At 37.7% G+C, this 144,179-nt stretch overlaps 9 protein-coding genes across 11 annotated transcripts in view; 5 read left to right on the forward strand and 4 right to left on the reverse strand.

The window, feature by feature from the left end:
* The first annotated feature begins 4,190 nt into the window (after positions 1–4,190).
* Positions 4,191–6,140, forward strand: LOC114354616 (cytochrome P450 6B5-like). The gene is made up of 2 exons (XM_028307133.1): positions 4,191–5,613; positions 5,905–6,140. The coding sequence occupies exons 1-2, from the start codon at positions 4,236–4,238 to the stop codon at positions 6,102–6,104; spliced, it is 1,578 nt and encodes a 525-aa protein (XP_028162934.1). The 5' UTR covers positions 4,191–4,235; the 3' UTR covers positions 6,105–6,140.
* A 7,574-nt stretch (positions 6,141–13,714) lies between these two features.
* Positions 13,715–16,145, forward strand: LOC114354331 (cytochrome P450 6B5-like). The gene is made up of 2 exons (XM_028306696.1): positions 13,715–15,137; positions 15,425–16,145. Exons 1-2 carry the CDS (start codon positions 13,760–13,762, stop codon positions 15,622–15,624), a joined length of 1,578 nt encoding a protein of 525 aa, XP_028162497.1. The 5' UTR covers positions 13,715–13,759; the 3' UTR covers positions 15,625–16,145.
* A 7,397-nt stretch (positions 16,146–23,542) lies between these two features.
* Positions 23,543–26,997, reverse strand: LOC114354103 (cytochrome P450 6B7-like). The gene is made up of 2 exons (XM_028306393.1): positions 25,559–26,997; positions 23,543–23,946 (listed from the first exon to the last, which is right to left on the reverse strand). The coding sequence occupies exons 1-2, from the start codon at positions 26,937–26,939 to the stop codon at positions 23,753–23,755; spliced, it is 1,575 nt and encodes a 524-aa protein (XP_028162194.1). The 5' UTR covers positions 26,940–26,997; the 3' UTR covers positions 23,543–23,752.
* A 10,680-nt stretch (positions 26,998–37,677) lies between these two features.
* LOC114354195 (cytochrome P450 6B4) lies at positions 37,678–50,110 on the forward strand. 2 transcript variants are annotated; one of them, XM_028306494.1, is made up of 2 exons: positions 37,678–39,093; positions 49,119–50,110. In XM_028306494.1, the coding sequence occupies exons 1-2, from the start codon at positions 37,716–37,718 to the stop codon at positions 49,310–49,312; spliced, it is 1,572 nt and encodes a 523-aa protein (XP_028162295.1). In that variant the 5' UTR covers positions 37,678–37,715; the 3' UTR covers positions 49,313–50,110. The 2 variants fall into 2 exon arrangements, with proteins under 2 accessions (XP_028162295.1, XP_028162374.1); XM_028306573.1 differs by lacking the exon at positions 37,678–39,093 and adding an exon at positions 44,320–45,747.
* A 2,673-nt stretch (positions 50,111–52,783) lies between these two features.
* Positions 52,784–55,534, reverse strand: LOC114354403 (uncharacterized). The gene is made up of 2 exons (XM_028306815.1): positions 55,366–55,534; positions 52,784–54,795 (listed from the first exon to the last, which is right to left on the reverse strand). Exon 2 carries the CDS (start codon positions 54,787–54,789, stop codon positions 52,924–52,926), a length of 1,866 nt encoding a protein of 621 aa, XP_028162616.1. The 5' UTR covers positions 54,790–54,795; positions 55,366–55,534; the 3' UTR covers positions 52,784–52,923.
* Positions 55,535–61,321: 5,787 nt separating this feature from the next.
* On the reverse strand, positions 61,322–98,115 carry LOC114355554 (uncharacterized). Its single transcript, XM_028308507.1, has 6 exons — positions 98,045–98,115; positions 96,795–96,925; positions 95,771–95,966; positions 94,983–95,193; positions 61,411–61,610; positions 61,322–61,340 (listed from the first exon to the last, which is right to left on the reverse strand). The coding sequence occupies exons 1-5, from the start codon at positions 98,062–98,064 to the stop codon at positions 61,413–61,415; spliced, it is 756 nt and encodes a 251-aa protein (XP_028164308.1). The 5' UTR covers positions 98,065–98,115; the 3' UTR covers positions 61,322–61,340; positions 61,411–61,412.
* A 27,245-nt stretch (positions 98,116–125,360) lies between these two features.
* On the forward strand, positions 125,361–126,654 carry LOC114355433 (uncharacterized). Of its 2 annotated transcripts, none has more exons than XM_028308385.1 (2): positions 125,361–125,826; positions 126,470–126,654. In XM_028308385.1, the coding sequence occupies exons 1-2, from the start codon at positions 125,469–125,471 to the stop codon at positions 126,511–126,513; spliced, it is 402 nt and encodes a 133-aa protein (XP_028164186.1). In that variant the 5' UTR covers positions 125,361–125,468; the 3' UTR covers positions 126,514–126,654. The 2 variants fall into 2 exon arrangements, with proteins under 2 accessions (XP_028164186.1, XP_028164102.1); XM_028308301.1 differs by having other exon boundaries at positions 125,361–125,803; positions 126,447–126,654.
* A 1,603-nt stretch (positions 126,655–128,257) lies between these two features.
* On the forward strand, positions 128,258–139,859 carry LOC114353942 (uncharacterized). The gene is made up of 7 exons (XM_028306167.1): positions 128,258–128,435; positions 129,009–131,117; positions 136,121–136,144; positions 136,337–136,484; positions 138,250–138,502; positions 138,759–138,914; positions 139,403–139,859. The coding sequence occupies exons 1-7, from the start codon at positions 128,258–128,260 to the stop codon at positions 139,565–139,567; spliced, it is 3,033 nt and encodes a 1,010-aa protein (XP_028161968.1). The 3' UTR covers positions 139,568–139,859.
* Positions 139,860–142,032: 2,173 nt separating this feature from the next.
* Positions 142,033–144,179, reverse strand: part of LOC114354769 (beta-1,4-glucuronyltransferase 1) — a 24,470-nt gene continuing 22,323 nt past the window's right edge. The window contains exon 5 of the mRNA XM_028307425.1: positions 142,033–144,179. This exon is cut by the window's right edge and continues 19 nt beyond it. Coding sequence (XP_028163226.1) covers positions 143,974–144,179 — 206 coding nt within the window. The 3' untranslated portion in view covers positions 142,033–143,973.

A 144,179-nucleotide genomic window follows, 5' to 3' on the forward strand; every position in this document is an offset into this window, starting at 1 on the left:
GGCGCATGTAAGCAAGCCCCGAAGTCTCACCATATTATCATTTAAGACGTGAAACTTATCCTCCGGCCAATCTAGACCTTTACACATTGCTACAATCAACCTGCATTAAAAACCTGAACCGTAGGATCACATGGAAAGACTATAATATAAATAAAACAGATCTGAACATAATATAATGGGATCTAACTTTGGTCGACCGACAGTCAGCTAATTCAACATTAACTATGTGCCTCCAAAGAGCTCAAAAATACATGTTAAGAGTATTTTTATTGGCACATTGGTACCCTCGCCGTTAGGAAATACACGAGAACCTGATCTCAGCCAAACCAGCTATCCAAATATCGAAGTATCTATGATCAAGATAGCTAATTTACTAGGGTAAACCACTGCTCCAGTGGCTCTACCGTGACAAACCCCAACCAACTGCGAATCACCTGATTAGTCTTAACGACAGATACTAAAAAAGCTGATTTAAAAAAAATACCTAATGAATAAAGGTCAAACAAGGTCACGCCGCCGACGCCGCCGCCGCCGAAGTCAAAAAGTCGGCGCGCCGCCGCCGGCCAATTGTATATCGGCGCCCACCTCTACTTTCACCATCAATCCCTAATTTTTACGTGACCCCTATGGTAACACTTATCATATGAATTTTGCTGTCAAATGGGTCACTTAAAAATTAGGGATTGATGGTGAAAACGGGCACTAATCCATTTCTTTATACTGAGAAAACAAGTGTCTAGATCAGGCTCTTTGGTGCTCGTGCAACAGTGCACTAATGTTAAATAATATTTAACATCAGTGTTAAATGTTATTATGTTATGTTGTTGTTTCAAGATTTACACGCATGTGCCACACATAATAATAATAATAATAAGCCCCGCAGGGCAGCTTTGTGGCGAGCTGTTGGTGAGTAGCGACACCACGGGGCCAGTTGTTAACCCGAGTGCTCCCGAGAGTCGGTCAAGACCCTCGTCTTCGGCTTGCCGAAGTGGAATCCGAGAGGGTCTGCAGGACTTTCACCTCTGGCTTGCCTTAACCGGCCGGCCAGAGTGGAGCCGCTAGAGCTATATGCTCCAGGGGTGGAAGTGTTAAAGGGCATAACGCCGCGAGTAACCTCGGAGAAAGCGCAGCACACCTCTCTACACCCCTGAGCTTAAAAAATAAATGCGTGATAGTAGTTAATAATAACGTATAATAATAAAAAGGTTTTCATACATAAGCATTTTGTGAAACAAGTGGGTCTAGACAAAGTGCAAATTATAATCGCAAACCAGTCGATAAGTGGTCGAAAAGTCCTTTTTTTGTATGGAGTTTTGACGGATTCGATTTTCGATTCGATCAAAAAGTGCGTTTTGTCTAGGGGGGCAGTTTCGAGCCTTGCCCCTAGCGATTTAAAGTATCGATATCTTGTCGACTCCATTTTATCTTTGTTCTCTCACTAGCGTTTTCTATGTGTGCGTCACGTCACGCGGCCATTGATTGGCCATAAGGCACGCCTTCTGGCCAATCACAGCACTTTTAAGCCGGTTGCACATGTTGTCGTAGACTCTCAGTCGCTTTGTTTTTACACAGTTGAATGTGTGTGTGGGAGCTATGGTGGGGGATATGTGGGGACACTGGTTCTCGTTGTAGTTACGCGCGACTTCATATCTATTCTCTTTCTATGATCTGAGGTACAAACATAATAATAATAAGTGCACTTACATGACTTGCAACATACGAGTAAGGATGAGTGGCATCTTTAGATGAATTATTACAATAATCATATTATAATACTTATTTATTTCAAGACTTTATTGCACTGCACACACATAAAAATGTTCCGTACAAAAAGGCGAGCTTAATGCCATAAGACATTCTCTACCAGCTGACCTTGAACAAAACAGAGATATTGAGTAGGCAGTGCTAAAAAGCTAAAAAACTTTAGGTACCTACTTACTAAACGTTATTTTCTACGGCCTATTCAGCTATTGTCACTAGATTCCCGAGTCCCGACGAAGGGGCAGAAGTATCTTACCATTACCACGGCAATTCCGAGTTCGTCTGCCTAGCGTGGCGATTATGGCAAAAATCTCCCATCATAATCCAATGGAGGCGTTGTCCAGCAGAGGACGACATTTACCTATCCCAGATTTTTTGCTGTATCACCACAGAATACATAACAGTAGGTATCACGTTCATGCAGACAAATTAATACTCGCCTAGCTATTCGATATACAGTCATTCATTTGACATTCAAAATTTGGTGCATTTACTGATAAGATCAAAAAAATTAAAACTTAGTTATATTTTTATATAATCTTTAATATTAAAGATTATATAAAAATATCACGATAATATTATCGTGATATTTTTATATAATTGAAATACCATAATTAAAGTTTGTTCAAATAATTACCTTCCTACTTACAAAAATCGTCTTATTTAAATATTTTTCCTAACAATACCTAAACTTACAATTTAGTACTACATTTATGTAATTATTCTGTTTTTCTACCGACATTCCTAATTTATTTTAATGTGAACAGCTAAGACATAGGACATAGCCCGCAGAATCGCTATTAATCAAGTGGCAGTGGGCGGGGCATATAACTCGCAGAGCTGATGGCCGCTGGGGCAGAAAAGTTCTCGCATGGCGACCACGAGCCGGCCGGAAGACGTGTGCCCACACGCCCTCCTATTAGGTGGACCGACGATCTGGTGAAGGTAGCGGGAGGTGCCCGGATGTGGGCAGCGCAGGACCGGTCTTTGTAGAAATCCTTGGGGGATGCCTTTGTCCAGCAGCGGACGTCATGCGACTGAAAAGAACGAACAGCTAACTAACTCATAGCTGGGTAGTAGGTACTAACTCAAAGAAATAAAACTGCTATTGGCTAGTTTTATTGAAGCTAATTGCATTATTATGAGTAGTGTTTTTTTTTCTGGACTAATTTAGTAATTTTAACATAAACAAAAAAAAGGTTAATGACCTTAAATTGCGAATGCTCGTAGCCGGACTTCAAAGTTAATCCTAATAAGGTATAAGTGCTAATTTTAACCTTATTAAAAACTACATAGAATCCTACAGTGTTAAGCTTAATGTGCCCTTGTCTATATTTTGTTGCGCAGTAGCCCCGTAATTATCTATATCGAAACGTAAACATATTTCTAGCAACTTTTCGTGACTTGCAGGAAAGTTAAACTTTATGACTTGAGATATTTACGATAGATTGTACAAATATAGATTTTAATATTACGATTATTATGGTACTTTATATGTATTATTATTCAAAGTAATATCAAAAATAAATGCACTTTATTAGCTTAATGGCTAAACAAATATTAAATGTATTTGTAAAAATATTAGTGTGTCGAATAGTAAGCAATTACATGATTGTACCTTATGTCGGTATGTACCAGATAGCATCGCTATGGTTCATAGAAATCCACTTGATTGAATTGTATGTATTATCTAAAAAGTACTAAAACATTAAAATAAATAAAATCTTGTAAACAAGCAAAAGGCAACGCTACAGCTCGTTATCATAAAAACAATTTGCTATCTCCATGATAGGTACTATGATATTTTTTATAATTTGTCTACGTAACAACAGAGTTAAAATTACGGGACCATATTATCAAGATATTTGAAAGGACAAAATTACTCAATCACTTAATAACGGCTATATTATTTTTATCATCATTTTAGTCAAAGAATGTCCACAGCTAAAAGCCCAGAGTCATCTGCCAATACTTTCTGAATGGTCCGGTTGGAAGGTGCCTGCATACTGCATATATTCATGTGTCAATCATCATTTCAGCCATAGGACGTCTTCAGCTTGCTAATCCCTCGGGCTATGTCAGCTTCTCATTTCTGATTCGATCTCGTAAAGAAACACCAAGCATAGCCCTCTCCATAGCACGCTGTGCAACTTTGAGCTTCTGTATAAGGCCTATAGTGAGAGGCCACGTTTCCGAGCCATAAGTCATCATCGTATTAATGTCTCTAAATCTATCTTGTCTTTTATAGAGCCATGCCTTTGCGTCTTTGCGTAGTGCACCCCGATCCATTGGTATCTTTTGTGCTTCCATTTTCCATTTTCCCTATCATCCACAAAAATTCTATCTATTAGATGAATTCTCTTACAATTTAAAACACATTATGGTCACCCCAGTGCCGCGCGTGTATAAATAACGAAGCACACATTATTATCATTCATTATTTAATCATAATAAGAGTAAAGAAGCTGTCAAAAATGATTGTGAACCTCGTATTCGGCATCCTAGCGGTGCTTGTGGCATTAGTCTATTACTCGACGAAAAAATTCAATTACTGGAAGAAGAGAAACGTTCCTTATATCAAGCCGACACCAATATTTGGCAACTATGGCGACCTGTTCCTTCTAAAAAAAAACATGGCCGAGGTAGGTCAAGCCATCTGCAAACAATTCCCAAAGGAACCCTACGTTGGAGCTTTCTATGGCACGGAACCTACGCTCATCGTCCAAGATCCCGAGTTCATCAAACTCATCACCACCAAAGACTTCTACTATTTTCATGGTAGAGAAATATCCAATTACGTTCACAAGGAACCCGAAGCCAACAATGTATTCGCTTCTTACGGCGATGAGTGGAAAGTTGTGCGTCAAAATCTCACTCCAGTGTTCTCATCAGCAAAAATGAGGAGCATGTTCCCACTCATAGAAACATGCTCCCACACTTTTGAAAAGCTGCTCGATGAAGATATTAGCATGTCTGACATCATCGAAATTAGGGTGTTCATGGCCAGGTACACCATGGCTTGCATCAACTCCTGCGCGTTTGGTGTCGACGCTCATACCATGGAAGGTGACTATAAAACTAACCCATTCGTACAAGCAGGAGACAGGGTGTTAGACACCTCTAATAAAAATTTCTTCAAGAATCTTTTGCGATCAGTCTGGCCAAAGATTTTTTACGCGTGTAGACAGACATTCATGCCACCTGAAACCACAAAGTTCTTCCATAAATTTATGGTGTCAGTCTTCGAAGCACGCGACTACAAGCCCACGAACAGAAACGACTTTGTCGACTTCATATTGAATTTTAAGCAGAAGAACTATATTGAGGGCGACAGCATTGCGAATATCAAAAGTAGTGAAGACAATAAGAAGGTTTCAATGCCAGTTACTGATGAGTTTTTGGTGGCAAACTGTTTGATATTCTTCCTGGCTGGATATGAGACGTCTGCTACCACGTTGAGCTATACCATGTATGAACTTGCGAAGAGTCCAGAGAATCTGAAGCGAGTGCAGAAGGAAATTGATGAGTATTTGGCAAGAAACGAGAACAAATTGCAGTACAACTGCGTGACTGAACTGCCTTTCACAGAGGCGTGTGTTGATGAAGCCCTGCGGTTGTATCCAGTGCTTGGACTGATAACGAGGGAAGTAATCGAGGACTACTCGTTGCCGACTGGTGTTCACCTCGACAAAGGAGTCCGCATCCACCTGCCGGTCTACCACCTGCATCACAACCCCGAGTTCTTCCCAGAGCCTGAGGTGTACCGTCCTGAGCGGTTTCTGGGAGAAGAGAAAAGAAAAATAGTTCCTCACACTTACATGCCCTTTGGCGATGGGCCACGTATTTGCATTGGTAAGTTTTTATTCTTTTTTAAATCATCAATTTCTTAACCACATCAAGAGGATTCCTGCTAAAATATTTGATCATTATTTTAAATATTTTATTTTGACTGTGATTCGGTTATTCTCCAGCTCTACCCTTTAGTATTTAGCGAATCTATATTACAATTTTCACTAATATGGTAACACAAAACAGGATTTTTTTAAAGGGGCCACTTAAAAATAGGGATTGATGGTGAAAACGGGTATTAGACACTCAAAATATAGAGATGTTCACACTAATAACAACAATCCAATCTTTCAGGCATGAGGTTCGCAAAGATGCAAGTGTTCGCTGGCCTGGTGACTGTTTTGAAGAAGTACAACTTGGAGCTGACCCCAGAGACTCCAAGGAAACTGGAGTTCATGCCGACCTCCATCATCACACAGCCTACCATGCCTCTGAAGATCAAGTTCAGCATTCGCGAGGGATGGGAGAACCGCGCGTTTGTTAAAACGCAATAATTCGATCTCCGGACAACCATTATAGATTTGTATATTTGTTACGGTCAAAGTGATAAATGTGAAAATTATGAATAATCGCCGGTTATTATGAATAATTACCGCATGATTTGGTAAATGTGATTAATATGAGGTCATTTATGTCTCTATAAAACTAAATAGGCGGCTTAGGGGTGGCCCAAGGGCCACCCCCGCCGCACCTTAACCTATTTTTCACTTTAAATCAAAACATTATGTTATAGGCATCATGGAAAAGTAATATTATGCAAAAAACATTCCAAACTCATTATGCCAAATTATATTAATATACTATGATATCAAAACGTTCAAAAGTTTGGCTGTACACGAGCACGTACACAAGATGTTGTTCTCTTTTATGAAATTTGTTAGTACTAAGGTTGAATTATTAAATAATCACTGTTAAATGTGATTATTTTATCACTTTCACCGCGACTGTCGGGAATTATTCATAATAACCGGTTATTATTAATAATTTTAAATTTATCACATTAACCGTAACATATTAATTTTGTCTTGTGTACGTTGTCATTTAATTGTGTAAAATCACAACCCGGTACAATGAAAAGAAATAATTGTTATAAATAACTGAAAAATGGAACTGCCTAATTCTTTATGTTCATGGAAAAACGGGTTCTAAAGGAATGTGCGATAAGTCATTTCAGTTTATATAATGACGTAAACAATTTTACATTCCATCATATTTTTCATCAATTTATTTTAATTAATTTAGTCTAAGTATACGATTACTGACGAAAGGGACTGGAAAAGACTGGTGGCACGATTACCTATCTTTGTATTAGATTTGTATTGTTTTGAAAGAAAGAAAGAATAATTAAATATTTTGAGAGGTTTATGTAAAAAAGATTGCCGTGTGGTGACGGCAGAGTAGAATACATTTGTCACCAACCCCTACTCTTCCCGCGGGTGTCGTAAGAGGCGACTTAGGGACTACACATCAAACAGAGAATGGGCAGCAGCGCTCTCTGAAAAACATCAATCTTTTAAACTGCGATCTCCAACCCGCCTGCCTAGCGTGGAGATTATGGCAAAACCCTCCACTATAGTGGAGGAGGCTCATAGTCCAGCAGTGGACTGTAAAGGGCTGTTGATGTAAAAAAGATTAAGGCTGAGTTCACCACGTTATTTTAACCGTAACATTAACAATAACTGTTGTTTTTTGTATGGAGTTTGACAGATTTTTGACGTTTGTTAAAGTAGGGTGGAGCAACTCAGCCTAAGTGCCACTGTATAGTTTGACACCCGTATTCACAAACGATGCTTGCTTAAGTGAAGCAGCAAATCGAACACACAGCGTTGAATAGAGCTCTGTGATTGGTTCGTGTGTTACCCTGTGCGTTCACGCGCACTGTGAGACCTCATAGTAATGTTTGTGAATACGGGCGTGAGATAGTGTAATAAATAAGCCCTCACCATAATGACTGATATGATAAAAGTTGATAAGAACCACACACAGTAATAACGTTGCTATCTTTTGTTCGGGGTTCCTATAAATAAGTTTTAAGGAAGAAATTTTATCAAACAATCTAATAGCTGTTGTAATTGAAACATGTAAATAAACAATAATGAGTGCCTAGTCTGTAAGTTGTACATAGTTAGCTGTAAATCTTAACACACCTTACAAAATATTTAAACTTTTTTATACTAATGATTGTTTTACTTAACCCTTTACCTACAAATTTCGAAATCGTCTAACATGGACTTTCTGTCAAATCTCTACAGACCTTTCGTATCACATGATGTTACATTAGGTACAGCACTTATCCAGCAAACCCTCGAGGTGTGCTGGGCCTGGGTCCAGCAGCGCCGGGCTCTGACTGCGGTGACTGGTCCGGACTTCGCGCTCGTGAGCGTCGTAGTTGCGATGCTCCTGGGCGAGAGCGCGTGGGATGCCATGGCACAAAATATAACAGAAGGTAAAGTCCATACTGAGCGCACTCGAGCCACACATAGACACCGCTCACGTACGCGTTATCAAGACTGTCTCGGACGAAGGCGAGGCGCGACTGCGTTCGCTTGAGTGACGCTGCTCACGCGTTTGTGAAATTATTTTATTTGTGCGAAAATGAGTGAACAACAGAAAAGGGGTATTATAACATTTGTTCTGTAGATGGTTGCTTACATTCAACATTAAAAACTAAATTTTCGTTTGTTAAACTACCAATTGATTCCGGGAGGTAATTAAGGTAGTTATTTATTTGTATTTCAATAGTTCGTTTAACGTTGACAAATTAAAAGCCAACTCAATTATTAGGAATATCGAAGTGTTTTTAGAGAGTTTTTAGGAATTATTGGATAATAGTGTCAACCACCCAACTACACATACTACTTCCTTCTCAAGTATTTGTTTGCAAACTATTACTATAATAATAACATACTAAACATAACTACATAATTATACGTGGATAATGTGGATATCTGTTATTGTCTTTCTTCCATAGTATTAAAAGTTTCATTTTTCTATCATAACGAAATAAACGCAACACGTGACAAGACAACCCTAGCGCGACGGCCGAGCGCATGTATTGTATGCGAAGCGAAGTGGGTGCGTGACAGTTTATATAAGTTTATATGATATAAATTCATTTCAATAACGTTCATATTGTATAATAAACGTATGTTATAATAACACTTTTTTTTTTTATTTTTTTTTTTTAAAATATAATTTTTTAACATATAATGTTTACTTCATATAATAAATCATTTCTAATAATATCATTTCAGATACCAATCACAACGCATAAAGACATTTGATATAAACCTTACTTAATCTAAGACTCATTTTTCTTTTCTTCAGCTTTCCGTTTTCTGTCCTCTCTTTTTTGTTCTCTTTCAATTATCCGTTCCCTTTTTTCTTTCTCGAGGATTGCTTTTCTTCCAGAATCCTCTGATATTCTGGTCTGATATGTGATACGATAGTCGCGATATATTTCTCTTCCCTTTTCGAGCTGGCTCTGGGGGAATCCGTAGAAAGTCCTTCAGAGTTGATTTTTTTTTGCCTGTTGGCGTGATGCAAGTTCATCTTGAATATCTAGGTCTTCTAAAGTGATGAGATCAGCATAGCTTGCACTTTCTGCTTCTAAAGTTTCTTTACAGTTTTCGTTTTCTATTTCTATTAAATCAAAGTTGTTTCGTTCTATTTCTTTCACCTTAATGTACGTTTTAGTGATCATTGTCTTTTTTTTCGTCAATTTACCCGGTAGTGGATGTACTTCTGCTGTGATACTAATAAAAGTATTGGTAGTCCTTGTTTCAGTTTTTTCCAGGTCGTCAAATTTCTTTTTTTGTTGTGTTCTATTTTCAGATAACGCTGCTTCATTAACTGTTATTTCCTTTTCTTGGGCCAACGGTTCATCTCGATCTATGTCTACAAGTATCTCATCTTCTTGGGTCCCAGTTTTAGGGTCTTTTGTCTCTAGTTTGAAGTTCTCCTATTTCACTCAATGTTGATTCTTTCTCCCGACTTATAGCTTCAGGTTCGTCTGTAACTTCCGCTTCCAATTCGTTTTGCTTATATTAATAGTCCCACAAACGACAGAGAATAAAAAAATGTTAATTGTTTCGCATTTCAGGTATTATTTGTTTTATTTTTTTAAACTGATTAAGTGTTTCTGTTCCGACTACTTATACCAACCTTAGTATAGGTACTGTGGTACCTTCGGCATCTTGTAACAGTCTAGGCAAAGTAAGTCAATAAAAATAGTTACTGGCCGTGCATAAGTGTCAGTAATTGGCCCCCCGGCTAATTACTGATCCCAATGGGTTAGGACGTTAGTATTTTAATAGTAAATATTTAAGGGTTAAATTAACTTAATCTTGAATAAAAATACAATAAAAGTAAAATTTAATTATTGGCCACCCATGGCCAATAACTGAAACGTGGTATAGTTATTGGCCGGTATAATTTTGAAGTTATTTTATTCCAAAACAAAGTAACATTATCTATCTACATAAGCTACCATTTCTCTCTTTACAAAAAAACAGTGAAAAATTACTATAACAAGAAAAACAATTAAATTATAGCCTGACCAGGAACATAAAAACCCTCGCCATGTTGCGGAAAACTAATGGTACTAATTTCTTTTATTGGCAACAGTAACTGAAAACTTCATTGGCATGTCACCTTGCATGTCAGTCTATTGCTGTCAAAGTGTAAACAAACTTTATTTTAAATGTGCGCAATTGATTTTGTGAATGAAATTGCTAAAATATTTTTATAGTCGTGAAAGAAAAGTGGTTCACAATGTGTTAAAGTATTTGTCGAAGAGAAATACCAAGGGTTCGGACAATATTTTCATTGAATAATGTTTCCAACAAAGGTTGTCAAATTGACTGACATGTTTATCGTATAGTACAGTCCACTATGAAAATTAGCTGTGGTTTGTTTCAACTACCTATTTTAAAGTTTTTTGTCACTTTCTAAGTGTTGAATTTTATGGAATTGGGAAAGAAGTACCGAGTTTGAAGCGTTCATGAGCAGACATTGCAGTTGAATATTCAAGTTCTGAATTTGATTATTGATGAATAATAAAATAAATCCTACTAGCTCGATTGATGGTTTCATTTAATTTATTTAAACCAGGTTACCTATAATAATATTTTTTCGTTAATTTATGAAAATATCAAATTAGCCCGTAATCCTGAATCCTGATACATAAAGTTAGCCTATTAATTTAACACAGGTACGACTGTACTCAGTGTTGCACTATCAAATGCAATTGACGCGCCTCTATGCCAGGGTTTTTATATTCCTGGTCAGGCTATACGAACAATATTCATAAATATTTACCTTAAAATTTTGACAAGCATGCGGCTGCTCGGACGACTCGTTGTGGAAAGAAAGCTTCTGCTGTTTAGAGTGCCATCTGTTCTTACTCTGACATACTACATTGGACAGCGTAATGCTCAGAGAAAGTATTTGTGTCTCTTTTCCACTCTTAATAACGTACATATGCTTGTTTATTTTTATTTTAGTCAAGGTGGCCAATAACTATGTACAGGCTAATTACTATAGCAATCACCTACTAGTCTATACTTTTATCCATACTAATATTATAAATGCGAAAGTAACTCTGTCTGTCTTGCTTTCACGCCTTAACCACTGAACCGATTTTGATGAAATTTGGCATAGAGATAGTTTGAGTCCCGGGAAAGGACATAGGATAGTTTTTATCCCAGTTTTTAAAACAGGGACGCGCGCGATAATGTTTTTCTGCGACAGACAAAATCCCATCAAAAACAATACTTGTCAAAAAAACCAAGTCTCGCAACTCAGTTGTTCTACGGTAAAAAGTTGTGAGATCCATGTAATACCAAGTCCAGGCCAGGAAATCTTTAACGTTTTACATAAATTATTGACTTGGCCATCGCACTAAATAATTTAATTTACACGTGTTTTCATGCGATGGCCAAGTCAATATATTTATGTAAAACGTTAAAGATTTCCTGGCCTGGACTTGGTATTACATGGATCTCACAACTTTTTACCGTAGAACAACTGAGTTGCGAGACTTGGTTTTTTTGACAAGTATTGTTTTTGATGGGATCTCATTTCTTTTTGTATTTTGTAGACAGCAGTTATGTATCTAGAAAACTGGACCGAAATTGAAAAATTTTACTCGACTTGGCGGTTGCACTACCGTGCCCCCAAATATTTTAGTTTTTCCTTGATTCATACACCAAACACTACTTATATTCCAAATTTGAAGCTTCTAGGTCTGCTAGAAGTGCCTTAGAGTTTTGATGATCGGTGAGTCAGTGAGTCAGTGAGTGACAAAATTAAGTAACTTTGACCCGTTATAATTCTTAAACTACTGGTTCAAATTGAATGAAATTTTAAATATACCGTGTCTTTACAATGCCTGCATAGCTAATGAAAATTCAGCCTTCTAGTTTTATCCACAACGAAGTTACAGGCGGTCGAAAATGGCCTGAATTGCTTCGAGAAAAGGATGGTACGGCCGTGCCGCTTTTTTGCTCGACTTGGTGGGGGCACTGCCGTGCCCCCAGATTCCACGCGGGCGAAGCCGCGGGCGGAAAGCTAGTGTGATATAATTATTAGTATTATGTATAATGTAATCAACTTTATTATGGCAACTTCAGATGACTCGCAAGTTCAATAAAGATTGTGATAAAGAAATTTAATAATGTGATTAGTATCCGTTCGCGATGGCGGTTATCACACTGCTCAGAAATTTGATATCATCATTTTATTTTTTTAAATTTTTAAACAAAAAAAAAATTATAAAATCCGATTTGTATGAAAATTAAAATAATTAAAATGAAGATATCAATTTTCTGACTTCACCATACCATTTATATGACCATTTTAACATGGGCTAGTGTCGGCTCATATACCCATTTACCTAACACCCTGTATAGTAATCAGGGTCTGATGATGGAGCTGAAAGGTACATCGCAATAAAACGACACAATCGCATCAAGTTTGGGTTTGTCAAATCTTAATCTGTACAAAAGTTTATTCAACCAGTCAGACCTGGAAAAAACTTAGTCTGATCCAAAAATGAATAATGTAACGTTTTCTGATGATGGTTAACTCAATCTCAAAATAAGTTGTTTTTTAAATCGAATTGAAAACAGCTGATCGGCAAATTGTATAAACTATCTACAAAAAGTTGTTGTATTTATCTTTAATAGTAGGTATACAAAAGTTTTTTTACACAATAACAAACAAATGTTTGTTTTCAGCATGTCATCATTACTACTAGTTTTGGAAATCTGCATATCATCATTACTACTAGTTTTGGGATAGGGCGTCCATGATTCTGAAATAAATAGGACAAAAATATTGTTTAAAATAAAAGATCAATCCACATGTGTGAATTCACAGATATAAAGATAAGATAATACTTTCGTTGCCTCGTTTTAACATACTTTACAAACATAGATATATTAAAAAACATAAGAGGCAAAAGGATGAGGCTTAGCCTAAGTGAGGTCAGGCATATACCCTACCCCGCGCTGATTTTCTGCCTCCTCCTTTCCCTTAGTTGGAGCGTGGGTAACAACCAAAGATAAAGATAAAGATGTCAATAATGCATTAAATTAAAACTATTAAAACTACAAAGCCTATGCGCAGATTTTTAGTCGGAAGAAAACATGATCGAATCACCAAAAAATTTTAATCTTTTATTTTACCCGGTTGAAATTTCAGTTTTTAACAAAAAGTAGTCGAAGTCCAAACCATATATGAGTAAATTACTCTTTATTTATTACCATTTTACAAAAATGTACTTGGGTAGGTACTTTGCATAAAAACAATATATCTTATTACACCGGCGCGAGCTAAACCATGAGTCACCATTGAGGTGTGTCTGCAATAGTTAAGGTCAGTTAATCAATCAACAAACAATCGCATTATAACCAACATAATAATTTTTTTTCGTATGTAATGTGACGAGTGACGAGTACAAAAAAATAAGGTTGTGGCAAATAATACTTCAATATATTTGTGAAGTGTTTTAAAGACTTCCTTATTTTTGTATGTGTCCAAAAATTCAAAGCATAGTTTGGTCACCGCAGAGATATCACATTGATATAAATATCGCGAGGCACATTTTTTAATCACAGTACGAATAACGATACGATAGCCGTAAAACATGATTGTAAACATCGTATTCGTCATCCTAGCGGTGCTTGTGGCGTTATTCTATATCTCAACGAGAAAATTCAATTACTGGAAGAAGAGAAACGTACCTTATCTCAAGCCTAAACTAATACTCGGCAACTATGGCGACCATTTTCTGCTCAGAAAAAGTTTGAGCAAAGTAGGTCAAGACATCTGCAAACAATTCCCGAAGGAACCTTACATTGGGGTGTTCTATGGCACGGAACCCGCGCTCATCGTCCAAGACCCCGAGTTCATCAAACTCATCACAACAAAAGACTTCTACTATTTCAACGGTAGAGAAGTATCAGATTTTGTTCATAAGGAAGCCTTTACCCAAAATATTTTCAACACCTACGGAGACGACTGGAAAGTAGTGCGTCAAAATCTCACTCCAGTGTTCTCATCAGCAAAAATGAAGATGATGTTCCCGCTTATCCAAACATGTTCCCACGCTTTTGAAAAGCTGCTCGACGAAGAGACAAGCATGTCTGACGTCATCGAAATAAGAACGCTCATGGCCAGGTTCACCATGGCCTGCATCAACTCCTGCGCGTTTGGTGTCGACTCTCAAACCATGAAAGGCGACTATAAAACTAACCCTTTCACACAGGCAGGGAACAAAATATTAGACCTTACATCCAAAAGAGTTTTTTACAGGAATCTTGTAAGATCCATTTGGCCAACGATATTCTACGGGTCTAGACGGACGTTCATGCCACCTGATATGGAAGTATTTTTCCGTCAATTTATGGTGTCAGTCTTCGAAGCACGCAACTACAAGCCGACCAACAGAAATGACTTTGTCGACTTCATATTGAATTTTAAGCAGAAGAACTATATTGAGGGCGACAGCATTACTAATATGAAAACCGGCGCAGACAAGAAGGTGTCAATGCCAGTCACAGAAGACTTTTTGGTGGCAAACTGTGTGGCATTCTTCATAGCTGGATATGAGACGTCAGCTACCACAATGAGCTACACCATGTATGAACTTGCGAAGAGTCCAGAGAATCTGAAGCGAGTGCAGAAGGAAATAGATGAGTATTTAGTGAAAACCGGGAACAAATTGGAGTACGACTGCTTGACCGAACTGCCCTTCACAGAGGCGTGTGTTAGTGAAGCCATGCGTTTATATCCAGTGCTTGGGATAATAACGAGGGAGGTGGTCGAGGACTACACTCTGCCGACTGGTGTTCACCTCGACAAAGGAGTCCGCATCCACCTGCCGGTCTACCACCTGCATCACAACCCCGAGTATTTCCCAGAGCCAGAAGTTTATCGTCCTCAAAGGTTTTTGGGAGAAGAGAAACGAAAAATAGAATCTAACACTTACATGCCCTTCGGTGACGGACCGCGTATTTGTATAGGTAAGTTTAAATTATTATGTAACTATTTTTATTTATCATAAGTTAAACCAACCACATCAAAGGAAACTTCTTAAATAATTTGAAAAAAGAAAATATTGTGTTGCTCATCTAACCGTGTCAGTGTTTTTCACAAGTCCTCCAAAACGGCTTAGCGTATTTTTATGAAATGTTGTGTGGTTATTTAATAGGTTTGAGAATAAAACGTTTATTTTGCATGCCCCTAAGTGCAAAACAACGTTTGCTAGCCATAATCTAGTCTAAAGCTAATAAAAATTCGTATTTTTCAGGAATGAGGTTCGCAAAAATGCAAGTATTCGCTGGCCTGGTGACTGTTCTGAAGAAGTACAACTTAGAACTGACTCCAGAAACTCCAAGGAAGCTGGAGTTCCTGGCGACCTCCCTCATCACCCAGCCCACCGAGCCTTTGAGGATCAAATTTACCGTTAGAGAGGGATGGGAGAACCGCACGTTTGTCAAAACGCAATAATTATGTTCCGTGACTTACGCTTAAGTGAAGCAGCAAATCGAAGGCACAGCGTTGAATAGAGCTCTGTGATTGGTTCGTGTGTCACCATGTGCGTTCACGTGCACTGTGAGACCTCATAGACCTATGTCCCCTAGATGGGACAGAGGGCGTCCTACAGTCCTCCATCGCATTCGGTCTTGAGCTTCGAGTTTGGTCTCGCTCCAAGTCTTGCCGATTTTCTTCCCTTCGTCTGCTACAGTGCACCGCCTAGTTTGTTTGTCCGCCCATATTCCTTAGTATAAGATACTGTAAATATTGTGGTGTGGGTACAAACAGTAAAAACTTAAGGCTGAACAATTATTATTTGGCAAATATTTTATTTCTCTAACTACCTAATAAGCTATTTGTTTATGTAGTCATTTTTAATTTTAAAAAATGTTGTTTATAGTTGAAGGAAATAATTTATCCATGAATTTCCATGATTAATGTTATAGAAATTAGAAAGTTTTGTTATCAAAAACATTAATGAGGGCATTTTTTACACCTCTGGCAAGAAAGACAAGGCCTTTTATTATTTAAGTATCAAATATTATTGAACAACAATGTTGTCATGTAAATATTGTAAATAAAATTATTATTTTAATTCTTATCCTCTCGTATTTATTAATTTTCCTTTATTCCTTTATATTTTTTTCTATTATTATTCTGTTTAGTCAAATTCTTAGATTAGTGTCATTAAGAGCCTCATATTATTCTACATGCACTTAAGATAATGTAAGTGATATTGCCTGGAACTGCACTTTGATGACGCGCGCGATAAAGTTTTTCTGTGACAGACAAAATTCCACGCGGGCGAAGCCGCGGGCGGAAAGCTAGTATTTATTTATTTATTTATTTATTTATTTTGGCTTTTCAACAATAAGTACACTATTAAAATTTAAAATACATAACCAAAATTACATGTATAAGTGCCCCATCACTTAAAGAAAAGCACTGCATCTGCTAAATAATGTGTAACTACGCAAAAAATAAAAAATGCAAATGCTACCTACACTACAGTGCAATTTTATATTGCTACAGTATACAATAATACAGATGCATCGAACATATTCGCAAATGTTTGTTACAATAGAGATAACCAATACAGTATTTAAATAAATAATAAATATTCTTAATTTATTCTATTTTTTCGACCAACTTGTTTAGAATACCTACGTAGGATTTTGATTATCAAGCACCAGTCTTCACAATAGGGAATATTGTTAAAACATGCGTTTTTAGGGTCTCTTAGCCAAATGGCAAAAAACGGAACCCTTATAGATTCGTCATGTCTGTCTGTCCGTCCGTATGTCACAGCCATTTTTTTCCGAAACTATAAGAGCTATACTGTTGAAACTAGAGATTGCAAAATCCGGATTTTTCTTAAATCCGGTTTTCCGGATTTGTGTTACGTACAAATCCGGATTATCCGGATTTTTCGAATATTGGGTAATTTTTTTAAACCATCAATTTAATTTAAATAAAACGTAGTTTTTTTCAAAAAGATTGTAAGTATTTGAAAAAAAGCGTTTTATTTTATTATCGCGCATGGAATTTATTCCTCTTTTTTTTCGGTTTGCGCTACAAGCTTTCGAAATTATTTGAACTTTGCATTATTTTTTTCGTTTTAGTACAACTGCATTTCAGAATAAAAACTTGCTTGTACCTATAAAATATTTTTTTTATTCTTCTTCTTGTCGTGTCGACAACAAACCTACACAGCGTCAGCCCAAAACTCCGCCACAAGAGTGGCGTTGTCAGTAGCCTTCATTAAATCTTCCTGCTTGCAGTTGTTTGGGCACGCAGGGCACGACATCATGTGCTTCGTCGACTGGGGAACAAAACCACACTTGCACTCCAAGTTTGATCCATCCAAGAATCCCCACCTGACACCTGAACAGATTGTCCTTACTACGGCAGACCTGTCCGAAGTCTATAAAGATTTCCAGGTAGGCCAGGGGAGCTAATTTTTTTATTATAATTTTATTTTACACTTTAAAGTTGTATTTCAATCTCAGGGCCCTGGTCATTATTTACGACCAAAGTGCTCGGGAAGACGAATCCAACGAACTCAAACTCTATAAGTTTCTGCCGTTTCGGTTAAGAGTTCCTATGGCCACCTCCTGACTTCATCATCAGGACCCTGAACATCATCTAGCACTTAAGTGCTTGAAAAGACAAATCCAACAAACCCAAATTCGATGAGTTTCCACCGTTTCGTTTAGGAGTTCCTATGGCCACCTCCCGAATCCATCATCAGGACCCTGGGCATCATCTAGCACTAAAGTGCTCGAAAAGACATCCAACGAACCCAAGTTCGATGCGATTCAGCCGTTTCGTTTAAGAGTTCCTATGGTCACCTCTTGACTTCATCATCAACCCAGCTAAATGGTCGGCGGTATAGCCATTAACCTGTTTAGAACTCTTAAGGATTTCTCCACAATTACCCCCATTCTCATACAATGACATTTCGAGATGAATTAATGTAAGCAAATTGGATCCGCTGGGTGAACTTGATGGGCGAGGTTGAAGATATCTACTTACACTTGGCCTGCGGATGAATATGGAGAAAACAAAGCTTATGTCCAATGTCCATGTTGCGCCCTACCCAGTTTCGGTTGGGAGCTCAATTCTCGAGATTGTTGACAAGTATGTCTACCTCGGACAAACGATTCAGCTGGGTAGGTCCAATTTCGAGAAAGAGGTCAATCGTCGAATCCAACTCGGCTGGGCAGCGTTTGGGAAACGACGCAACATCTTTTAGTCCAAAATACCTCAGTGCCTGAAGACTAAGGTCTACAACCAATGTGTGTTACCAGTGATGACTTATGGTTCGGAAACGTGGCCTCTCACTATAGGCCTTATACAGAAGCTCAAATTGCACAGCGTGCTATGGAGAGGGCTATGCTCGGTGTTTCTTTACGAGATCGAATCAGAAATGAGGAGATCCGTAAACGAACTAAAGTCGCTGACATACTAGCCCGACGGATACAAGCTGAAGTGGCAATGGGCAGGGCACATAGTACGCAGAACTGACGGCCGATGGGGCAGCAAGGTTCTGGAGTGACATGCAATAAATAATTTGAATTTGGAGTGGAGGCCGCGTACCGGAAAACGCAGCGTGGGACGTCCACCCACAAGGTGGACCGATAACATCATAAAGGTAGCAGGAAGGCGCTGGACGCAGGTCGCTACCAACCAGGCAACATGAAAAGCATTGGGGGGACCTATGTTCAGCAGTGGACGTCCTATGGCTGAGATGATGATGATGATGATGACTTACACTTGCAAGGGATATTTGCCGATTTAGCTGCTCTTTAAAACTCAGCGATATGGTGTTTCAGAATCAGCATCTCGTATAAAACTCACTGGCCGACTAGCGAATTCACTTACGCATGCGGCATATCGCGTTATTGTGCGACGAAGTTCAATCAAAACTTCGCTTGTTTTGCATCCATGTTGCATTCAATAGATAGTTATTTTGGTTTATGATTTTATGATAAAATTTTTGGGGTAAAATATTCGAAAAAACCGGATTTCAATGTCAAAATCCGGATTTTTTTATAGCCTCAAAATCCGGATTTTTCAGATATTTTCGAATTTCGAATAATCCGGATTGCAATCTCTAGTTGAAACTTGGTAGGTAGAATTCTGTGAACCGCATTAAGATTTTGATGCAAAAATAAATAAATAATAATAAATATTGGGGGCTCCCCATACTTAGAACTGAAACTCAAAAATAATATCGAGGTTTCTAAAATATTTTTTTTCTAAACCGAATAGTTTGCGTGACAGACGCTTCCAAAGTGGAAAAAAGTTGGTCCTGCCCCCTCTAACTTCTAAAATAAGAAAATGAAAAATCTAAAAAAAAAAAAACATATTGTTATGTACATCACCTACCATAAAAACTACCATCGAAAATTGTTTTGAACGAGATCTAGTAAGTAGTTTTTTTAATACCTCGTAAATCGTAAACTGCTTAACCGCGTAATCTTAAATACAAATAACATAAAAAAAAAAAAAACAGTAATCAATGGTACGGAATCCTTTGTGCGTGAGTCCGACACGCACTTGGCCGGTTTTTGTTATGTACCTACTTGTCCTTGAAAACTTGTGAAGAAATTAATGAAGTTTTGTTTTATATTTTTTATTATCAGCATTAACTTCCAGTTGCTTCCATCAGCGCCGCCCCAATAAAAAGAAAAATCGCCCACATCCCCCACTTGTGGCCATTGGGTTAATCAAATTGCGACGATACTTGATAAACTGTTTCGTAATAACCTAAATTAAGTAGCGAGGCTACCACCAAATCGAATTGATAACGACTTGTCTAGACAAGATAGGGCTACCAGACGTCAGGAGTATTCCTCCGCATAATATTAGGCCATCCATGGAAATATGTCAGGATTTTTAATTTTTTTTTTCTTAAGATCAGACGACGGCACGTCAAGCTGTAACATGGTGGCCTTATGTCCTTAATAAAAGAGGCGATGTCACAATAAAAATGTAAAGTCTGATGTGCTGTCAACTGTATCATTTACCTTACTTACCACTACTGTATTATTTACCTTACTTTATAAAAGCACTAAGAGTAGGTGCACACCGTTGATTTTTAGTTGGCCGATAGTTGTGCCCGATTTTAAATTGTATGAAGAATCGGCCAAATCAAATCGGGGTAGTGTGCGCACTCCCGTATGGGATATGCCCATACTGATCAACTGCCCGACTAAACTATCGGCCGACGAAAAATCAACGGTGTGCGCCTACTCTAATAGTATTATTACATATTTTGTACTTTTTTTGAATAAAAAATGTAAATAACTTCAGCTTCAGGATGACAGGACGTAGGCTTATGCCGCTTTCTTGCTTTTATAAGGTCATCTGTCCACCTTGTACCTGGACGTCCTACCCTGTTCTTGCTGATACGTGGCCTCTATTATAGGTACTTACTATTCTTCTTCCTCAGTCCCTCACTGATGAGAATCGCGACCACAAAATAGTGTTCGTCCACAGACTGCGGTCATAAGCTGCGTGGACCGCACGATGCGTCCGCCCACCGGCTTCCTCACCGTTTCTGACCATCTCATCGGTCCATACCGAATTATAGTTGTTCTAATTTACAAAGGCAAGTGAGTTTTAGCGCTACTGCACAGCATAAATTTCTCCGAAAAATGCCCCTATAACAGGTGGTTTTTATTAATACTTAGTATTATTTTCTATCGTATTATCTTTGTAAAACCAAAAATCGCATGTCTCTAGATATCCCTATCACAACATTTGCTATGATCGTTTGAACAAAGGCCTGCCACAACATTATTCTCCGCTACAGGTAGAGAAAATTATGCTTATTTTACTTCGGTTTACAGACTTTTTTTCAAAAAGTATCATTTTTTATTATTTGTTGGCATTTTTTGTGTATTTTATGTATTTTTTAGTATTGCCTGTTATTTAGCATTATTACTGATTTGATTTTATCAGGATATACCGCTTAGTTTAAAAGTTATTACTTTTTCTTTACAATAAGTAATTGGAAGAAAAAAATTCTATAAAAAATTTAAAAAACATCTCAAAATTTTGTTTACCTCTTTTTTGTCGATAAAAATACGTCTAGTTTCATCTATTTTCATGTGTACACTTTAACGTGACTCACACTGTATAGTTACGTGCATGTACACGTACACAACAACAAGGAAAGCTCACTCGTCTTCGTGAGTTGCAAGAACTATACCGACTATTATAATTTTATTGAATTGTTTACCAAGTATTATTAGCGCAACAACTACAATTTACAGATGTGCTATAATCACTAACAGATATTGTGTTCTCAATAAACAAGCTGGCACGAAGTTAGAGTTGTTTACTAAAATGAACAGATTTATCACGTGTCATTCAACTGTATATTCAATAAGACAGGAACTACTGAGTAGTTAAAATAATAACTGTACATTTACATAATTACTTACCATGTCACTTCGAGGTAATTTTTGCTGTCCGGTACCCATAGTACAAGCCTTGCTTAGTTTGGGACTAGAAGGCGCAGTGTAAAATGTCCAAGGATATTTATTTGTTTTTTATTTATTAGTAGGTTGCGGGCCTAAGCTGAAGATAACGAAAATGTTTTTGAAACTTTGACCCCGACGCTAATCTTTTAAGATAAGATAATAAGTAGACATGCATAATAATGCTTACTGTCCATTTTGTATAATTATCTTTTCTTAAATATTTAACCTTTGTTCGAGCTGTCATTCTCTTTGCACTGGAATCAAGTCGATCCTTATTTTCAAACTCCTATGTTCTTCTGATTAATTTAAATGCGGGTCTAATGACAGTTTACCTTTTCCCCGGGACAACGGCCATCTTGGCAAAGTTTTTATTGACGGTCCAGCTGTAGATCTCGGCTACACAGGCGTTGCAGCGGTGGGGACGAGAGGTGGGAATAGTCCCATAGTCCACTATGGCTTAATAATATTTAAAAAAATTAAAGGAGGTAGTAGGAAGGCACTGGATTAAGGCTGCTACCAACCGGGCGATGTGGAAATCATTGGGGAGGTCTATGTTCAGCAGTGAACGTCCTTGTAGCTGAAATAATGATGATAATTATAGTTTAATTTCAAAATATACCTAGGTTAGGTAATTATTTCAGCCAAAGGACGTCTTCTGCTTGACTAAGGTCTTCCAGAGATCACCGCACTGATCCGTCCTGCCTTGCCCTGTCCAAGTGCTTCCCGCGACCTTCACCACACCAGACCTTCACCAAACTTGGTGTGACTTGGCAAAAAATCTCCAGGCACGAGCAAATAAGCACTTATCACGCATGTTTGTTCCAAGTACCTATCCATCTAAACTACACTTACTTAAGTATAGCATCATGATGATGAAGTCAATACTTCGGTCAAACCCGCCTATCTACAACTTCGAAACATCATGCAGGTTTGCAAAAAACATCATCGTGACTGACTATCGGAAAATCTATTTTCGATTAGGTACGATCTCTAACGCATATTATCATCATGATTTATTAATTCCCCGAATATATTATGATTAAAAGATAATCAAGTTGTACCTTTGTACCTTATTAGGCACAAAAACATGTGCCTCCTGTCACATAAAAATAAAACAATGCGTGAACACTGGATCCTGCTGATTGGATATATTTGTGTCTTTATATTCTTTTCGTGTCGACAACAAACCTACACCACAAGTGTCAGTCCAAAACTCCGCCACAAGAGTGGCGTTGTCAGCAGCACTCATCAAATCCTCCTGAGGGCAGTTGCTTGGGCACTCAGGGCCAGGGCCGTCTTTAACCTACTAGGGGCCCTGGGCACTTAAGGATCAAGGGTGGCCCCTTATCATTTGGAGAAAGGTCTTTCGAGCAGACGGGGGCCCCCTCGGTCGCGGGGCCCTGGGCACGTCCCCAAAGTGCCCAGTGGGAAAGAGGGGCCTGTTCAGGGCACGACATCAGGTGCTTCATCGACTGGGGAACAAAACCGCACCTGCACTCCATGTTTAAGCCATCCAATCCACCTGACCAGATGTCTGTGTCTTTATGAAAAATGGTTTAGTTTTCCTATTTATAAAAAACACTACATTATTCTCATTCCTCGCTGACTGCGATAAATGATATCTACGATCAGCTCCTCATTTAGTACCTAGTTACCTATAATAAAAAATATACCTCCTTTTTAATAAAAAGTTACAGCTAGGATGAACCTTGAATTAAAATGACATTTCCATACTAGTAAATGACAATACAAGCCAGAGTTCAACTAGGGTGTAACTTCTATTAATAAGGGGGATAAAGTCTGACTTATTACCCTAAACCTGGATGGCGAAATGTCGCCCCCAAAAAGGATACTTGACTGCATCAAACACCATAATGCTAAACTAATAAAAACAAAGATAGAAAACCAAAAACATTTACTTGATAGAATCAAAAAAGTTAAAAAAGTCAAGTTAGTTCACTTAAGGCGGATTCGAATCTCAGAATAAATAGTCAGTTATTCGACATTTTGACAGATTTCCCATACTAAAACTGTCAATGTGCTATACCAGGAGTTATTCTCGGATAAAAGTTTGGTCGAATCGGGCCTTAATACAATAGCGACGTCGTTCATTTTTGCAAAACCCTTTGCTCCCATCCGTCCCTTTCCGTGAACTTGAGTTTGATCCCTCCGATGGGTGACGTCACGATGGACCGAGGCTCGTACGTTACCTGCTCCGGCATGTCATCAGCTAATTCCACGGAGTACTTCTTCAGGATCGTCACCAGACCAGCCAGCATCTGCATCTTTGCGAACCTCATTCCTGGAACAAATTCGGAAGCCATTACTATACGATGTCAAGCTCAAAATAAAATAAACACTGGGGTCTTTTTTCATGCAGAAAAAGGCAGGTTGAAGGCAGGTAATATATTTGACCGCAACGGCACTGCAGTCTAGTATGGTACATAAATCTGCCTTTTATGTGCCTATTCACTCTCGCCTTGCAAGAACAGACTGATGTCACAATGATGTGCTGAACTTATAAAATTATTGTTGCCATTAAAAAACATAAATAATATCTCAGTGTTCAGCAGGCTTAAGAAACATTAATGATAGGTTGCACTATCTTACATTAACTTAACAAACGTCAAAAGTCACGGATAAAATAAGGTGATGCAACTCAGCTTCCGCTGGGATCAGACTTTGTTTTATAATTTGTCTTTCCCGAATACTAATTTTTAATTAATTTATTACCGAATTAAAAATTATAACCCGGGCCTTTTCAAGGCGAGAGTGAATAGGCACTGACAGGGCAGATATGTACCATCCTAGACTGCATCTCACTTGTTAAGCATTAAAAAATTTTAATCAAAATGGCAGACGAAGGTGGGTTGGGCAATGAGTGCCCCCCAAGGAGCACGAGCTTTTTCTTACAGCCACTACGAGCCTTCAACTTAAGATTTACAAGATATGATATCATAACTTTTCAGTAACGAGTAATAAAAATGATGCAAAATTGCAGACGTGTCAAAATTCTAGCAATGGCTTTTGATTGTTTGTTTCTTTCTTATACAGGGTGTCCCAAAAAGTAGTGTCAAGCCGAAGCCAAGCCAGCCAGCCAGAAGGGACAACCTGTATAATTCATTATTTTATATGATTCGTAGTTTTGCATTATCTTAGGTAAGTTATTTTTATTTTCATTCCTGGCTTAACTTGTGACCTTAATGCGCGATATAACCATTATTATCGGTAAAAATACATTAAAAAATTGTGTAAACAAGTGTGTTCTCGATTTTAAACAAACTGATTTCAGACACAGGGCTGTCTCTACTGCTGTACTGGGGGCTCAGGACATTTATTTATTTCATTAACAATTTATGGATCAAAGATACTTTAAAAAACTTAACAATAGTTTGAAATTAACATTGATAGTGTGAAATTGGCATTCACATAATTACGTAACAAAACACTGGTTACCGTTAAAAAAATATTTGAGAGCAGACGGCAGAGGTCTGTAGACTGTGTTAATTTACACATTGTAAACATTGAAGTAAACGTAAAATGTAATCTTCTTCTTTTCGTGTCGACAACAAACCTACACAGTGTCAGCCCAAAACTCCGCCACAAGAGTGGCGTTGTCAGTAGCACTCATCAAATCCTCCTGAGTGCAGTTGCTCGGGCACTCAGGGCACGACATCAGGTGCCTCATCGACTGGGGAGTGTCCCTGGAGGTTTGTACACGGAAGTTATAGTATGTAATGTAGGCAGTCCTCCTATTCGGTGGACCGACGATCTGGTTGAAGGTCGCGAGAAGCACCTGGATGCGGGCAGCGCAGGATCGGTGGTTGTGGAAATCCTTGGGGAAGAGGCTGTTCAGAAGTGGACGGCTGTAGATTTAAACGGCAAAATGCGAAAATAGTAAGACTAAAACATACCTATACAAATTCTAGGCCCTTCTCCAAAAGGCATGTAGGTGTACGGCTTGATGTTCTGCTTGTTCTCGGGCAGGAACCTCTCTGGCCTGTATTCTTCGGGGTCTGGGAAATTAGCAGGGTCGCGTTGAAGGTGGTACACCGGTATGTGCACGCGACTGTCCTTCTCCAGGGTCAGACCTGACGGTAGCGTGTAATCCTCCACCACTTCTCTAGTCAGGAGTGCCAACACAGGATACAAACGAAGCGCCTCATCAACACAAGCTTCTGTATACGTCAGTGTAGACACGCAATCGTAGCTCAACTTATTCTCATGCACCCTCAAATACTCGTCTATTTCCTCCTGAACGCGTCTCTGAGCCTCCTTGTGCTTTGCCAGCTCGAACAATGTGAATGCCATCGTCGTGGACGAGGTCTCGAAGCCAGCAGCGAAGATCACCACGCACAAACCCACCATTAAATCGTTGTCTACCTCCAAAACCACCTTCTCATTCCCACCAGTTTTCGCATTACGCATGCTGTCTCCAGTGATGTAGTTGTTATTTTTCAAATTCAAAACGCAGTCAATAAAATCGTTTCGGGTAGTCGGCTTGTAGCCTCTGCCTTTGAAGATGTTTATCAGTATGGATTCAAAAAACTTGTCGATATCTGTGGAGAAAGTTTTGAATCCTAATCCGTAGAACACTGATGGCCACATGGCTCGGGCTATCCATTTCAAGCCTCTATAAGTGGAGGAATCCATGATTTTGCTGCCCATAAGGATGAAGGGATTACGATCAAAGCCCTTCTCCATCGAATTCATGTCGATTCCAAAAGCACAGGAGCCTATAGACTCCATGGTGTATCTAGCAGTTAGAGTCCTCACTTCTATGACATCGGAAACGCTATTCTCATAATCCAGTAAATTCTCTAGTGTGTAACAACAATTTTCCACTAAATAAAACATGTTCTTCATCTTTGCAGTCGTAAAGATAGGCGTCATGTTCTGGCGCATCACTTTCCACCTGTCCCCGTAAGTGAAGAATAGGTTCTGCGTGGAGACTTCATTGTGCGTGTACTTGGACACCTCCCGGCTGTTGAAGTAATAGAAGTCCTTGGTCATAACCATCTTCAAGATGTCAGGGTCTTGCACCAGGAGAGCTGGGTCCGAGCCGTAGAACGTTCCGATGTAAGGCTCGTTGGGGAAAGCCCGACATATTTCCTGTGAGGCTTCTCCTACAAATTTCTTCAATAGAATGTAGTCTGAATAATTCCCGAAGATCGGCTTAGGGTTGGGACATGAAGGCACTTTCTTCTTCTTCCAGTAATCTTGTTTACTTTTTAGAGACGAGTATAAGAATGTTAGGCATACACATAAAACGAATAATAAGATTAAAAAAATCATTGCGTTAAATCACTGTTCGACTGTTTACCGACTACTTAACTACTCGTTTAAGATAAATGCATTTGTCTTTTATAGGAGGCGTCTGCTAGCTAGGGTTGGCAGCTTTGGCAGCTATGTTATTAAATTAAACAACGTCTAAAGATTTAACTATAGTTTAGGTAGGTATGTATTGTATGTATATTCTAAAAATAAACGCAGAGTAAAACTAAGAGTGGCTCGTTTAGTTCCGGCATTTCGCGTTACACAGAGTAAAATGTACCTAAATTTAAAAAAAGTTAAAATAAATTTACATTATCTTACGCTGTGCTGTAGTATGGTGCATGTGACAGCTGTCATTCAAATCACGTCTACCAAGTTCCATGTGCCGGTTTAATGTGCAAAAAACCGGTGAATTCATTATTTTTTAATAAAAATAAGTTCGTTCGTTTCAGCCGAAACACGTCCACTGCTGGACAAAGGCCTCCCCCAAGGATTTCCACAAAGACCGGTCCTGCGGCGCCGCTCGCATCCAGGCACCTCCCGCGACCCTCACCAGACATAAATAAGTAGTTTATGGAAATCTATATAGTAAGTAGGTAACTACAAAACTAAATGTAGATCGGTTCATTCGTTTATTAGCTACGATATCACAGAAAGACACTTTAAACTTAAAACACTCCCCTCTTTTTGCGTCAGGAGGGCGGGGGTTAAATCCTACAGTACATTTTTGTTTGAAAAAGCTGCCGTCACTTACGCCCGTATTCACAAACGATGCTTGCTTATGTGAAGCAGCAAATTGAACGCACAGCGTTGAATAGAGCTCTGTGATTGGTTCATGTGTCACCCTGTGCGTCCACGCGCACTGTGAGACCTCATAGTAATATTTTTGTGAATACCTACGGGCGTTAGGTGCCTGGAAGTTGTCATTAGTGCTGTTTCAAGCGAAACCTCGGACAGACAGACATATTATGTCTGTCTGTCCGAGGTTTCGCTTGGAAACTATTGGCACTGGGGAGCTGTAATTTTGTGAAGGTATGTATATTAATCACGCCGACAAAACGGTAAAATAAAATTTTGAAAAAAAAAAAATTCTAGGATAGCTCCCCTGCATGTAAAGTGGGGATGAATTTTTTCAAGGAAAACTATAACAGTTAAGATACATTACTTAGTTTAAGAGTAATAGTCATTTGAACATGTATTATACAATTTCTTAACCAGTAAAAATTCGTTAGAAGAAAATATGAAAAGTGACTTTAGATGAAGTAATTGCTTGCTTCTGAAATATATTGTGGTAACGACAGACAACTACGGAACCCTACACTGCGCGTGGCACGACACGCACTTGGTAAATTTTTTACGCAATAGCGATGCCGATGACGTTTTTTTTTAATATCGAATTATCTTAATTTCGACATTTATTCTGCATCTTTAGTGTTCACAAATGCAGATGGAGGCATTTTTAGTTTAATTTGATTAGACGGTTTAGAATAAATTGTCATTATCATCATAAAAAAATCATTTTTTTTTACTTCAATAACCCAGTTTTCTGGCAATTTTACTCTATTTCTTGCGGGAAAAATTACGTGATATTTTCCGAGACCCCCCCTCTCCCCCACGTGAGATTTAGTGAGGTTTTCGTTGACCCCCTCCCCCCCCCTAAAAGTCTCACGTAATTTATGGACGCCCCCTAACAATACGAATGATGCACTTATGACCTTTGAGTAAAAGTGGATCAAAGGACTGTTCAATTTGATCCTTGTTATCAATTGAGAACATTATTTTTGATAAAAAAGTATACATATACTTAAGTTAATAACACTAAGTATAATTTTTACGCCCGTATTCACAAACATTACTATGAGGTCTCACAGTGCGCGTAGACGCACAGGGTCACACACGGACCAATCACAGAGCTCTATTTAATTCAACGCTGTGCGTTCGATTTGCTGATTCACATAATATGCAAGCATCGTTTGTGAATACGAGTGTACTTAAGTATTACAAACAACCTACTTGAAGTAGCACTTATATTACTTGACGTTGGATAAATGCGCAAACCGCACGAAGTCATCAAAACAAAACAAAATGTCAATTGTCTTTTTGGCGGGAAACGCGGCAAAACTTTTTCTGTTAATTTAAATTTAAATCTGGTGAAATATTCAAGATGTATTAAGTAGAAATAATTAGAAATAAATCAAACAATACTCAATACTCAATATTTTATTGCATCCATTATGTACTTAAAATTAGAACATTCAATCAAAAACAATCAGAGGTGGAATTGTGTAAAGCAATCGTAATAATTTGACAGATCATAACGTACAATAAAGTCAGTAAAACAAAGCGTTTGACAGAATAATCGTACGTTATGAACTGTCAAATGATTACGATTGCTTTACACAATTCCACCTCAGATCATGATCTGAGGCCGCCACCAACCGGCCATTATTGTGGAAATCACAGATATGGATAGAATAGACACAGCAAGTAGCTCGTCAAAACGTGCGATTCCGATAATAATATGTCCAAATTTACATACATGGTCGAGTGATGTAGACGTTGTTATTTTAAAATCGATTTGCTCAATCGTTATCGTTAATAAAGAAAACGGGTTGCTTAGAAAATCATAATTATTTAAATCTTCAAAAGCACCTGTATTTTCGGGTATCGAGTCCGCGACTTTTGGCGTGGTGGTCCGGTACGCGACGCAATCATTTATGTATGGCCAAAACCTGCAAGGCATAATTAATCATACAAAAACATAATTTCGATAGGTAAATATAAGTTACTTTTAACTGAACCTCTCTATAAAATGAACCTCTCGCGAATGTTAATGAGACCCTGTATACGTAATCAAATATTTATATACAGTCAACAGCAAATACGATTTCTGTGGCAAAATAGTACCTTTAACAAACGCCTTATTATGCCACAGTATTTATTGAGAAAATACATGTTATTTCGTACGTAGTAACCGAGTCAAAATATGTTTTTATTTTTTTATCATTAAAAATGTTGGTATGCCATATAAATAAATAAATAAATAAATAAATAAATAAATAAATAAATAATTTAAAACATCTATATATATAAAAGAAAGTCGTGTTAGTTACTTCGCTTATAACTCAAGAACGGCTGAACCGATTTAGCTGAAAATTGTCAGGGAGGTAGTTTAGAGCCAGGAGAAGGACATAGGATACTTTTTATCCCGTTCGAAATTAAAAAAAAAGTCTGCTTATTTATTGCCATTAAGGCGGAACAAAGTTCGCCGGGTCAGCTAGTTTCATATAAATCAAAATGAAGCTCTTCTAGGTCATCAAAATTAAGGGAGAGTCCGGTAATGTTGTATATTTAGCACAATTCAACAAAATACGAGTTCAGAGCTTCGGTCCAATTTAGCCAACCGGTTCGATAATTTGTACCACAGGGTTACTAAATTGGATTTCTATAAATTTCAAGCCTACAAAAAAACTATGGCAAAATATTATACGATACATTCTTAACAAATTAGGAAACGAAGAGGAACAGTAGTTAATAACACAGACAATCGATATTGTTTTACACGTTATCACGATTTTGAATAAAAGTTTTGTAATTCCAGTTATTGTAACGCACACTTGTACGTAATCTACCTTGCCAGTCTTTTGCTTTCATTTATTGTTAGTCAAACATAACTACGCTATTATAACTTCAAAATATGATTTACTAAAAAAAAAATCAAAATCCTTTGGTAAAGTTCCATACAACTTGATGTGGTACAATTTAGCCGACTAGGTGATAGTGCTTTTAAAAAATCGGTAAAAAATATAGCTTATAAATACCGAAAAATGTTTCAAATAATTGTAATCCACACTAATTTACGCTTCTAAATAATATATTAGAAACACCCTGTGATTAAATTTAACAAAATTACTAACTAAACATGCATTGTCAAAAGTTACTTGAAAACAATGAAAAAATACTTTTCAAAATAAAACACACGTGTTCGTTGTCACGGCAAAAACTACATGGCCGATATTAATTGAATTTAGTAGTGTATCACTGAGTGTTGCAATTACAGACATTCAATAAATACTTTACGAAATATGAGGGTGGTACAATTTACCCGGCGGTACAATATACCGAACTCTCCCCTACTTTTTCGGCCGCGAGTGTTTCGCTCCAGTATAGCCTTTCGCTCCAGCGTACCACCATGAATGTGTTTCGCTAAAACGTACTTCGATATATCGACCTTCGCCACTACGTACGGGACCCCTAGTTATCTATTCTATACTTATAATAAATCTGTAGAGAGGTCAATTCTGTACGTGAAATATGTATACAGTGTGAGTCACGTTAAAGTGTACATATGAAAACAGATATAACTAGACCTATTTTTATCGACAAAAAAGAGGTCAAATTTTTTTTGAGATTTTTTTTAAATTTTTTATAGTTTTTTTTTTCTTCCAATTACTTATTGTAAAGAAAACGTAATAACTTTTAAACTAAGTGGTATATCCTGATAAAATAAAAACAGTAATAATGCTAAATAACAGGCAATATTGAAAAAATACATAAAATACCCAGAAAATGCCAACAAATAATAAAAAATGAGACTTTTTGACAAAAATCTGCTTAAAAATTCGTATTTTTTTGGTTATTTGATAAAGGACATCATTCTTTTTGGGCCTTTTCTAAAAGTGCCGGCCAACAAAAAATTATGGTACGTATTGTTAGAACTAGCTATTTGGAGCAATAGTTAATATGGCACAAAAGTTGTAGGACCACTCAGAACAAAGTCATACAAGTTCGATGATTCATCATTTTCATACATTTATTGACTTTTAAAGTGTTGGCAAACTTGAAAATAATTACATATATGTTTTGTTAGAAACTCATGATCCAAAACAATTATCAACCGACCGCTCTAAGTTAGCGATCAAATGACGCGATGAAGAAACGAAAAAGATACATCCGTGGCCCGCGCTAGCAGTGTCGCTGTGGCCGGGAAGAAACGAGCAAACATGCCAGCCAATAGGATGGCTCGGAGCATACCCGTCAGTGAATGAGACGGGGACATTGAAAACTGAAGTGAAGGTCATCCAGTTATCCATGCGACTCGCGTTACATCAAACGGCTACCTGCTTGCGTTATCGTTAAACATCATTGTTAAAGCCCGGTCGCCGAGTACGTAGAATTTCGTCCAATGACCCCAAGCTATCCATCTTTTTCGCTCGCACGAATCTATGTTGCTGTCGCGCTCGCACACTCACTGCGGCCGCCCGTCGCACAATCGCGACAGCAATAGGTATAATTACGTGCGAGCGATAAGGATGGGTAGCTTGGGGTCATTGGCCAAACTTCTACGTGCTCGGCGACCGGACTATATGTGAATATTCGACTCAGATTCCGTTTGTTGTGTGAAGTGGCTAATCATTTGTGTATAAGCTGTCGTGGAGATATTGGTACACGGCGTAGATACACCTGGGCTTCGTGAGAGGAAGGTTTTATAAATATTGCTCAGATTATAATGGATGAACTGGTGGAAAATGAAGTAACATGAAAACTACTTTTTTGTCACTTAAATAACTGAACAGACAATGAACCCACACTTTCGCACTATAATGACAGATGCTTCAAATAACTAGTTCTATCAATATCAATAATCATTATATGATTCTCTGCACTTTCAAAAATCAATAAATGCATGAAAATGATGAATCATCGAACTTGTATAACTTGGTTCAGAGCGGTCCTACAACTTTTATGCCATATTAACTATTGCTCCAAATAGCTAGTTCTAATAATACGCACCATTTTTTTTTGTTGGCCGGCACTTTCAAAAAAGGCCCAAAAATGTATGAAGCCTGAATGATCTCCTTTCTCAAAAAAATGCCCCTATAACAGGTGGTTTTTATAACTTTGTATTATTCTCTATCGTATTATCTTTGTAAAACCAAAAATCGCATGTCTCTATCCCTATCACAACATTTGCTATGATCGTTTGAACAAAGGCCTGCCACAACATTATTCTCCGCTACAGGTAGAGACAATTTTAATTTTAACTAAAATGCTTATTTTACTTCGAAATCTTTTGTTTTTATTTGAAACCTAACTTGTCTTTATCAAAGTTACAAATCTAGAGCCATTTTCAGTTTCGTTGTTAACGAAGCGTTGAATGGCGCGCCCGGAGAGGCTTAGTTCAAATAATCATTGCAAACGTTGTGATAGGGATAGAGACATGCGATTTTTGGTTTTACGAAGGTAATACGATAGAGAATAATACAAAGTAATAAAAACCACCGGTTATAGGGGCATTTTTTGGAGAAATTTATCAAATAACCAAAAAAACACGAATTTTTAAGCAGATTTTTTTCAAAAAGTATCATTTTTTATTATTTGTTGGCCTTTTTTGTGTATTTTATGAATTTTTTTAGTATTGCCTGTTATTTAGCATTATTAATGTTTTTATTTTATCAGGATATACCGCTTAGTTTAAAAGTTATTACGTTTTCTTTACAAAAACTAATTGGAAGAAAAAAAATTCGATAAAAAATTTAAAAAAAATCTCAAATATTTTTTTACCTCTTTTTTGTCGATAAAAATAGGTCTAGTTTCATCTATTTTCATATGTACACTTTAACGTGACTCACACTGTATTTACAAAATAACTATCAGGGGGTGATTAGTGATCGATACTGATGCCAAAAATGCAATCAGTAAAATTTTTGTCTGTCTGTCTGTCTGTCCGTCTGTATACCGCTTAAGTTAGACGCTTGAAAGGCATGTAGGTACCCTAATAAACTTAAAGCTTAGTTACAACAGGATATTGCAAAATTCCCACGGGAACGGGAGTTGGCGGGATAAAACATTTGTATGAAAAAATCTAAACCGCGTAAGATAGATAAAGGGGGTAAAACGGGATCCACGCGTACGAAGTCGCGGGCGGCCGCTAGTCTATAATGATGTTTACTTAGCCTCTTGACATTTGATATCGCCCATAGAAAACCAGAAAACATGTTTATATTTTATCACGGAAATTAAAATAAATTATACTATTTATAACTGGTTTCTATTGACTGCGGAAATATATCAATTATTATGTTATCTACTTAATATTTGTTATGTGATGATTAAACAATCAATAAAATAAATAAGCCAGTAGGTATATAATAGCTTATTTATTAGGGTTAAGTATGAAGCACGGTTGAACGTCTTTTGGCTATAATTTGAGTTTTAACTAATCAGGAGGTTATCAATTTGTTAGTGGAACTGCAATATTAAAAACTAGTTGTGCCCGCGACATCGCTCGCGTGAAAATAGTAGCTTTATAAAATACATAAAATTGTATGATAAAATCTGGGACCATTTACTTTTTTTGCCATTATTTTGATGTGCATCCTACTTCCTACTATCCTAATTATAAATGCGAAAGTTTGGATGTCTGGATGTTTGTTACTCTTTCACGTAAAAACTACTGAACGGATATTGATGAAAGGACAGTGCCAATCCATGTATGGAAGTTGGACCAAGTGCTGCCCAGAATGAAACGATAGTGCATTTTGTTCCTCAGGCCAATACTAATTTGTAAACCGAAGCGCACTGAAATCTATCCCTGGAGTTAGGAGAAAAAAAGATTTTTGTGTTGAATTATTTACATACAAAATATCATCGATGTATACGTACTACGCATAAGATTTCGCAATTGTGGCATTCAATAACACTTGCTACGTTGAACTTAACCATACTGCATCCGTACACCTTACTTTAGTACGACTTCGACATTCTTTATTTATAAGCGATCAAGCGCTGTTGCAATAGTTTGGTTACTTGACAAAAATTAATTATTTCCAAAATGGAGCAAGAAGTTTTAGCTTACAATAACTTCAATAATCGATTGTAATACACCAATAAATTGATTTTTTGCAAGTATAGAAAACTAAAACTTTTTGCTTCATTTTGGAAATAATGAATTTTTTCAACTTACCAAACAATTAAAACAGTGCTAGATCGTTTACAAAGAATGTCTAAATCGCACTAAAGTAACGTGTACGGATGCATTATGGTTAAGTTCAACATAGCAAGTGTTATTTAATGCCATAATCGCGAAATCTAATGCGTAGTACGTATACATCGATGATATTTTGTATGTAAATAATTCAAAACAAAACTCTTTTTTTCTCTTAACTCCAGGGATAGAATTTAGTGCGCTTCAGTTTACACATTAGTATAGGCTTGAGGAACAAAATGCACTATAGGTTGATTCTGGGCAACACTTGGTCCAGACCCTGGCACTATCCAACAGTATTATTGTTTATAACCCAGATATAGGCTATAATATTAATAACATATAGGCTATAATTTATGACGATCTGCCACTAACTAAATTTCACGCAGGTGAAGCCCAGCAAAAGCTAGTCTATACTTATAATAAATCTGTAGAGAGGTCAATTCTGTACATGAAATATATTTTCAAAATAACTATCAGAGGGTGATTAGTGATCGATACTGATGCCAAAAATGCAATCAGTAAAATTTTTGCCTGTCTGTCTGTCTGTCTGTCTGTCTGTATGTTCCTTATAGAAACAAAAACTACTCGACGGATTTTAACGAAACTTGGTACAATTATTCTTCATACTCCTGGGCAGGTTATAGGATACTTAGGAATTACCACGGGAACGGGCATTAGCAGGAAAATCCTTTTGTATGAAAAATCTAAACCGCTTAAGTTAGACGCTTGAAATTTGGCATGCAAGTACCTTAGTAAATTTAAAGCTTAGTTACAACAGGATATTGCATAATTCTCACGGGAACGGGAGTTAGCGGGAAAAAAAATTTGTTTGAAAAAATCTAAACCGCGTAAGATAGATGAAGGGGGTAAAACGGGATCCACGCGTACGAAGTCGCGGGCGGCCGCTAGTTGGTAATAAATATATGACGAAAGTTACTTATTTTTCCTATTCATTGAAGCTGTTAATATTGACAAGATTTTTAATAACAACTATAAAAATCCTCTTATTTAGGTAAATCACCATCAAAAATGTGTCCAAATTAATTAACTCCGTGTCTTTGAACTTTTGAAGTCACTAATTGAGAATGGTCATACCGTGGTCATAGTTACACAATTTGTATAGCTAGGTAGGTGTTTACAGTCGGTCTACTCAACGCCAATAGACTCTGACTTACTGACTTATTCCTAGTCCTAACAAATAAAGCCGAATAATATTAACACCGAATATCTTTCTTTACGAGATCGAATCAGAAATGAGGAGATCCGTAAACGAACTAAAGTCGCTGACATAGCCCGACGGATCAGCAAGCTGAAGTGGCAATGGGCTGGGCACATAGTACGCAGAACTGACGGCCGATGGGGCAGCAAGGTTCTGGAATGGAGGCCACGTACCGGAAAACGCAGCGTGGGACGTCCACCCACAAGGTGGACCGATGACCTGATAAAGGTAGCGGGAAGGCGCTGGATGCAGGCCGCTACCAACCGTGCGATGTGGAAGTCATTGGGGGAGGCCTATGTTCAGCAGTGGACGTCCTGTGGCTGAAATGATGATGATGATGATGATCTTTCTTTATAATAAAATTAAAAAAATAAATAGTGTCCGACCGAATGTTCGGTTTCGGTTTCGTTTTCGGTTGAGTTTCGGTAAAAACATGAGTTTCGGTTTAGTTTCGTTTTCGGCGGCAAACTTGCCGAAACTACGACCGAAACCGAATGTGCATTCGGGAGTTTCCGAGCTGTTACCGGTCATGTTCGGCGTGTTGAATGAGTGGATGAATCCGATCAGAGCCAATGTCGTGATTCGCTCGCTTGTTTGTTTGCTGTTAGTTTTGTTTTGTTGTGGTGGCGAGTTTTCTAGTTATTTATTTTGAATTTGGTAAGTTTTATCTCGTTTTATGTCGTTATTACATAAGAGCGGGTGTAAACATAAAAAAAAATCAATATGACTGATACGAGTAAAAGTATAATCAAGTTTAATCTAACCTATAAATTTTTTTTTGGTTCGCAAATGCTTTACGTAAACAAACATTAGTTAATTAGTTAGTAATGACTACAGTGCATTTCATGGTGATAATATTATTATGGATTCAGAGTTTCAAAGTTCATTTTAATGCTGCGTTTACACTGCGCGGAAATTAGCCAAGTCTAATTTCCGCACAGTGTAAAAGCTTCATAGTATTTATCACCAAGGTATCCAAGTGGCAAGTACAGTAGATACTAACTTACGTACTACCAATTTTGTTTTGAGAAATTATTAAGGTAAAAGACCCGACCATGGGATGGGTTATGTAGATGTCCTGAATATTGCGAGTAATAAAAAAAAATCTAGACTATAAATCCTTCTTTTTCTTTTTTAATACATAATTTGATACCTGTTAGAGTAAAAAGGCACTTTATAAGTTCAATTTTAATGCAATTTAAAGAGAAAACAATAAAGACTGACTGATTATAATAACGTTTTCTTTATTTTTCCCTCAAAACATGAGGCTTGTAAGGAAGTTTCGGTTTCGGTTTCGGTTTCGGCCGAAATAGACATCGTTGCCGAAATTCGTTTTCGGTTTCGGTTTCGGTCGTAAAACTAGTTTCGGTCGGACACTAAAAATAAATTTAAATAAAAAATGTACGGAACTATTCGTTCGCTAAACCGTCTCGCACTTGCTTTGTCATCATTACAAAGCCGTTACATAACCTTTTTTTGATAAACAGTGTTATCTACCAAACAATTACTTATCTGATTGAATTGTAAATATTTATAACGGTTTAGTTTGATTCAACAACACACAGTGTGCAACCGCGGTCCTGTCAAGATGATCGTTTTTATTTCAACATTCATAGTTATTGCGCTTTCGTTACTGTACTATGTTACTACGAAAAACCACAACTACTGGAAGAAAAAGAATGTGGTTTCGTGTCCCAACCCTAAGCCGATCTTCGGGAATTATTCCGACTACATCCTTTTTAAGAAATTTGTAGGAGAAGTCTCACAGGACATTTGTCGGGCTTTACCCAACGAGCCTTACATCGGAACGTTCTACGGCTCGGACCCAGCTCTCCTGGTGCAAGACCCTGACATCTTGAAAATCATTCTGACCAAAGATTTCTACTACTTTAGCAGCCGGGAGGTGTCCCAGTACACGCACAAAGAAGTTGTCACGCATCAGAACCTGTTCTTCACTTACGGGGACAGATGGAAGGTGTTGCGTCAAAACCTCACGCCTATTTTCACGACGGCCAAAATGAAGCTCATGTTTGGTTTGATAGTAGATTGTTGCCGCATCCTTGAAAAATCATTGGACCTAGACACAAAGGCATCCGATGCCATTGAAGTAAGAGCGCTTGCTGCTAAGTACACCATTGAAACGATCGGCTCTTGTGGTTTTGGAATTGAAACAAATTCAATGTTACAATCTGAACAAAACCCGTTCATCATCATAGGCAATAAGATCATCGACAACTCCACAATAAGGGGCTTGGTGTGGAATGCACGAGTTATGTGGCCATCTGTATTCTATGGCTTAGGACTGAAGAGTTTCCCTGCAGAGGTTTATAAGTTCTTCGACACAGTTTCGACAAAGATTTTCAAGGCCAGGGATTACAAGCCGACCGCCCGAAACGATTTTATTGACTGCATTTTGAATTTGAAGAACAACAAATACATTACTGGAGACAGCATAAGGAGCGTGAAGGATGGTGATAATAAGAAGATTGTGATGGATGTGGACAATGACATGTTGGTGGGCTTGTGTATGATGTTCTTCACGGGTGGCTTTGAGACCTCGTCCTCGACGATTTCATACACTTTGTATGAACTGGCGAAGAACAAGGAGGCCCAGAGACGCGCTCAGCAAGAAATAGATGAGTATTTGAAAGCGCATGACAATAAATTGACCTATGATTGCGTGACCTCGCTGACGTATACAGAAGCTTGCGTTGATGAGGCGCTGCGGTTGTATCCCGTGCTTGCAGTCCTGACCAGGGAAGTGGCGGAAGACTACACATTCCCGTCCGGTCTGACTCTGGAGAAGAATAGTCGCGTGCACATCCCGTTATACCACCTGCACCACAATCCAAAGTACTTCCCGGATCCTGAAGCGTTCAAGCCCGAGAGGTTCCTGCCTGAAAATAAACAAAATATCAAGCCTTACACATACATGCCCTTCGGGGACGGACCGAGAATCTGTATTGGTATGTACACATTTTATTTTACATTATTATCCAAGTTAAATCCCAGCTCCCGTCCATCACTGGGGAACCAAACGCCGGTTAGTGTCCATCCCTACATTTTCGACATTCCACCAGCTCGGACTAAGCGTTTCGATAACTCTATTATAATGCGAACAGCTCGGGACTGGAATTCGCTGCCTGAACAAATCCGGGCATTTTCAAGGCGAGAGTGAATAGGCACTTACAGGGCAAATAATTATGTACTTACCATCCTAGACTGCATCTCACTTCATCAGGTGCGATTGCAGTCAAATACCTGCCTAGTCATGCAGTCAAAATAGCATTTCCCTCGACTATGGGTATGGTTCCGCTCAATTTCAGTCTAACACAGATGTTTTTTCATTTATATATTCAATACCAAAAGTATCTTTCGTATGTATCGCTAACATGAGACTTTGACCTTTAGTACCTACATAAGTAATGGATCAAAAATACCATGCAATTTCATTCTAGTTTAGAACATTATGTTTTAGCATAAATAACACCTTAGACATGGATAAGTGTTGCAAGCACGTCGTTTAAAGTGAGGAAAAACTAGTTCAGTTTTTAACAAGCTTTTTTTTTAATGGCTTAGTTTGAAATGGTCTAGGTAATTAGTCGGTTTCTAGGTGTTATAGTGTTATTAGGTAGGTACATTAGATAAAACTCGAATTACCTATGTCGTCACTTGTACCTCAGACCTTACATTTGGTTGTAAACTAGCTAACTCCTGTCTAAATAGAGAAATACGGGTGTCAACGCGACATTTTTATATGAGTTACATTATGAACTCACGGCTTGACGTTTCGGCTGCCATGCATCAGACTGGCAGCTTGCGGCGTCGTCCGTTCGTTCGTTGAGACCCGTGTTTCTCTATTAGTTGAAATGGAACGCGAAAGTTTATAATCCTATAGCACAGTGATGGCCAAGAAGTCAACCGCGGTCTATCGGTCAACCGCGAAGACGATTTTGGTAGCCCGCAAGAGTTAAATTAACTGAACTTATTTTAAAATGTACTAGGTATTTGCGCCAAGAACACTTCGGTCGGGCGTAACGTGGTAGTATTGTTGCTCCTAAAATGTTAATATTTCATTCCTCTAAACTCTACCTTGCAGTCGACTGCAAGAAATATTTTCGAGCTTAAGTAAACCTCACAGGTCAAAAGTTTGGCCACCCCTGCTATAGCACCTGTCTATCTGATGAGATGCCACTGAGTTCTCTCCGAGAACAGAGAGAATCTCGTAGAGTCGCTTTGAAGAAGCAAATGCCCGTTTTCACCATCAATCCCTAATAGTTAAGTGACCCCTATTATGGTAACACAGAACAGGAATTTTGTTTTCATAGGGGTCACTTAAAAATTAGGGATTGATGGTGAAAATGGGCATAAGTCAAACGATTTGATCTAAAAAAATCTGACTTGCCCCTTAAAAAAGGGGCCATAACTGTATTATTTTTCAAGTTCAAAGTGAATAATTTTAAGGTTTTTTCTCGATAATTGTTCATGAATATTTAGAACTAGCTTTGCCCACGGCCTCTCCCGCGTGAAATTTTTGTAACAGATCATTATAATTATAGGTTATTATTATGTTACTCTGATGATAAACAATACTACTGTAAAGTTTAATCAAAATCCGTTCAGTAGTTTTGCGTGAAAGAGTAACAAACATACATCCACACAAACTCTCGCATTTATAATATTAGTAGGATAGGTATTTCGGGTAGGTACCTGGGTGACCTTGTGTAAACAAGTATGTTAATTGCGTAATTGTTTAGGGTTAAACATTAAGCACGGTTCAACCGACCACAAAAAAAAGGTTATCACTTTGACACGTTTAGGACGCAAGTTATTGGAACTGCAATATAATTATTGATAAAATATGTTTTAATGGAGAAATAATTAAAATTTTCCATGTAGTAGGCCAGTAGAATTAGATTTGAAATCGGAAATAATTCCTACAAAAGATTTTATTGCTTTAATGGCTTCAATGGTTGCCCATTAAGATTCTCCTAGGTTTTCGACTTCGACGGAGTTGTGCTTAAGTGGTGGGGGCCCCGAAAGGGGCGCTTTTTAGGTTTTCCGGTTATACCGCGTAAAGGACTTACCCTATCGAAAAGTGGTCTTCCTGACGGTTGAAGGGAATTTAATCCTGCATTAAATAAGACCAAATTCATATGTTTTGGACAAACCGTTCTCGTGCAAATGTGCGGCAAAATAGAAAATATGTGTATAATTAATGACCCTCTCCACGTCCAATAGCTCGTCACCCGTAGGCTTCCAAGCCTTGTAAAGGGTCGCATTAACCAGCGTATCCCTGTCAAGGCTCACGAGTTGGATTCGCTTATCCTTGTTCGTCCCAGCCGTTCCTTAACTGCGGTTGCTGCACCTCTTCCTGGCACTCTCCTGAACGACTCTGTGTTACCTAATGTGGCTGCTCCTCTTTCTTGTACCCTCCTGTACGATTGAATTGCTTAGCCATATGCCTGGTCCAAGGTTCGACGCCACAAAATCAACTTCGTACTCGTGAAAATAGTTTAAATACTATTTTCCGTGTTTGCAACATTTTTCTTTACTGCTTCGCCTCTATTAGTCGTAGAGTGATTGTATATATCATATAGCCTTCCTCAATTTATGAGCTATTCAACACAAAAATAATTATTTCAATCAAACTAGTAATTCTTGAGATTAGCACGTTCAAACAAACAAACAAAAATCTCTTCAGCGTTTTAATATGAACTTGTTGTTGTTGATTTTTGGTATCGAAACTTAGACCAAGCATACGGGTAGGCAACGTAGTCGTGCAGGAGGATACAAGGAAGAGGGGCAGCCACAGTAGGTAACACAGAGTCGTTCAGGTGAGTGCCAGGAAGAGGTGCAGCAACCGCAGTTAGGCCTCAGACTCGAACTTAGCGGGCAGCGGGGCGGGAGCGGCGGCGGCGCTGGAGCGGGGCGGGCAACGCAGACCCGTTCTCGAAACAAGCGGGCAGCTCACGCGGCGCTTTAGCGGCGAAGTGTTGTGTTCGGGGTTGTGTTGTCGAGATATTTGTTTTTATTCGCAAACGAAATGTCTGAACAACGGCGACAATTTTATTTCGATTCAAATTTATTCCTAACGCTCGATTTATTGTGGGCAAAAGAAGGAGTGCGCTCTGCCCGCTCGTTGCCCGCTCCCTCGCCGCTGCCCGCTCGTTGCCCGCTGCCGCCCCGCTGCCGCGCCGCTGTTTTCGAGAACCGGTCTATTTGATTTTACGCATAAGATCCTGCCGCTCCCGCGCCGCCGCCGCCGCCGCCCCGCTGCCCGCTAAGTTCGAGGCTGAGGCCTTAAGGAACGGCTGGGACGAACAAGGATAGGCGCATCCAGCTCGTAAGCCTTGATAGGGTTACACTGGTTGAGGCTCTCCTTTTCAAGACTTGGAATCCTGCAGGTAACGAGCCATTGGACGTGGAGAGGGTCATTAATTATACATATATTTTCTACTTTGCCGAACATTTGCACGAGAACGGTTTGCCCAATTGTAGTGTGATTATAATTCTATGATCGAAGTATTATTTAAAAATGGACTTAAAGAGAAAGAAATATTGTGCCGCGTTCGGGTGTTTAAATTCGAAAAGAAATCTACCGGATTTATCTTTTTTTTTTCGCTTCCCAAAGATGCTGAAAGGTATGTTGGCCATGTAGGTAATCAATAATTCTTAGGATAGTATAAGAACCTTACCTACTATGACTACTGCTCAGAATGCGTTCGTTCGTTTCAGCCAAATGACGTCCACTGCTGGACAAAGGCCTCTCCCAAGGTTTTCCATAATATATGCATACTTACCTACTTACGTACCTCATTACAAATAAGTAGATTAATTATTTTTTCACTAGACAGCAACCCTAACAGCGTAAGAAGAGTTCAGAGGCACGCGATAGAAAGAGACAAAACTTGTGGGTGAATAAAATTGTAGGTACGTAGTGCTGTGCGAGCTAAATTCCACTGTATCGCGTCGTAGCAAGACTCGCATTTATTTCAATCGTCTTGCGGAGTAATCCTTCTGTACCTGTACTATTACTTATTCTGTGGTCATAGTCATAAATGTTTGTGGCGTCATGTTGGTACAAATTTAGTTTTCATCTTAATTTTTAAAGATTAAGGCACAGAATACATAATAGTAGCAACAGAAATTGCACTCCTTTGTGTAGGATCAGATGCCGACATTTTAACGGTAATAATAATAATGCAAAATATCCAACGCACATGGTGCATTCGAAATCGCACCTTACTACTACGCTCACAAGAGCGCAATTTTTTTGTGTTCAGAATTGATTTACCTCACAGCTCAAGCGTCAGGGTGGTTTAAGCAAAGTAAAATAAATAAAAACTTAATTTTAAGAAGCAATTATTGTATTTACGATTGGTAAACTTTAATTATATGTGTTGCGATAATTCGAAATTGGACAAACAGTTTTAAAAGGTGTAGTGTCGGAAAATAGACACGGTGAAGTAAAGTTAATGTTTTTATTAGCTAAAATAATTTTTTGCTACAGTTTTTTGTCATAAGTATGTATTTCAAAATTATTTAAAAAGTGTAGTTCTTTTTAATTATTTAAATCACTACAGTTAATTATTATTCCTAAATATTACGATTTTCCATTAAAGAAGAATAACAGTGCTGTTGGAACAATAAACCTTGATTGCGACGATGATCGACCGAGCGTGTATAGAAATACGCGTGTGCTCACAGGCGCGTGGCGGCCCTGACTGATTTGCAACTTGAAGTTGTCGCGCGCTGTAGGTAATTATCTCGGCCGGCATAGGCGAGTGACGGAGGCCTGATTAAGGCTTATTTTCGCGTACCGGTATGTCTATTAAGCTTTGCAGTTAACTGCGTGTACGTATATTTCTATAAAAAAAAGCAAATTATCGAAGTGTACCAATTTAATTTCAAAAATAATTGAATATGAAAAAAATATTGTTTCCTTTACGTAAATCGATTAATTTACTGAATCTGAGTCGCTCCTAAAAATTTGGATACTGATTGCAAAGTCACCCTGTGTAATTAAATTAGTACGGAACTATCGCTCGTAAAAGCGACTCGCGCTTGCTTAGTCAGCATTACAAAGCTGTTTCTAACCTTTGCAAACTTTTTTGATAACCAGTTTTATCTACAAAACACCGTTTATCTGATAGAACAGAACATTAAAAACGTAAACAAGTTATCTAAGAGCGGTTTAGTTTCGATCCAGTCGCGGTGCGCGGCCGTGGTCCTCAAGTCCCTCAAGATGATTGTTTTTATTTTAACATTCATAGTGATTGCGCTTTCATGGCTATACTATGTTACTACGAGAAACCACAACTACTGGGACAAGAAGAAAGTGCCGTACCTAAAGCCAAAGCCGATACTCGGAAATTATGGAGATTACATTCTATTGAAGAGATTTGTGGGAGAAATAGCGCAGGACATTTGCAGAACTTTCCCTAACGAACCTTACATCGGAACGTTCTACGGCTCGGACCCAGCTCTCCTGGTGCAAGACCCTGAAATATTGAAGCTTATTCTGACCAAGGACTTCTATTACTTCAGCAGCCGGGAGGTGTCCAAGTACACGCACAATGAAGTTATCACGCAGAACCTGTTCTTCACTTACGGGGACAGATGGAGGGTCATCCGTCAGAACCTCACTCCCATCTTCACGACAGCGAAAATGAAACTCATGTTTGGCTTGATAGTAGAATGCTGCCACACCTTCGAAAAGTCACTGGACCTGGAGACAAGCGTATCCGATGTCATTGAAGCAAGAGCGCTTACTGCTAGGTACACAATTGAATCCATTGGATCTTGCGCTTTTGGGATTGAAACCAATTCAATGTTGCAATCTGAACAAAATCCTTTCATCCTCATGGGCAGTAAGATTCTCGAAAACTCCGTAATAAGAGCTTTGTTGTGGAATGCAAGAGCTATGTGGCCATCCGTATACTATGGCGTGGGACTTAAGACTTTCCCTGGAGAAATTAACACGTTTTTCAATACTATTCTGACAAATATTTTCAAGGCCAGGGATTACAAACCGACCGCCCGAAACGATTTTATTGACTGCATTCTGAATCTGAAGAACAACAAATACATTACTGGAGACAGCATGAGCAGCGCTAAAGATGGGGGGAATAAGAAGGTGGTGTTGGATGTGGACGATGACCTGATGGTGGGTAGTTGTGTGTTGTTCTTTACTGCTGGCTTCGAGACCTCGTCCACGACGATGGCATACACTTTGTATGAACTGGCGAAGCATAAGGAGGAACAGAGACGCGTTCAAGAAGAAATAGATGAGTATTTGAAAGCGCGTGAGAATAAGTTGGGCTATGATTGCGTGACCTCGCTGACGTATACAGAAGCTTGTGTTGATGAGGCGCTGCGGTTGTATCCTGTGCTTGGAGTCCTGACGAGGGAGGTGGTGGAAGACTACACGTTCCCGTCTGGCCTGACTTTAGAGAAGGAGAGTCGCGTGCACATCCCTATGTACCACCTGCACCACAATCCAGATTTCTTCCCGGATCCTGAAGCGTTCAAGCCCGAGAGGTTCCTGCCTGAAAATAAACAAAATATCAAGCCTTACACATACATGCCCTTCGGGGAAGGACCGAGAATCTGTATTGGTATGTACACTTGGACTAATAACACCTAGATGATATCAAGTTTTTATACAAGTGCTAAGTCTAAAGTGAGGCAAAAAACATAATGTCATCGGCTGACATATTATGTTTTCACGAGTGTGTTCTTTTTGTGTTGGATAGCGCATTTATCGAGGAAGGCTTTAAGCTACGAGTATTAGCATCACCCTACAGCCAATAGGGGCGGATCAGTAAAGAAAAATGTTGCAAAAACGGGAAATATTTTTCAAACAATACACGTTACAAAGTCGCGGCGGGCACAGCTAGTAATTTATAAATAACACTCCTTTTGCGTCGATGTTTGTTTTGTGTTGTAGGTACGAGTACCTCATACATCATATCATATCTGAACTTGCTTGACCTTCTATTATATTAAATATTTAATATTACTGGGCCTCTTTATCAGTTGGTGGAAATACAGAGAACATTAAGTTAACTTGTGGCATCATATTTCATATGTCGTTGTTTTAAGCGGTATTTTCCAAACGAGTCCGATTTGCGGTCGACTGTACCTATTGCGTCGCGTGCTTGTATCTGTAGTGTCACCGTGATTAGCATAATGTTAATTAAGATAATAATAGCATATTATCATTATGTAGGTAGGTACCTACTTAATATTGCTAGGTACTTTAATATTATGTTAGGTATAATAGGCAACCATAACCAAAGTCAAATACAGTGTCTTGCCCCCGTGGTGGACGCCATGGACACATGGAAGTCGCTTAGAAGGAGCCAAGTCAGTAACTTGTTTTGCCCCCCCCCCCTCCTCTCCTAGGCCACTCCTTACACGGCCCCCGATTTTCTATAGGGATGTTTCCTGGGTAAAAAAGGAGTTTGAATTAGTCCGTCGGTTAAATTAGCATAAAATACTCGACACGTATTTTTCACTTTTTCAAAGTACCTAATGAAAATTGAAAGATATACCTACATCGCGCCAAAGTTCAAAGAAGAGGCCCGTACATAACCTCAAAAGTGTAGCACTTTGTGACGTCACGCTGAACTTCAACGCATCATAACTATGTTTAAGTACTTGTAATTGACAGACAAGTATTTTTAAAAGGCAACTATTATGACATAGCTGATTTCGTCGAAATAAAATACATTCGATGAAATATGGGCTTAGGGCTATATTTCACCGGGACACCATGGCGGCGCAACCAGTCGCCGGCTACCAACAAAATGACTGTATACAGCTCTATAGAGAGTTACTCACCTGGTGTCCGTTTGGTTGCGCAAAGCTGCATACATTTTGTTGGTAGCGGCGACTGGTTGCGCCGCCATGGTGTCCCGGTGAAATATATCCCTTAATGTTAAGGCTTAATATTGACGACGGTACATAGTGATATCTAAAATTTATTTATGTAGGTATCTAAACCTAAGGGTAAAGGGTACTACAAGGTTCGAGACTATATTGATGACAAGGATGCGTGGTCAGTCCAGTCTGCTCATATTTGATGTACTTAAATTTGACTATTCTTACCGTTAGATAATTCCTGGCAATAAGTGGTGACTGAGTTTGTTCCGGCGTTTCTTCTCAGCACTTGCCATATGTTTGTCTCGAAGCGCTGGTAGGGCCCAAAAGATAAGGAGACATGTAAAGTGCCCCATAAGGGCTACCTTTTCTTTTTTTATTATTTTCTATTGACGTTCATAAGTGCCACTTGTGGTCTAAACTGAATAAATATTTTTGATTTTTGATTTTTTCTATCTTTGCTGTTGAAAGTACCTAGTGTTATGTTATTTAACAACTTAGGTAAATTGTTAAACAGATTAAAAGGATAGCAACAAGTACTGTTATCTCGTGTAGGTAATTAGAAATAATCAGATAGATAAGTACTAGAAAATGTAATCGGTTGATAATATTTAACTTCGGCAATTCGATGTATAGGTACTACCTACGTGCAAATAGAATACTTAGATTAAAATACAATACAAATCACGCGTATTGCTTCAAAGTAGGTACCTACTTAAACATATCTCGTTACCGTTTTTGTATCTCATTACCGTTTGTTTAAATAAAAAGAATGGCAATTAGAAAACTATAACATTTGCGATTTTCTGTCCTAATCCTATCCTTTTTGGCACCCTTTTAATACAGTGTAAACTCTATATAACTTTACTCAATTAAACGAAAAACTCCTTATAACGTCGAAATTTCTTGACTATGTTGGAATACATTGTTTCCAATCGCATTATCGTGTCACTCTTTTTAACGAACACTCTATCTATAACCACAGAATAATAATAATTTACTTCGCGAAGGTATTTAAAAAAATATATGCTCAATGTCATTAACAATATGGTGTAATTTAGCTTGTCTTAAGAGTCGAGCACCATTTTATTGACAAACGTCAGTGATCGGTACTGCGCCGAAGCCATAGGGCTGACTTCGGTAAAATGATGTGTGACGTGAGGTGCCAAACTGCGGAAAATGGCGGAGGAAATACATGATTAAGCATGAATTATCATGAATAATATTAACCACTTATTTACCTCTTAGTGTCTTTAGGCAACTTAAAAAAAGTACATTCTATATTTTTATTATTATTTAGACAGTTAAATACTGCACAGTATTAGTACACCGCTTTTTTTATTTTTTTCCATCATACACAAGAATACGCGTGCGTGAGTCAATGCTCGCTCGTATGTGAGGCCTTGTTGATTAGTGATCCTGTTAGGTGCCATCGCGCTTGTTTTGTTTTCGATGTAAACTCGCGGAGATGAACAGGCCTGTGGGTCTAGACAAAGTGCAAATTATAATCGCAAACCAGTCGCAAAGTGGTCGAAAAGCCCCTTTTTTGTATGGAGTTTTGACGGATTCGATTTTCGATTCGATCAAAAAGTGCGTTTTGTCTAGGGGGGCTGCTATAACGTCGAAAAATGTTCAGTCACTTGAGAGTCGTTATAGGTACAGGATGTTGATTTCAATCCTCTCCATATTTAGGATGTTGATTAAGTAGTTTATTTTGATCACGAATATGGCGAGAGTTGAAATAAACACCCTGCACCTGTATAGAGTTTACACTGTATTATTGTTTTTTGCTTATGAAAAAGGGCTAGTGTAAAGTCGATGATTTTTAAAAATGTTTGAGATGCATAACTGCCTAGCTCGCATAAATATTTATCACTTATGTATATTTTAAAGTCTGTAAAGCCTTGAAAAAGAGGCTGACCATAGTGACTGAGTTTCTTGCGCTGCTTCTTCTCAGCACTGGCCAGTGGCTCATTAATGGTCCTGAAGCAGTGGTAGGGTTAATACTGGGACGTGTAAAAGTGCTTTTTAAAAGCCTACTTGCATAAATAAATGAGTTTTATGAGTTTTTCTTATGCCAAATAAAGTTTTCTTTTTTTTTCAGGTCTGAGGTTTGCGAAGATGCAAACTCTGGCTGGTCTGCTGACGATCCTCAAGAAGTATTCCGTGGAACTGGCGGACGGCACTCCCGAGAAGCTCCAGTTCGACCCACGGGCGGTTGTGACGACTCCCATCGGTGGGATCCCACTCAAGTTCACGCCCAGAGACGGTTGGGAACAGAGGACCTTTAACAAATAATGCTAAGTGCCAAATGAATGCGAGTAGGTAGAGAAAACCAATGGTTGGGGGCATGTTTACCCGTAGGTAAGTAACTATAATATAATATAGGTACAGAATGTCCCCTAAACAATGGATAACCTTACAACTATTCGATTGGCCTCGATCTCTATAATATCAACCAATTTTCACCTTAATAAAAATATCACAGATTTATAGATTTTTATTTTTAGAAAATTGCCACCTGTATAGTTTTTCTCATGAAATTCAACAAACTAGTTCCAAAACATTTAAAAACAAATTAAAAGATGAAAAGGAAAATTTACTTCGTAATCTCGGATGTGATAATTTTCTAAAAGTACAAAAAAACTCGAAAATCTTGAAATCCGTGATATTTTTACCTGCTCAAAATGTTATTATTAGACCATAGTGAGGCTTCTTGATAGTTACAAGGTTATCCATTGTTATTGGAACATCCTGTATATTAACATGTATAATTATGTAAATAGGGATGTATGAAAAAATATTTCGCACTGTGCCGGGCCCGGAACGTGCCGGAACTGCAGACAAGTTTAGTGTGAATCTACCAAACAAAACACGCACTGGAGTTCTTGCTTTAATGTTAGTTAACTTAGTTAGTTAGATATCAATTTTGTATTTTCCTATGCCTATAAAGTTTTATTAATACAGTAATTTTGTAAACGGTGTTGGTTGTGTAATTACCTACTTAATTGGTTTAATTTTTTTTAATTGTAAGTAACTAAGTATGCATTTATTGGGCATTAAGGGATAATTAAATAAAACTATGGACAACGTAGTGGCTAAAAATAAAATTGATTAATGCATATTTATGTTATATTATTATATATTTTAATGTACCAACTAAGTAGGTAAGTATGTAATATTATACCATAATTACTTTAATGATGTTTTTGAAATAAATACTTACACTAAAAAATTAAGCATGCTTTTGAATTTAGCCAACCTACCCTTTACCAGTAAGTTCTAAAGTCATTTTTATATTTGTTAAGGAAATGTTCACGGGATGTTACCTTAACAGTAAATAACCCCTTCTGGCGCAGTCTGGTAAGGACTAATAACTTAATAATACCCTTATAGGTAAGTAAGTATCTCTAAGGTATTAGGCGATTATCACACTGCGCCGCGCTCCGCCGCGGTACGCGGGACGACAGATTTAATCATTGTATGCAAAGTAGGCTACCTATCTCAGTTTGTATAGAAAACACGCGCGGCACAACTACCGTGGCACAACACACTGACAACGCGTCTGCGCGCGGGATTTTTTATATGAAATCACGCGGAGCGTGGCGCACTGTGATAATCGCCTTACAGAACATGAGGGCAGCTAGGTTTTCCATTAATTTGTTAAAGAACTAAGTACAGTTTACTACTACATTTTTTGAATGTCGTTAGGCTCTTAGGAATGGAGTTACAGGCTACAGCCCTTTAAAATTTTGGTGTCCAACACTCCATCCTAGTGTAAAATAGTAGTCGGTAAGCACCTAAGTAGATGTCGATAAAACCTATCAGACTTTTAAATAAACATTGGCCAAGTGCGTGTTGTGCCACGCGCAGTCTAGGGTTCCGTAGTTGTCCGTCGTTAACACAATATAAGTATTTCAGAAGCAAGCAATGACTTCATCTAAAGTCTCTTTTAATATTTTCTTCTAAGAAATTTTTACTAGCTAATAAATTTTATAATACATGAGTTAAATGACTATTACTCTTAAACTAACTGATGTATCTTAACCGTTATAGTTTTCCTTGACTTTGCACTTTTAACAAATACCAACACCACTTATGTATTTACCCTATTTTTTGAGCAAATAAATAATTTGAATTTGAATTTTGAAATAATTTGAATTTGAAATTTGAAAGTTCATGAAAAGCAGTATTATTACGAATTTTTCCAGATTTTTCAAGCCAACAGTTGAGTTTTTAGTGGGGGGACGCCCTACTCGAAGAAAAATTGGCTCTCTAGTGCCAATAGTTTCCGAGCAAAATCTCGGACAGACAGACAGATATTATTATCGAAACTATAAAGGTTCCTTGTCAGGACTACGGAACCCTAAAAATCTGGTTGTATCTTCGATGTCACAAATTGAGGCATTTCTATTAGTAGTAGGTTTAATTATGTGTAGGCACATATTCTCGTCAGCCACGTAAACTCGGCTCAGCAATTCAGCATCACAGAGTGCCTGAGCCCCGATTACGGTAATTTTTAACGTCTCCAATCCAGACACGCTTCTCGATTCTGCGATACGATTGGTCAAAACAGCTGACGTACGCTGTTGAACGACCAATCGTATCGCAGAATCGAGAAGCGTGTCTGGATTGGAGACGTTAAATATTACCGTAATCGGGGCTCTGCTCAGTGACGCACGGCACGGCGCCTGCGCGAGATGCCCCTCTGCTGACGCCCTGGCGGTAGGGTGGCCATACTCGCATCATAGCTGAACGGTGAAGGTACTAGAGCTCAACTCAGAAACTCTAAAAATTACGAACAAATCTGCACGGCTGCAACGAAATGTTAAAACTAATAATAGGGTATGGCATCTATTCAGATTGAAGTGTGTTTGCTATAAAATAAGGTCCAGGCGTTTTCTTAATTACATGGTGGCTGGCGGTTAGATTAAAATAAAGTTATTAAGCAAACGCCTGGACCTTATTTTATAGCAAACACACTTCAATCTGAATAGATGCACGAGGAACACATAATAGAATGAGAATTCATTCGATTATGACGTGTTCCTCGTGCATCGGTAAAAAGTACCTATTTCGATGAAGTGTACTAACATCAACCAAATGTTCTTCGAAATAATATTATGCAGTCGATTATGAAAAGATGAGACGTCTCCCCCTCTAGGTATCCTTTACATGTCATAAAAAAGTTACCTAGGTAGGGGGAAACTTTATTTTTTTTATTACGTAGGTATTGGCCTTTACTTTTTTCTTTACTTAATTGACGATTTACACTATCTAAATAGTATTAGGCAAATTAATTTTGACTCTGGAGTTTTTAACTTTTCAAAATAATGGTCACAGTAGTCGATACGTTCAACTCCGGCCAGTTTTGCGGCACAGCCAGCGGGGTCAGTCCCGCAGACGTTTGAAACAAAAAACAACACTTACAATACGACAATAACATATCTGTAATTGTTACAATGTTCTTACATATCGGTATAGAGTAGTGTTTGCATTAGAAATCTAGTGTACGTGCGTGTGCAGTGTGCTATGTGCTTTTGAAATAGCATGGAGAGTTCAGTGTGTATTCATCTTTAGTTGGATAGGTATAAGGTGAGAGACAACATTGATGGAGGAAGGCACATAAGTTTTGTTTATTAAGTAGGTACCTAGTTGGTAAATAGGGTGAAATAAATAAAATCACGGTGTTAATAAAAAAAATTTTAATCATTTTAACAACAGAAATGTTTCAACATGGCTTTAAAATATCTCTTAGGACTTAATTAATTTGGCATAAGCATTCAAACGAATAGTTTTGTAATACTTTTTCAATGTGAATACTATAATTATGTACCTACTCGTAGTTTATAATAGGATTGTGGATAATTACTTAAAGGATAACATTTGTGATACAAAAAACTGCTTACTTACAAATTGGTCATGGTTTGTTCACAAACTTTTACCAGACTCATATAAAAATTCAACACGGTTGGTGCCGAGGTCAATATTTTTTTAATGGCGTGCAATGCTCCATCTCTACTCTCATTTTTTATAGAGTAAAAAAACTTATAAACAAATGTGCCATTGTACGTTTTATGATAAATAGTAGGCTGATAATCACCCTGATCACATAATCTGTTAAGATTATTCATTTGCTCGAGACAATGCTGAAATTCAACGAATGGATGAATTAATTTCTTGTCGAAAATATTTTCAAGTTCAGAATAAGTCAATTCAAAAAATGGTGCCAATATAGTTGAAGCTGTATCACAGTCGTTCAAGGTAACTAAATCTTTGTCGATTTTAACAATATTTGGTTTTCCATTAATATTATTGTTGTTATTAGTATCAATTTTTGGTAAAACTACCCCTAACATTACATAGGATAGTAAAATGCTGTAAGCTTCATGCGTCATTGTGTTCTCTTTCTTGCGACAGCAAAAATAAATTAATGATAACACCACAAGTCTTGCATCCTCGGGTAATGTCTTGATATAATCAAGATTGATGCCTGGTAATGACTCTTTTAGGAAAAAATCAAATAATTTAAAATCCTTTATTCCATCCCAACCGTTTCCGAACAGGATATTGTTTTCTTCACAACATGGCGGTTTCTGAACTGACGACGTAGATGTCATTGTCAAACTGACATTGTTGATATTTTGTACTTCATTTTTGTTGTTCTTAAATTGCAAGTTGTTTCTTTGATAATTTGTTAATAAATTATATGCGTACTTTATAATATCGATGGACAGAAACAAAGCATCGTCAGCGTTCGGATCCTCAATGCACCATGAACCGTAGAAGCTGTTCGAATGATACATATTGACGTATACCAAAGCGATTTTTTTAGTTATTACTCCCTTTTCGAACCATTGTGGATCATTGTTCTCGATCAAAGTAGATTTCCCGTTTAATAGGTAATTGACAGGCTCGCCTGGAGTTTCAATTCTTCCAATTAAGTCGAATATTTTGACCTGTTCTTCAGAAAACATATTTTGATCTTCAGGAGTTAAGTTTCTAATAATCCTGCTCTTAATATTTTCCACAGTGTTTCTAGAGAGCCACCTTAATAACGCTGCATTTCGCTTAAAAAATCCTAAAGGCAAACGTACCTCTTCAAAGAATGATTGGAATGGTAAATCAGTGAAAATAAGTTCATCAGTCAATACCACAAATATTGATAGTATTTCTCTAGTAAGGCCATTCTTCCTCATGAAATGATCAAGAATAAATATACCACATTCAATGGAACCTGTAGTATCATTGTAGTGTAGAGGTGGTGCATACGGTATGTAGGGTCTACCGGAAAAGGCAAACTCAATGTCAAAGCTAATAATTGGACACTTCAGCTTTTGTGCTAAAGCTATGCATTGTTTCTTTGATTCAAACTCACAGATAACATAGTCGATACCCATTTCGTCGAGTACCTCTCTATAAATACATTTCATGAATACAGGTGTTATGTCATTTGGTGGGGGTCCATTAACTTCATATGTTAACCCCGTTATATATGTTTCTGTCTCTTTGAATTTGGCTTTTTTTTCTCTATCGGTATTGCCAAATTTGAAAAGTATGTAGCACTTAACATTTGCCTTTTTAAACATGGAAAAGTGATCTCTCAAATAATCTGCGTATTTGTTGGATTCGCAGCCGAACTGATATGGCAGCTTACTGTCCTGATATAAGCGATAAAAGTAGTTTTGTCCGTCTATGACGACTGTGCAATTCTTTAGATTGCACACCTCCAACTCATTTACCTCAATGTTTTTACAAAATGCTCGTATCCGCATTGTGATCTGTAACAACCAAGTTCATTAAAATTTAAGTGTTTTATACCTAAATATAACTAAGTTTTTTAATATTAAATTCTTACTTCATCTAGTCTAGTATGTATAGTAAAACAAGAGATAGCGACAATGATCTTCTAGCCCTTTAAAAACATAAAAATTATATGGTTATCATTAAATTAATATGCAATTGAAAATTACAAAATAAAAAATCTTTTAATTAAGTTTAACTAATAAATAAATTAGGTAGGTATGCTAGTGAGGTTTTTTTTCCGGTTTTTAAGTGGTAAAAATATTTTTTATTTTATTTTATTTTTTTAACAATGTTTCAACATCATAAATACATGTGCAGGAAGATACTACATACTTGAATACCAACTAAAGAAACACATTCTGCTACTAAAACAATTAAAAATTAAGTAGGTTTAATTAATTCCGAATCACCAATCCAATCATAATTTTACCCTACTGGTTATATTCGTGATAATAAGTTAATTAATGAGAACCTATTCATTTAATCACACATATTGCCTGATGCAGAAAGTGCCTATTCAAAAATACATGCATCATAAAACTCACCTGTTTAAGATGTGCTAGTAAGTTTTACACACAACACTCCTTCACAGTGTTCAAACTATTTTAATTTTTAAGGAAATATAAAGTCGTACTAACTTCTACCCGTTTTATGCACAATGATAGGAGCGTTTTTGAGATTTTCAGTTTTATGCAGTACACAGTCTATTTAAATCGATTACCGACATTTATCATCATCACTCACACTCACAATCACAGAAAGTCCCCGTCCATAGAGTAAAGAGCATAGAGATAAGTAATAAAAGAGTATGATAGGATAGGGATGTGAAAAGGTATTCGATTAAAGAAGAAAAATAAATTATTTTACATAATTTATAAACCTACTTTGAACTTCCTGGTGATTTGAGAATTGATAAAACAATTACTTACTTACCTACTTGTCATTGGAAAATATCATTACATTTACTATTAGGTACAAAAAGTTAGTCAAAAAATGTAATTTTAAACCAGTTTATCTTTTCGTATTATGGCACAAAATTAAGTTTTGACTAAGTACCTACACATTTTTTAGATTTAGAGCTTTCATACTTATTATATAATAACCGTAAGGATAAAAGGATTATTAAAACCATTCCAAAAAATAATTAATTCTCAATTTATTTTAACGTGGGGCTAGGGTTGCCAGGCGTCCGGCTTTAGCCGGACATGTTTGGCTTTTTAGGGACTTGTCCGGCCAAATATTGCCTTGTCCGGCCTGTCCGGCTTTTGTTAGGCTTTTTATTTGGTTGCCGCGCCAGGCAAAAGTCGAGCCACAGAATCATATGAAGCGCACGCATCAGGATCTGGTTAGCAACCGATGATGATAGTACTCAATCATGAGCTGACATTAATTGCAAAGTCCGGCTTTTGTGATTTTGGACCTGGCAACCCTACGTGGGGCATAATAAATAATCGATTTACACTTACTGATTACCTCGATTGTTACATCCCTATAGGCACTTGCTTGTACACTGCGCGGAATGGCGCGGACATTAGCCGAGTGTAAAAGCCATGAAGCTATAAAGATAAAAGCGTCTTTATGATTATGCATGCCATTGACAATGACATGATACATGCGAAGTATAGTTCCAAAATACTGAACTGTCCTATGCATGACATTGACAGTGGGGCGCCACCGTCAATACCGGATCGCTGGTTTCGATTTTTGCCATGTTGGAAACCATATAGTTGAACGATGGTAGCGCCCCCCTGTCATTGAGTTTGGTGGGACAGTTCAGCGTGGGTCATCTATAATTGCGATGTGAATTGGTATTTCCCCGCGTTCTAAAGGCTGACCCGTATAAGGTTGCCAGATCCAAAAACACAAAATTTGGACTCGGTGCTTAATCAAAATCAAAAATATTTTATTCAATTTAGACCACCGTGCACTGGTGGCATTGGTGGTGGTAATTTGGCCGAACATTTAACCACAGTATAATATGTATTTTTAACCCTAAACGCCGGACATACCTTTTTTTAATACCTAACACACCATGTCACAGGGTACAATATTAGTCATCATCTTCGAATCAGCATGACTTTCGACTGGCGCGGCAGCCACATGAAAAGCCTAACAAAAGCTGCCGGACACCTGAGCCCCGATTACGGTAACTTTTAACGTCTACAATCCAGACACGCTACATCGATTCTGCGATACGATTGGTCAAAACAGCTGACGTACGCTGTTGAACGACCAATCGTATCGCAGAATCGAGAAGCGTGTCTGGATTGGAAACGTTAAAAGTTACCGTAATCGGGTCTCAGGACCCCGATTGCGCTAATTTGTAATGACTCCAATTCATTCTCTTTCATCTCTAGTCCACACTCCAGTCACGCTCCATTTTCATTACAGCTGATGTGAAATTCTGTATTGCGGTAAAGTTCACGCGCAAACAAAGACGAAATAAGACCTTATTTTTTCACTAAAACACAGCAAATGTTCACGAAGTGTTTGACTTGCGTTTGAGTAAAAAGTAGCATTTTGTCAGCTTTTACACAAAGACGCAGTTGCATTTCGATTACGTTACAACTTCGTTTCAATAGCAGTCAAAGCAGAGAGCAGAAATAGTCAAAGCGACAACACCGCGATACGAATTTGTGCAAAAAGCTGAATTTCGTTCGTCGTCCAGTCGCATTGCAGTTTCAAATATTTAGCGCAATCGCGGCGCTGACTGTAATTAAATAGATTTATTTTGCAGGTTAGACATAACGTTAAAAAACACCCAGACCAATACAACCGCCAGCTAGCACAGATCTAATATCAAAGAATACTCATACTCCAATATACTGAACTGTCCTCTCCGTGACATTGACAGCGGGGCGCCACCGTCAATACCGGATCCTCTGATCCATATCTGTGACCGGAATCGGATCGCTGGTTCGGTCGCGATGACCTAAACTGAACTGCCCCATCGCCCCAATCAAAGTCATTGACAAGGGGGCGCCACCATCGTTCAACTATATAGTTTCCAACGTGGCAAAAATCGATTCAGTATCAGTATTGATTGACCAATGTCACGGGTAGGAGGACGCGGACGGTTCAGTGTAGGTCATCTTTATGTAGGTACTTCGGTAATCGGTACAGTGGGTCTAGACAAAGTGCAAATTATAATCGCAAACCAGTCGAAAAGTGGTCGAAAAGCTCCTTTTTTGTATGGAGTTTTGACGGATTCGTTTTCGATTCGATCAAAAAGTGCGTTTTGTCTAGGGGGCAGGGATTCGATTGCGAAGCGATCATAAAGTGCCACTTGTCTATGGCCCCAGGAATATCCTGGGAATTACCGGATTGTCGTTGTCTGTAATCTGAAAATAATGATGACGTTGACATACACCACAGACATACACAACACAGACATACACAACACAGACATACACAACACAGACATACAGTGATTAGTATGTATGTCTGTTACTGTAGTACTACTGAACCGATGATATTATATTGGTATAAGTAGATAAAGTTTTTGTCGCCCAGTTGATATAAAGGATAATTTTACCCTGAAAGTCAGCTCTTAAAGGATTTGCCACACAGAATGCAGTTTGCGGTAAAAGGAAACGCAAACACAGGCGGTACAAAGTTCGCCGGGTCAACTAATAGTAACTATTTGAAAGAGGAACACGTCATGCGCCCTATTATACAGGGTGTCCCGTAATGTAACGTCAAGCCGGAACTGGGTGTTGAGGCAAGTTATGCTGGTTATCAGAAAAATATAAAAAAAAATCTATGTGGCATATTTTCAAAATAATGGGCATTTAAAAAAAATCAAAAATTTCTACTCCAGGTGACGGTCTTTTTGCTCGTGTTGCCACAAATATTCACATTTTCTAAATTTTTTTTTTGTTATGTAACCCTGAATAATGCTTCTCTAAATTGTTATCAAAATTACAAAACCAGCTGCTCCAGCTTGGATGAAAAAAATACATTATTCCCAAAAAAATTTTCAAAATAAAAATTTTGCCTAGTTTAAACTGACTGTACTGAAAAAAAATTGTACTACGCGAGTGTGGCAAGTGACGTCATAATTTCGTCATCGCTGCTGCGGCGTGTATACTGCAGATTTCATAGAGTTTTGCAGTTTGGAATAATTGTACCCTTAGACTCCGCCTTTATCCGAAACTATCCGTAACTTTTGAATCAGTTTCGGTTACGGTTATGGATATTTTTTTATTTCGGATATCCGATAGTTTCGGTTACGGTTACGGATATCCATAACATCCCTGCTTGGTAAGATGGCCCTCTCCGTCCCGCTCATACCTTTCAAAATGGCTTCTCCACCTCATTTAAGCCAGAAACTTGAATTTTGGGCACATTAGAATAATAATTTTAACCAAGGTAGATAAAGTTAAAAACGTTAAAAACGGGATTATTTCCAAAAAAACAAAAATTGTCGACAATTACAGCAAGAATTTACCAAGTGTTATACCATTTTGGAATCCTTACTAAATGCGCCAAATTATGACGTCACATGCCACACTTGCGTAGTACATTTTTTTTCAGTACAGTCAGTTTAAACTAGACAAAAATTTTATTTGGGAATAATGTATTTTTTTTATCCAAGCTGGAGCAGCTGGTTTTGTAATTTTGATAACAATTTAGAGAAGCANCATTAAATCTAAAAACTTATGATGTTTATTAGCACTAAGACTCTTTGTCAACAAATCAGCTGGCATGTTGGATGTTGAAACATAATCAAGTTTGACTTGACTATCATGCACACATTGCCTTACAAAATGATGTCTCACTTCTATATGTTTTGTGCGCCTATGAAACAAAGGATTAACAGCCAACTTAAGTGAACTCTGACTATCACTATACAAACATATAGGTACATCACACATTGTTCCAAACATTTCACATAAAAGACTTTTCAAATACAGAGCCTCTTTACAAGACTCGGAGAGCGCCATATACTCGGCTTCTGTACTCGAAAGCGCGACAGTTCTCTGCTTTCTTGATTCATATGATACAACACATCCAGACATAATGAAACAGTACCCAGTATATGACCTTCTGTCTAAAGTGCATGATGCCCAATCAGCATCTACAAATCCATGCAATAATGAATTATTTTTCTTGTACACCAAACCATAACTTTTAGTTTTCTGTAAATACTTCAACAATCTCTTTAAATGTTTCCAATGAGTTTCATTAAAACAACTGTTNCAAATTAAAATCACTAGCTACCAAAAAAGTATGTCAATTTGACGTTATGGAAGATTGCATTTGTTTTTTATCTAAAATTGCACAAAATTGCATTTGTTGAAATCGTTGTTTTAAAAGTGTCATAACATCCACGGTTCACATAAAATTAATGTAAATTAATTACAATTTTATTATTTGCACAATTTAATAATTTGTAAACAACTTGCATATTTTACTATGAGTTGTAATTTTTTTCTTTGCACAGCTAATCAAAAATGGTAGATAACATTATTATTAGGTACTTGAACTGTGATAAAAATCTGTTTAATAAACTTATCAAAACTTTTGAATACACGTAATGATGATCAGTTTTATCGGCTTACCCAGATATCAACTAATTAGAGCAACAATTGGCTAGTCAGGTAAATTGATCGATTGGCAATTATTATTGGAAATGTAAAGTAGGAAAGGATATAGTATCCACTATCACAGGAAAGGTTCGAAGACCTTTTCCATTTTTCCAATAGTTGCTTGTAAAGTGCTAGGAATGGCACTAACGGAACTATTCCCACCTCTCGTTCCCACCGCTGCAACTCCTGTGTAGCCAGGATCTACAGCTTGACCGCCAATAAAAAACGAGTAGGTATCACTAGTGTTTGTAGATGTTGTCTCTATGCTTGCAGGAAGTGGGTACCTTCTATAATACTTTGTACAACCAGTTAGTTATCAACTTATCATCAACGCAGCACAACTCCAAAAACCCGCTGTCCCCTACGACATGAGGAGTTCCACCGCACCACACCAGTAAGTATCACAGTCTGTAGGTGGTACCTCTCCAATTAAGGCTACTAGGAGTAGTAGCACTAGTGTTTATAGCATCTCTATACTTTCATGAATAAATTTGTAAAACCAGTTAGTTACCATCATCGCAGCACAGCCCCAAACACCCGCTGCCCCCTCGACATGAGGAGTTCCACCGCTCCCACGGCAGCCAGGAGTAGCAGCAGAACAACTATATTAGGTAGATTACGTCATTTACAGCATCCAAGGCCACTAAGAGTACCAGCAGAGAATCTATCGCCAGGAAAATCCTACAGTAAGTATAATACTTCCCTATCCTGTTATCATCATCGCAGCATATCTCATATTCCTCCGCAACCCTAGAGAAGAGGCAGAGCGACTACAATTATGATAGTCCTACAGTGAGTAGAATAGACTATTTTATATCCAGTTACCATCATCGCAGCACAGCCCCGAACACCCGCTGTCCCCTGGACATGAGGAGTCCACTGCACCACACCAGTACCACAGTATCGCTCCAAGGCTGCTAGAAGTAACACTGAAGTGTTTATAGCATCTCTGTGCTTGTAGGAAGTACCTATAATAAATTTGTAAAACCAGTTAGTTACCATCATCGCAGCACAGCTCCAAAGACCCGCTGTCCCCTCGACATGAGGAGTTCCACCGCTCCCACGGCAGCCAGGAGTAGCAGCAGCGCGACTATGGCAAGGATGGCGCGGCAGCGACGTCGTCTCTTTTCGCCCCGGGCCAGTCGTCTTGATAAGGCTTCGCCGCGGGCTCCGTCCAGGGTGAAGAGTGCACTTGCTGCCTGGAAAATGAGAATGTGCTGTTGAGAATATGGAAAATGGAATACTATAGGCATCTTCAACACTAAAAAAGACAATCCTTCGCTTGCATGTTTATGAGATTAACTTTGAAGCAACGATTAATTTGATTAAAACTTCATCATATTTGGATAGATATGACGTTGGTTAATAGATTATGATATTTTGAACTTTATTTGAACTATACTATCTATCTTTTGACATTGCATCAAGTTTATCACATTGCCACAACAATTTTATAGTGCCAAATTACAATAAATATACGAGTACATACCTACCTATTCCCTAAATGCTACTACTTTCATTAAAAAACGCTTACGAAATAAATTTAATTAAGAATTTAAGGAAGAAATAACGTGGTGGACTCTACGCAAGCCTAGATAAGTCCTTTCCCATTTCCAAACTATAGGATGATTTCATGATAGTCAAGATTAGTAATCTTCACAAGCGAAGCTCCAAACAGAAGCTAGAGTTTTATCGTGTCAAGTTCATCTGCGTGATATTATGGATATTATGAAACATTCATAATCATCATCATCCACATCGCGACATCATAGCGTTCATGACACACATCAGTCAAGTTGTTTGGGCACTCATTAGTAATAATTAAACCATCTTAAGATGGATGAAATATCTATTAGTTACCGTAAATTTTGCTGGATGTTGAAAGTGAACGACAGGTGTTCCTCGAGTGCTTGAGGAAAGTTTATAGTGGAGCAATAAATATCGTCGCAGTATCTTTAGAAATCACAGCTGCTGGGGAAATGCATGCGAGGCTTTTTAAAGGCCGATTCACACATACCAGTGAAGTCACAGTTCAGGCTCAGTACCGATACAATATTCTTTCATCATAGAAGCTGTTTTCTATGAACGCATCCCCACTTGTCAGTGTCAGTGACGACACAGTGCTCTCAGTGTCAGTGCTGACACCGGCAATCACGGACGTACCTATTCGTTGACGACGATATTTTTTGTCGGATCACGGACGCCGCCGCGGCATCAAAAGCAAAATAACTTACTTCACAGTTTCTGAACAAGAATATTGAAACAGCTCTCTGACATTTTAAAATATTCAAAATATTTCACTGACGCAACACTGTAGCACTGATACTGAACTGAGCGGACACTGTGACGGAACTGTGGCTTCACTGATATGTGTGAATCGAGCTTAAGGCTTCGCTACAAGTATTAGTATCCACAAAACTTCTTGAAATTAGCTTATCCTATTCTAATTAACTACTTCATATGGTCTGTAAATTGGTATAGTGCATAGCATGTAACCGCGTAAAGTAGGTACGAGTATTATCTACGAAAATAAATTAAATTATTGGAGCGATTCAAATAAGTCTTATCACTCGTAGCGTAACGCAGGTCATTAGACGACATCATATAACAAAGATTCAAAGGCCCATTCAAACTTAGACTTGCCAAAACCACAATGAAGTGGCATTATTACGTAAAAACGCATTATATCCAACCGCGGAGTACTTAATGAAAACAATACGAAATCGGTCAAGTACGAGAACTACAATGAGATTATACTTAATGGCGTTTAGGTGGAGATTTACGCGGCACGATTATAGTAAATAATGTGGAAACCATCTTTTAAATAATCAGCAACCTTGTGGTAGCCAAGTAATTTTGTTTCATTCATACAATCTTATTTATTTTNAAATTACGTTTAAAAGTATGCGTTTTTGTGCGTAGCCCTCGAGCATTCTGATAATATACACTAAGGTTTGCCATCTCTAAAGCTAAAAGCATAAAAGCCATATACAAACAAAATAAATATAAATTCCGAATTATCCACAATATAATCACAGTTACGAATTACATAATTGTAACTGACCCACTCAAATGCATAGCAAATAAAGCAAATCGCTAAAAATAACTGCCGATGTAAATTGTAATAATTTAAAAATAAGGTACAAATGCAAAACATCGTAAGCAAAGCAAAAGACGCTACGCAGTCATAGTTGCGACGTTCCGTAGGCAAATATCGCCCATAAGCAGTGCGCGCGCACTCAATAATGACCCGAAAGTCGCCGCNTACGCCGAGGTCCCGAACTTGGGTGAGATTCTTAAGCCCTGTCCCTTTTAATGTGTACAAGTAGTGCGTCACATTACATTTACGACTAAAGCATATACTATGACATTTAGAAATATTTAGATCTAGTTTATTTAGCTTGCAATATTCCTCAAATCTTTGGAGATCATCCTGCAGTTTCTGGCAGTCATTTGTGTTTTGTATTTGTTTATATATTTTCATATCGTCTGCATATAATAAGAAACTTGAATGTAAAAAACAGCAAGATATATCATTTATGAAAATATTAAACAGTAGAGGGCCAAGCAGTGAACCCTGGGGCACACCAGAAGGCACAGTACACCATTTTGAACAGTAACCATTCACTGCTACGGCCTGTGTACGATTTTCTATGTAAGAAGAGAACCACCTAAACAGATTTCCATGAATTCCTGCTGACAGTAGTTTCTGTAGAAGCAATGAATGGTCTATTCGATCAAAGGCTTTGCAATAATCAGTGAATATAGCGTGAACTTCCCCCCCTGCATCCATGCCTGAAGTTACAAATTCGGTAAATAATATTTGGGCTATCTTAATCAGATCCTATATAGGTTAGGTTAGGTGTTCCCAGGTGGAACATATAATATACATATATATTTACGTGATTCTTTATTTCAAATAAATTATTTGATTCGACATTGCAGTTTTGAAATTATGATTCCGTCCTTCGAAGGCATGTAAAGCCAAGAGGGTTTTTTGAACCAAGTCACGCCTATCATCATAAAAGCCGACTCTGGCTGTAATCAAGGTTACCTACAACTGCCTCTACAAATATTACATTAATAATCATTTATTAAATATTGGCATAGTAACTGATATAGGTCGCCCATGTTATTCCGATTAAATACTTAAGAATCATAAAATCGTAGCAAGAGGCAAAATTATCTTATCTATAAAGTAGGCTTGATTGACCGATTTCGCTATAGATAAATCAGACCCGCCTACATAAATAGCGACAAAACAGCTATGCAAAATACGTTGGAATTTATCAGAGATTTATCAATTACGTACAGCATTTAAAATCGTTTTTACCTATCAACGCACTGTTGTTTCTTTACATAAAGTTGTACATTTAGGTATGCTACGTTGAGCGTAGGTAAATATTTATAAATAAAAAACAATCGAACAAATGTTGCATTAATTATCGGGTAGAAGAGAGTACACGGTACACGATACCTATACTTACTGCTACATATTACTAGTATTATAATAACTGTGTGTGAAGGAGGGAGGGTTCCGTACAAACATGTGAACGTAAATAGTTCATCGCGGGAATCGAGTCTGATGATCCTAAAGTACCAACTCTAGTGGAGGAGTTCTTTCTATTCTATTCAACTCTAGTGGACGTAAATATGTACGTTCGTTCGTCTTGCAAATCGTCAAAATTCGAAGATACCTAGATGGACAGTAAGTACTACCTAGACGCGTTCAGCGCAGGATCGGTCTTTGTAGAAATAATGGACATGGCGCACAATTTTTGTTGAAGATGCCAAAAAAAACTACAAAAAATTAGAATGAATACTGTATTTTTACTTTTTTGATATCTTTAAAAATGACTGAAATATTCAAGCTCAAAGTGCGCTCTTCCGCTAGGAGCGATTTTCCGCGCGGATTTTGAAAATGTGACGTAGTAACATGAAAAGCTGCATGTAAGATATTATCTGTGTACAATGGTTAGAATGGTTAGTAGGGGAGCCGAAGCGGGGATTTCGGGACTTACTAAAGAGTGGCAGACTAACATACAAGNGGGATGAAAATACTAGACAGGCTATCATAAACCTGCGTATATACGATACGCTCAAAGACTTTGGCGAACAGGCACAATTTCGATATAGGCCTATAATTGTTTACCAGGCACTTGTTACCGCTTTTATGTATTGGAGTTATAAATGCAGACTTCCATAGAACAGGGACGATACCTTCCGTTACAGAACGCTTAAAAAGTATTGCGAGCGGCCTCGCAAGACCTTTCGAACAGTTCACAATAAATGTTGGCTCTATAAGATCCGGCCCTGCACCCTTGGTAAGGTCGAGAGATTTCAGTAAAGTATTTAAACTATCGGCGTTAATTTCTATATCACCAATGGAATGGGTATGATTTGAAGTATTTACGTTAGAATGTTTTGGTGCAATATTGCTAGAGGGTGGAAGGAAGGTGGATTTAAAGTAAGAAGCGAAAAGCTCACAAATCTCCTCTCCAGAGTCACTTGATTGACCCTCATATTCCAAATTAGCCGGAAGTGAATTAGCGCCCTGCTTATTTGATTTGATGAAGGACCAAAACATTTTAGGGTTTTCAATAATGGACTCTTCTGAGGTCTTCAAATACGCTATGTAACAATCTTCCTCTAGTGCTTTGGCTCTCTTACGTAGTAAGGAGAATGTATCGTAGTCCGAAATGTTTCCATATGTGCGATATTTTCTATGATATTTATATTTCTCTTTGACTGCTTGAATGCTGTTAACATTGTTGTTATGGCGATAGACTTAGGTAAGATGGTGGTAGCTAGCCAGGCGGACTTAGAACAAGCCCTACCACCAACCAAACCGAACAGAAAAATCTGCCCCCACTTGGAATCGAACCCGGGACCTCTGCGTCTGAAGCAGGTGGTCTTACCACTAGACCACAGACAGAGGCGGTCCGGTCGGTTGTTACCCGACTGCGCCAGAAGGAGAGTTATGTTTAATAAAGAAGTGAATGATTTTTGAGACCTTGAATTATAATCACCCCTTTGGAATTGTAGGACACAGGTTTTTTAACATTTTTGTTTTTATTTCACTTTTAAAGCCTGTGACTTTTGAAACCCTTTAGTTATTTCACAAAAGAATGACTTTTTCATCAGAACACACTTCACTTTTATTGAACGATTACAGAATGCTTCCACGGTTTCCGGATCAATGGCCTTCAGGATTGCTTGATAGGGATGGGACACTGTCCCGGGAAGATATCACGTGAATAAACCTAGTTTTCTATGTCTTCTCAAGTTCCCGTACAGTTTAGCTAGCGCAGCGTGTGGAGTTTAGGCCAAATCCACCACTTCATCATCATCATCATCATTTCAGCCATAGGACGTCCACTGCTGAACATAGGCCTCCCCTAATGCTTTCCACGTTGATCGACCACTTGCCTCTGGTAAATTAGAGAAGTTCGTTCCTTCGTTTTTAGAGAAAATCTGCTAATGTTGAAAAAAAAATGGATAAAAATCCGTAATCAAACTGAAAATGAACAATGGATATAATCTTAATAATAGTGTCCATTTGGCACTCTTTGGGTTCGAAACTTCGAAACCCTAAAAATAGTATCAATGTTTCTGATCCTGAATCTGAAAGAAGTGATCAGTTCTTTACACATCAAACCACTAAATATCCTTGGACATTTTACACTGCGCTTCTAGTCCCAAACTATGCAAAGCTTGTACTATGGGTACTAGACAACGGATATAAACATACTTAAATACATTTTTTTTTTGTTTTGTTATTAGTAATATGTACAGTCACGGAATGAAAAGGTTCGTCAGTTTTCAAATTGATTCCTTCAACGAATCGGGAGCACATATTACCTTTTGAAACTATGTTACAGAATAATCTCGAGTTAGAGAAAATAATCTTTAACTGTTCGTCACTAAGGTTCAAAATTATTCAGATCAAAGTTGTTTGACGATTTATCTTGTCAAGAAGATTATTATGATTGATAAACTAAAACCTTCTTNTAAAACTAATTTCGGAACTGCTGTTAATTTCATAATTTTTCGATGTGAAATTGCAAAACATGTGACGTCACACTAGGGAGGGGGGGGGGTCTCAGAAATGTGACCACCTGTGACAAGGACGGAGGGGGGGTCAAAAAATCATGAAATTCGTGTGACGTACTTTATGGATGGCCCCTAAGCAGTGCGCGCGCACTCAATAATGACTAAACTAAAGTCGCAGTGCTTTGTAGAGACGAAAATAGGTTCACTTTTCTTTTGGCTTTGTTTGAATGATTGATACATGATGAAAAAGCATGAAGACATTTTCGAAATAACTAAGTATTAGACGAATCGCAGAATGACAAGCGATTTTTAATGTAAAATCTATCTTTATTTCAGTTCTCCCAGCTTTCTTGTCTTTCGAAGCCCTACCTAAAGCATCCTCACTCGAATAACTTTCATAACTAACTTTTTAATCAATTACAAACCTAATTTTAACCAACTATTATTTCTATGAAAATATGCGACTATTTTTACTCGACTTGTCCTTATTACGAAAGATTATACCTACTTAATATTAAGCTCTTATTAAGCAAAATACCTATAACTTTTAACCTTTTTTCGCCACAAATAACTATAATCGGAGCTAAAAGTAGGTAATTAGTAAATAAGTACAATTTTGGCACTTATCTATAATTAAAATATCCAAATTCACACGTATGTAATCTCATTTTAAAAATAATACCTACTCTCAATCCATTATTGTAGCTGCATTAAATGTAATAACTACTTTTAACTTTAAATTATACAGCCTAGCTTGGTAAATTACCCTTGGATTTGCCAAAAATGGATTAATTCAAATACTTATTTCAAGTTTCGAATGTGGAAAATATAAGTTAAAAAAACTAAAGTTTTTTTTATATTATGTTTTTAAATTACTAGTTTGTCAAGAAAAGAGGAGGTTTAAAAAGTTTGCTTAACTTTATTCGTTTTAAATGAAATATCGTCTGATGGTTTACTTCTGAGCTTTTAAATTTGTTTCACAACACGATTGGCTTGATTTATCAACTGTTTGACAATAAATATAAGTCATTGCTATCAACCGATCTAGCAACGAACCGTTCGTCTGACTCGTCACGAACGCATTAACTATATGTCTGTAATGTCAGAAACATGTATACGAAATGAGATTGTGTTTTATACATGCTCAAATATTTTATTCCAGATCACGTCCTATGAGTCTCCCAACGATTTGGTCCACTTTTAGCTTTGTCTACCCACACACAGTTTTATAAGTTTGTTTAATAAGTAACTACTCATTAAGCAGGCTTAAGGTATACTTATGGGTAAAAAATACACTAGACTTATAGTTTGAGTCTTTCAAATCAGTTAACAACCAATAGGAATGTTCGAATTTGAGCAGAATCATTGTAACATTTTAAAACATCATTTTACTGGCTACAGTAGCTAGTATTTAAAGAGATCCTTTGGTTTGCGTTCATTCTAATAAAAAAAATGGATCCAAAATATCATAAAAACAGCTTCATATCTGTGATATATGTGACTGAAGTATAAATTTCAGCTTTTCGACATAATATCCACGGCAATTAGCACGTGAGCCCGCCAGCGCCTGTCATAATTTACCCTTAATCATTTCAACAGTAGAGTAATTGCTCTTGACTGACCTCAGGCGCAATCGTTTAAACAAAGCGTTAAATTACTGTGACCTTCGCTAACAACAAATAGAGCTTTTGAATGTGCTGGTTTAATTGTCCTGGCTAATATTTGCATTTGCTTTTGTTAGCCAACTGTCCATGTTAATGAATTTCCATTGACCACTGCATTCAGTATCAAGGCCCTAAGATCAGATGATGAATTTGACTTAATTAAAAAGACAGTCGATGATATTGCACTTTGCTATTATAAATTCCCTATGGTGTAGTGGTAGAGTATCAAAGAACTGCGATCCTATTCGATAGTCGGTTGGTGCGCACAAAGCAAGCAGACACATGACAATGGGAGGATCCACAATTTGGTTAAAATGTAAAACGTTTTATTGGACAGATTGATCACTAAGAAAATTATTCCAATCGTCGGTTTTGGCTCTCAGTAGGTGTTTCTTATGTCAGTTTTCTTCAGCAGCTCGTAAATTCTGATAACAAGGCTATTCCACACGATTAAGCAACAATTAGGTAAGTATGTTGAACTGATCAAAACATATATCTTCACGACCGCCCCAAATACCCGAGAAACCATTTAAAACCATAATTTATAGAACAAACAGTAGTGATTAGAACAAATTATTACTCAAAATTCATTTTAATTTCTACATGACTGATTGAACTCACTAATAATAATTACGCCATTCATTTATTTAAACAACAATAGTTACATTTGAGATTGAACAATAACAATTTGTAGGATATTGTTAAAAACAAATCGTGTGGATATTTTAATGGTTTTACAGGGGAAACGTCCACGGAAGTGTAAAACATTTTGGCCTGTATTTGACTTGATTTATTAACAGCATGTGTAACACAGTAAATAATGATAAAATATGAAGTGTATCATGTAATAAGTCAGCCAGTGAATTTTAAAAACAGTGACATCACATACTTGTTTTTTATACAGGGTGTCCCAATAAATAGTGTCACGTCGAAGCCCAGAGGTTGAACCTAGAGCTATCCAAATCACCCAATGTGATTCGCGATTCTGCGATTTTTTATAGTTTTGGAGTTATGATTTCTTTTTACAATTTTTCTTCTCGTTAAAACTTCTTTTAAACCACACATGGGGTTGGTGGGTCTAGTAGCCCTAGTGATGCTCTAACTCACAGCCTCGACTTGACACTATTTTTACGGCACCCTGTACTTTCGTAGATACCTAGGGAGTTTTGACTGATAGTTTGTATGATGGTTTCATTATGCCTATTGACATGGATTCAATAACTTCTAAGTGTTACGTTGCGTGTACAGCATTCCAAAATTCAATGAGCGCGTTCTCAAACCATGCTTTCACCATCATCACGCATAATTAGAATCACGTCACAACAACAATGGATGACGCAATGACGCAATGACAGAACAAGTCAAATGTCGCAGAGTCGTGACTGCAAATGATACGGGAAGTGACAGGTATCTGTTCCGTATCGCGATAGGGTTGTCTAGAGATGATGTTACATGACTAGACTATTGTGATATCTAGATAGGTAGGTATATACATTTACAAAAAGTTGATCCTAGATATCAATGTCTAGGTCGGCTAGTTTTTGTTTCAAAATGGTATTATTGTAGAGTCATTTTTTTCTAACAATAACTGGCGACGACCAGCCTTGTGGGCTTCAGTTACACACACAAACCTTTGTCAATGAACAAAAACTTTAAAACCATTAAATTAAGTATTATTTGTCATTATTCATAAAACTGTTAGATACACAGGACGTCCAAAGAAATGAAACGGGGCTTTGTAAAAAGCTATTTATCTGGGGGCACGGCAGTGCCCCCACCAAGTCGAGCAAAAAAGCGGCACGGCCGTACCATCCTTTTCTCGAAGCAATTCAGGCCATTTTCGACCGCCTGTAACTTCGTTGTTGATAAAACTAGAAGGCTGAATTTTCATTAGCTATGCAGGCATTGTAAAGACACGGTATATTTAAAATTTCATTCAATTTGAACCAGTAGTTTAAGAATTATAACGGGTCAAAGTTACTTAATTTTGTCACTCACTGACTCACTGACTCACTGACTGACTCACCGATCATCAAAATTCTAAGGCACTTCTAGCAGACCTAGAAGCTTCAAATTTGGAATATAAGTAGTGTTTGGTGTATGAATCAAGGAAAAACTAAAATATTTGGGGGCACGGTAGTGCAACCGCCAAGTCGAGTAAAATTTTTCAATTTCGGTCCAGTTTTCTAGATACATCCCATCAAAAACAATACTTGTCAAAAAAACCAAGTCTCGCAACTCAGTTGTTCTACGGTAAAAAGTTGTGAGATCCATGTAATACCAAGTCCAGGCCAGGAAATCTTTAACGTTTTACATAAATATATTGACTTGGTCATCGCATGAAAACACGTGTAAATTAAATTATTTAGTGCGATGGCCAAGTCAATATATTTATGTAAAACGTTAAAGATTTCCTGGCCTGGACTTGGTATTAAATGGATCTCACAACTTTTTACCGTAGAACAACTGAGTTACGAGACTTGGTTTTTTTGACAAGTATTGTTTTTGATGGGATTAGATTTACTTAATCACTAATTCCAATGATCTTTTTTACTTTTGTGCACAAGGGTAACTAACTAACAGAGAATGCTTTATGGCATTAGTTTGTCTTATTGAGTAAATTAGTGTGGTATAAGTTTTAGTAAATAATACCTAAACTATTTAGTAGGATGGCAGAAAGAAAACGCTGCAGAGTAGAGCCAGCTTTTTTGGTGGAATTTTTCAAAGAAACGCTCGAAGAAATGGCTCGATGGCGAATAATTGCGACAAGCTGAAGGCAAAGAATTTCTTTAAGTATTTATTTAAACATTTTTAACTTATCTCTCCCTTTAGTAGCCTAGGCTTGCGCACGCGCTGTACCGTCCGTCGCGTGTGAGAATGCGTCTGCGATTAATTAGTCGTTCTCGTTGCCAAACCGACAGGTGCCGGTCAAGGCCGCTGTCGCAATTCGTAGATACGGCCGAAAGTTTCGACTTCTGCCGAAAGTCCGGCCAACTTTGATACGATCCTTATTTGTATTCCCAACCCGACTATCCAGGCGTGGGGACTGAGGGATAATAGGCTAAGTCCTCAATTTGCTTTTGGCAAATTAGAGAGGGTCGTGCTACTACAGTGGTGACTAAATGACCTGATGATGATGACAGGTTAAAATGCTATCAGTACTGAGGCATTTGACGTACTAACATATCTCCAACCACGGTACCTTTTTTATAGTCCGGTAGGTACTAGATAGAATAGACAATTTTTAGAGGTTGCTATAAGTTCAGCTTCAGTAGCTACCTTGTCTCGGTAATATAATACGAAATCCACATGCGCAGATACGATTTTGATCTTGTAGAAAAATATTATCGTCATTACATAATTATTTTCATATTTTTAAGTGAATAAAGGCTTTTCCCCACGCTTTCTAATTCATAGAACATAGAAAAAAACCTAGATCTATAAACTTCGGATCATGACGGCGGAATTTCAGCCGAAATTCCATAGTCGCGCTTACCGCGCGAACATTCGGCTTCCACCAAGAACTGACCTACGGCCTTGGGGTTGCACTACCTTCGCGACTAAGTACATCGCTCGGAAAATTCATAGAGGTCATTTACCCTCATGAATTTCAATTGTTTTTCTTTTCAGCTGATCTGGGAATTATACGGTTCAATAACTAGGTAGATTGAATTCGAAATAAACACTAAATTGACATTTTGCACCATTAATATTGTAAAAGAAGTTATAAATTTATAAATTAGAGTAAAAAAAAATATGGTAAAGTCGAAAAGCAATGAATTTTTTTCGTTTTCTTCTTGTAATAATGTAAAAGAAGTTTTACTTATTTTAGACAGTAATTTACCAATGTTACAAACATTCAAATACTCACGATTAATACGCCTAGAATATGATTATTAGAACATTATTTTTTAATGTTCATTACAAAATACAGCAAAATACTAAGAGCATAAAATAACATAAATAATAACTAAAGTGCCCGGTTTAAATTTTCCACGGACTAATGAAGTCATAAAATGTTGGCCATCTAAAGTATTCCACTTTCGTTACTGCATAACGAGTCGACTAGACAAACTGGTCCGCGGAAGACGGACGTGCGACAGCCCACTTTATAGGGCTCACTGGTTACAACTTACACAACAGAGAGAGATTATTTATAATTTAGCCTAGTCTATCTATATAAATAAAAATTAATTGATGTTCGTTAGTCTGATTAAAACTCGATAACGGCTGGGCCGATTGAGCTGATTTTGGTTTTAAAATGTTTGTCGTAGTCCAGGGTAGGTCTAAACGGTGAGCAAATACGCGCGCGATATTGTTTTTCTGTGACAGACAATATTCCACGCGGTCGAAGCCGCGGTTAAACCTTGTTGTTACGTCATCCGCTTTGCATTGCACTGGAGGGAAGTCAATCCCTTATTTCGAATTCCCAAGCTCCTATGTTCTTCTGATTAATATTGTTGCGGGGCGAATGACAGTTTAACTTCCCTCGGGGACAAACTTGGCTTTTGTGGTTTATTCATTACTTGATCTCATTTAACTTGACTAAATGTAACTCTCTGAATGTAACTCGTATCACTTATATAGGTACTTGAAAATGGCACAAATCAAGTCGACCTCGACGTGTATTGCCAACATCATCAAAAAAGAAGAAGAAGAAGGTTGTGTTGTCAACTTTTCGGCCACTTTGGATGTCATGAACTATTTGATGCTGACTGTACCTTGCTTATGACTGTGATGAAATCTTGGGTATTTAATGGAAACTGCATAGATACTTTGTAGTAGCTAATTGTGGTTTTAATCGGCTTTCCATGTTGTAAAAGAGCGTGTTATTTAATGGTAGCCGTATTTAATTTTATGGCGTGATGGGATGTAATAAGTCAGGCTATCGTCAACGTTGTTTCACTCTTTCGAAGCATGGCTTCTGTGTAGTCACTTATCTTAATATACAGTCTGCTGGACATGATGGTACAGAGAGAGTGATCCTCTATTAAATATCTTTAATGTAGACACCTCAGATTTCTATGGTCTGAGGTAGACACAATCATTCAGTGCAATTACATCTAAATCTGAAACGACTTGTCTTCTTTCTATGTTTTATAATAATTAGTAAAAAATATAAGACAGCTTGAGTTTCACAACTCCACAAGTAAGAATAATTTTAATAATATAGTGGCGCTACAAAATGTCCAAGATCATTAGTTGGTCCAAAAGATAAATTACGCCACTTCTCCACAGGAACTTAAAACTCCATTACTATGTATTTATCGTCTCCATCAGCACATTATAAGCTCTCAACACACCACATTATGTCCAATTAAAAAAACATATTTCTATTGTGAATCGTAGAGCTGCAATCGTATACAAGGTGGAATTTTGTTATGCCATCTGAAGGGCAAGTACCTACTCTTAATGCTGTAGATAGAAAACTTTACTCAAAGAAAACATTTCTTTATTTTTTTATACAAAGATAAGTGCATTTAAAGATTTTCGAAAATTTGGTTATCACACCCGAAAATCCGAACCGATCACAATCTGTTTTATACCAATTTTTATTGCATAGAACGTTAGGATTATAAGATTTTAGAAATAAGGATGAAATCTCTCGAACATTGATAAATTAAATGAAAGGAAAAATATGAAATCTTAAATTATTTTAATTACCGCTCTTTGCTTTTTCTTTTCAAAAATAAAGGAATGTTTTCTTGGAGTAAAATTTTCTATCTACAGTATTACGACTTTAATAGTACTTTCAGGTGGCATTAAGAATTCCACCCTGTATAGTATCCATTCTCCGGCCTTCAGCTCCCATCCATTCTCTACGATTGTCTCTAGCAATCGTGATTTAAACGCGTTTCGCAAAGTAAGTAGCTGATGACTTATTAATTTTGGTAGAGTTTGGCGAAATACTTAGTCCGATCAACGAAGGTTTTGTAATCCGAATAATTCCTCTGCCTAGTGCCTATGAAACTTGGCAAATGATGAAAATAGGTAGTACAGATCATAGATACAATTATCCAACAACTTTTATTATGCAAGACAAGACAGGTATTTGACCGCAATCGCTGATGTTAAGTGAGATGCAGTCTAGGATGGAACATATCTGCTCTTTAAGTGCCTATTAACTCTCGCCTTGAAAAGGCCCGGATTATAGTGTTCAGGAAATACAGCAGCAGGCAGCGATTCCCTAGCTGTTCGCATTATAAAAGAGTCGTCGGTTTATAAAAGAGTTTAGAGAGAGAGAGGTATTTTTACCCAAACATGGTAAGTTTTTATTACTACACTACCCCCGTAAGGTTGACACATAACGAATCTCCTCGTTGATCGGACTAAAATTGTCGGGGCAATGTTGCTGCTTAAAGCAATAAGACACGTAGACGTTGCTGAATAAAACAAATTGTAATTCGACATGCAAAATGTTGAAACTAACCGGTGAGTTACGGTGTCTATCACGTTTTGCACCGGCAAATCTACACTAATATTGCAAGATTTATAAGTGCGAAAGTAACTCTTGTTTTTGTTTACATTTTAACGCAAAAACAGCTGAATTATAAATTTTGAAGCGTTTTTGGATAGTAATGAAAAGTATCTCTTCACACCATGTTGTAACAACAACGTACACGAAAGGGGTGGAATTCGGAATAAGCGATAACATTTTTTACTGGGAACCCAATTTTCATAAAATGGTTGGCTTTTTTATGAATAAAGTACAAATTATTAACGATCTTATAAAGGTGATAAAGATTTTCTCTGCAGTTACATGGAAGGATAACGTGGGTTCGAGTAAAAAAAATCCAACAAGCTTTATAACTTATGTAAAATCAGAAAGGCCAAAAGGAAACTAATAAAGACGAATAGTCCTACAAATAAAAAGAAAATTACTGTTTGATACTTAATAAATATTGCTAAGTTATAGCTGTAATTTGGTTGCCAAGACTAGTTGAATATTGCAGGATGTCCTAAGCGTCCATTATGTTGTTGTGCCAGCCGTTATTTAAGACATCCGATGCCTTGACATGCTTATTTATTAGAATAGGTAGATAAGGCACTATAATATTGTAAGTGCATAAACTATGTTTTGCATCAGAACCTAGGTACCTAATTGATACCCTGTGTTTAACGCCCCTATGTGATTTTCTTTTATCTTTCAAAGTAGTTAGGGTTATAGGGATACGATACAGTCACATATCTAAATTTTCTTTTTCACATACGAACCAAAAGATTTTGGGTACAAACTCGTGATTTTTCGGAAATGATGTTTTTTAGAAAGTCCTTTTATTTTCATAGTCATTTAGGCTTCACTACAGGAATATACCCTCTCCAATTTACCAGACGCAAATGGAGGATTTGGGCTACACTCCCTAGGCTGTGAAGGAAAGCCAGATGTTCGCTTACCTCTCCGTTTAGTCTCCTGTGACGATATCCACGACAGGTGGTCTTACGTATTCTACTTTGATGGAATCACAAAGCGGTTCCTTAGTAAAACCAGCATGACGCAGATTAGACGCAATTTTGCCGCAAAAGTAAGATTTTTAACTCATTCTCTTCACTCACACAACATCAATATTTGTTTCCCAAACTTTTCTTTCGACAAACGAATCGTTAGTGTTCCCGATTAGTTGTTTGCTCTCCAAACAATAGTCTTTATTATTTTGTCCGTTTGCTAATCCAACGTCACGTTCGTACAGTCAACGACATTCTGTTGATAGTTACTTATTTATTTCTAAATTACTTTTTTTTGCATAACAAGGCAGGTATTTGAAATGAGATGCAGTCTAGAATAGTACATATCTGCCCTGTAAGAGCCTTTCACGCTCGCCTTGAAAAGGTCTGGACGGATTATAGTGACTTGATGTATTTACAATATCTTTATGGACTGCACAGAGTTACTATGCACGAAGATACTGTCCGGTGCGATACCGAAAGAAAAACTCCAGTGTACGCGTTATTTGAAATCCAATTGTAATGAAATAAAAATTAAATTAATAATTAAATTAAATTAATATCCTTGGACATTTACAATGCGCTTCTAGTTCCAAACTAAGCAAAGCTTGTACTACGGGTACTAGATGATGAAAATGATGGGTATATCTTTTTCGAGGGATGTCATTTCGATGGAGACTGTACAAAAATTCAGCAGTCAGGTTTTTTTCCCAACTGCAGCACAAAAGAATGTAGCATTGCAGATTACGACAGAATTTTGTGAAATAAATGAACTACTATAAATATACATCGAATTCTTTTGAAAGTCACAACACCTGTACATTCACGAACAAAAGATATAAAGATGTTTCAGCTAACAGTATAGGTAAGATCGTCACAGACACCCATTTACGAGGACTTATTTTCTGTAATAATAATGATTTTTAAAAGCACCACAGCAACCGGGAATCAGTCAAGCAAGGTTCTAATAGTTGTTGGACTAAATAACAATTAATTAAGCAATGTAAATCAGTTTTGCACAATACTTCTTTTTGTCTAGTTGTTGAAAATACTTTTTTTCGACTTCGGGACAGTAATTTGAGTTCATTGAGAGCGTTTTATTGCCTTTACTGCGGTTACTGCCTTTCTTACAGTCTGTTTATTCAGTTTATTACATACTTTTGGAGTATGAGTACAAATGGATATTATGTTTTAATGTTCGCAGTTTAACTGTCAATAAAATTCACATCATGTGCAACAACTGGTGCCAATAATGCACTTCCATATGCGCCGAGTTTGCCAAAGCGACTAACATAATAATAAATCTGTCAGTGTGATAGATTATATCAGATATGTTACGCAAGATTGCACAGCAGTGTGTGATTCTTGCAAATGTAGAGACGAACTCAGCAGCAAGCTAACGTGGGTACGTAATGTTTGGAATTCTGTTTTTGCGTGCGTGCTGGGGTATATCTCACTCGCAAAAAGAATAATTCCGCGCAAGAGACGTAGTCAAATTATTAACAAAGTAGCTAAGAATTCCCTTCGCGCGTGTTAAGGGCGGGCGGTGTGCATAATGAGGCATCTCAAGCTCAATAAATAGAGAACAAATGCATTATCAAACATAGTATTTATTATAACATGGAGGTAGTCATAGCCTAGCTACTTATTGACTCAACTACTAGAGATGATTTGTGCTCGCGTTTACAGGGCCTCTCACTCATAAATCCGACTCAAACTTAAGTCTATGCAAGTAGAGACGGAGTCAAATGCTATTCTAATTTTTGAGCCCGAGTTTGTTCCGGCGTTTTTTCTCAGCCACAGACCACACAAGCACAACCTATGTGGTCTGTGTTCTCAGCATTTGCCATACTATATTATGTTTGTCTCAAAGCGTTGCGTTGGTAAGGCTCAAAAGATATCCTTATCTTTTGGGCCTTACCAACGCTTTGAGAGACATGTAAGTGCCCTTTAAGGGCTACCTTTTTTTAATCATTCTTTGACGTTCATAAGTGCCAAAATACTGGTCAAAATCAATATTTTTTCATTTGTTTTGATTTATTCATTTACAAAGCTTCTTACACTTCTGTTCTCGCATGTACAGTGGCGGGTGTTGCAAGCAACGGCATTGCCAGCGGCAAGGCAACTCCCGCGGCGTCTCTCGCCACGTGCTCGCAACACATTCGCGAATTCGAGTAAGTAATCCGGCAACTATCAGTGGTAAAAGGTGTCGAGATAATTACGAAATTCCTTGCTGAAACCTTTTTCAAATATTGATAAATAAAATTAATGTTAAATAAAATTATTGATAAATAAAAGTATTGATAGCAGGGAAGCGCTGGACGCAGGCCGCTACCAATCGATCAACATGGAAAGCATTGGGGGAGGCCTATGTTCAGCAGTGGACGTCCTATGGCTGAAATGATGATGATGATGATAAATAAAAATAAAACACGCGCGTGGTGTGAATTATAGAAACGTGAAGTCCAAGCCCTTGTTGTCCGACTATGAAACGCTATTGAAGTTCCTGAAGGATGCTTTTCTGAAGGAAATCAACTGGTGCGTATTACAGCAACTACGTTAGTCTGGGTTGTGCACCTAAGACTAATAGGAAAAACATTTATGAAATAATGAAATGCGGACAGCCCGCATGCGGATTAAATCCTTTAAAGACGAAGAGTTCCAAATCCATTGGAGATTTATCACGTCGTGGCAGTTAACCTGCTGGCGACCAATGACGTCACACTAGGGCGGTTGACATCGCCGCGGGCAAGGCAGCGACGAGCCACGTGCGATGCGATATTGAGGCATTGAGGACAATATTGACGAATAAGACGAAATAACTTGCATTCTTGTCCAGTGAGGTGGAGGCCGATCTTTTGGCAACTTTTCGCTAGCACACGTAAGTATGTATGACAAGTCACGAGGTAGTGTGAATTCTTATGTGTGTTTGTAATAAAAATGAAAAAAAAAAACAACAACAATTTTGTCGCAGAATAAAAAAAATCTTTTTTTTTTCCAAAATGTAGAGTTTGATTATGATTATTGGTTTACCAACAACTGTACAAATAATACTATGTTTAAAATATCTGCTGAGTACTTACTGACTGAGTGTTTGGTCCTGACGGTGACTCTACCTTTTCACTATTATTGTAGTAAAGTAGGAACTCTATCAAAAACAACGTAATTATGTATTATGCTATTTAGTTGCGGGTCTAATGACAGTAATCTATAGTAATTTATACTAATATTATAAAGCTGAAGAGTTTGTTTGTTTGTTTACTTGAACGCGCTAATCTCAGAAACTACCAGTCCGATTTGAAAAATTCTTTCAGTGTTAGGTAGCCCATTTATTGAGAAAGACTATAGGCTATATACCATCACGCTACGAGTAATAGGTGCAGAGCAAAAATGAAAAATGTTGCGAAAACGGGTTTTCACGCGTACGAAGTCGCGGGCACAGCTAGTCTTCTATATTTGTTATTATTGCCTGCTATTTGTAGATTCTAGCTATACAGGAGCTGTGAAAATGAAGCTGCTGTAAACTCTTTTCAGCTCTACATTTTTTTATGCAGAACAAAGCAGGTATTTGACCGCTATGCACCTGATGTTAAGTAAGATGCTGTCTAGGTTGGTACATATCTGCCCTGTAAGTGTTTATTCACTCTCACCTTGAAAATACCTGGATTAAAATGTTCGGGAAAGAGAGAAACAGGCAGCGAATATACTTAATTTTATCGTGAATTGTAAGTTTAAGACGTTAATCCCATTGTTGACTAAAATCGTCATTATGCCTGGTCTTTATAACTTCTGAGAGTCGATAATCCCTTTGTGTGTCACCGGTTACAAGATAATAACAATAATACGCAATTATTGCGTATTTTCTAACTAAACAACATCCATTGTGAGGTAGGTCGTGAAGCAACACATAATATTTATAATCGCTGTCGTGGACCACAAAGGCTATACGATCAATCATTTTTCAGTGACAATCGTTGTCAATTTCAGTTACTGCTACTTAAATCTAGTAACAGTGAAGACATATTGTGAACTTTAATTTTATTTGAATTAGGGTCCAAAAGAATTGTTTATGCCAATTTTTTTTTTAAGTTCAGCATCAGTATTTAAAGTAGGTGTACTATGAGAAACTGACCTTTAAGCGTAAAGTTGCATATAAATAGGTACTAGCGACCTGCCCCGGCTTCGCACAGGTGCTATGTATGTGTATCAACTAATCATACATCCTCTTGAAGCACTCTATCTAATCCAGTGTGTAGTTAAAAAGATCGAAGCACACAGACAGCGAGAGCGACTTTGTTTTTATACTATGTAAAGAAGAAGTAATGGGACAGTAGCTACTTAACATAGTTATGTACTAACTGAAAATTAACTCGTTTATTTGTTTATTTAGTTACCTTTGCAAACGCCAAATAGCAATTTGCAACTGCGTAAAGAAAAACGTTATAAAAGAAGTTTTTAAACAATTACTTTTCGGTTCTCGTAAATTACAATTGCTTAACTAATTAAAAATCGTTCAGAATACCCTTTTAACCAATTTTCGAGTGTTTTATTGCGATATTGGGACCTTATCCTGCATTTAAAAGATATTTAAAAGATTTATTGTTTCTTTCATGTTACGCAAGAGTTGTAAATGTGGAATTCCTTTTATGACAAACTAGTTCGTACATAACTAGTGGTAAATGGTAAAAATGATTACGCTTTTGACAATATTTAAAATATTTTACTTTATGTCACTGTGTAACGGGTCTCTGTGTGTGCTAGTTTCAAACCACAGCGCAACAAAAACGGGCAATTCTTGAACAACCAAGAACACTCAGAAGCGAAGAGCACCCAGGTGCTATTTGTGAACTAAGTAGGTAGGTAAGCTAGTTTCTATTCGGGCTTGTGCTCTAAGTGGACTACGTCCTTGGTTTTCTGCAACTGCTTCTAAAATAAATCTTCGGTTGAATCGAGCGTTAAAAGTGTTTTTTTTTTTTCGGAAATAGAAATATTATAAAAAAACTTAACATCATGCCTGAATTTTCCCTGAAAGAGTCGGCAGAGGTATGTGAAGTTGCAGTTGAAGATAGTTAATATAAAGTTCTACTCTACCTGTATGTCCTGGTTTCCATTCCAGTTGGGAAACGAAAAATTTGAAACATTGGAAATAGACAATATTAATCAGAATTATTTCTGATAATAAGCTGTTTGTTCTTACTGGAGTGCGGATCATGATGGGTATGAATTATGTTATCTGTGGGTACGCCATATTTTCACAATATTCAAACTAGTGAGCTCTTAAGTAATTGTTTAGTCCACTTACAACACTAAACTGGTTGGACTTGTCTCTGCTTACGTTAAAAATGTGGCTTTAACATTTGATGTAGAGAAATAGAGACGCCTTAAGCGCCAGGGGTCTTAATATATAAATAAATAAAGCATTTATTTCTCTCTTCCCAAAATAGGAAACTGAAATACAAGGGTCTTAATGTTAATAGTCTAATGCCCGTTTTCACCATCAATCCCTAATATTTAAGGGACCGCTTTGAAAACAAAATTCTTGTTATGTGTTACCATAGGGGTCACTTAAAAATTAGGGATTAATGGTGAAAATGGCCATTAGTTTAGTTCCTATTACTTGTGAGAGACTGGCGCCTGAAAAGAAACCTGTAACACAGATCGCCAGGCCACAGATGTTGACAGTTGGAACAAACAAGATAAATATATTAAAAGTATAACACTAATAATCTTAAGTGCAAGCAGTCTTAGGTTTGATTCCTATTTGGGCCGCTTTTCTACATTTGCTTGACGCGGATAAAGTCGCGGACAAAAGCTAGTGAGTTCATAAATCATACGTTACTCAATCATGCAATCAGAAGATGCGCGAAGAAATTCGCAACGAACAGGTTTGGTTGCCCTATTTTTTTAGGGTTGTTAACTACTCGTAATATGTATAACGAGTTAATTCAATTTCAAACAGAGAATTTAGACGAATGACAGGGACAGAATCAATGACAGATTGAAATGAGTTTTGAGCGTTGTTTTATACTACGAACCCAAAAAATATCTTCTTTTTCTTCTTCTCCTCTATGCTATGGCAAAAAAAATCTGGACACTCTGGTTAACTTCCATGACATGTGATACTATCACAGAAGTGTTAATGTGTGTTAACTGACTACGAAATTAAACTAATTTCCGATGTTTCTTGTCTTTCAAAGTGAATTTATCGCAATTGTAGGTACGTAGAAAAAATCTATTAGGTATACGGTACAGACATCTTTTAGTCAACTACAGAACCAAACCTAGCAATGCGGTTAGTTTCAGTGTGTATTTGTGCCACCCCTATCGAAGCTAAGTGCACGCAAAGAAATGATGCGTAGGCGCACATTACTATGCGCTAACGTATTAGATAACGTTGTATAATAATGAGTACTTAACTTTATGCAACGACGATAACCTTTTGTTGCTACTACGAGTATGATTTCTTCCAGCCCCACCTTTCCCGAAAGTTTTGCAAACAATTTTGGGGTATTTTTGTCTTATCTTATCTTATATATATAAAAATGAAACCCGTTTCGCGTTGTCACGGCATCACGTGTGAACGGCTGAACCGATTTCGATAATTCTTTTTTTTAAATGTTTGTGGAAGTCCAAGGATGGTTCTTACGGAAAAAAATATTAAGAAAATCTCTACGCTAAGGCGGTACGAAGTTCGCCGGGTCAGCTAGTAGTTAATAAAATACTTTTTATGATATTTATGCTTGCGTTACCAAAGTTCAGATATCTCTATCTTTCTAAATTCATCCTGAAAATTGTATATTAGCAAGAAACTAAGCAATTTCTCGTTCAATAAAATAAATAAACTTGTGATCGTGATCTATCGAAATGAAAATTAATGACTATACTTAGCAGAATATAAAATTACCTGAAAAAGCCTGAAAACTGTGGGAGAGAGACACAAATACAAAAGCAGTCTAAAATAAGGCTATTTAGAGATTGTTAAGTCTTCAGTAAGTAGAACATCGGCCCGCGGTTGTCTTTTTATTATTTGTCCAATGTTCACTCTGCTTTAAACAATAGATTTATTTGTGTTCAAATTATAACAATTTATAGCTAACGCATGCGTGTCTGCGGGCTACAAGACATAAACTACATTTTATTGGTCATTACGGGCTAAGTACTGTGTAATCGAAGTCGATAACAATCGTAAGTCCGAGTTAACCTTTGGGCAAACTAACGATTGTCGATAGCATCTACATGCACCGATTTTGTGATAAATAAAACTTTTATGCTTTGTTACGCATGGCATTGGCAGAAATGGCATCTGCATGCTTTGGTTGTGAAGGTCTAAATAACAATTGGACGCTATTAGACAAATAAACAAGTACAGTTGCAAAACATAACATGGTACCTAGTTAGTAAAGACCGGCCGTAATAATTTGATTAAAAACTTTACTGGTGTTTATATTTCCATATAATTTACAACACATCAAATAAATAATGTAAGAAATCTTTGCCCGAACGACTGTCAAGTACGTGTCCACTATATTCGCGAATCTTTCTTGTAAAGTTGTGAGCGCTTTTGAGTTACTTATGCCCGTTTTCATCATCAATCCCTAATTTTAAGTGACCCCTATGGAAACACTTAACAGGAATTTTGTTTTCAAAACTCGTACCGGAAAGCGTAGGACGTACACCGACAAGGTGGACCGACGATCTCATAAAGGTAGCGGGAAGGCGCTGGATGCAGGCCGCCACCAACCGGCCATTGTGGAAATCATTGGGGGAGGCCTATGTTCAGTAGTGGCAGTGGAGGTCCTATGGCTGAAAATGATGATGATGACTTAAAAATTAAGGATTGATGGTGAAAACGGGCATTAGTCAGTCGGAATATAGTGGAGCAGTTGCAGAAGGGAAGAATAGAAGTCCTAGGCTCCAGGCACACGGTTCGACTAGAGTAGTCTCGTAAAGGGAACGCTAATGCGCGATGTGACTTTTACATAATTAAAAAAAAAACAAATCCAAATCAAACCCAGGAAGCGATACCATAGCATCACGCTAAGAAGAGAAATAAAAAATATTTTTAAGACAAAAATCTCATTTGGTTTGAATACGATCATGAATTCCTATGCCGTCATTCCGTAGGAGAGTCTTAAATATTGGTCTATGGCGGGTCATAAATCTGATACCAGAGTAGTTCAAAGCAATTCCTCTACCTCATTTAGTACCAGAAGATTAACTTAATCCATCAACATAATCTTGAGAGCCGCATATATTTGTGGTCTCTGTACAAGTGTTGCAACACGGAATATTTCCACTTTGCAGAGTGAATGTAGTCCGAGCGATGTGGCAACACTAGCTTGTACGCATAGGAATTATATTTGCAACCTTAATTACAACACCATAATGTACATTGTCGGCTGTCTTGTCTAATCTGTGGTCAAACTTTATTTATGGGTTTATGCAAAAATTCGAATATGCATTTATTTTGGAGAGTGTTGCCGAGTTGCCACACTCGGTGAAAAGAACACTTATAAAGAATTTGTAAAAGTATTAAAAAATGTTGATGACGTTTCAATAAAAATTGATGGAATAATTACTGTGCGTATTCATTATTTGGTTAGTTTCAACCAAAAGATGTCCACCGGTCCTACGCTGCCATTTCTAGGTGTTTCCCGAGATGTGTAGGCACACCCGAGTGCCTGTGCTTTAGTTTCAATATTGAAATTGATACTTCGTCTGTCAGCCGGCTAACTTATCATGAATCATAATAAAATAGACAGACAGCATTGAAAATTTCAGAAAAAAATTCTAGAAAATTTAAGGGTATTTCTCATCGCCACGGTTCTCATCGTCACCTTCGTGGCGAATTTTATTTCTAACTTATTTGAACTTTTTGTAAACAAAAATTGTAGCGCTTGATGTGAAGATTGCATTCTCAGTAAATCAGTCAAATAGTGAGTCTCGTTTGGAAGCTTTAACGTTTTGAATTTTTTGATGCCACGAAAGTGATTCTGTATTTCACAGCAATATTTTTTTCAAACTTTACTACTGTAAATGACTCTTAAGTGTTTATATAACACATATTTTGTCTTATTTTCATAGATAAATAGCAATAACATAATATAAATAGGTACCTACTTAAATACAAGATACAATTTTACCGATTAACTCATCTACTAAGTTACAAGATTATACGCAATTGGTTTTAAGGGTGACACTGGTGGCATTCTGAAATGCTAATGAAGCAAAAAACGGATTTAGAACCTCAATAAAAAAGAACTCTTACTGATTATCAGTCCCTCAACAATTTTTTTTTTATTTTGGCCATAGGGCCTCGTATTTTATTATTATTGCAAGCTTTTATTTACTTTCACATGTCTGGTGTAGGCAAATCTTGCAACTTAAAATTGACCAACTTCCCGGTTTCCCATTGAGCTGAAATTTTTCATGCATGTGTAAGTCGGATGACAATGCAATATTATGATGACATGGAGCTGGAAGGTAGCCATAGGAGCTCTGCAATAAAACGACATAACCCCATAGAGTTTGGGCTCATTTGATTTGTATTGATGAGAACTTCCATCCTATATGGTAACCGGGGTCTGATGATGAAGCCGGAAGGTGGCCATAGGAAATCCGCACTGAAACGACACAACCTCATCGAGTTTGGGCTCATTTGGTTCGTATTGACGAGAACTTCAATCCTATAATGATAACTAGGGTCTAATGATGGAGCTGGAAGGTAGCCATAATAACTACGTAATAAAACAACACAACTTCGTCAAGTTTGGTAATTCGTATTGACGAGCACTTCAATCACATATGATAACTAGGGTCTGATGATGGAGCTGAAAGGTGGGCATACGAATTCTCCGCACTAAAGCGACACTACCTCATCGAGTATGACTTCAATCCTACTTATATGTTAACCAGTCTGATGATGGAGTGGAAGGTGGCCATAGGAACTCCGCAATAAAGCGACACAGCCCCGTTGACTTTGGGCTCATTTAATTCGTCTTAAAGAGTACGTTGGCCTAGATCAGTGTTTTTCAACCTGTGGGTTGCTCTCTCCTCATTTGCACAAGTAAATCTCGCGATTAGCTTTTAGTCATATAAATTGAGTAAAGTAATAAGTTGATGGGTTTGAAACAATTTATATTTTATTTTATTCTTTTTAGCGCATTAAAAGCTTGTTTTTCAAAAATAATTTTTATTCCAATCTTTTATAACTCAAACTTCAGATTAAATTTATCTTACAAACAGATACCTACACAGTCACATATACAGACATACATACAGACAGACAACAAAAATACGAGGCCCTTATTTATTTATTGATGTACTGATCTCTACTTACCACGTATAATTTATTAGTTATTAAAATATTGTAAAAACATAAACACCAGTCACTATATTTTAAAATAAACCAAAGCAAGAAATCACTTTCGTGGCCTAAAATCACCTTCGTGTATAAAACACCACGAAGGTGATGCCACGAAGGTGACGAAAATTTTAGTTTTTTATGAATTATCCTTAAATTTGAATTTAACGGTTCAAGTTGAATACTACACAAATAAGTCTAACATGTTAAGTTTTCAATGGCAAAGTTTCAATTAAATTGTTTAAATTTTAGAGGTAGAAAATATTGTTCAAGCAAGCGACGGTATGTCTATGGATAATCACAAAAAGTTACGTATTTTTTTCGCGGAGCGACGATCGACCTATCTCACCTCCCCAATGGTCGAAGCGCGACTGACGTTAACCGAATAGAATGCTGTGATTGGTTGCTGGTGTTCGGTTTAACGGCAATTTTGTATTATTACTCAAAATTTTAGGTACCTAAAATCGTGTGACCAACGTATTTCGCTTTCCCAATTCAAAATAATTATAAGAAGATATTTTTTTGACTGTTGTGTGGAAAGTATATTTAATTACGATGATTTTAGTATATGATACACACAAATTGAATGAAAATTGTGAATGCAGTAACCAAATGTTCCATTGCAACCGAAGGTGTGACACGATGAGAACGCGAAAAATGACCCCGTTTTTTATCGTTTCATGTGATTTTTTCGTATTATTTTTGCTTCTATTACGATAAAATTTATTTTGTATGTAGCTAAATAGATGTTTTATCATCTGATTTCAAAGTTATTGTTCTAACTTATACCGTTTATGAACTATTACTGTGTGACCATCAAATTTGAGTGTAAATGAGAAGTACCCTTAAAATTTCAGAAAAGACCCAAGAAACATTGTATCACTACAATACAAAATAGTTAAACATTCGTGAAGAGTTTTAGTAGCGTAGTAGTTTAGTGGCGTGGGCGCACAGAGTCGAACACGATCCAATCGCAGAGATCTATTCAACGCTGTGCGTCCGATTTGCTGCTTCACTTAAGCAAGCATCGTTTGTGAATACGGGCGTTAGAATCATTTTCATATGCACGTTCATAATACCGGAACACTTACAATGCATATTGAGGTCGGAAAAAAACTTATTGAGACTGACAGATTATGCAGAAATGGATGCACCTTGATTATAATTCAATGTCGAGTGTTGCCGCCCAAATATCAAGGGTAGCTTAATAATAATGATGATTGTTAATAGATAAATAATCGTGATTTCATTATAATTTGAAAGAAATAGATAAATTGGTAATAATGAAAATTCTATATCGATAATTCGACACCCAACAAAAACAAGTGGAAACTGTGGATTTTACGGAAGGTTTTTTCTAATTCTATGCTTTCTAGAAACATTGGGAGTATTCACAGGTAAAGTTGGCAAAATAAACTTGTCAAAATACATGAGATCTTGTACCCCATAGAAGTGCACATCGAATTCGAAATAATTTCTCCATCTTTATACACATAATGCAGTACCTACTTATAATACCGCAGAGAAGTCGCAGACAGAAGCTAGGGTCTCTTTTATTAGAAAAGATAAAAGTAAACACGCGATAGTTACGTTAAACTACGTATGCGCACGCACGCTATCGATGGATCTCGTGAATATAATAATAACAGATTATCATTTAAGAAGAATGTACTAAGCACCTACACTATACTTTAAAAAAATCCAACGTAATATCGCGGTAAATACGAAGTGTTCAAACTAAGTACCGGTTTCTCTAGAAATCGGGTCTCTACCCTAATATTCTGAGAAAGCTACCGCAAAATTTTCCCCATCTAGAATTTTTTCCCGGGAACGACACACAATATACAAGATCCAAATGTACCAACATGATGCAATAAACATTTAAGACTATGACTATGACTATAGACATTTTAAACTCTGAAGTTCACGAAAAACTGGTGAACTTGGCAAAAGGCATTCGTATATAGGACATATTTCGTTGGAAAAAGACACAAATGAATGTCGGCCCTTCAAAAACCCAGAGCTTGGTTATTAGCAGAATACTAAATAAGACAATTGCGATTATTTCCACGTCCTTTCCGTAGCAATGACCGACTTGGCTGCGCGTGCGCCGTTCATCTATAACAATACAATCTTATGCAATAAATTGGAATATTGAACAGGATTTTGAGACATTATTTACAAGGTATTATTTAATATTATATTTAGATTTTGCCCACGTCTTCGATACATACAGGGTGAAAAATTGGAAATCCTTTCTTTCTAAACTCGCAATCCGTTCAGTGGTTTTAGATGTGTGTTGAAGAATCAGTCATTTCGTTTCAGCCACTGCTGGACAAAGGCTTCTCCTAAGGATTTCCACAACGACCAGTCCTGCGATGCCCGCTCCAGGTACATCCCACGATCTTCACCAGATCGTCTGTCCACCTAGTAGGAGGCCTGCCCACACTACGGCTTCCGGCTCATGTCAATCAGACGGTTGCCTTTTATATAGATTATTATTTTTCATAGACTGTTTCCCAATCAAATTTCAACAAACTCTACATACATTCTGAAGGAGGTATGAAACTGCAAATTGGGCTCTATGCTAATCTTGAGCATCCCACGGTACCGTGCCTCTGCAGTAAAATTAATTAACCCCGATCATTAATGCACATGAAGTATTAACATTCTGCTTCCAATTGCATCGCTTCAGTATTAAATTACGATCGTATCTGCCGTTATTATGGCAACCATAAACGTTGTTTTAAGATTAAATTGAAGTCAAGATATTAAGGTACAGAATACATTTCGAAAAGCCGCTTAATTTGTATGGAAATATCTTAAAATTTAGCATGAAATTAAAAAATTGGTAACGCATTTACGAATTTTTAAGCAACGCTAATGAAAGTGTTAAAACAAGTATCGGATAAGGACAATCTGATATTAAGTAAATTACGCCCTTTTTTGGAGCGAATTAAGACAGAAATGTGTTAATTGTTTAGTCGAATGGTTGCCAGGGTTCGCGAACAATATCTCTGTAAAAAATGAGTCTATTTAAAAAATAAAGATACATTAAATAAAATGGCACGCAGGGCATATTGTAATAGCCAATTGGGCAGTGCTTTTCTGGATCTACAGCTTGACCGCCAGTAAAAACACAACCAATGAAGGTTTTGTTGCTGCCTTTGGGCCCGAACGAAGTTATTAAGAAGAACATAGGAGGAGTTCGAAGTTAAAAGACCGACTTCCCTACAGTCCAAAACGAATGATAGGACAGAGGTTTAATAAATTGAAGCCACGATAGCCAAACGGTGAAGGGGTCGGACTGGCCGACTGGTAATCCGAGGAATGCGGGTTCGAACCCCGCTGACGCCCGGCTATTGTGGTGAGCCCCAGCCCATTCGTGACACAAGCATTTTAGCTTAGTACGAGAGGCTAACGGGACTATTAGTAATTTGTGCAACAACAAATTACTAATATTGTTTAAAAAAAACATGCCCGCTGCTGTAGCAATATCATAAACATCGAATATTTTCAAACCTACATCATCGCATGTAATTTGCAAAATACATTCTTGAAAGTGATTGACTTCGACAAGTACCGTTGAAGTGTTTAAATACGTTTGAAGAAGCACTTGTTAGTAATTACATTATATTGTTATTTTCTGCTCAACGTCTGTTACAAGGCATTTCGTAACTACAATCGCAAGTCATTTGGGAGGCTCGCATCCACCTCTTGTGATTGAAGTTTACTTTTCATGTCTTTAAGGTGAAAGAGGAAAAGCGTAGAAACTTTATTACAGAGTTTTAGTCGTTTTTGTACATCTCTTTTCTTTTTTTTTTATCGTGTCTTCTTCTATAGCACCTCTGTGGCGGATTTACAGATTTGTCGCCGGTAGGGTTTTGATTTTTTAACAGACATTTGGCCCCAAAATTGCCGCCCTCTAAAATTTGCCGCCTCAGGCTGCAGCCTACTTAGGCTACTGGTAAATCCGCCCTGTCATTATGTCAGTAACACGGAATATTTGCGCATCTTACATCAGAGCCCAGCTCTGGACCAATTTTATATTTGTTCCAAAATAATATCGGTTTCAAACTGGAATAGAATATATCTGTATTCCATTCCAGTTTCAGTTCCAAAGCATAATGTCTATTATTTCACTCGTTGTGTGAATAGATAGTCATAGAGACCTTCGTGTGATACAGTTGCTTCTTTGCTTTTTTCGTTAGCCTGTCCTTATCTAAATTATGTAAGTGAATCAATGTCCGATGTTTAATGCAGATATTGATACTAAATGGCTAGTCGATTAATATATTCGCGATACATAAGGCTGCGGTCACAGTAGTGTTGCAATATTGTAAGGCTGCGGCCACACAAATGTTGCAATGTTTTAATTTTCGAGGATTTTGTGGTATTTAGAATGCTCATTAAGATAAGGCTTATCTACAGCCTTATTTATAAACACATCCCAGCATTGTCATGGCCATGCTCTAATATTTCCTCCCGGTCTTATTTTTGTAATATCGTATGCAAATTCGGTCGGGAAGCGTCGGCAATTTCCGTGCGTTTTGCCGATGGTATCAAGCGTTCCACAAAATGCTTCTGTGTGTAATTGGTATCTTCCATCAGCTGTGGTTGAACAAAGAAATTAATCACAAATATAATTAGGTACTACTTCTTCTGGTTTGAACTGTAACCACCTTGCCTTCCCCGACAAAGTTATATTCAGTTCGCTTTGTGTCGAATCCTACCTCCGAGTTGGTAAAGTCCAACTCTACCATTGACTACACCATAAACGCAACATCCTAAACATTGATATCCTAATTAATGCACTGACGGCCTGATGGCCGATGGGGCAGCAAGGTTCTGGAGTGGAGGCCACGTACTACCACAAGGTGGACCGACGGCCTAATAAAAATAGCAGGAAGGCGCTGGACGCATGCCGCTACCAACCGTGCGACGTGGAAGTCATTGGGGGAGGCCTATGTTCAGCAGTGGACGTCCTGAAATGATGATGATGATGAATTGATGCACTAAAAGGGACATCCAGAGAACCTGGGATTGATTCCCAGCAGGTGCACACAAAGTGGTTTAATTACCTTGAAATTAAAATGTGATGCAATTTTTCGCTACATTTCCTTAAAAACAATCATTGGTAGAGACGGAAGTGTGCTTATAATCTGAATTTTTAATATATTTTTTGTACGCTTTTGGAGCTCACGGGTCAAAAGTGGCCCGGTCCTTTATAAGGCTTGCGTGGGGATACAGATCCAACACGTGGAGGCCGTTTTAAGCGCAAAATAATCGACAAAAGTGAAAGTGGTGCACATGCTGGATCTAGTCTCTGACTATATCATGGGATGTAGTCAGAGACCATCCCCAGCCTGTGCACAGGAGCTATTGCAGTTATTGGAGAATGGACTAGGGTTATGGATGAAGGATATATTTTATTATTATGAATTCGAAATTTGTTATTTTTCTAACTCTAATTTAATTCATTATCATGTCCAATTTTTATTAGCAAAGAAGTAAACTAGGTAGTTATACTTCCTACTACTTTAAGAATGAAAGAATTATCACCAGTCATCCGCTTTATAATGGAGGGAAGTCGAACCTTAACTTCGAACTACTCCTATTTTCTTCTGATTAATTTCGTTGCGGGTCCAATGACAGTTTAACTTTCCCCCGGGATAAACTTCACTGGTTGGGTTTTTATTGGCGGTCAAGCTGTAGATCCTGACTACACAGGAGTTGCAGTGTTGGGAACGAGAGGTGGGAATAGTCCCGTTAATTAAAGAATGGAAGATGACCGTGCGGTGAAGCAAGCGCACTTGGGACGACTTTGTTATTTTTTATGTACCGTCATGTTTTTACTTCACCATGATTCAACCGAAATAAAGAACTTGAGGCTCTTATTGTCTCACTTTGGGTCGCTGCGCAAGCCAGTCGTCATTATTATGACGTAACAGAGCATATTCATGAAGCATTTTGAAGCCGTGTTTGAAGGGGTTAGTAGTAGTTTCGCACGATTTTCCTTCGCACGAATGTGCGAAACGTCCCCTATCAAAAAAAATTTTTTTTTAGTAGGCGTTTCGCCCGTATGTATTAAAAGTATTAAAATCGCGTGCGAATCGCCTCTTTTTTGAACTATTAGTATGCGATTACTAGTTCTCAAAGGGGTCGATTCGCACCCGTTTTTAGTACTTTAAATCCGGGTGAAACGCCTACTGAAAAAATTTTTTTTTGGAAGGGGACGATTCGCACATTCGTGCGAAGGAAAATCGTGCGAAACTACTACTAACCCGTTTGAAGTCCCAAAAATACCCTCCCGTGCCGCTCCAATACCCCAGGCACTGAGTTAAGCTTTAGACCTTTAAGTTAAAGAAGTACTTAGTGGTGTGGGTAGTAGCTACACAATGCTCATTACTATAATAAGTTAGCAACCAATTAAACGTTTTATGGCCAATAACTGTTATTAGGAGTTTGTCAATCCATCTTGCGGTATTTCGAAATAATAGACATGATTATAGCTAAGTAGAGACTACCTTTCAAAGCATAATATAATTACACGAGAAGCGCCTCAATGCCAGTACCAAATTAGAGGCTGTCCCATTGAAATTCTTCGCAATAATCACTAAGTTTGATGTTACAATAGAAAGAGATAAAGTAGGTCTGATTTACTAAAAATATCGGCCGTAATTGATGACAGAGTCACGACTCTTGTGTCTTGTTGATATTCTGCTAATCAGCTGATAAAGTACACTTTAACAACTTTTAACGCTTCAGCGACGGTTACTGCAGTTTTTTAATCTCCTTCTTATCATGTCATTAATTTAATATTTCTAGCTTTTTCAGAAAGTTTATATCAAGTGTCTCGCTAAAACACGGCCGTATAAAACAGGGCAGATATACATAAGCTAGGATGCAGTCTAGGATGGTACACCATCCTAGACTGCATCCCACTTAACACCGGGTGCGATTGTGGCCAAATACTTGCTCTGTTAGGCTAAATATTCAAACACCAGTTAAATTAAACTGTTTTGAGTTGAGTTTAATTGTCATACTCTTTTTTTTTTGAGAAACGGACACGTTGGCTCTACATTTGGATAAAAATGAAAAAAAAAAACAGTAAGTTTCATAATTTTAGGTGTTTTCTACAGTCAATAGCACGTCAGAATATCCATTTGTGTTGTAAAATACGAGTAGCCTCTACGATAACTACATAAGTTACCAGTGTTTGGCCATGTGCATTTTGTGCATCCATACACATACATTATGTTCTAAAAAAATCCTCATTTGATTGGATACGACGTCGAAGGGCTCCGTGACTCTACCGTTGTACTCTACCAATATAATATTGACAGGTAATTAAATATAACCTTATAGATTATTAGGGCCTGTGTTTCGTCACGACTCAGCCCATAAACCGCTGGTTTCCGAAACGATGCACTTAAAATAATCGTTTTGGCCCACGGCTGAGGGCTTCGAAGGGCTATAATTGCGCCATAATACGGACTATTGATAAAATAATGGTAGAATTAATTGCTATTATGCCCTTAAGCTTTGTTTGTAACGCACTTACAATGGCCGTTGTAAATTTAATTTAAAATATTGTATGGCGGCTTTGTGTCTTAAGATTAAAATTGTAACTACGTGTCTAAATAGTAATATGAAAATTGTAAAGTGGGTGTATACAGTTAAATATTATTTGAAGGTTTTATATCTAATTATTTAAAATAATCCAATACCAGAGCCCTATTATGAGGACCCCATGCATGGTAACTCCATAATCAACTACACATGTCATGCAGGTCATGCTACGTTATAGGTAGGTACTACAACGATTGGATATATTTCTTACAAGTTAGCTCACTTTCCAGGGTTCGAATGTGCTATGCTTCCCATGAGTTTACATTAAACGTACCTACTCGCTAGCGACTACGTAAAAAATTATGATAGATTGTACACCGCCCTTAGCGGTTTACTTTCAGGAACGAAATTCTTGATAAGATTCCCTTACAGTTAATTGACGCATAAAATAAGCCATAAAAAGTAAAAGGACTCACCAACAAAGACATCTCCGTATTCTTCGGCATCATAGTAACGTCGCCGGGGCGCACGCCAGGGCCGCAGTAAGGCAGCGAAGGGCCCCGGTTGGGCACGCGCGGGGGCTCGTGCAACGCTAGTAGCGCCGCGTGGAGGCGCGCACGCGCTGCCGATATGCCCCCCGCTCCCCGTACCGCTGCTTCCACCACGTCGCCTACGTCTTTCTCCCATCTGAGAATAATTTCATTTATTTGAAGTCGAAATCTAAAATACCTATCTTGTTTGTCTTGTTGACTAAACATAACTACTTCTTCTGCCTTTTCTACGTGACCTTCACTGGTTGGGTATTTATTAGACGTCAAGCTGTAGATTCTGGCTACACAGGAGTTGCAGCGGTGGGAAAGAAAGTTGGCATGGTACTAGTCCAGTGTTACTTCTTCTGTTCCAACTCCAATTCCTCTAGCCAGCGTGGGAGTGTATGCCAATCCCTCCATTTGCCTCTTTGTGAATAACTAGATGACCCTCATCTTGCAGTAGGTACTAAATGACCTGATGATAATGATGATATCTTCAGCTTCGTAACATTTTGAAAGATGATGATAAGTAGGTTTAAGTCAAATGACGTCCACAGCTGGATAAAGGTCTCCTCTAAGGATTTCCACATAGATACATGTAGATATGTAATGCTTTCAATCCAAATGCTCTGCAACTGATGGCCTAAAAAGGTCAAGACTAATGTCTTACATCAATTGCTCAGTAAAAACTTCATATAATTACACTACGTTAAATACTCAAGTTATCCACTAACCTGCATCCCCCTAAACACGACCTGATATCCTCTTTCAAGCTCCTCGAGAGCGTGCATACAGGGCTGTCCGAATCGGAGGTGGTGTGAGATCCGTCGGGTTTGTCCGACCCGGACAGCCTGCGAGCCGGCTCTGGGTACTCGCTCTTTGGCATCGAGGGCGACACCCGGCCGTGGCTGCCCCCGCCGCTGCCATAGCCTGTGGAAACAAATAATTAACAAAAGCTGAAAAAAACGGTCTAAAAACTTATGTGTCCTCCGAAGCATGGAATCATAATTATTTTCTTTTCAGGTTGAAATGTTCTAAGCTAACAGAGCACAGGTTACCAGTTCTAGCTAAGAAAATGTCAATCATCTTGTAGAACATGTCCTAGATCATGACCAATGCTTAATGGGTGCTATTTTGGTTCAAAAATTAATTCATGTATTCAATTTGAAATTACGGCACTTACTAGGGTCGACCTTTTCTGGTTCAATTGTTTTTTTTCTTATTTCCTAAACAAATCGGCCTATTTAAGCGGAATTTTTCATTTATGCATTGTATAAATTATTTTTCTTTTGTCTTTCTTTGAAAGTGGTTGCATAAAGCAACTTTTTATTTAAATATCGAACCCATAAGTTCGACTCGTCACTAGAAGTCCTTACTCTACGAAAGCGTTAAAAGAAAATATCGTTTTTCAGGATTAGTTTAGAGATTGTCGCCATAACAATAATGTTAACAGCATAGTTGTGTTCCAGCAGTTAGATAGCCAGTTCCTCCGTGGTTGAGGATTCCGGGTGAAGCTCGCTTGCACCTTCGGCCTGATCGTCACTTATTACCATCAGAGGTGGAATTGTGTAAAGCAATCGTAATCATTTAACAGTTCATAACGTACGATAAAGTCAGTTAAACAAAGCGTTGGACAGAATAATCGTACGTTATGAACTGTCAAATGATTACGATTGCTTTACACAATTCCACCCCAGGTGAGATACAAGCCAAGAGCTTCCTCGTTGTGGATAAAAAAAAAGATTAGAAGCCACTGACCTGATGAGGTAGAGGGGGCCCGGCGCGGGGTGCGGGGCGCGTCCGGCACGTCCCCCTCCGCTGGGTCCTCCAGCGAGTCCACGATTATCACTACCTCTTGCTCCTCCTCCTCTGTGTACAGGGGGTTTGACCTGGGGAGATAAAGCGAGGTTAAGGGCCTTGAACATCTCACTATAACTAATCATTTTTTTGTCTTCCAAATAAACTACAGTAGAAAAACGTTGATAAATCAGCAATATTTGTTTGATCGAGTCATAATATGTCAGATACCTAATAATAAATATAAATCTAGTCTGGCACTTCATCAGGAAGCAGTAGAACGTGGAGTAGAGTGATGAAGAAAGTTGGATACGACAAGCGTAAGTAAGATAAGGTAAATTGGGAGAGACAGACAATGAACTGCTTTGGGCTGACGATAATAATGATATTATCGTCAGTCAGTCGTGTTGCAGTCTAGGATGGTACATATCTGCCTTGTTATAATGTTAAAGATTGATGATTACCTGAGTATGAGCGGCTGCATGAAAACGAGGGCGCGTAGCGGGGGCGGGCGGGGCCCCGTAACGGAGGCTGCGTGTAGTAGTGTTACAGACGAGACGAGTGTTACCTGAGTAAGGGCGGCTGCATGAGGTCGCGGGCGCGCAGTGGGTGCGGCCGGGGCCCCGTAACGGAGGCTGCGTGTAGTGTTACAGAGAGACGAGTGTTACTTTAGTAAGGGCGGCTGCATGAGGACTAGGGCGCGCAGCGGGTGCGGATCGGGGGCGGGCGGGGCCCCCTACCGGAGGCTGCGTGTAGTAGTGTTACAGACGAGTGTTACCTGAGTAAGGGTGGCTCGGGGGCGGGCGGGGCCCTTCTCTAGCGGGGCCCCGCCCGCCCCCTTCTCTAACGGAGGCTGCGTGTAGTAGTGTTAGAGACGAGTGTTACCAGAGTAAGGGCGGCTCGGGGGCGGGCGGGGCCCTTCTCTAGCGGGGCCCCGCCCGCCCCTTTCTCTAACGGAGGCTGCGTGTAGTAGTGTTACAGACGAATTTTACCTGAGTAAGGGCGGCTGCGTGTAGTGTTACAGACGAGTGTTACCTGAGTAAGGGCGGCTGCGTGTAGTGTTACAGATGAGTGTTACCTGAGTAAGGGCGGCTGCGTGTAGTGTTACAGACGAGTGTTACCTGAGTAAGGGCGGCTGCGTGTAGTGTTACAGAGAGACGAGTGTTACCTGAGTAAGGGCGGCTGCATGTAGTGTTACAGACGAGTGTTACCTGAGTAAGGGCGGCTGCATGAGGTCGAGGGCACGCAGCGGGTGCGGGGCGGGGGCGGGCGGCGCGGGCGGGGCGGGCGGGCCCCGGCCGCACGCGCACCCAGCCGCGACGCACTCACGGCGCCCTCCACCCTGCACAAACACAAACATATTAGTAACATAACCGATTAGTGCAAGGGTCGGCAACCTGCGGCTCGCGAGCCACATGCGGCTCTTTGGATGTGAGGCTGCGGCTCTTTAGTTCCATTCGCAAATATTATTTATTTTATAAAAAAAAAATGTTCTGAAACGATTTAACGAGGTTTAGGCATTACTTCTATCTCTCAGCTACTTATACTCTCTTTTCTTAAATAGATATTTTTCTTATGAATAGATAGATTACTTTTTTTTATCAACAAACTTTATGAAAGTAACTATAGAGGCTATTTATTGTTGGCAAGAAAAATTTTTGTGGCTCTTTAAAAATTTGAAATTTTGTAAATAGTAATTTTTGGCTCTTCCGACTCAAAAGGTTGCCGACCCCTGGATTAGTGCAATGGTTGAGGAAATAATGTTTGAGATCGCTAGTTCGATTTCCGTAAGATATACTTGAGCGGTATAGCGGGAACACCTAACGTAAATTCCTGGTAAGCACAAACTAGGGTGTGTGCACCAGTCCCACACCAGGAACCTGTAGTACACCATTTCTAATTTCACATCAAAATATAACAATCTGTCGAATTTCCCGCCACTTTTGTTACGTTTGGTAGCACTGCCGTACTTCTACCAATCATTAGTCATAAATAAAAGCGACAAACACGACTTGTACGATCTGGTCAACCTAAGGCACATTGCGACTTTCCACATTGATTGTTAAATAAAACTAAACCTTACAGCTATTAAGAAAATTGGAATAAGCTACTTAGTTTGATTCTATGATAGACAAGGAGTAGTTAATTCTTTTTTTTGCAATTAGGTATTGTTGTAATAATTGAGTCACAATATCAAAATTACTTTTGAAATGTCGCTTATTCGGTTTGTTACTGGTACACCCACCCTATGTAGAGAAACCTAGACAAGACATTTTCGTAGCTATGATCTCTACAGTTTACACTGGAATGCAATATGATGGCACCAAAGATCTAAATTATCTAAACTGACAAGTGTTATTCTCCACAGTAAATCAACAGAGCCGTAGCAAATTGAACCTAAAGCGACGTTCATTTACATACAAGAGATTCCTAGGCGGTCATCAAATAAATTGTATTGTAAGTGTATTGTCGATGATACTGAATAAACATTTTTTCTTTCTTTCTTTCTATCAAATTGTCTAGTCCAAATAATATACGAACAGTAAGCTTACTGTTACAAATCATGATAGGACATTGAGCATAAGACAATATAATCCTTGCTAGGTCTTCTTAAGTGTCCCAAAGTTTAAGCAACATCCTTCAGTTTCTAGACGCCAATTTCAGAGCCGAGTTAGCCTCCACTTCAACCTAATTCATTTTGTAGCAAAGCAGTAAGTCAACTATAGGCTACGATCAAATAATTAAAAATAACCAAGCCATAGTATAAAAATGTAATAGGTATTTGGATTCACTTCAACTTCATTTTTCCAGAAAACAGTCGGTTAAACAAAGATAAATTCAGGCATACCTACTACTCGTACTAGCTTAAAAAGCTCATAAAAGCAAGTACAAGCCATTATTACAAAATTGTGGCACAATCGATCTTAAAGTCGCTTCAAGCCTACTGCTTATACATCTATGTAAATAGCCCGTCCAAAATGCAGCAGCGTGCGCGCAATGCAGCTAATTGCACAAGTCGTCTGCCGCCTTATGCGCGGGCGCCATGCGCATTGCGCAAACAGGCCGAAATATCCTTATCTGATCGGGAGGTGGACAAACTTACTGTTTAGGAAGGCTTGGAACTTGCGGAGATCTAGATTTTTAGGTAAGAAATACTTGCATTTTTAGACTCTTGCTCTAGAATACATAATGATTATAATTTTTTTCTTAGCGTTAAGAGTCGCATCACAAACTTAATTATTAAATGGATGAGCAGTCAGTCAGCTCTGATAGAAGAGCAGTCGCCCGGCAAGTAAAAGGTCGTGGGTTCGATTCCGACCTTAGGCAGCTCGATTTTTAAGTTATTTGTATTTTTTTAAAGTATGTAATGATTGTTTTACAAACTGTGAAGAAATACTAAACTTTAATGAATATTCGGCCAGGATAAACTGAAGAAACCGACATTTAAGTAATTTATTTACAGTTAAAATTGCCATAAACGCAGCATATACGCACAAAGCCAGAGGTTAATCGTCTGACAAGAAGATTCTATCTGTTATTAGATGTAATATCTGAAACGTACAATTATGTTGGCACCAAGGTTTAGATGAGGCAACCTCAGTACCTTATGTAATGCCTTTGTTTCCACCTGCAGGCTTAGTCCTACAAAGGAGGTAACAGGTGAGCCAAGTTGGGTACAATATGCGACACTTGCGTAAGCAAATCTAATGTCTTAAGCTACAGTCACAATAGATCGCAATCGTCAAGGAAATACGAAAATATTATCATCAATAAACTTTTTTAAATTCCAACATTTAACTACCAAAAGATGTGGCCTTTTAAATGCTCTAGTTGAAATGAAATTCATTACTTACAATGTGTTCAATTTAATAACGAGACTATCTTTTATCAACCGGTCTTAACATATCATGTAGGTAACACATAAACGAAGATGAATATTTTTATTTTTTTATTTATTTATTTCTCTCACAACATATTAGGAAAAACTTGTAACTATGAAATATGTAAATATGAAAAAGTTGTAACTAGTGATAGTAACTAGGAAATTAAATAGATAAAGAAAAAAACGTCTATTTATTTCTCGAACTTGGCGCTAACTCTACTTATCTAGCGCAGTTGATTGTAACCGAAGCTTCTTCAGATGTTATCGGAATGATTTGAATAATGAAGCCGCGGCCGACTGTACCGTCGATTTACATTGTTAGGCCAAAAGTTAATGTTGTAAGTGTAGATTTTATCAACATTACAACAAAATGCTGCAGTTAATATCGGAAAAGCTTTTTCCGGCGATTACTAATCTTTTTATTTAAAAATTGTGGCTCAAAAGCTTCGAAAGCTCTTAGCCTGCGTCTCACCTGATGGTGAGAGGTGACCAGGCCGAAGGTGGAATCGAGCTTCACCCGGATTCCTCAAGAACAGAGGAATCTCTTACTGCCTCTTATCTCTGACTGACGGAACACAACAATCCTCATAATGGTGTCGTTATGGCGACAGTATAAATAAGGCTGAGTTGCACCACTTAACTTTAACCGTAACTTTGACGATAACCGCACCGTATGGATTTTGACAGATTTTTGACGTTTGTTGAATGATCAAACGAACTTACCAAGTGAAGTTCGATCTAAATTATCCTGTTTTCGCCGAAGAGATTTATTTTACCATGTAGTACCCCTGTACGACAACCCAATCCGCACACAATATTCAGCGTAGTAGTATTAAAAAACAAAAGAGCGGGCAACCCCACCCCTACCACGCTGTGGGCTCGGTGTCCGAGCGGTCTCATTATATTTAGAGAAGAGATGACATTGACGTTTACCTCCAGGGAAGAAGATATAGAAATCTTCGGGTTGGGAGGGACCTTAAATCTCTTCGGCGAAAACAGGATAATTTAGATCGAACTTCACTTGGTAAGTTCGTTTGATCATTCAATGATAAACATGTCAGTCAATTTGACAACCTTTGTCGGAAACATTATTCAATGAAAATATTGTCCGAACCCTTAGTATTTCTCTTCGACAAATACATTAACACATCGTGAACCACTTTTCTTTCACGACTATAAAAATATTTTAGCAATTTAATTCACAAAATCAATTGCAAACATATAAAATAAAGTTTGTTTACACTTTGACAACAATAGACTGACATGCAAGGTGACATGTCAATGAAGTTTTCAGTTACTGTTGCCATTAAAAGAAATTAGTACCATTAGTTTTCCGCAACATGGCGAGGGTTTTTATGTTCCTGGTCAGGCTATACTGATCTCTACCAACCACGTATAATTTATTAGTTATTAAAATATTGTAAAAACATAAACACCAGTCACTATATTTTGAAATAAACCAAAGCAAGAAATCACTTTCGTGGCCTAAAATCACCTTCGTGTATAAAACACCACGAAGGTGATGCCACGAAGGTGACGAAAATTTTAGTTTTTTATGAATTATCCTTAAATTTGAATTTAACGGTTCAAGTTGAATACTACACAAATAAGTCTAACATATTGAGTTTTCAATGGCAAAGTTTCAATTAAATTGTTTAAATTTTAGAGGTAGAAAATATTGTTCAAGCAAGCGACGGTATGTCTATGGAACCTTTTGTTGGGTCTAATTCTCGTCACTACACTGCACAACTTAAAATAATTACGTTTTTTGTCGGTAAAAACGTCCTGGTGACGTCACTTAAGCATTTTTCTTATACTGCGTGCGGTCGTTGCGCGTGCGCACAAAGGAATGAGACCGCTCGGACACCGAGCCCACAGCGTGGTAGGGGTGGGGTTGCCCGCTCTTTTGTTTTTTAATACTACTACGCTGAATATTGTGTGCGGATTGGGTTGTCGTACAGGGGTACTACATGGTAAAATAAATCTCGGAGGCGAAAGCAGGATAATTAAAGTCAAAGTAAGATGGTGCAACCGTGCAAACAAGCCTTAGTAAGATGGTTGTAGCTACCAGGACGTACTTTTTTTTATTGATATTTAAAGGCGCATAAACTTGACTCGGTAATACCCTGAAACCCTATTTCAGGAATTATTTACCCTTAAATTTAAGTAAGATTACTTTATGTAAAAACCTGCAAATAGGACCATGGAATTCATGAATTATTGATTCGATTATGTCTTGTTCTTGACATTGACATGGGTCAAGGCCAATTCGCCAAATAATGTCATAATATGCACTATAACCCCGCCTAATCCGTGTGCTCTACGCCTTACATTGCCAATTTACGCCATGTTTGACACAAATGTCACAGCCGGCAGTTTGTCGCTAACTCAAAGAGGCAACAAGCCTGTCGCCCTCAATCCCTCCGACCCGTAACGTGTTAACTGTGAGGAAACATTGTAAGTACTCTTCTAAAGAGGGTAACATAACATCGTAATTCGTAACTAGAAGATAAAACTTTCGTTTTTCGAGACCGTTAGGTACGAGGGCGGCACTGAAAATTTCGGGAATCAAGGAAGTGAAACAACATTACTATTTAAAAATGTATTTATTGCTTTTTAAAGAATTCTCCGCGAAATTTGACACATTTTTCCATACACGAAACCAATTATTGAAGCAACCATTCCATTCGGAAGTTTGGGTCTTCAAAATGGCCGTTTTGTAGGCGTCCACAGCTTCTTTAGGTGATAAAAATCTCTGACCACGCAATGTATTCTTTATTTTAAGGAAAGTATAGAAATCATTAGGGCTTAGGTCGGGGCTGTATGGTGGATGCTCTAATAATTCTATGTTTTCTTGCTCTAAAAACTCTTTTGTTCTGTGCGCGGTGTGAGAACTCGCATTGTCGTGATGGAGGATGATGCGGCAGTTGCAGTTCTCTTTACGAAGTTCAGAAACGACCTGTGGCAAACAAATGCTAGCATACCATTCTGCATTAACCGTTCTTTGTCTCCCAAGAGGAATAGTCGCAATACGGCCGGTTTTGGAGACAAACGTGGCCACCATATTTTTTGCAACACTCCGTGAACGAACAATTTTTGTTGGCTTTAACTCATTTTCGAACACCCAAACTCGTGACTGGTTTTTTGTTTCGGGTTCGTTCGCGTATATCCAGGATTCGTCACCTGATACGAAGTTGTATACAGCATTTGAGGATCCTGCATGTAATCTTCCGAGAGTTCTGACGCACCAAGTAACGCGAGCCGCTTTTTGCTCTTTACAGAGCGAATGCGGTATCCATCGGGAAAACAACTTTTTTACACCTAATTGTTTATGCAAGATTATTTGTATTTGACTCATGCCAATGTCTAAGGTTGCCTGAATTTCGCGGTATGTCACATGTCGATCTTCTTCAATCAGCTTACGCACAACATCAACGTTTTCTTGGGTGACTGCAGTTTTTGGACGACCTTGACGGGGATCATCACTGAGCTTGACACGTCCACGTTGAAATTCAGCAAACCAGCGATAAATTGTGGTTTTGGATGGGGCTTCATTACCAAATGCAGAAATCATCCGGTCAACACACTGGTTTTGTGTTAAACCACTCCGAAAGTCATAATAAATCGTCGCTCTTGAATTTTATCGAGTCAATTCCATTTTCTCAACGACTGAACAAGTTTCACAAGACCTTGTGATAAGACCGAGAATCTTTTTTTAATTAAATAAATAGTATTCGATTTATAAAATCAAGGAGTTTGCAATTAAAAAGATTTTAATATGATAGGAGCAGTGGAAATATTCCATTCCCGATACTTTTAGTGCAGCCCTCGTACCTAGTTATTTTATGATAAATACTCGTATCATAGCGTGATAGCAATGAAATAAAAACTATTATCAAATATTGGTGTTACGTGAAGACCAGTTGCGTGTTGTAGAGTCAGCTCATCAATTTATCAAAAATATGTTACATCAATCAGTTTCACTAAAACTTGAGTATTATGGCTTGAGATTCCAGATCAATCAAAAAACAAACGCGAAACTCATTTGTAAAGTTTTCATGCCTAAGCCACTGAAATTTTGGATCTAGATTTATTACTTTCACAGTATTTAACAAAAGACGTTAGGTACGTGACTACATCACAAAGTGTACTTCGCACATTAAACGTTGATTGATTAATTGGTCAGTTTATTTAGTTTAAAGAACAAGTTGATGGCAAGATTTATCATACAGCGACTACTTTAGACACCAGTCTCTCGCAAAGTGTAATGTTTGTTTTTGTAACTCATTCAAATCGTATCCAAAATTCTTTGTATCTATTTTTTGTGAAGAGAAAATAACATTAAACAATAAGATATATTTCTAAAGAGTTCCTAATCAAATCATATCCCTGTCATTTCTGTGATCTACAAACAAAACTTTCATAGCATCTTTGGTAGAATCCCTTTAGAATTTATGTTTTTAATTAACTAGATTAAATTTATCGGTTCACTGAAGTGTTTGCTGCTCCAAGATGTGTGCCGAGCAATTATTTAATCAATTAATGGATCGGAAATGTATTTCCAATTAGTAATGCTCGATTTAGTTGAAAACAGCTTAGATTTGTGTTATAATAGTCTTACTCAATGTTTATATGCGTGGGATCTGTTTAATTGATTTTATAAATGGATAGAGATCCTATAAGCCGTTTAATTTAAACTCGGTTTGACTTCACTAGGAATAGAAACATTAAGCTTCTTATTTCGTACCTATGTAGATGCGAGTTGTGCAATTCAATGTAGGTGGGAACGACGACACAACATTGTGTATAGTAACAAAATACTGCAGATTTATTTATTTATTGGATTACTAACAGCCGCTATAAATAAGCATTATTGACTTTATTTGAAGTAGTATGTAATAAAATAACTAAAAATAGTTTTACACTTAATGAAGTGTTAAGTATTAAGTTAATGAACTGTTCTCGATTTTTGAAAGTTAATTAAGTTGTTATCTAATAAATAAATATACTTACGTAATTAATAGCTAGTTGTTTTTGCTCTCAGTTTTATCAGTCTAAACATAATAAACAAAACATGTGACACCTATTCTGTATACAGGGTGTTAGGTAAATGGGTATATGAGCCGACACTAGCCTATGTTAACATGGTCTAGCCCAACATATAAATGGTATGGTGAAGTCAGAAATTTGATATCATCATTTTAATTTTTTAAATTTTCATACAAAATTAATTTTATAAAATCCGATTTGTATGAAAATTAAAATAATTAAAATTAAGATATCAATTTTCTGACTTCACCATACCATTTATATGACCATATTAACATGGGCTAGTGTTGGCTCATATACCCATTTACCTAACACCCTGTATACTTAAGTTATTATATAAGAATATTACCTAAGTAGTAATTTTGTATTGCATTTACTAATAGTCCTCGTACTAAGCTAAATATGCTTTTGTCACGAGAGGGCTTACCATAATACCACTTCACCGTTCGGTTATTGTGGTTTAAGTTTTTATTGACAACTAATGTCAAATTCAATACCAAACATATACCTACTGAGTCACGATGAGCATACTTATCGAATCAGACCAAATCTAGGGTCAAATATGGAGTGGTCATCACTCTGACCGGCCAGGGTCGAAGCACAATACTAGTCTAATGTAATTATACTAATACCGAGTGTGATTTGATGCGCAGGCGCCGCTGGCTGTGGGGTGACAGTAATTTTGTAAAGAGAGGTCCGTTTTTGGTAAGTCATTGTTGTGTCCTAATATTGAAATAAGTACTAGAGATGAAACGGATAGTTGTTTGGCCGGATACCGGATACCGGATATCCGGCGAGCTGCTAGGCCGGATAGCCGGATATCCGGCGGCCGGATAGTTGGCCGATTGTCTCGTTGCATGTCGTGACGAGTTTAGCGCCGCACAGGAGCTTCGAACGTGATCAGTGGGTCTAGTAAACTAGACAAGTCACACTTTTCGAGAATCGAATCCGTCCGAATATAATGTCAGATTTTGCCACTTGTCTAGGGGGCAGATGAATTCGGGCGATTTCGGTTGCCATCGTGAGTGTGTGATTGAATAGCAAAATTAAATTAGTTTACTTGCTGCGTAATCTGACTGAATTGCTACATGTCATCAGACTGAACTGCATCATGTCATCAGACCATCAGTGAAAAAAAGATCGCATTTTTTTTTGGCAATATTTCGTTATTAATACACTCAACATCAAATAAACCGCACCTTCCGCGACGTGAACTTTAACGATTTTCTTCTGACACAATCATGGTGCCTCAACAATATTGGTGTTATTTGAAAGCCCAATAAATATCCTTAAAGAAAAACACATTTAATTTCTTAATAAATGATTAACATATACCATAAATGTGACTTGAAAAAAAACCTCACTTTGGGCTCACCTCTGGGATCAATTAGACCAAATTTTATGGTTATAAAACCAAATAATGATCACACGTGTCCTCTTTAACAGATGGATAGCGATTAATCCCAACTTAACAGTTTTATAGGCATAAAAGTTGGCTCAAGCGGAACTACCTATTTTTTGAAGGAGTGACTCTGGATCCTTCTAAAGACACATTTTTGGGGTAAAAACCTATCCTTTAATGAAATGAAGTTTAGAACTAGGCTTTTAAATGGTGCCAATATTGGTGGGAAGTGGGTTTGCATACGTTTGAGAAGTGCTTGTTGCGGGAGGTGCGATTTATTCGATGCTGAGTGTAGATATTTACTATTTATGTATTCGTCATTACAGTGAATAAGAAACAAGTTTTTTGAAATTCCTTAATATGGCTTTTTGTAACTCTTTGAACATTAAATAAATAGCCGTTATTATTTTAGGCCATTGTATTGATATTTACCTCAAAAGATTAATGTATTTCATTTTATAATAGGAAATTGTCGTAGTTTTTAAATATCCGGTATCCGGCCGGATAGTGAGCTACTATCCGGTATCCGGCCGGATAGTAAATTGAGGCCGGATATCCGGCCTACCGGATAGTTACCGGATATCCGTTTCATCTCTAATAAGTACAGTATTAAAATTTTGCAATGTTAGCTAGCAGCGTAATTTTTGAAAGATAGTGATTTTTTAAAGGAGTTGCGTTTCCAACACAAAATAAAGTAATTTGTGTTCCACACTTGCTAAGTAGAGCACTCACTTGCTTTCTTCTTCTTCTTTCCGTGCCTCTTCCCATTATTTGGGGTCGGCCCTCCTCGTTCTCATGCGCCAGATCTCTCGATCCTGGGTTGTCTGAGAGCACTCACTTGCTAATCATAAATAATTTTATTCTGTTCCTAAATCCCACATCTACCAAAAAATTGACCTTCACTGACTGGTTCAGTTTTTATTCAAATTCAAATATTTTTTTCAGTACATAGGCCCTTTCTAAGGCACTTATTCACTACTTATATTGGCGGTCAAACTGTAGATCCTGGCTACACAGGAGTTGCAGTGCAGCGGTGGTAAAAAGAGGTGGGAATAGTCCCGTTATCTAACAGAAAATGTAGCTGCCCCATGACAGTTCTAGCTGTCAAATTTAGCGGGAGGCATCGTGATCTCGCCGCAACCAGCGCGTGACCGCGCATTTTGTAATTACACCCGATTGTGCAACGTATTAATTACTGCATCGAAACTTAACACTTGCCTCACGAGTGTGAGATTTCATACGCGACAGTGAGAAATGTAGTAGAGGCCACGAGGTATGGAATATTGGGGCAATAATCCTCAAGTCTATGCGAAAAAAGTACCACATGAGGTGCCACCAATGTTTCACATTGAGTTAAGAATTAACCAGCCATTTTAATCTTCTTTTTTTTTCAGATAACTGTCATGTTTAGTCTGTCTCATTTCAAGACTCAGAAATCAAGATTCAGAATCTTTCTATATTCTACTGATTCTATTCGATGCGAGTAAGACAAGTAAACAAACAAAGAGAGAGTAAGCTATTCCTCGAGCCTACGAGACTCGTACGTAGTTCATCCTATTTATGAGATGACATTAATTCAGCAACTTTCAGGGCAATCGTAGTAAATTTTATCTTTGATTGTGGAAGAGACAAAACAAAAGACCTAACAGCTCATAACATAATCATATTTCATTAACTTTTTCAACGGATTCACCATCTAACAGTAAACTAAAAATACATTCGAAAATTATTTCCATTCGTCATAATAAACATTCGATGCTGTCTAAAATATGATTGCTGACCAACTTACAAAACTGACGTCCTTGCCCAATTTGTCTGCATGAGTTAATAAAAACAAATTATTAAAAGAAACTGATTTTAATCTCATTACGCCATCTAGTGGCGGCCCATTAAGCCCACATAATTATAAAAATAATAAATTGTTTCCAAATGAGCCGAGTACTTGGCCGTAAGGTGTCATAAGTGCTCGTTAATGGTACCTAAGATCGCTGATTTCCAAATTTAGCAGACAATTATTATAACTAAAGTATTTATAATAACTGAAGTGGCACAATCCAGGTTAAGACAGTATCACTTAACACGCTGTGGGTTAATTCAGCGTATTTTAATTAACGTTCGTAATAACATTCCAAATGTTATAAAATTCAAAAACTTTTTATATTTCATACCTATGTTTTGTCACATCAAGATTATAGACTTTGATAACATTATTTAGAACTGCACCAACTGCACCATTTTCTATCAACCACGCAAATAACTTCGAATTTCAATCACATTTATCACTTTTATAGATTTTGTATCGAGTCACGATAGAAAATCGATAAAAGAAGTTATTTATAGATCAATTTAATTAATTGATATTATTATATTGCAACATACGAAAGAATGAAGAAAACATACATCAAGGCAATAAGCATAATGCGCGATCATACCTTGACCTAACTTGTGAGTTTCTTAGATAATGTAAAAGCAAATGTATGGAATTAATTTAATTTTGTTAAATTCCACCAAGGTTGAACATTTGGCCATACTGTCACAAGTTTATCTGATCATTATAATTATAATCACTGAGATTATTTACCGCAAAAATCTCAAAACCTTGTAAAAATGTTTACAATGGAAGCTTTGGTTGAATAAATATGTAAACCAGCCAAATGAATACGCAATTAGTTTTATAAGATGCTAGATTTTATCCTGCTGCTGAAAGAATTAAAATACCTAGTTATTCTCTGCCGAGATATTTTAATCTTATGAGAAGATAACTAATTTTGAAATCAATGCACTTCCAAAATTTATGCCCAAATATATTAAAAACCAACAGAATTGTCTTAAAACACATTAGCATGATAAACCCATTTAAATCTAATAAATATGTAGAGCAAAAATTATACAGGAAATAATCTTCTGAAATCATACGAAATTATGTATGTGAATTTAAATTTTATGCTAAAGATACCTCCTTTGTCTTCTAGAGTATCATATTTCTTTATTGACAGATAGATCTATGCTCGTATTTAATTTAAACAATATTATTAATATTTCGGTACGTGGCCTCCATTCCAGAAACTTGCTGCCCCATCGGCCGTCAGTTCTGCGTACTATATGCCCTGCCCATTTGCCACTTCAGCTTGCTAATCCGTTGGACCAATGGGCCATTGTTGAAATCATTGTTCAGTAGTGGACGTCTTATGGCTGAAATGATGATGATGATGAATAAGATTTATCCCAAAATACCAAGTACTACTGAAAATAGTAATAATTGAAAACGTAATTAGGTACCTATCTACTTTCAGGTGATATTACCAAATAATAATTATGAAAATGAGATTCATAATCATAAAACTATTTAATGCTTGGATTGGCATTTAGTTTGAGAGGCCATCAACCAGGCAATGCCGTAACTGAAGATGCTCAAAACTTGAGAATTTGATGGACGTACTATCAGTAATTAGATAACTAAGTATATTATATTCCTACGTTGATGTAATTACACAAGTCTTTAGTCGCATTCATAAATGCCAATCGTTATAAAGCTATCATTACTGTGCAATAATATTGATTCAAATCTCTTCATTGCTAATCTATTATATAAAAGAAAGTCGTGTTAGTTACTCCACTTATAACTCAAGAACGGCTGAACTGATTTAGCTGAAAATTGTCAGGGAGGTAGTTTAGAGCCAGGAGAAGGACATAGGATACTTTTTATCCCGTTATTTATTGCCATTAAGGCGGAACAAAGTTCGCCGGGTCAGCTAGTTACGTATAATCTATTCTATGTATAGGCGTATCTAATGAATTTCTTCATAGATCAACACAGATGATGGCACATCTAACTAAACCCTGTGGCAAAGATGCCACAGGGTTTAGGAAGACCTCCTCTGGTAAATAAGAGAGGGTCGTCTTCCTATGCAGTGGAGTCGCAACGCCGTTGAAATAATTATGGAATTTGAACAACATTTCGTTTTTTTTTTTTTCCCCAAACTAAGCAAAGCTTGTACTATTAACATAGGTTATAAACATAGGTTCTTAAATACTTTTTTTTTGTAAATATAGCCTGACCAGGAACATAAAAACCCTCGCCATGTTGCGGAAAACTAATGGTACTAATTTCTTTTAATGGCAACAGTAACTGAAAACTTCATTGACATGTCACCTTGCATGTCAGTCTATTGCTGTCAAAGTGTAAACAAACTTTATTTTAAATGTGCGCAATTGATTTTGTGAATTAAATTGCTAAAATATTTTTATAGTCGTGAAAGAAAAGTGGTTCACAATGTGTTAAAGTATTTGTCGAAGAGAAATACTAAGGGTTCGGACAATATTTTCATTGAATAATGTTTCCGACAAAGGTTGTCAAATTGACTGTCATGTTTATCGTATAGTACAGTCCACTATGAAAATTAGCTGTGGTTTGTTTCAACTACCTATTTTAAAATTTTCTGTCACTTTCTAAGTGTTGAATTTTATGGAATTGGGAAAGAAGTACCGAGGTTGAAGCGTTCATGACCAAACATTGCAGTTGAATATTCAAGTTCTGAATTTGATTATTGATGAATAATAAAATAAATCCTACTAGCTCGATTGATGGTTTCATTTAATTTATTTAAACCAGGTTACCTATAATAATATTTTTTGGTTAATTTATGAACATATCAAATTAGCCCGTAATCCTGAATCCTGATACATAAAGTTAGCCTATTAATTTAACACAGGTACGACTGTACTCAGTGTTGCACTATCAAATGCGATTGACGCGCTTCTATGCCAGGGTTTTTATGTTCCTGGTCAGGCTATACATACTTATTATACATAGAAAACACCCAGTCCAATACAAACAAATATGTTCATGAACACAAATGTTTGTACTGTGCGGGAATCGAACCCGCTACCTCCGGAATAGTAGTCCGTTTCGAACCACTTCACCAAACGGCCGACAGCCGACGTTGACACCATTGAATGATTTTTACGCACATCCTTCGTGATTTTGTGAAACTAGCAAATTACTACTCCATGGAGCTACAGCTAAAGAAAAACTAAAAGAAATGTAGAGCATTTCTCTTAAAAGTATTGTCCTCCTTTCCATGCTTCTTTTTAGGTAAACAATCCTGCAGCCGTGAATGGTCAAATATTTGACCCACAGAACACTTCAAATGTCAGCGAAAATGATTTGCCTCAATAAACTCATTACCAAAAATGGTTAACAATACGATAATCGTAGAGTGCCCAATTTACTGTTATTGTGTGTCAAATTGGCCTAGAACTTTTGCAGACAATATAATTTGATAATAAGCTTCGTAAAGCTCCTTCGGGGAAAAATGCTTTATTAGTTTAATAGGGAATTGTTTAGCAATTTGATTTGATAAATAAATAAATAAAATAAATAAGAAAATAAAGAAATTAAGAAAATAATGAGTGCAGTTTCTATGTTCGGTGTTTGGTTTGTTTCTGTATTGCAGTACTTAGGCTGAGTTGCACCACCTAACTTTAACAGTAACTATAACGATAACCGGCGTTTTTTGTATGAATTTTGACAGATTTTTGACGTTTGTCAATGTTAAAGTAAGATGGTGCAACCCAGCCTTATACTGCAACGTAACGTAAAATAAATATGTCATAACTGATTACGTTTACCAAGAAATACGTTTAATCTTACTAACATTATAAAGGCGAAAGTTTGTGTGGATGTTCGTTACTCTTTCACGCAAAAACTACTGAACGGATTTGGTTGAAACTTTACAGTATGTAACGATGAACAATATGTAACCCAGATTAACATATAGGCTATAATTTATGCGAATCTGTGGCACTAGTTAGCTAGTACCTACCTAATACTTTGATCTTAATGACGTTATAATATTACATTCTTTTCATATAACTTAGGGCTGGGTTGCACTATCTTACTATTGCTGTAACAAACGTCAAAAATCTGTCAAACTTCACACAAAAAACACCAGTTATAGTTATGTTTAAAGTTAGGTGGTGCAACTCAGCCTTAAACTTTAAAGGGTTGTTAAAGTGAAATTTCACCTAGTTTCTTTCACATTACATCGTTATCGAAACATCAAAATCAAAGGTTAACGATACCATTTCCCAGTCCACAATCCACATTACCGGTCAATAGTTCACATTGGTTCACATTAATTGATCAATCCAACATAACGGCTTGACATTTGCTGTGTTGCTGACAGTCATACAAGTTGTGCAACCGGTCATTTGACGAGGAACATCACTACGTCGGACGTAGATATGTGAAAATGTATGACACACGCATGATGGGTTAAGACAGAGACGGCAAGCGGTAACGTATGAGTATTTCATAAACTAGCTGACCCTGCGAATTTCGTACCGCCTAAAATAAGCCTATAGTCTTCAGAAATAAAGCAGGATTCTAATGGTGAAAGAATTTTCTTTCTTTCAAATCAGTCTAGTAGTTTTGGAGCCTATTCGGTTGGAGCGGTGGGAATAGTCTCGAAGGTGCAATAGCGATACGTTGAATCCCTCTCTCGACTTTGATATACCTAATTAACTTCTGTTAATTGATGAAAGCCTATCCTTTACACCACACGCGTCTTCCGAATGATTTTATCACAATTCCGTATGCGCTTCCATGCTTAAAATATACAGTGACCCACAATTTAAGGCTCGTTTACATGCTTCTATAATTTATTTCGTTAGATCCATCGAAAACCTTGAATTTAAGAATAACATTCTTGAATACGTATTTATCATTATCCACAGTTTTAGTAATTACGAACAATAAAATCATCGAAGACAACGAATTAAAATGTCCAGTTGTTGAATTAATTCTTTCAATACGAATCTGTAAATTGTAAGTTTAAATAATTTAAGGTGACTGAAAACGAAATCATAGACTAATATTCAGTTGCTGAAAACTAATAATAAGTAATGCTGAAAAACACTTGCAAACAAGTTGTAATATACTTATGGTAGGTACTTCAATAAAAGATGCTGGGCAGATCTTGCCAATATGTTGTAAAGTAACTGTGTTTGAACCAAATAAATATTGTTTCTTTCTAACTAATGGATCATTATGATAGGCTGAAGAGAACACCAAATGAAAAATAAAAGTCGCTAAGAGCGAAAATCACTTCGATTCACTTCCTGAATCGTAACATTCATGCACCGGACTTATGTTACACTTAGCAAGTAATTGTTCAGCATTATTAGTGGATAAACATTTGACAAATTAATTGATTCCTGATTACTCGTACCTACTTATGAATGCCCTCAATAATATTAATGTTAACCTCTCACCCCTCGCTATTGAAACAATCATCAGAAGTTGTGCGCGGGAGTGTCGGCAGATACACCCTAGTCACACAGGAACTTGAAATATTTGCCAAATTGATTCCAGATTATTATGAATACCTTCAATAATATTAATGTTAACCTCTCACCCCTCACTATTGAAACAATAATCAACAGAAGTTGTAACTACATGCGCGGGAGTGTCGGCGGATGCGCCCTACGTCACACAGGAACGCGGTCAGTCGGTCTCAATGTCGTCTTGTACAAGCCGTAATCGAGTGAAAAGTACGGGTGTTGCGTCACCGGTCGGCGGTATGCACTTACGCGCCACGTAACTCAAGCTTTATGCAGTTAATGGTTGCAAAAGCTTTGAAATACAACTTCCCGATTTTATGGGATTTTTTTTCATTTTTTTATTTTGGCCAAAATCCTTAGACTACAAAGTCAACAGAGGTGTTTTTGTGGTTATTTTTTTTACTTTACACTAGCGAAAGACCTTTTTAGTAGCATTAGGTGTAGCTGGGTGTAGAAGTTTTATTTTGGTGACCATTTTAAAGCAGGTAACCTGTAAAAATTGAATTGTCTAAGGTGAGAAACCAACCCCAATAATACTACAATGTTAGCCAATTTTCTCAGCAGTAATTGGGGGGCTGAAGGAATTTTCCAAAATCTTACAGGGTTTGAAAAATCACTCAGTTACTGGAGAATTCATTTGATTGATTTACTCCTGCTAAAGCATTATTATTTAAAAACAAAAAGAGAGCCCAAAGACTGGTTTTCTCAAAGCCGTAGATTTTCAAGGTGACTTGCGCACAACGCGGTCCGTCTCGCGGCCGGCGCACGCGCACTTTCTCCTTCTGTTTGCCAGAAACCATGCCGCCGTGCTAAATTTGAACAACAGCGGCCCTTCGTACATGGACTACTTAATCGCAAAGTAAAAAGTCGCAAAATAAGTTTATCACCACCACTTATATGTATTTACCCTATTTATAAGCAAATAAAGAATTTGAATTTGAATTTGAATATTGAACTTTTCGGACAAGAACTCGCAGAACCCAGAGACTTTGGAGGTTTTAGTGGGAAGGCCCTGCCTATCTGGCAGGTAGAGCCCCATAAGTTATCATAACCCACTGGTCCCCCAGGACTGGTTACTTTGCTAAACTACATTGTCATTTATTATGAAATCGTTATAACAGTTAAGTGTACCTACAATACGTAATATAGTATTGTACGTATTGTTGTAGTACGGAATATACTACAAAAGTACACTGCCTACTTCGAAATGATTCCTATCTTGATATGATTATTCATATTCATCATGACTTTGTAGTTTTGCAAATGCAATGAATAGGAAGAGCATTATGCAAGCGTGAATAATGTGATGAGAAGATCAGAAAACCTTATAAATATTAATAAATGCCAATGTCAGTATCTGATTCTGTATCAATATTGTAGGAAATTTCCCAATAACATTCAAACCATATTAATTTGATGCCACTTGACTCCTCTGCTTTGCACTGTAATATCTACACGCATCATCATCTGTCACTTAAGTAGTTTCCATTGCAGAAACATGACATTTACCAGAGTTACATGGTGGATTGAGCCTCTACTGCCCGTTCTAGCCACGGGTTGGACATCCACGTCACCCCTTACGACATTCACGGGGATGGTCCTATGATACTCTTTTTTTACGTGGAAAAATGCATTGAATTGCATACCTACCCCGCAAGGACACAGGGCAAGTTATGTGGGGGCTCAGTAAGTCAGAAGGACGAGGCATACCCACTAAGAAGAACGGTAGTCCCGTTCCCACCTCTCTTTCCTACCACTGCAACTCCTGTGTAGCCAGGATCTACAGCTTGACCGCCAATAAAAACCCAACCAGTGACGGTCAAGTTTGTCCCGGGGGGAAGTTAAACTGTCATTGGACCCGCAACGAAATTAATCAGAAGAGCATAGGAGGAGTTCGAAGTTCGAAGTCGCAATAAGTGGAAGGGAACAGTGGGATTCCGGACAAAGACTGCCGGAACTTTCGCCGCCGTCTACGCAACAAAATCGCAAGTTTACAGCCGGCCTAACCACTTGGGTAAGTATGGCACCATGCACGGGTTAATTACACACAGATAAGTAGGCCTCATGTCAAATTTGAATATCGTAATCACTATTACGTGTCTGTGAATAAAAAATGATTGTTATGAATGTGCTAACTGATTAATGCGATCTTTATACCTGCAATTAAGTCTTGGATAAGCGGGTGTTTATTTTTTATACTCGAATTTCGTAGTAATTTTAAACTAATAGATCGTTATTGGTTAATGACTCACTTAATACCTTATACTTTATAGTATTAGTACTTAATTATATAAAAAACTCAGTACCAATTAGTTATGCAATCGGTATTGTACATTTCAAATTACATACATTGACAGCGCATAATACATTTGTATTAAATACTAACTATACTAAGTAAGCCTAGCATTAGTCTAAAGCACGCTAATATTGACTGAAACAGAAATGAGGAGATCCGAAGGAAATCTAAAGTTCTAAAGGGAATAATCTATATAACAACAAATACCTACATTGACTTTAGTAATCGATTATATTAACTGAAGAAAGAGTCATATAATCATGAATATAAGCAAATGTCAACGGACTTTGCGGAACTAATGCACAAGTCACGTTCGCGCTTGACCGCGAGACACGCAAAACGCAATGCATTACACGAAAACTTATTTCTTTTCATTCGATTAGCCGAGAGACACACAAGTTATTAATAACGATTACTTTGATGAGAAAAACTAGTCAATTCTGATCCCACTAAAACATCAATTGTTAAAATGTTGGCAAGACGAAACCATAATGGCTAGCATAGCATCGTTCTTAACAAAATCAAGCATTTTTCAAACTCTACACGCCTCTAAGGCTGGTTTTAGGGTCGCGCTGACCCCTCGCTGATCGTCGGCGTTGACAGTTCAATATGTATGTAATTAAAGTTATTGAAGGAAACGTTCCTGAGTGACGCTGATCGCTCGGCGCCGACGCCTCATACATTTCGGCTCTCAGCGCTGACGGTCAGCGTGCGTCAGCGTGACTCTAAAACCAGCCTAAGTCTACGATATAATCAAAAATTTCTTGATCTGGGTATTTGTAAGAAAATTGTATTTGTTTAATTGTGAGAATTCATTAATTTTGTTTACTGCGAATATGCGAGACTAACGACGCTGACACCCAACGGCGCTGGCGAAATGTGCGGTTACAAGAGTGTACGACGCGTGAAGGTGATAAACAGATTTACACCTCGCGATTTAGAACTACAGTGATGTAAATTCACCACAATTAATTAAATGTTTTAATACAACAAATTAGATCTTTTATTAGCAACACTTTCTTAACAATAACTCGTCTGAAATTGGAAGTGAGCTTCACAATGAATTTTTAACCACAAATATTTTTCAAAATGTGTTTACTTGTAAGTTTATCGATTTTAGGAGACTCTACATACAATAATTGGATTTTTTTAAATTACTGTTTCTAACTAAAATTTGTTTTCTCACATTACCTATGAAATGTATGAAAATAAATACAAATGAAATATTTCCAAAATTGCCTAAATATTAAGACTTTGCTAGTACCCCAAAGAAGCAAGACAATCGATCATAAAAAAATACTTTGCAGAGATTAATTCAATAATAATGCAAAAAACTAGTAGAGTCTTATCGTGTAAATCCATTTACAGTAGACGGAGACCTGGCGCGGCACGCAAGCTTACCTCAATATAATGCAAGATTTCATAATATCTACGTATACAGACATTACGAGATTTTGCGTATACATGTTTGCTTATTCAAATACCTGTCTGTGTATTTACATATCGACATTGATATTAAGATAATATAATCTAACTACAATAACAAAAATATCGCAGCTTTAGAAATTAACGTAGATTTGATTGAGATCTAAAAAGTAAGTTTTAAACAAACTTTTAAATGAGATTCAATACTGGGCGTACTAACTGAACTTCTACAAAGATTTCTTTTTCTTCGATATTAGGTTACTCCGACACTATTGACTACTCAAAAACGCATTGGTTGACCTAAGTCAAGACTTGGTTCACCCAGTGTCTAAGTAGCTCACATGGAAGAGCAGTCGCCCGGCAAGCGAAAGGTCGTGGGTTCGATTCCCGTCTTAGGCAGTTAGATTTTTTCAAGTTATTAACAATAATACTGTAAAGTTTCAACAAAATCCGTTCAGTAGTTTTCGCGTGAAAGAGTAACAAACATCCAGACATCATGACATCCAGACATCCAAACTTTCGCCTTTATAATATTAGTAGGATAGTAGGATAAGATAAAGTCAAGTCTAAATTAAATGGTGTCGGGTAACGCAATGTCGAAGTAGCGTTGGTCGGAGTTAAGTTTTGGATCCTCAATATTGAACTGACACTGACATACACACAAAGCTCTGGGATGGAGTGAAAGGAATGATGTTCCAGGCACAAAGTGGCAATAAGCGGCGTCAGGGCGGCGGGCGCCTGGTGGCGAGAGGTGCCAAATGCCGAAGGACATTTTAAAAGTTTGGTCAAATGCCCAATACTAACTAAAATGGCGTCCCGACTATCTTGATCTAGCGCTAAGTTCATAGATAACAGGACTGCCCACTGCTGCAACTCCTGTGCAGACAGGATCTACAGCTTGACCGCCTATAAAAACCCAACCAGTGAAAGTCAAGTTTGTCCCGGGGCGGGGGAAAGTTAAACTGTCATTGGACCCGCAACGAAATTAATCAGAAGAACATGGGAGAGGTTCGAAGATAAAGTTCATCTATCTCTGAACTTGGATTGTGCCATGTAATTTCGACAAATATAGAGCTACTTAGCGAAGTCGCTTATTCGCGAATTGAAAGTAACGAATGTTGTACTATCTAGCTAGAACTAATCCCAGGCCTAGGGCCGGCTCTAAAGGCATATACCTAGTTGATGAATCTAAATAAAAAACCTTATAAAATACAAGCATCTTAACTTTTACCTTCGTCATTGAAGCACGACTGAACTAACAGATCAGCTGGTCTTATTATCACAACTTTTACTCCGGTTTACAAAACCTAGCATAGTATGTTTTGTAACACTATCGTATTTACGACGGACACGCGTCTAATTTGGAAGCATTTTTTTTACAGTCTAGTTTCTAGCCTTGGAATACAAAATCTGGTTTGATTTCCTATATTCGGAATTTCGAGTTTATTAGTCACAACATAAAATGTAAGTAAATGGATGCAGGCCGCTACCAACCGTGCGATGTGAAAGTCATTGGGGGAGGCCTATGTTCAGCAGTGGACGTCCTGTGGCTGAAATGATGATGATGATGATGAAAATGTAAGTTTGTGTAGGTACTTTGTCTGCGTTAGTTTTAGCGACTTCTTTGTCTTAGGCTAGGGCTACACTATCTAGCTTTAGCAGGATTTATTCTATTAAAAGTCCATATGCTGCTATAGTACAGCCATATGAATAATGTGTAGGTTCACCAAGCTCTGTATAGGTAATTTTATTTTGAATGAATCAATAATAAGTTCAAGCCTGTGATTCATTTAGGCTTTTTCAGGGCATTAACAGACGTCCCAAGCACAGCTTGCCTTACCGCTACTTCAGGACAACATATCGACTGGAGCTGAGAAGTGGTGCATGTAACTTAATCCAAACATTGAAGTTACAAGTCATAACCATATATACGCTCGAGTGTGATCCAGAGTAGAGTCAATGGCCACAATATACAACAGAGTTCCAATCATCATCATCATCATCATCATTATTTCAGCCATAGGACGTCCACTGCTGAACACAAGCCTCCCCCAATGATTTCCACAAAGGCCGATTGGTGGCGGCCTGCATCCAGCGCCTTCCCGCTACCTTAATCAAACCCTTAAACTTTGGTAAAATAATATAGGCCAGCGCTGAACAAAAGCAGAGCAAGTAGGTATGTAACTTTAACATTAATAGGTACAGGGATTGCACTGCAGGTACTAATTCTTGGTAACTTTATCTAACTTAGCGCCGGCAGTGTGTCCCCAGTCTAACAGCCAAGCCAGCAAAGGATATCCCCCGACGAACCAGTCGTCAGTCGTCAGTCGCCCGACAGTATCGCGACCATCGACCGATATAATCGGCCGTCGACAGCGATCTAGTGAAATGTCTTGCAACACCGACCTTGCATTTTTGGCCGCAAATGCAAGTGACAGTGCACTGATTATCGGTATCTTCAATTTTGCAAGGATTAATGAACCTGTATTTAGATCATGAAAGATTCTGATTTAGATATCAGATTGGGAGTCAGACATCTTGCGCAGCACTGGCGATAAAAGACATGTCAACCATATCTCGCTACTGCAATAATGTAGAATCAGATCTACTTCACCATGAGGGCATTTAGTTCCAATTTACCAGAAGGAAATTAAGGATTTATCCTACACTCCCCATCCTTGCCAGGCGGGTTGAAGAGGCCTGATGTTCAAATATAATATCTTCCTTACTTAATTGCTTCTTACGACAGATCAACTTACTAGATTTATAAAAGAAACATAATGCTGGGATCCAATATGAATAACATTGTAAGTTAAGTTACACGTTTGTAAAACTTATCACATAAGAACTAGACTCGTATGATGAAGTTGTACAAGTATGTAACTTAAGTTCGAATATTATTCATATTGGGTGTTATCATCCAAATATTACAACAAAAGCAAAATTTACAAAACACACAGTCTCCAACATTTAGCGTGATTTCACAAACATTATACCTGAGACTTGGTTATTCATAGTTTTCATAACATATCTCAAAACGATGTTTTAGTTCAATCAACACCTACTGAAATATTATGAAATGCTGAAACCTAGGTTGATATTTGAAAGCGTGCGATGTTGATAGTTGATAGCTGGAAGGTAAACGTCTCACTCAGTGTTTACATAGACTCTATCGACTAAAGACAAAATTAAGTCTAGAGTTCGATTCCCAGATGAGACACAGTATAAAACCAACTTTGAACTTAAGAAGCACTAGCTTTTAAGCTCATATCAAAAGCTAACTTTACTTTTAAAATACATCGTGGATTTTCATGCTCCCGTAATAATATTTACAGAGATTACACTTTACAGGAATACAAGGGTTTAATAAATAATTTGAAATGATAACTTCAAACGTTGGATAGTTTCTACGTAGGCCTACCCAGCGTTACAAAAGTATACAGTATTTTTTTATAATGCAAAAAACTTGCATAATTAGGTTCCAAGTTAGCAACTCATCCGACAAGTAATTGTGAAAGTACTTACACGATGTAAGCCTCTATCTTGATAAAAAACACAATTACACTGTGCATCTTGCTGTCCAACGTAATTTGTTTAGAGCCACAAAAAATGCGTGTGACATAAACTTTTGAATTGACTATTACTCAAGTTATCAGATTGACTCTCCATAACTTACTAGCTTTGTGTGAGGAAATGATTGTCATGAAATAATGGCTACTAAGGTTTAAAGTCTCAAATAATTAAAGTAACAAAAAACTATTTTCAGTTTTCAGTATTCAGTGTACGTTTTTTGTTCATGTTACCACATTTATAGGGTTCTTTTTGTACATTTTGACTATTTTGGCTACGAAAAATTATAATCTATTTTTGAACAAAACAGATCGTGACTCGTGAGGGGCAGTGTTCGTTTCAAATATGCATTGCTGACTAAGCTTATGAGTATTACGACTTTTGAGTCATGCTCAAAGTCAAAGTCAGTAAAGTACGTGATGTGTTAAAAACATGTTGTTTTCAACCATAATTTATGATAAGTACCTGCATAATAAGAAGCTGTAAACATTTACTAATAGTTACGATATTGAAAAACAATAATTTACGAATAAATTCAAAGACAACAACATGCATTTACTAAATACGATTAGAAGGCTGATCTTAAAATAGAGACCACGCGATAGATTGAGCTTAAATTGTTTGCCCCTGATTTTGAATTTAAATTAATTATTAAAATATAACAAAATATACCTAATATTTAATAACCACAGTTGATGACCGATTATTATAGACAGTAGGCAATATTAAATTTGCACTCTTTAGCTGACTTAGTTTCTTCTGAGAACCACTTCTTCTCAGCACCAGGTCATAATTATAATGTTCCAAAGTGATGGTAGAGCAAGCTATATTTGGGACGTCTACAGGGTGTTAGGTAAATGGGTATATGAGCCGACACTAGCCCATGTTAACATGGTCATATAAATGGTATGGTGAAGTCAGAAATTTGATATCATCATTTAATTTTTTTAAATTTTCATACAAAATAAATGTTATAAAATCCAATTAAAATGAAGATATCAATTATCTGACTTCACCATACCATTTATATGACCATGTTAACATGGGCTAGTGTCGGCTCATATACCCATTTACCTAACACCCTGTATAAGCACCCTGGAAAGGGCCTAAGTAATCATCATCATCATTATTTTAGCCATTGGACGTCCACTGCTGAACATAGGGCTCCCCCAATGATTTCTACAAAGGCCGGTTGTTAGCGGCCTGCATCCAGCACCTTCCTGCTACTTTTATGAATGAATAAACGATTTGATTTGATTTAAATTGAATATAGGCAATAATTAGGTTCCTATTGGCACCCTTTAGCTAAGGAACCTTTAAAAGTGTTGCCAACTTGCTAATTAAGCTCAGCCTCGCTCACCTACTTACTGAACCCGCGTGTCATCCTGACGTTACGTTACGAAAGCTTATCGCGAGCGAAGTTCAAAGATCGAAAAGCTCTCTGCCTTGTTTGCGAACTTTCGACGTAACTGCTGGTTACGGTACGTACACAAAGGATTGAGTAACTTAATACACCTGTTTCGTTTTTATTATCGTGTGGCACTAACGCCCGTATCACTCTATGCTATGAGGTCTCACAGTGCGCGTGGACGCACAGGGTGACACACGAACCAATCACAGAGCTCTATTCAACGCTGTGCGTTCGATTTGCTACTTCACTTAAGTAAGCATTATTTGTGAATACGGGCGTAACAATAGTCACAATTTTAGTGACAAACTTGATGAGCTGCCTGGCTAACATGGTTTGAGAATGTTACTAGGTATGCAAAATCACTTGAAACCTATGTTACAGTTAAGCTTTTACATTTACAAATACATTAGTTTTTATTTCATTCAAAAATACCCAGTAGTTATGATTTTATAGGCATTCAAAGTTCGCTTAAATATTGAGTCCCGCCGACGGTCACGTGACCCCGCGTGACGTACATTCACAGTGTCCGCTCACTAGAAAACGGATATAAACATACTGAAATACATTTTTTTTTGTAAATACAAACTTATTATACATATTAACACCCAGACCCATCACAGAAATTAAAATTGAACCAAACCCAAACTTGATGCGATTGTGTCGTTTTATTGCGAATTACCTTCCAGCTCCATCATTAGACCCCGATTACTATATAGAATTAAAATACTCATCAATACAAAACGAACGAGCCCAAACTCGATGCATTTAAGTCGTTTTATTATAGAGTTCCTATGGCCACCTTCCAGCTCCATCATCAGATCAGCTCCATGTCATCATAATATTGCATGGTCATCCAAATCACACGTGTTTGCGAAATTTCAGCTTAATCGGTTGCCTGGAAGTGGCTCTTAATTCAGCATGCAAGATTCCACCCATACAAATATGAGCCAGTCACTGTAATATGACGTCACGCGCATAAAATGGCGGGCCGGCCGCCGCCCGCACTTTTAAAATTCAATATCTTGGAAACTAATTGACGTATCGAAATAATTCTTACACGTGTATTTTTTATTTTTAACAGAGAATACAGAAAGCTAAAAAACAAAATTAGTGAACATTCTTCATTGACCCATGTTAGCCAGTAAGCCCAATGGGTCTCCATTGGGCTTACGTGCCCTCCAAAGAGTCCAAAGCAATTTTGATTTATTTTTCAGACAAGGTTCATTCAAGCCTTCAATCGAAAGCAGACTGGGAATCAATACATAAAGTGATTTGACACTACATTTGTCTATCTGGGAATCAAACCTAAAAGCTCAAAATCGAGAATCTGGTCATTTATTTACGGAATTTATGGAGGTAGATAATCATCAAGTAGGTAAAGCTAAGTAATTAATTACAGGATTTGACTACTACTATTTTGCCTGGCCCATTCCTATTTTAATGGGGGTCGGCCCTCCGCGTCATGCGTCTCCAGGCGGCTCGGTCCTGGGTTGTCTTACTGTTAACTTGGTAGGTACTAATTAAAGGATTTGACTGTCACTGTTTTTTTATTCACCGTCTAAACTTCAATAATTTGCCGTGTGGTGACGGCAGAGTAGAATACATTTGTCACCAACCCCTACTCTTCCCGCGGGTGTCGTAAGAGGCGACTTAGGGACTACACATCAAACAGAGGACGGGCAGCAGCGCTCTCTGACAAACATCAATCTTTTATACTGCGATCTCCAACCCGCCTGCCAAGCGTGGGGATTATGGCAAAACCCTCCACTATAGTGGAGGAGGCTCATAGTCCAGTAGTGGACTGTAAAGGGCTGTTGATGATGAAACTTCAATAAACAAACCTGAAAGAAGATTTTTTTTTTTTAATATCATCCAATTTATTTTAGTTTTTGAAGTAACCTATATGTTTTTATTGATTTTTAGTAAGCCTGGTTTGACCTCACAAAATTCTGTTTCAAAATTGTGACCTCCATTACCGTAATCCTGTGGTAGCCAGCTGCTAATCTGGACCTTGTATGGGATTGTGCGGATAATCGCATATTAGTAACACTAAATGCCTATTGAATGTATGGATGGAATAACGAAATGGGCCGGCCGTTATGAGGATTAGCGAAATAAAAATATTTTTTTTATAGCAAGTGTACAAGTGTTTACAAGAACAAAGTTCGTAAAACTACCAATAGATGGCGCTGTGCTTACTTAGCTCTCGCAAGTGAAGTATTCGGAGGGCCCTTTATATAGTAAAATCTGTTTGTATGAAATCAACTATCTTTGGAACAATATACCGTTGTTTGCGAAGTTGGCTTTTATTTAGCCTAGCATTCCCTCGACTGGACCTGGGGTGTGTACATGGTCCTTCGAGCTCCGGTAAGGTGTGCCAGACCTCATCCGGATGGGAAAGTCGTTCTGACGGTGACGCGAATTTTGGAGCATTAAGGCGGAGTGTGGTGCACTGGAGGTGCCTATCTGGTGCTGCCTGTCTGGAGGAGCAGCACCCTGAGGAGTTGGAGCTGCTGCAGCAGGGGTCCGAGCTTGGTGGCGAATCCGGCTTTGGACTTCGGGACGGTGCTGGTGCTGATGCTGGTGAGGAGGTGCCGTCAGGAGCCAGTTCAGGTGCCAGAAAAGGACAACTGACCAGTGACGTCACGCGCGAGTGAGTGACAAGGACAAAAACTGTGAGTGTTGAATTATTTTCTTATTGGTCGAGTCAAGCAAAATTGAACTCTATAGCTTCGTGGTAAATAACTTTAAAAACTTGGAAGTGATATTAAAATACGATACGTAGTGAAGTGAATCGGAAACGCGAATTTGAACCTTATTTGTTTGGAAGAATAAACTTTGAAGATTTAGTTATAATTTGAAGATCATTGGGACTTTGAAAATTTGTGTGCATGTTTAGTATTAACTTAGGCTAATTTTAAGAAAAATTTGTTCCGACGGGGAACCTATGCCCGATTTTGGTTAGATTTTTATTGAAAAAACACTTAGAAATATTTTAGTAATTTTTAACATAGTAAAGTTTTAATGTGTTTTAGACTTAGAAAATTTTACACTTGTCTTTGATAGAAGTTATAGTTTGATTGTGTAAGTTTAAGTTTCTGGAGTTTCAAACCCCGTTATTTTAAAGGTTTATTAATTGCATTTGTTTATAATATTAATTATTAAATATGGATTCAGAAATTAATTTGCAAGTGGATACTTATGATAAAATTTATAAAGCTAAAAAGAATTANAGTGCCGTCAGGAGCCAGTTCAGGTGCCAGAAAAGGACAACTGACCAGTGACGTCACGCGCGAGTGAGTGACAAGGACAAAAACTGTGAGTGTTGAATTATTTTCTTATTGGTCGAGTCAAGCAAAATTGAACTCTATAGCTTCGTGGTAAATAACTTTAAAACTTGGAAGTGATATTAAAATACGATACGTAGTGAAGTGAATTGGAAACGCGAATTTGAACCTTATTTGTTTGGAAGAATAAACTTGGAAGATTTAGTTATAATTCGAAGATGATTGGGACTTTGAAAATTTGTGTGCATGTTTAGTATTAACTTAGTCTAATTTTAAGAAAAATTTGTTCCGACGGGGAACCTATACCCGATTTTGGTTAGATTTTTATTGAAAAAACACTTAGAAATATTTTAGTAATTTTTAACATAGTAAAGTTTAAATGTGTTTTAGACTTAGAAAATTGTACACTTGTCTTTGATAGAAGTTATAGTTTGATTGTGTAAGTTTAAGTTTCTGGAGTTCCAAACCCCGTTATTTTAAAGGTTTATTAATTGCATTTGTTTATAATATTAATTATTAAATATGGATTCGGAAATTAATTTGCAAGTGGATACTTATGATAAAATTTATAAAGCCAAAAAGAATTATAATAAATCTCCTAAAGAGCGAATAACAGAGGCTTATTGTAAAACAAGATTGGAGTCATTAGAGGAATTATGGGCTGAGTTTGCGAAAAATCATAGGTCACTTATTAGAAAATATGGTGCCGCATTAAAATCTCATGAATATTCACAGAAGTATGTTTATGATTTAGCAGAGGAGATATACACTGATTATAAAACCGAGCTTAGGTCTACTATAGAGTCATTTTCGAAATCAAAATCTGCTAGAACTGAAGTTAGTGAGAAACATCATGATTCTAAAGCTGAATCATTTAAGTTACCTAAAATAGTTATTCCTAATTTTTCTGGGAAATACACGGAATGGATCACATTCCGAGATTTGTTTATCTCGTTAAGGCGATTACATGGCCGAACGACCTTGAGCATTAGAGCGAGACAACGCGCCTCTCGCCGCGCGCCCGCGCTTCTGCCCGATACCAAAGTGCGCTCAGAATACAGATGCGAAGCGCTGCNAAGGTTGAGTCAGAGGGAAAAGATAGTCCACCAAAGGGGCCTTATGAGGCAGGTAAATCAAATAAAACATCAACTGTGGTTTCATGTAACGTCTCGACAGGTAATGTAAAACAAGTATTGTTAGCGACGGCGCTAATCAATACTGAGTCGAGAAATGGGAACAACTACATGTTGAGAGCCTTATTAGATCAAGGCTCTCAAGGAAACTTCGTTACAGAATCGGCTGTAAATGATTTGAAATTGAGAAAAACACCAATTCATGGTAAGATTTTGGGAGTGGGTGGAGATAAAGGATTAGTCTCAAAAGCGAAAGTGACCATAAAGGTTAAATCTAGGTTAGACCCTAATTGGAGTGTCACAGTGAATGCGTACGTTCTGAAATCTATTACTTCTTTCCTCCCTAGTAGGAAAATAGATCAATTAGATTACTCAGAATTCCAAGGCATAGAACTTGCTGACCCAGAATACAACCGACCCAATAAAATAGACATATTATTGGGTGCGGAAGTATTTAGTCAGATAATCCAAGAAGGTATACGAAAGGGATCAAACGGAACGCTCCTTGCTCAATCCACGAGCTTGGGTTGGATTTTATCGGGAACGGTGAAACTACCAAATTATCAAAACGCAGAAACATTATCGTTGCATTGCCAGTTACAAGAAAGCGATGAACTGTTGAAAATGTTTTGGGAGTTGGAAAATAGCATGAGTCTCACAAAGGAACAAAAGTACACAGAAGAAGAAAGAAAATGTGAAGAATTTTATGTTAAAACAACTACTAGAGATAAAGAAGGAAGGTACATCGTGAAATTGCCTTTTAAGACAGAAAACCCAGAGTGCAAAAGAGGAGAGACGAGAAGTATAGCTGTGCAAAGATTAAAAGGGCTGGAAAAAAGATTCGAAAAAGATAAGAAATTCAAAGAAAGTTATAGGCTGTAATAAATGAGTATTTGGAAATGGGACACATGTTCGAAGTACTGGAACCAGACTTGGAAAGAGAAGAATCAGTATATTTACCACACCACGCAGTTGTTCGAGAGGACAAGGATACTACTAAGCTCAGAGTAGTATTTAATGCCTCTCAGGTAGGAAAAAATGGAGTATCACTGAATGAAAACCTCATGGTGGGACCAACCATTCAGCCAGACTTGAGACATTTAGTGATGAAGTGGAGACTGTCGTACATTTGTCTTACAGCAGATATTGTTAAAATGTACCGGCAAATAAANCAAGCAGCTCCATCGAGACTTGGCTAGTTTTTTACAGAATGTTTTTGGTGGGATTTGTCTTACAGCAGATATTGTTAAAATGTATCGACAAATAAAGGTACACGAAGATGACACTAATTTTCAAAGATTGGTATGGAGAAATAACACTAATGAGGCAATCAGAGATTACAAACTTGTTAGAGTGACTTTCGGTACTGCTTCAGCTCCATTTTTAGCAGTTCGAACGCTTCAACAAGTGGCAAAGGATGAAGGTCTTAATTATCCTTTAGCAGTGGATAAAGTTAAAGAAAACTTCTACATGGATGACATGATGAGCGGTTGTGAATCTGTAACAGAAGGAATAGAATTATATACACAAATGAAAAGTTTACTAAATAAAGCGGGATTTAGATTACAGAAGTGGGCGAGTAATGACGAAGAATTGTTAAAAATGATTAAGAGCAGGGAAAATGAACAGGAAAACGGGAAGGAAAAAGAGGAATGTAAAGATGGGATAACAATAAAAATGGATGAAGTAATAAAAATTTTGGGACTTACCTGGGAACGGCACAGTGATCATTTCCGATATAAAGTTGATCTTCCAGAACTGCTACCACCTATTACTAAAAGAAAAATAATAGCAGATATATCACGCCTATTCGATCCCTTAGGTTGGGTTACACCATGTATAATCATAGCAAAGGTGTTGATACAAAAGTTGTGGATAGCGGGGATTGATTGGGATGATGAAGCACCTAGTAAAATACTGCAGGAATATTGTACTTACCGGGAAGACCTGAAAAGCATAAGCGAAGTGAAGATTCCTAGATGGCTTGGAACGAGATTAAATGACGTCAAGAGGGAACTCCATGGGTTCTGCGACGCCTCGAAGGTAGCATACGCCGCTGTGGTATACATCCGAACTATTGATGCGGAAGGGAATATCCATGTGTCGTTGGTAACAGCAAAATCTAAAGTGGCACCTATCAAACAAGTGTCTATACCAAGGCTGGAATTATGCGGAGCTGTAGAGCTTACACGATTAATGCTGGAGACGTCTAAGGTTCTAAATATTGAACATACAAACCTGCATGCATGGACGGATTCCACAATAGTTTTAGCCTGGTTAAACAGCTTGCCCAGCCGATGGAAGGTATTTGTAGCCAATCGCGTCTCTGAAATACTTACCAACTTAAATCCTAATCAGTGGTCACACGTAAGTACTCAGGAAAATCCAGCAGACTACGCATCCAGGGGAGTTACACCTTCAGAGCTGAAAAATAAATCACTGTGGTTAAATGGTCCGGAGTTTTTGATGACTAAAAATATAAATTACAAAAAACCTACAGAATTAACAACCGAAATAGAAGCCATCAAAGTTCACAACATAACAACTGAAGAAGATTTCTTCGAAAGATTTTCGAAACTGAGAAGATTAATAAGAGTAACAGCATACTGTCGAAGATTTTTACAAATGAAGAAGCCGAAATCTGAAAGAAAAGACAATGAGTATTTAACTACAAAGGAAATGGAAAAGGCGTTAGAAGTTTGCATAATAAGAGATCAAAAAATTAAATTTGAAGAAGAAATTGAAGCTATAAAAAAGAATATTCCAATTAAAAACAATTCATTAAAATCTCTAAATCCATTTATAGATGAAACAAATTTACTAAGAGTCGGTGGGAGATTAGAAAAATCTCATATGGCATCAAGTCGTAAGCATCCAATTGTCATGGCAAAGAGCTCTAAACTCACGGCCTTGCTGATTGCAGACGCTCATCATCAGACGTTACATGGCGGGCCGCAGTTAACATTGAATTACTTACAGAACAAGTACTACATTATTGGAGCTAAACAATTAGTTAAAACCCATGTGAGAAAATGTGTTGATTGCGTGAAGAATAAAGGTCAGACTTACCAACAATTGATGGGACAGCTACCTGCAGTGAGGGTCACACCAGCTCGTCCTTTTTTACGAAGTGGAGTGGACTTTGCAGGTCCGATCCAAATCCGCACTACAAGGGGTCGGGGTTATAAGTCCTATAAAGGATACATATGTTTGTTCGTATGTATGGCGACCAAAGCCGTACATGTGGAGGCGGTCAGCGAACTTACATCACATGGCTTTCTTCAAGCTTTTAAAAGATTCGTCGCCCGTAGAGGTCCTTGCTCAGATATTTGGAGTGACAATGGCACGAACTTTGTGGGAGCAGCAGCAGAAATACAAAAGCTCTTCTCCAATGAGAAAGACAGTATCCTTCCAGAAATAGCTGAACAATTGGCCAACAACAATACAACCTGGCATTTTATCCCACNGTGGCGGCGTAGCATGGGTTGGTACCCGGGGCGATCCCCCCCCCCCCCCCGTCACAAGTCCTATGGCACCCCCTGGTACCCCCAGGATTTTGGGGTTACCTACCGATTCGAAGATTGAAAGACAATCACACCCCCAAGACTTGTGTCACCCCTTGATGCTTGGCACCCGGGGCGGACCGCCCCCACCGCCCCCCCCTTACTTACAACCTGGCATTTTATCCCACCTCACGCGCCCAACTTCGGTGGACTATGGGAGGCTGGAATTAAATCCGTTAAGTTCCACCTCAAACGAGTCATTGGCAATTCCACCTTGACATACGAAGAAATGTCGACAGTGTTAGTACAGGTCGAAGCTTGCCTAAATTCGAGGCCTTTATCTAAGCTGGACGGAGATCAGGAAAATGAAGTGTTAACTCCAGGACATTTTCTTGTGGGTGAACCTCTAGTCACAGCACCAGATCGAAATTACGAGAACTCAAATATAAGCTCACTTANGTCTAAGCTGGATGGAGATCAGGAAAATGAAGTGTTAACTCCAGGACATTTTCTTGTGGGTGAACCTCTAGTCACAGCACCAGATCGAAATTACGAGAACTCAAATATAGGCTCACTTAGACGATGGCAGTACACTCAACGTATGACTCAAGAATTCTGGCGTAAGTGGTCTAAAGAATATTTGAACCAATTCTTCCACAGATATAAATGGGCCACACAAGCCACACAACCTAAAGTAGGAGACATAGTGTTGATTAAAGAGGATGGTCTTCCGCCATGCAGATGGTTTTATGGTAAAATTGTGGATGAACATCCAGGTCAAGATGGAATTACGAGGGTGGTCACAGTAAAGAGCAAAAACTCTTTGATAAAACGCCCTACAAATAAAATATGTGTTTTACCTGTAAGTGATTGAACTTACATTTATTATTTAAGTTTTCTGTTTATATTTTAAACTTATTTTTTAGTTTTTCAGTTTATATTACTTTGTAATAATTGTTTTATTTTGTAAGCCCAGCAAAGATAAATTCTATTTTAGCGCGACATTTTGACAAGGTATTTTTTTTAATTTCTTTTATAAGGACAATTATATCAATTTGTCCTTGGCGGGCAGTTAATGTACAAGTGTTTACAAGAACAAAGTTCGTAAAACTACCAATAGATGACGCTGTGCTTACTTAGCTCTCACAAGTGAAGTATTCGGAGGGCCCTTTATATAGTAAAATCTGTTTGTATGAAATCGACTATCTTTGGAACAATATACCGTTGTTTGCGAAGTTGGCTTTTATTTAGCCTAGCATTCCCTCGACTGGACCTGGGGTGTGTACACTCTATTTTGCCAATATAAACCGAAATATAACTAAAGTTGATCTGAAACTACTTAGCTCCTTGCAAAAATTTAAATTATTTCCATAAAGGCACAGGCGACTCTTCATAATTTATTCATAAAATAATAAACGTTTTTGTACTAAAATGTAAGTTAAAATACAATCTTTATAGCCATTTAACGACAATCCCTACAACCGGCAAGTTTGTAATTTCTTTACAAAGTTAAAATGAACACAAAAAGTTAATCAAACATGAATAAGCAAACAATGTAATACAACTTGGAATTACAATCGCCACGTTAAGTGGCTAGCACAATGTCGTCAAGATATACCGAAGTTCCGCCAAATTGCGGTGCGTATTATAAATTCATTAGGCAATAAAAATCAAAGCGCCCTCTCGCGGAAGTTATAATTAGGTCGATACTCGGCGAATACTAATAAGAAGTGTTAGTGAGTGCAAAGTTTGCTCGACGGAAATTTCGACGGCGTTCCACACTTAGGTTCGTATTAATGCACCGATCTCGCCTTTTTTAACGAATTTGCGAAATACAAATAATGTGGTGGGGCTCACGGTTATGAAACCAGTTACAGGTGGTTTTAATTTTTTTTATGCAAGTAGAAATTAATTAACAAGAGCCTACACATTAGGTACACAATTTATTCTATAGAAAAATGTGATTGCACATAAGGCCACGTGGCAAAGTAGGCAGGCAGTCTTAACAAAGCTTATTACGAAGATTGTTAGCAACTAGAATATTCGTAAAATAAACTTACCATGAAACTTGAAGCTCTCAGCGGATGACTGCGTATTTTCGGCGTGTTTCATGGCCCTGTAAAGAACACTTAGTTAATAATAATCTGCTTGTCTTGCTCTCAATGAAAAATATTCAACTTTTCGCTTAAAAATAAGATGTGCTTATCAAGTTGGTCCCAGCCCAGTCATTGTAGACCTGCGAAGTAGGTGTTGCGGGGACTTGTCGCCCTTACAACTTCTTGGTATCGCGTTCTGTTTTACGACACAGAAGCTTGCAAATTAAGAGCTTTCAGGTGTCGGCTTATTATCTCGGTTGGCTAAAAAGCCCACTCCAATCAACTATTTTAAGCATTAAATTTTACATACTTACTAACGAACATAATGCAATGAATATTGAACAACGAGATATCTTACGGTAATGTTTTCACACTTAAACAACTAAACCGTCGATGATTTTCACTAAGTACCTACATACAAATGGAGCAAGAAAATTGTAGGCTATTGTATGTAGGTAGATACGCTCCGTTCCAGCGAAAACATCATGCTGTTATCCAGGCAGAAAAAACCTACGTAAATCTTTGACATTCATTAACAAACTTTTTACAATTTGTTAAAAATAAAATTTACTTACTTTTGACAATGAAGTAATAATTTAATAGAACACGCTCTAGCATAAGCTCTAACAACACTAAAAACATTTAATTAAGTACCTTATTGACATTTTATTTCTCCCGAGTCTTGATGCAGCACCCGACTTTTCCATTTAATAATTTCACTAATGACAACAATGATTAAGAATTTCATTTTACAAGAAAACCTTTACTAGATCCACCCTAAAGTTAACTCATAATAAGATAATCACAGCGTTTTAATTAATTAATTAATGGATTAATTAATTTGTAAACACACACGCCATTTTCCACAAGCAATAAATATTGACTTTCTTTTTTTTCTAAGAGGCAAAGGTCATAAAGTTTATACCGCTTTCTCTAAGATTTTCCATAGATTTTCTAATAATAATTTATAATCTGTGGTAAACAGAATACTGCTCCATGAAAAGCAAAACAATTAAAATAAATAAAAAGCTGGGAAAACTAAGTTAAAAGATTCAATAATTATAACTTTACATTAACCTACTTTGAAAATACAAGAACCCTAAAGTTCTCCCACCAGCTGCAGACACAAACAAATAATTTCAATGAAACACAAAGAAAACAAGTCCGTCCATGAAAGCTTTTTCTTGTCCACTCGCGTCACGGAGTCTTTCAAACAAACGCGAACTTTCTCAAATGAAATAAATTTAATTACAGATTGGCCGACCCGGGACGAATGCCACCTGGAGCAAAACTCGTTAGTACGATCCTACAGCGGATTTTCCAAGTTTTAAAATCCCAAAACAAGACCCTGAGGCAATACTGAACTTCGCACCCTTTTCAAATGAAACTTTAAGACCTTTTTGACAATTCATAACCATGATTAATATTTTATGTCTATAGATAGACGATCAAAGTGATAGAATTTCACTTTAAATTTTATTTCCTACCCGCTTAATAAAAATAAACTTACAATTTAGCGCCTCCTAAAACTTAATAGCAACAAGTCTCGTTCAAACGTTTTAGCTATGAAGAAAACAGTGTAATAGCGTACTTCGGTACGTACGATGGCGTTGCGTATAACTTTTCAATGCACTCCATAAAGTTCTAGCAATTTCACGGTCGTTACACTTTATGTCTGCCTGCTTGAACATACGTGGTAACCAGAACCAGAAAGTCAGTATTATCGGTCTAAAACTAAGTAACGTACAGTCGCAATGTTACGAAGGGAATTGTCCATAATCGGGGCGTGTCCAAGTTTCCTTTCACGTTGCCAAATCAACTAAGTTTAAATGAAACTTGCTTTCGAAGTCGCGATGTTCCGTGGAATATTGTTTTTGTTGTTTATTAGCGTCTGTGGCGAAGACACTGAAGTGATAAACGCCGGGAAAGCGGCAGACATAGACTATTCGGATTTAGCGGGGGAGGCGGAGCGACACAAACATGAGATATTGAAATTCTTAAACCAAACGCGTGTTCAAGAAAAGTACAAAACGATGTACAAATGCTTGCTCTCAAAACTGTTAGGTAAATAACCTAATGATTTAAAAAAAAGGCAGCCGCTCATTTGAAAATTCTTCATCAGCAAACAATTTTGTGCCGTATTCAAAATTTCTTTAACTTGTCTCTACTAATACGTATTTAAACAGCTATCTCCATAATTGAACAGATTTATTTTCCCTAAGTAAAAGAAAATCTCTTGGAAATAATAATCTAGATTGTGTCGGAGGAACTTATTGCGTCGTTGGTAATAATTTTATGGACGTCTTGGATCCTTTTTATGTCCTTCTTACTGTGTGGATATTTAATTAATAAAAATAGTATTCCCAAGATTTCGGCAATAGAAAGAAAATAATGTATGGTATTACTGCTAACTGTACGTAGGTATAGCTAGCTTTAGCATTAAAATTACAAGATTAGGAAATTAACAGTCTGAATGTCAACAGACCTATCTAAATAGGTACCTAATAGTATTACCTAAGTACCTACCGATTATATTAGTAATAGGTACCACAAATAATAATAAGTATACCACTTTACTATTTTTTTCTTTGTACGAGTATTTTCTGGTTATTCATAAATTAAGCAACACTCAAATGCTCATAAGTTACTTAACTACAAAACAGCCTAAGTACCTGGTAACAAACATCAACGGCCGCGGCGCGTGGCATTAAACGCGAAGGCAGCATATTGGAACATTCTACTAATGTAAACATTGCTACAGCGTGATAAACTGCAGGCATAAATGTAAATAGGAGATCCACAAAGCCTAAACGCGAGGCGGGATCACTGCCGGCGTTTGTCGCGCCGTATTTATGCACACCAATAAATAGGTACATTGTTCTTTTCAGAAAGCGCGCCGCAGAATCGAAGAGGTAATTCAAGTTTTCAGGTATAATAATACCTAACCTAGATATTTTATGAAAGTGTCATGCCATGGACAGTGTGGAAACACAGTGCAAGAGAAGGTGGCTTACCTGTTTTGAGGCTCATACATGTATGTTTGTTTTTTAATTACAAGATCTACCTTCAAGATACTTTGGTATCCATTGGTTTGATTTACACAGGCTCTACCAGGCGCATAGTGTCAGGGCGCAACACGTCCATAGCGGCGGTGCCGTGGCAGGTGTCCCTGCGGGAGAAGACCTATCCCATTTGCGGGGGCTCCGTCATCACCGACCTGTGGCTGCTCACTGCTGCCCACTGTCTCTTGAGGTACTTAATATGGTCCGACGATTCCTATTGTAGGTCTATTCCACTTCGATCACGGGTGATGGGTAATCAAAGGACACCAAAGTGTCGCCATGAGTCCACTTTGATCACCCGGGTGATCAAATCTAGGTGATCAAAGTGGAATAGACCATATTGTACTGACTCTTCTTGACATTTGCCGTTAAGTATTGAATGCGATTTTAATTAGTTAATTAAAATCGCACTAGAAATACTTATATCATCGTCATCATTTCAGCCACAGGATGTCTACTGCTGAACGTTAGCCTCCCCCGATATTTTCCAGAGGATATTTTTCAGTATTTAACCAATTTTAGGATCGCAAACTACGTAACGTACAAGAAAATATATCAAAGAACATTGACAAGAAAATCAAAACAAACGCTGATACAAAACTCTAGTTGCGGACATTCGGGAGACATAGGGCCGAGCGGCTATCTAATACAGGAATATTGGAGCGAGGCCTCGGACATATCGCTTTTCGGGAAGGACTATAAATTTCTTGAGAGCCGTCGTAACTCCGAGAGCGTCGATACATGCGGCGCTACGCTGCGATTGTCCACGGGGTGGCGAGAACAGCTAGTTCTTTTTACTTCTACATTGTATTGTCAATGATTAATTCGGCCTTGACTCTTGTTGAGTGGTAGAAAATCAAGTCACACGTTTTTGGCTCTAAATATGCTATAATAGCGGCAGTTGCATGTTACTTAGGTAGTTCCAACCTACCTACAATAATAAAAACCTGCATGCATTATTTGCAAACGGACGCTTACGTACCTTCGAAACATAGTTACTAGCATCATACTTAGAGTAACTAAAGTGTTTGTTACGTGTGTTGGCTTTATTCATCGGGCTGTGGGTAATGGGAATTGCTCCGTGTGTACACTCAGCTCTTACGGCCGCGCTGGTTACCACACCAATACCACATAAAGTAAATGGCCTATTCAAGTCCAAATGTTAGCTTAATTCTGCAACACCTGAAATTCTCTGTAGAGGGAATCGTACCTACGAATATGTTTGTAGCAGCAATGCCGATTTGAATTGAGAACATCCAGGGAATTGGCAAAAGAAAATGTGCCTAAAATAAGATTCCCTGAAAAAGTAGACGATAGATTCCCATGTCAATACGGAATCATTACATATTCAAGAATCCACACGTTTGGGGGCACCGCCGGCGTCACGTAGCGAGTCGCCCCAGAGGCGATCGCTGCTTTGCATTCGAAAAAACACAATCCGAGGCGAAGGATAAATTGAAATTGTGAAAGGAACGCGGGAGGCGTTCACGAGGGGCCCCATAAAGAGTGTCGCGATGCCCGCCGGATTTATTCAACACGAGAGCGATTGGTGTGCTGAAATGCTTCGCTGCTCGGCGCATGTTTGGAACGCGGTTGATTTGAAGTTACGCTTTTGGGGATTCGAAACTAATCTGATACCTACTTACCTACTATTTATTTATTTATTTATTTAAAATCTTTATTGCACACATAAAAATACAGTGGTACAACAGGCGAGCTTAATGCCATGTGGCATTCACTATCTATTTAGTAGGTAGATCTGTTTACAAAGACTGGTTATGAATAAGTCTAAATCGCGCTTTTTGATGAAGTTTAGGAACTTAAAACTATGCGAAGGAATAATATCTTTGAAGCCATATAACTGGTTCATTCGGTGCTATTTTTTCATTTATTTAAATGACACAACATGTATAATGCCGGTGAAAGTATGCACTCCTTAGTTAAATCTTTTTCAGGGCCCGCTCAAGCGAACTAAGCGTCCGCCTGGGCTCCTCATGGAAGACGCATGGGGGCGAAATGTATGACGTCAAAGAGTGCTTCGTACACCCGCGCTACGTCAGCAAGACCAAGATCAACGACGTAGGGCTAGTACGGCTGTACTCGCCGCTCCGCTTCTCCGAGAAGGTGCTGCCGATCAAGCTGGTGGCGAGAGAAGCGAGGCTGCCGGCTGATGTGCCGGCTATTGTTTCTGGATGGGGGAAGTTGAAGGTAATTGAACCCTGAGAAAAGTCAGAAGGTCTTACATTAATTCATTCCCTTGTATTTTTGTGTGAGCTATAAATACCTACCATCCTAGCCTTATGAGGTATCGTAGGCGGCTCCATCAAACCAAGTAGAGTCGTCTTCCCTTTTTACCTACGAGTACCTAGTCAAATTCTTAACTGCTCTTAATTATTCTTATGCTGACTGTTTTAAAATAATCAGTGGACTTTACGAAATTTTAGGCCTACTGTTTTTATACCAGGAAGGGGGTCCAAGCGCGACGTACCTCCAGTCGTCCACCATCAAGACGGTGGCCATGAAGCTGTGCAAGCACTCGGGGCTGGACCGCAAGGCCATCGACCCTCCCTCCATGTTCTGTGCGGGCTCCTTCACGCAGCCTTCGCCTGACGCTTGCCAGGTAAGTAAAGCTTTTAGAAATTGTGGGTTATGAGTAAAACGATGAGAATCTCTGGTGAATTTTGATTATGATCGAGAACGAGCGAGCAACATAAGCCGCGAAGGTTGTAGACAATGTTGTTGGTGACATTTTGCTTACGTGACTTGAAGGTAACTGCGTCACACCCCCGCTGTGACTGTTTTTATTTTGGACCGCTTGTCTAGAACATACCTACCACTTACTTAGAAGTCTTGAAGATAAGAAAATAGATGGTGGGCGAAGCACGTGCCTCGTAGAATGATAGCCATAGGGCAGAAAGTTCTCGAGTAGCTACCACGGACCAGTCCTCTCAGTCGATGGCTTATTGACCTGCCTTGTGCAGGGCACGAATACTCCTGGATGCAAGCGGCACAGGAGTCCGCAGGACCGACTGCTTTGCGAAACCTTGAGGGAATCCTTTATCCAGCAATGGACTTCTGTGGATTAAGAATTTGAACCATTTTTACCAGGGTGACAGCGGCGGGCCAATCGTGAGTGACGGCGTGCTGATCGGCGTGGTGTCTTGGGGCCTGGGCTGCGCACGCGGGAACTTTCCCGGCGTTTATACGCGTCTCTCGCACCACATCATCTGGGACTGGGTGCATCAACACATCACTAGGAAGCCCGACACATGACGAAGGCTTTATTGCAATTGGGTAATATGCATTTTCGAGAACGACATAATATGTTTGAACACTATTACGCGTGTTTCTGATGAATTACAGAATTTTAATTTGCTTACAGTGTCCTTTTCGAAATTGCATATTCATTCGTTAGTTGTGTAGTATTTATGTGTATGTTTGTGTAGAGCATTTAAAACTACGATAAATAAAGTATTTTCATGAGGAGCTTACTCTCTTCTCCCATGTTCGAGATTTGCCAGCTGTTGCGAGAGGATTTATATGACCAACATCTAAGAGCACCAACAAATAACGAAAATAAATAAAATAAATAAATATCCTTGGACATTTTTACACTACGCCGCTAGCCCCAAACTAAGCAAAGCTTGTACTATGGGTACTAGACAACGGATATAAACATACTTAAATACTTTTTTTTTTTGTAAATACATACATATTATACATAGAAAACACCCAGTCCAATACAAACAAATATGTTCATGCACACAAATGTTTGTACTGTGCGGGAATCGAACCCGCAACCTCCGGAAAGTAGTCCGATTCGAACCACTACACCAAACGGCCGACGAAATCTGACCAGTTTCAGGATTCAAACTCATGCATTACCTACACTGTAGGACTGTAGCCACTGGACCATTAGGAAGATGATCTAATTCACCATCACCAGTTTTAAATACAAAAAACTACCTACATTCAGTTAATAATACATATTCATAATGACTTCAATTAAATTTTGACCCAATTCATTAATAAAACACTTTAATACCAATAGAAATTAACATTTTATTCCAAGTAATGAAAATAATAACTTTATGATATCTAGATAATAATACCTTAATCCCAAAGTATTTTTATTATTCTCAAAAGAAAAATAACAATATTATAATTGTATGCATAATAGAAAAAAACTGTTTAAATAAAATTATAATAAAAAAGATTATAAATAAGACAAATAATCTACATAACTACAACAAACAATAAATTACCCTGTGAATGATAAATATTTAGGTAAATAAAAAGTATGTGATTCAACTATAAGTTTGTCTAGCTACTTTTAAATTCACTACTAACTATTGTGTATTAAACAATAACAAAAGCTCATACAGTTTGAATAATATCATCTAAAATTAATCTTTTTTTTTTTCAACATAAGTATTAGTATGTATTTATGAAACTCAATAAGTAGGTATTTTTATTACAACCCTAGTCCAGTTGTATGTATGTACAAACCTACTACATAAATAAAGTATTATCAGAGTAAATACAAATGAGTAGGTCATCTTGATAGAAACGCACCGAGCGCGGTTTGTATGTGAGCGCGGTTTGTATGTGAGCGCGCCAATACGTATGCGGCGCGCACGTACACACTGACAAAATTCATATAATTCATCACATATAGTTCCAAAATACTGAACTGTCCTATCGATGACATTGACAGCGGGGCGCCACCGTCAATACCGAATGGCTGGTTCCGATTTTTGCCATGTTGGAAACCATATAGTTGAACGATGGTAGCGCCCCCCTGTCATTGAGTTTGGTGGGACAGTTCAGCGTGGGTCATCTATACAAACCGCGCTTGGTGCGTTTCTATGAAGATGACCTACTCATTTGTATTTACTCTGGTATTATTTTGCCTGAATTGATTTTGGATGTTACTCGGTTGGGCTTTTGAAGGTTTATCACTTTACACAACATTTACAATCGTCAATTGGTCTACAAGTGCCCATAAAAATAAATTATTGTACTTAATAAAATATAAAAATAACCTACATCACTTACCTTCATGACATTTACAACTTTATTCACAAAATCAACAAAATTCCTACCTAATCATGATCTTACATATTCACAACACTGGAAAATAAAATAATTATTATCTACACTTAACAGATTGACCTAAAATAATATAACAATAATATAATTAAAGCTAGTAACTAAGCCGAGTAACATTAGAACCTCATTCATAAACCAAAGACATTTTGTAATAAGTAATTAACATACATAAGACTCAATTATTGTTTCAATTACCTACAGATGGCTTGGTGTGAGATTACGTCCAAACGTAATCACTAGCGAGCGCGTCAAAAAGTATCCGCTAGGGTCGCTGTAGGTACAACATTCATGACATTTTTTTACGCAGTCACTAGTGAAAACATTTGATGTAAACTCACATTAACCTACTCCTAGAGTAGGCGCACACCGTTGATTTTTAGTTGGCCGATAGTCGTGCCCGATTTTAAATTGTATGAAGAATCGGCCAAATCGAATCGGCGTAGTGTGCGCACTCCCATACATGCCCATACTGATTAACTGCCCGACTAAACTATCGGCCGACGAAAAATCAACGGTGTGCGCCTACTCTAAGCCCACAGAACGGTGTTGTTAGCAAGCGTTGCTGGGTCCAAAAGCAGTTTAACTTTCACAGCAAACGTGGCCTTCACTGGTTAAGTTTTTATCAAACTGTAGATCCTGGCTGCACAAAACATTGTAGCAGTGGGGACCAGAGGGTAAAGGTTTATTCCACTTTAATCACCTGAAGTGTGGTTAACTACATTAGTTGCATCATGCACTAATAAAATACGTTTTTCCAGTTTTGAGACTGGTAACACAGCCGATATTAAGTCTGCTCCCTTTACTTATGCTATGGTAACTTGTTACATTGATTTAAAAAGAAACACATGCATAAAATAAAATAAGACGTGTACCTAATAGGTACCTACTTATCATAAATTATTTGAATGTGATATAAAGTAAGTAATTAAGTATATTTAATTCATAAGACCAATAGCGACATCATTTTTCATATTTAAGACAAAAAGTCCAATAAGTTTTCTTTAACTAGTAAAATTAAAAACTAAAAAATCAAATACCACTATTAAATCATGATTTTAGGATTAAAATATTCCTCAGAATTAAAGGTCATTTATGAACTTATTCTAAATGACTCTACATACGTCATCAAACTTAACATTACCAATATTACATTAAATACTTCGTATATCATCTTGTGCTTGCAAATTTTTGTGCATTTACTTAATACTAAAACAATATATTTGACTAATATGTAACTTACAAATATGCGTGCCAAAATATTTATGTAATTGTAAGTAAATATAAATGAGTACGAGACTACGAGCGTCTACCTACAGTAATGAAACAGACAGTGGAATATCCAGACCTCTCATTTTTACTTTTGCTAGTCATCAAAATATACATTTTTGTGATAAAAAGTTGTGATGATTTCAGTAATGATTGAAATTTTGATAGACTGAAAGTAAATTCTACTTTCAATTTCAATATTTCATTAATTCAATTACACGCTGTATTGTGTAAGTTACTAAGATTTCAGTATTGAGTAACAATATGGCTCACTCTGACTGATTACTTCGACGAAAATGTTATTAGCTATTCATTCATACATTTATACTAGGGATGTGATCTTTGTACAAACTTAGCTCTTAATATTTACATTATAATTATACTTCATTCATACAAATGCTTTTTATATTATGTTTTGGTTTCATATTTATTTTACTGAGGTATTCTTCGGTCAAATTCTTCAACCATTACATAATTTTTGCGGTAGATAAAATATATAAATAGACATAGCTTGCAGAAAAACTTGCATAAAATATTCTATGAAATTAAATTAGTTTAATATCATTTATAAACACAATACATTCCAATATCTACGGGTCACTATGTCTAAAAACAACTAAGATTAGCCCGTAATAACAACTTAGTAACGCCTTTGTGACCAATATCAGTTAATATTATCTTAAAATTTTCATGGTCACTTATGCAAAAATTGTTGATAAGCTCAGAAATTCTTTCATGTACCTTTTAGGATACGATTTCGACATTTACGTGCAGTTTCATACACCATAATAACCTACAGAGCTGAAGTAAATGTTAGTGAAAATTTATCAGCAGACAAGTCAGTCTCATACATAAAAGGTTCAAGAAAGAAATACTGTGATTAACAACAACTTCACATCATATTGGCTAAAAATATTTGGTTCTATGAAACTTAACAAAGGTGCAAAGGCACTAAACCAACTAGACTTTCGTTCCAACATTTGGTAATCTCAGCAACGTTATATCAATTTCATTCAAATACAATATGAAATAATTGAATTGAAATTGAAATTGAATATTGCTGCTGACAGTATCACGTTATCCTCAAGCCGGCAAGCGCACAGCGTTCTATTTCAAACCGTTACAAAAATAGCTAGATATACATATATCACTGGCGACTAAAACGTCCACTACCAGACACATCTGGCGTATTGTCCTCCTAATTGTAATATTGTCCAGTTTAATAATCACTGTCAAAACAACAGGACAGCAAAAGTGATTGTTAGCAGGCCGGCTACACTTGTGGCGCGGCCCTGCGCTGCCTAGGTTTTCTTGCCGGATTGTGGCGGTCTTCTGATGAGATGGAGGGGGTCCCTCCGGTATCGTGCAAAGAGTTCCCTCTTGAATGTCTCGAAGTGCTTTCTGTTCTTTTCGTTCTGTTTCTCCCTCCAGAGAGGGCGCGTCCTGCGCGCTTGCAGCCCCCAGTGAATCGTGAAGATTGGCGAGAGTACCCTGAACTGGTACCCGA

This window comes from Ostrinia furnacalis, unplaced genomic scaffold (assembly GCF_004193835.3).
Source record: "Ostrinia furnacalis isolate ACB-3 unplaced genomic scaffold, ASM419383v2 OfSCF0049, whole genome shotgun sequence".
NCBI classification, from domain to species: Eukaryota; Metazoa; Arthropoda; class Insecta; order Lepidoptera; family Crambidae; genus Ostrinia; species Ostrinia furnacalis.

What these genes read in the sequence shown, in the direction of transcription:
- LOC114355554 (XM_028308507.1), bottom strand. Translation starts at nt 98,064, where the DNA reads ATGCAGCCGCCCTTACTCAG. An exon ending in ATGCAGCCGCCCTTACTCAG is followed by an intron (nt 96,926 to 98,044) that starts GTAACACTCGTC and finishes TTATCTCCCCAG; the next exon opens with GTCAAACCCCCTGTACACAG. An exon ending in GGCCCCCTCTACCTCATCAG is followed by an intron (nt 95,967 to 96,794) that starts GTCAGTGGCTTC and finishes TTGTTTCCACAG; the next exon opens with GCTATGGCAGCGGCGGGGGC.
- LOC114354331 (XM_028306696.1), top strand. Translation starts at nt 13,760, where the DNA reads ATGATTGTAAACATCGTATTCGTCATCCTAGCGGTGCTTGTGGCGTTA. An exon ending in CGGACCGCGTATTTGTATAG is followed by an intron (nt 15,138 to 15,424) that starts GTAAGTTTAAAT and finishes CGTATTTTTCAG; the next exon opens with GAATGAGGTTCGCAAAAATG.
- LOC114354103 (XM_028306393.1), bottom strand. Translation starts at nt 26,939, where the DNA reads ATGATTTTTTTAATCTTATTATTCGTTTTATGTGTATGCCTAACATTC. An exon ending in AGGGCCTAGAATTTGTATAG is followed by an intron (nt 23,947 to 25,558) that starts GTATGTTTTAGT and finishes AATTTGTTCCAG; the next exon opens with GAATGAGGTTCGCAAAGATG.
- LOC114354403 (XM_028306815.1), bottom strand. Translation starts at nt 54,789, where the DNA reads ATGCGGATACGAGCATTTTGTAAAAACATTGAGGTAAATGAGTTGGAG.
- LOC114354195 (XM_028306494.1), top strand. Translation starts at nt 37,716, where the DNA reads ATGATCGTTTTTATTTCAACATTCATAGTTATTGCGCTTTCGTTACTG. An exon ending in CGGACCGAGAATCTGTATTG is followed by an intron (nt 39,094 to 49,118) that starts GTATGTACACAT and finishes TTTTTTTTTCAG; the next exon opens with GTCTGAGGTTTGCGAAGATG.
- LOC114355433 (XM_028308385.1), top strand. Translation starts at nt 125,469, where the DNA reads ATGAAATCAACTATCTTTGGAACAATATACCGTTGTTTGCGAAGTTGG. An exon ending in GCCGTCAGGAGCCAGTTCAG is followed by an intron (nt 125,827 to 126,469) that starts GTGCCAGAAAAG and finishes GAGCCAGTTCAG; the next exon opens with GTGCCAGAAAAGGACAACTG.
- LOC114354616 (XM_028307133.1), top strand. Translation starts at nt 4,236, where the DNA reads ATGATTGTGAACCTCGTATTCGGCATCCTAGCGGTGCTTGTGGCATTA. An exon ending in TGGGCCACGTATTTGCATTG is followed by an intron (nt 5,614 to 5,904) that starts GTAAGTTTTTAT and finishes CCAATCTTTCAG; the next exon opens with GCATGAGGTTCGCAAAGATG.